At 43.2% G+C, this 142,647-nt stretch overlaps 3 protein-coding genes and 1 long non-coding RNA gene across 7 annotated transcripts; 2 read left to right on the forward strand and 2 right to left on the reverse strand.

Annotated features, from left to right (window-relative positions):
• Positions 1 to 4,824: 4,824 nt before the first annotated feature.
• On the reverse strand, positions 4,825 to 9,198 carry LOC308053758. The gene is made up of 2 exons (XR_013923785.1): positions 7,339 to 9,198; positions 4,825 to 6,036 (listed from the first exon to the last, which is right to left on the reverse strand). It is a non-coding gene; the product is annotated as an uncharacterized lncRNA (long non-coding RNA).
• Positions 9,199 to 9,309: 111 nt separating this feature from the next.
• Positions 9,310 to 37,814, forward strand: ZDHHC15 (zDHHC palmitoyltransferase 15). 3 transcript variants are annotated; one of them, XM_080365433.1, is made up of 12 exons: positions 9,313 to 9,549; positions 12,988 to 13,014; positions 15,420 to 15,514; positions 17,065 to 17,185; positions 18,099 to 18,168; positions 18,770 to 18,802; positions 19,894 to 20,014; positions 21,297 to 21,429; positions 22,619 to 22,745; positions 24,274 to 24,383; positions 30,998 to 31,080; positions 31,785 to 32,275. In XM_080365433.1, the coding sequence occupies exons 1-11, from the start codon at positions 9,432 to 9,434 to the stop codon at positions 31,039 to 31,041; spliced, it is 999 nt and encodes a 332-aa protein (XP_080221559.1). In that variant the 5' UTR covers positions 9,313 to 9,431; the 3' UTR covers positions 31,042 to 31,080; positions 31,785 to 32,275. The 3 variants fall into 3 exon arrangements, with proteins under 3 accessions (XP_080221557.1, XP_080221559.1, XP_080221558.1); XM_080365432.1 differs by lacking the exon at positions 31,785 to 32,275 and adding an exon at positions 32,282 to 37,814 and having other exon boundaries at positions 9,314 to 9,549; XM_080365431.1 differs by lacking the exons at positions 30,998 to 31,080; positions 31,785 to 32,275 and having other exon boundaries at positions 9,310 to 9,549; positions 24,274 to 24,448.
• A 3,375-nt stretch (positions 37,815 to 41,189) lies between these two features.
• UPRT (uracil phosphoribosyltransferase homolog) lies at positions 41,190 to 58,467 on the reverse strand. The gene is made up of 7 exons (XM_080365435.1): positions 58,121 to 58,467; positions 52,543 to 52,585; positions 46,465 to 46,534; positions 44,237 to 44,299; positions 43,320 to 43,481; positions 42,470 to 42,568; positions 41,190 to 41,615 (listed from the first exon to the last, which is right to left on the reverse strand). The coding sequence occupies exons 1-7, from the start codon at positions 58,393 to 58,395 to the stop codon at positions 41,509 to 41,511; spliced, it is 819 nt and encodes a 272-aa protein (XP_080221561.1). The 5' UTR covers positions 58,396 to 58,467; the 3' UTR covers positions 41,190 to 41,508.
• Positions 58,468 to 73,172: 14,705 nt separating this feature from the next.
• On the forward strand, positions 73,173 to 117,989 carry ABCB7 (ATP binding cassette subfamily B member 7). 2 transcript variants are annotated; one of them, XM_080365409.1, is made up of 16 exons: positions 73,173 to 73,366; positions 80,992 to 81,069; positions 82,594 to 82,680; positions 89,193 to 89,312; positions 97,439 to 97,571; positions 98,010 to 98,278; positions 99,497 to 99,585; positions 99,669 to 99,756; positions 100,815 to 100,989; positions 102,422 to 102,579; positions 103,154 to 103,317; positions 103,485 to 103,614; positions 104,169 to 104,340; positions 109,683 to 109,786; positions 111,368 to 111,475; positions 114,249 to 117,989. In XM_080365409.1, exons 1-16 carry the CDS (start codon positions 73,208 to 73,210, stop codon positions 114,465 to 114,467), a joined length of 2,253 nt encoding a protein of 750 aa, XP_080221535.1. In that variant the 5' UTR covers positions 73,173 to 73,207; the 3' UTR covers positions 114,468 to 117,989. The 2 variants fall into 2 exon arrangements, with proteins under 2 accessions (XP_080221535.1, XP_080221536.1); XM_080365410.1 differs by lacking the exon at positions 73,173 to 73,366 and adding an exon at positions 74,987 to 75,118.
• The last annotated feature ends 24,658 nt before the right edge of the window (positions 117,990 to 142,647 follow it).

A 142,647-nucleotide genomic window follows, 5' to 3' on the forward strand; every position in this document is an offset into this window, starting at 1 on the left:
GTTTAACCAGCAGCAGTCACTACATTTTTTTTTTCTTCTTTTTTGTACATTGAAGACTAAAAGTGACAATTGTAGGTATTTTAAAGTGTCCTAGTTTTATATGAAATGGATTTATTGGAGATTCATAACAATATGAACAGAACATCCATCTCTGATGGACTCTGTTGTATCCCAGTGAATAGAATTTGCTGTTACTCACAGCTAAAGCTAAAACAGGTTATGTGCCAGATTAGAAGAGAGGAATAGTCTCTGCTAGGAATAGAGAACAAATTGAATTATGCAAGACCCACCAAATCTTCTGTACTACCTGATTATCAACGGGGGGGGGTGGGGGGTGGGGTGGGGGGTGGGGGGGTGGGGGTGAATGATGGAGAAACAGAGGTGAAGAATTAAAATCATGATTTTGGAAATCACTTTCAGTGCAACCAGACTTTCATCAGTATTTTTGGCACTTGAAAATAAGTTTAGGAATAAAGCCATGTGGATAACACGGTCTTCTCTTCTGATTACTTTAATTACATCTCATCATAGACTTCTCTGTACCTCCAGCTTCTCTAACCCAAAGTCTCTATCAGGTAATGAAAGCAAAGGAAACGTACACTGGAACTGAAGGCCAAATAGTAATGAAGAAAATTGATGTTATCTCTAAAACATGGTAAAATTACCAATTTTATCCATTAGAATAGTATGTAGAGAGCAATGCAGTGAACTGAAGGAGTCTGTTAAAGAGAGCTGAGAAGACATGTGTCTAGATGAGTACTAGAAAATGATTCCCAGCTCTGCTGGAGTCTGTCACTGCTGAGGTGGTTGAACATTGTGAAAAGAAAAACAGTAAGGAAGAGCTCAGGACTGACTTTTGAAAAGAGATTAAAGGATTAAATAATTATAACTTGGATAAATTACAATTAAGGATGAGAAAACCTTCGAAAAGTAGTTGACATTGAGCTCTGGAGAGGGACTGGAACTATTCAGTGTATTCTATGGAGCCACAGGTAGAAAACAGAAGAAGAACTCGAGGGTAAAAACTGAAATATGGTCCAGTTGTTCTAGTTAAGGTGGCACAAGCTTCATCACTGAGTCCTTTATATTTCAATGTTACATATTTTTTATGCTGTAGAGGATGATCTGTTACTATCGGACATACAAACTATATCTAAGATACTTAATAGATGTTTATTGTCCTCTGTGTGTGCAATGCCTTCTGTATATATGCAGCTCAGATTGGCTAACAGAGGAAAAAGATCATGGAAGTAAACATTCCTCAGCTATAACATGCTTCTTTTTAGGAATATATGTGATAGACATATTAGTAGATTCCTGTGGGGTTTTCCATACTTCTGAGTCAAGAATTAATATATTACTTATATATGAGAGCACCAAAAAATTGTTCATAGGACCAACTAAACTTTCGTATATCTTGGATTTAGAAAGGCAAATATTTTAATAGATTTTTTTTCCAAAGAATAAACAATTCCAGTATCCTAGCAACAGTTACATAGCTGATTACAAATATCAGACTTCCCAGGGTATTATGGAATTCATTCTAGCAATCCAATTTAGTTAATTCTGTCTTCAGACTAACACAGGTTCTGAAGTTTGGAAGAAACATCAGATGTAAATGAGGCTGGAGCATCCTTCAGGAGATGGGTATGCATCAGTGGAGAAAAGAGTAAGAAAATACATCCAGTCAGTAATTATGGCACTGATTTTTTTAAAAAAAAAAGCCTAAAAATTAAGGGTTTTTTTTCTTACAAAACCTCTGTTGGCAGCTTGTGGAGGAGGTAGCAGTATGTTTGAGAAACTTCTACAGCGCTGGTATTTATCATGTATTTGAATGCAGTGGAAGATTTGAGGCAGTTAGCTGAAGTACGTACACTACTGCTCAAGAGGAGTCTCTTAGGAGTGCAAAACCTGAAAAATCTTTCCAGCTCAGAAGGTTCAGTTTGTGTTTTACTTTCAGAGGCTGAACACCAGTGCGCTACTGGGGTCACACCAGATCTGTTCTGTGGGATATGTAGGGGTTTCATCTCTATGAAACCATTTAAAAGAAAAAAAGGGGGGGGGGGGGGGGGGAATCCTCCAGTAAGATAGACAAAATTACATGAATAGAAAAAGACAGTTGCTTTTTCCATGTGAGTGGTTCTGTAGGCAAGAGAACATTGACTTGAAAGTTGAAAATGCTTCCCTCTCAGTTCATTAAAGACCACTCCTTGCAGTGATTAGTCCAAATCAGTGTGCATTCTGTGCCAGTGATCGTTAATGGGTCCTCATCAGAAAGGCCTTTCAAAATGTTGGATTTCTGGTACCTTGATCCTGTGCAAGTGACAGGCTCTTCTTCAAGCACTGGCTGGTAAACACAGTGCTTTTAATGAGCTGCCCCTGGACTAAGCTTTCATCGTGAGAGTGCAGGTGCTCCTGACTGACATAAACTTACCTTCTGTTATTTTGCAAAGGAAAATAATGCAAGGACCGTGAAGAGTGTTTTCAAGACCATACCTTCAGCAGGAACTAAAAGCACAGTCATGCCGTTCTTCCTATTTCTTTGCGATGTGTCCTCTTTAAGTGCCTCAGGGATGAAACCAGTAATTTGAAATTTGCATCCATATTATCTGTTGCCTTCCCCATCCATATGCACCGTCTCAAAGAGCCCAGGGCAAAGATGCCATCATACTCAAGTCACTAACAAACCAGGTGCAGTCAAGAGATCTAACAGAATGTTAATAAAAGGTCTGATGAAGAACAAAAAATAAACAAACCTGCTATTGTGCCTGTAAGAACTGCTGCTACCAGGAAATTAAAAAATTACACATGGCATATGCTGCCTGCCTACACTCAGCACTGCTGTTCAGCTTTGAAATCACGTCCACCAGGTACAAAGAAAATCAAGTAAATTGATGGCAAAAAATGAATTTGCAAAATCGGGTTTTACAGATTACAAAACTGTCATTCTCTTGTGTGCATCTCTAAGACTACATGGTTATTTTTATGGTTTAAAACAAAACTTTAAAGAATCACATAATGGTGTACCTTTCATTCTTGAAAGATGGTATGGACTTAAATTAAAAGAAAACTGAGTTTTGCTGAAGCTTCACCATGGTCAGAGGAATCAAAGCTCCACAATATGTTGTTTTAAAAGATAAGGAAATAATGAATTGGCTAGAAGTGTGTTTATCTGGTTTCAAAGTTCAGTAGTGGGAGGGAAGGAAGATACTGGACAGTGATTGAAAAAGACATAGTTTTTTAAAAAAGTAATCACAGAACATAGCTATTTTAGGAACCAGAATCTGTGTATCCTGCTACACTACCTACATAAGCGTTAAGAACTGGATCCACACAAGAACTGGGGATCAAAAAGGCCATACTCCCGTTCAGAGATCTGCTCTGTCTGTTGTTCCCACATCTGTCTGCACGTCAGAGGACAGACCTGGGCTGAGGTGTGCAGGGCCACCAGCCAGGGTCGCGTGGGCTGGTCCAGCATGGTATGCTCTTCTGAAACCTGCTGGGCATGTTCGCTGTCTGCAGCAGGGCTCTGGCTGGTGAAGCCTTCTGCCTTGGGAACTGCTTCTGTGCTGTTTTAGAGAGCTGCGCTGACCCTTAGCTGATTCAAACCACCAAAAAGCAGCATTTTCTTTTATTTGTCTTCCCCTCGTGAAATCTGCTGTGCTGCAACTGTCCCGTGCACACGTGTTTTGAAGACAGAGGTTTGCGCAGCGCCAAAGGAGCAGCAGCACATGCTGCAGGTGGGATTGCCCCCCGCCGCTTGGCCGAGGCAAAAGGAAAAGGCCAACCCATCCGGTTAGCACACTGAGTTACTGCCAGCTAACCTGGTCAGTCCAGCAGCAAACAGCAAATGGCTGTGACAAACGTTCAGGATTCACCTGATAGTTGCAGCAGAGGAGCAGGGATGGGGAAGACAGGTTTGCTGTAGGTGTATAGAATGAAGTTTGTTTTCATGTTTTGCCTTTAAAAGACATGGGAAGATATATATCGATTGTCTAATTAGAAGGATGTTATTTAGGGTGCCAAATGAAGAACTCAGAAAATAGAAAATGTCACGTTCATGGTACTTGGTGTGACTTTTTACCCAGGTCTGCACTGTAAGTGCATTGGATCAGACTTCCAGTCTCTCTGGAGTATATGGAGACAACGGTTGTGGGGAAATATTTCGAACAGTATTTGGGCAGGGGTCTACATGTGACAAAACAAGATTATGGTACCTACCAGCACTGAGACTTGCCTCCTGTCCCTATGGGGACTGAGCAGCTCCTGAGCTTGGTGGGCTGGGATGCAGACCAGCATTGTGCGGGCTCCAGCACCCTCTAATGGCGCAAGCACTTGCTCACCATATGGTCCTTTACCCTTACAAACTGCTGCATTTACAATAACGAGACAAATTCTGCTGCAAATGGCCACTTTTTCACTTGGTGGCAATTAAAAGTTTCGTAATATTCTAAACAGCTTTGCTTGCAATCTGTGCTGACAGACCTTGCTACATACTCCATATACCCTGCCCGTATTTCCACATGAAGTTATGATAACATTTGAAATTGGGGGATGGGACGACCAAGAAATATGAGTGAGCAGGAAGCAGGTGATGACTGTGGGCGATAACACCGTGCATGCAGGTTGCAGTCAAAGGCAAGGCAGGTACTACCCTATAGGACAAGGAAAGCTGGGAAACCTACTGGGGGGGAAGTCAATCCACTCCAGTTTCAATATTAGGTAGGATAATTGTTTAAATCTAACTTTTGTCCCAGAGTTGTAGAGAGAGATCTTAAAACTGCTACGTACAAACACAGCTCTATTCACTTGGTCAGAGTTTGAGGGGTTTTTTTTTTGCATCAGGTGATTTTTTTTTTTTTTTTTTTTTTTTTTTTGCATCAGATGAGTATGTTCTAGCAGTTTCCTTAATTTACTTTATCCACTGCAAGATGGTATCATGATGTTGTATGCAGATTATGTGGATAAACGTATGATCGGACCACAACTCATGTAAAACGCAGGAGTCTCAGTACAGAGCTGCAAAGTCCTGCTGAAAGTAATGAAAAATAGGTTTTCTTAGGGTTTCTGGGAAGGTGCTAATGTGCAAATGTGACAGCTTATCACATGTAGTGAAGAGTTCTTACTGAATATAACAAAAATACAGCTTGCTTGTAGGTTAGTACTGGTCAATCCTCATTATGCTTTCACCATCTCCCAGAACTCAGCTGGAAACACAGGGAAGAGGAGGGAAAGGTTTTATAAACTATGACTCTGAGAAATCACCAGTAAAAATAACAGGATCTCTTGCGAAGTCTGAAGATGATCAGTTGCATCTTTTTCTTTTCAAAAGTATTCCCTAATCCTGATTCTTTGGCTTGTTAGTCCTTTGAACTAGCTAACATGACAGCAGTCAAACAAAATTGCTGAATTCCAGCCTGTTGGAAACTAACCATGAAGGCTACCAAACCGCTCCGGCTACAGCAAAAACTGCCACTGCCATTGAAAGCTGTGTCAGCTGCCGTTCATGCTGCGGGAATGACACAGAAAAATCTGGAAGATGGCCAAGATGTTAATCAGTAGTTACAAAGCTGTGCATGACCAGTCTCTGGACCAGCTCTCTCTTTTTTTTTTCTTTCTTTTTTTTTTTCTCACCTGCAATCAACTGCTTAATTTCCATTTTTCTGAAGAAGCTTGGGCTAACTCCTCTGCACAAGCTGGGCGCAGCATTTTTGATACCAAGCCCAAATCTGATATGATTAGATTTAGCATGTGTTGTAAGATTTATCTACTTACCTACAAGTATGGTATGTGATAGGCCAAGATATGATCAAGGTGGGGAGGGCTGCTGTGTTTTCCTACAATAAGTGACAAAACGGGCCAGCCTTCAGGCCCACAAGCCTTTTTCACATCAGCAGGGAGGTCGGAAGGCAGGGCGCTCAGCTGGCGGCCGGTGTTGCTTTGGGTTCTCTGTTTAGGTCGTGGATTATCACATCTTCTTGGATATCTGTCACTGATAAGTAAAACCATGTGTAACCTACCCAGACATAAATATGTCTGACAATTAAAAAAAAAAAAAAAAAGTTTACACCTTTATTTTACACACAGTAGGTTAAAAGTAGTTTGAAAAGTTAGATCTTCAGGTTTGGCTCACTGCTGTTTACGGCTGCTTTGTAGCTGTCTTCCCACATACCTTCAGGGCTTGCATATATTACAAGCTTAAGCAAGATTTGGAAATGAACAGTAGGGAAAGTAACTTGTGCAACTTTGATTTTCTTAATTAGAATATAATTTCAAAATGCATACTGTGGTGTGTGCACAGTTTCATGTCCAGCACTGGAAATACAAACTGCATTTTCCAGTTGTGTTCTTTAACAGGAAGATACAATTAAGCCATTTTCTACCACGTGTCATTTTTTAAGAACTTTTTCTCAAATGAGAGACAGCATTTCAGTGAAATTGGTACATGTGGTTCTTTGGGGTTTTCTGCAATAGGTAAATCGTTGTAAAAGCTGGCACTTGTTTCCTGAGTTTATATTGTTTCCTGATGTATTTTAGCTATTTTTTGGACCAAAGCTAGTGCCATCTTAGCTGGTGTCAGTCTTGCTCCAGTCTGCAGACTACAGCTCTTTGTAAAGATGGGTTTCCTGATGCCCTGGGTCTCTATGGCACTGGTGAGTCACCACCACCTTCCTTTCTTGGAGCACCCAAAAAGTTGTGTTTTGAGAAAAAGCCAATGATTATGATGATAAGTCTTATTTAAATTACCCTAAAGCTGCTAGTACTTGATTTTCTTATCTGCCTGCCTTAGTGCTGTATGTAGTCTTTGCCAATAGTTTTATTAAACAGTCTAGTTACAGGTGTAGATGAAATCACAGCTTTCTGATTTCAGAAGTTTGCTGCTTTGTTTGAAGAGTTGTGTGTGATGTGAATTAGCAGGAAACTGCTCATGGTCAGAATGAAACTTAAAGATACAGATACTGCTTAGGATCATCCCATGTCTTCCTAAACCACTCTCTTTAAGTGTTGTAGTTGCAACACGTGTGTGTAGCACAACAAGTGCTGTCGCCGCTATGGAGCCCAGCAAGGCTATGCATCCAGAGAGGAATCTCTTTACTTTGTAAAACTGGCTGAAGCTCAACTTGAGATTCAACACCGATTTTGAGGAACAGCTGTAGTGTTGTTTTCTGAAAAGGATACAAGGTACCTTATACCAGTTATACCTAACTCCACCTGGCAATTTCAAATGGGGAGCTACCATTTGAACCACAAGTGCAAAACATACCTTATAAGAATCACAAGATTTCAAGGTCGCACGATTATTTTTGTTTTAAAGAGCTGTATTTAGGAATCTCTTACCTCAGATGAGCTCATGTTTATATGACTAAGTCTCCCCTGGAAACCCATGAAACAAAAGAATTTTGAAGATAATCCATGTGGATCTCAGAACACAAAGGAAAACTGGCTGTTGAACAAAAAAAATAGTCTTAGATTTATTTACAGAGGTAGTATCTGAAAATGTCTGCTCAGTTTTAGTGTTCCATTGCTGCATGTCAGATCCTGCTTTATATACATGCACACAGGAAAGATGTGTCATGGCTGTGCTGTGCCTCCCATCTATACCATTAGCACTCTTGAGATTTGAGGAGAGGAGATCCTCTGAGTTGTTTCAAGTAGTGATTTAGCTTGCAAGAATAATTTAAATCTTACTGTTTGTAAAACATATTGCTGGCAAAAATGTCGGCTTCTCGGCTCTACACAGTGTGGGGAAGGAGAAAGCAAGCAGGCATTTCCATCTTCCACTTCCAAATCCTCAAAACATCGAGTGTACGTGTCCTGAATCCCCTCCCTGAACGCCCCAGCATGGGGCATTTCTCATTCCATATATACCTGTATATAAAAGACAGACTGGATCTCACAGTCGAAGTCAGACATCTGAGATTTCGTGTTTAGGGTTACAGGCAGCTCAAGCCAACACATGTTGTGGTATCTGCAAAGCACTTCTGCTACAGCAGGGCCTATCCAAAAGCTTGGTTAAGCTGGACCACACAGAGAAAATTAAAACTAGTGCCAGAAATGTCAGGTTTTGTATTAAAGAAAGAGTTTAGTAGCCTGAAGGAGAACAATGACTGCATAGACACTGAGCAGGGTAGGGAAGAGACTGAGCGAGCCGCTGCTTCGTTAGTCTACAATTTTTTTGAGACAATCAGAGGTTGTAGATCATCTCCATTTTAAAATATTGGAAGAACTAAAGATGGAGTTACAGGTGCGGCCTAAGGATTTGTAGGTGATGCTTGAATTCAGGGGCTTGGGCAGGAGAGGGGCAAGTGTGGTACCCGCACTCACGAAGAGACGGGCAGCTAGGGGCAGTATGGCACCAACAGGGAAAGTTCTAGAACAAATTCTGAGGAAAAAAACCCTGATGGACCAAGAGGTGACTTGGAAGTGCGGTGAGTTACACCAGGGTTTCATCAGAAGTACGTTCTGTTAAATATAGCAAATTATCTGCTAGATAAATTGTTCTCTTGATGAGAAAACTAATTGCCTTAACAGAGGCAATCTAGTGGATTTAATTAACTGAAGCCTTAACTCAAAACACGTTACTGAATTGGAAATGAGGGAGATTCCTACGGGAATTCACAGGGGGTTGTGAGCAGGCCCGAGGGAGTGGGGTGGCCGTTCCCCCCTTCATGTTTGACATTAGGTACCCCGTTATCAGCGGAGGGGGGTCGGGTGGTGTTGCTCCGCTGCACCGGGGCTCCCGAACCCGGCCCCCCCGAATACACCCACCGGGGCCGCGGCCTTGGGGCGAACCCGGGCGCTGCCAGTGCAGGGACAGGCTGGGCCTACGAGGTGAACAAGGCCGGCTTAACGGAACGGTGCGAGATCTCCCAGAAAAACACTTTTCCTATAAGACTTCCCCAGCCGGCGGGGACGCGCGGCAGGGCACACGGGGCCCTCAGACGAGTGAGGTGCCCGGGGCGCTGCCGCGGGGGGGGAGGCCTGGATCGGGTGTGGGCATCACCGCGGGGTGCCGGCCTGCGCCCACCGGACGGGGGCTGCGGAGCGCCCTGCAGCAGACGGGCACGCCGCCCTGGCGCAGCGCCTGCGCCGGGCCGAGGGGGCTGTGCGAGGCCCGCCCGGTGCGGCGGGGCCCGGCCGCTGTGCCCGGGCCAAAGCGGGAGGGCGGGGACACCCCTGCCGCGCTGCGGGGGGCCCGGCCCGCCAGGGGGCGCCGCCGCGCCGCGCCCAGTCCCGCCGCCCGCCAGGCCGCTCAGCCGCGCTCCGAGCCGCGCCCAGCCCCGCCGCCGAGCCGCGCCGCCTCCCGCCAGGCCGCTCAGCCGCGCTCCGAGCCGCGCCCAGCCCCGCCGCCGCCCAGCAGGCCGCTTAGCCGAGCGCCGAACCCGCCTCTCAGCCCCGCGCAGGCGGTGCCCGCCGCGATGCGGTGAGGGATGGCTTTGTCGCGGGGGCTGCGGTGCTGCCAGCGGGCCTTCGCCTGGCTGCCCGTCCTCATCATCGCCCTCGTCGTCCTCTGGTCCTACTACGCCTACGTCTGCGAGCTGTGCCTGGGTGAGCGCCCCGGCCGGGCGGCGGGTGGGGCCGGGCGAGCGGGGCCCGGGCCCTCAGCGCCGCCCGCCAGAGCCCGCGGCCCTGGGGCCTGGAACCCCGCGACCTCCGCGGCGGGCGCCTCCTGCCCTCGCCCCCCTCCTCCTCCTCCTCCTCCCCTGCACACTAGCGGCAGGGCCACCCCCCCCCACCCCGGCCGCCTTCCGCCCCCACACGCTGGGTGCCCGGCGGGCGCCGCGGGCTGCCTCAGGCGCTGCCCCGGTGCCGTGTCCCGGCCCAGCCGCCCTGCCCGGGGCGGGGGATGCGCCCCGCAGCGAAGGCCCTTTGCTGCCCCGCGGGAGCGTCCAGGGGTGGCTTCTCCTGTAAGCGGACACATAAAATCAGCGTGTGCCCCAGACACCCATTTCTTTGTAGTCTGAAAAGAAGGCGGGAAAAAACAGGTTACGTTAAATCGCGTTCCTGAGTCAGGTAACTTATTATAGTAGCGTGGAAAGCTCTGAAGTTTAGACAGAAAATTTTTGGTATTGGCTGGTAATTGTGTAGTTTAATGTAGCGATTGAACCGTACAGTAATTGCGAACTTGTGTCTGTCATGTCCCGCTGTAGCCGGTGTGCACAGCCCCTGCGCCCCGCGGGGGGGGGGCAGGTGTGGGGGGGAGCAGTGCCCACCCAGGGCAGGTGTGGGGGGGCAGTGCCCACCCAGGGCAGGTGTGGGGGGGAGCAGTGCCCACCCAGGGCAGGTGTGGGGGGGAGCAGTGCCCACCCAGGGCAGGTGTGGGGGGGCAGTGCCCACCCAGGGCAGGTGTGGGGGGGAGCAGTGCCCACCCAGGGCGGGTATGTGGGGGGCAGGTGTGGTTCCCCCCCCCCGGGCAGGACCGGCCGGGCACAGCAGACGGGGTCTTCAGGATGGTGGTCTGAGGCGTTTCTGTGGAAGGCGCTGCCTCTTGGATCTGCACGGCACACTTAAATCACATTTTTTGTTAGGGGTGCCAGTGCGGTAAGATGGTATTGCTTTTTCTCGATAGGGACTAAAATGAAACACAGCTTCTTTGATCTGTTTTAACTGGCAGCTAGGCAAAACCCCCAAATAATTAATAACATTTTATTCTGTCTCTGAGATCATGGGCTGCTGCTTTCTAGAATTCACATGGAACGGTATCTCCAATGTGCATGTAACTGTCAGTTACACCGCATGACAAAAAATTGTTTTCGTGAAATGCTGTTAATCTTTTGAAATACGCTTTGTTTGCAGTGCTGTGCAAATTCAGTAACATTTAACACTGATTAATTCCAAGGCTCCGTGCAGGTCTCAGAAGAGACTGCTGATTTCAGTGAGGGTTGGATGGGGCTTGTGTTGCTCTGCAAATGCTGGTTAAGCTGGCAGGAGTTTGCCTTAGTGCTTAAAATCACAGCTTAAAATCACTCCTTTGCCCACACCCTTCTATTTTTTTGCCTTATTTTTTTCTCGCATGCGTTTTATTTGTGTGTGGAGGCGTTTATCCATACAGAAGTTGAAATGACTAGATTCATTATTTTAGGATTTGAATATGAAGTGTTGGCATATGCAGTTACTTGAAAACCAGCTCTCAGGACATTCTCTCTTGCCCAGATTTCTAATGTAGCAAGGCTTTATGTGTTGGCTTTGCTTTTTTTTTTTTCTCATGTTTCCATTGTGTATTGCCATTTTGGTTGTTCCAACATAAATAGTAGATGCTTTGTTTGGATTCTTGATTTTTATCTTTAGTTGTGCAGACTGCTGATGATTAAAAGTAGCGTGGGACTGATGTCCTAGAGCTATCTCATGATACTGGGTTTTAAATGTTCAGTGACTGGTATGGCCAACAAGTCATACTCCAGAGGAGGCCTTGGTTTCACGTCTGGTTGGTGGTTGCTGCTGCAGTGGGAGCAATGGCCCAGTGTTATTCGATAAAACCTTTTATATAATCGTTCTTTAGGAGTGTGCTCTTTTCTCAAGTAAAATCCTTAGAAGGGCTATGCTGCAAGTCCAGCGTACTTCAGGAGGAAACCAAGCAGTATTTGTGAAAAGCTGATGTACTTTTCATAGTTTGATTCACAGCAAACCAAAGGGAAACCTAAAGGTTTCCTAACAGTCTTGTTCGTCTGAAATTGAGTGTGTAGAGACACAGCAAATACTTGGTCTCTTTTTTCATCTACATTGTTGTGTGTCACAGAGCTTGCAGATCAATTTTTTTTGTTAGCATGGTTTTAAGAAATGCTACTTTCATTAGTAAAAGCAGAACCTCTCAGTTTCTACTCTGATTGTCATTTTCCAATTTTGTTATTCAAGTAAGATGATAAAATGAATCCTGGAAGAGTAGAGTCTCTTTTCAGGTGCTGGCTGTAGGCTAGGAGTAAAAGGCTCCAATCCTTCAATTGCTGCTTCTTCTGTACAGCCTTAACAGAGTCACTTAAGGGGTGACCACTGGTACGTGTAATCTCTCAAATCTTTTGAGAGTCTTCCAACAATATGATCGTACTGTTGTAAGGTTACTGTGCCTCTGGGAGATGATCTGTGGCCACTAGTTTCCTTTCATTCCTCTGTTCTTCCAAGGAGCAGCACGTTTCAGTTGCAACCATTAGGTTGAAGACTATGAACTCGATATAAGGGGCTCCCATCCCATGAACACCTTTGTCCTCCAAGCAGTGTTCTGCCAAGATATCACAGAACTACTCTGTTTTCAGTTAACAAAAGATGTCTTTATCATTTTCTGTTAAACTTGGATGACGGCTTTTAAAATAATGAATGTATTTAAAAATAATCTGTAGAAGATGATGTTAAGCAATGTACCTTTTGCAGGTTCTTCTAAGTGGTTCTGTTAGTAGGGACTGCTCCTATGGTAAAGTAAGGAGGGGTTGTAAAAGCTCTGCTAGTAGAGAGTGTAAAAATAATTGAGTCATTGCAGTGTATTCCATCTTGCTGACTAGGCCAAAGCTGAGACAATTTGTAGTTTTTTATTTATGCTGATGCAGAAATGCATAGGGCATTGCTTACTGTGGAGGATCAAGACCACCTAGAGACTAGTGCAAAGCAGGCTACAAGTACGTGCTTCTAAGTACGTGCATAGAGATGCTGTTTGCACAGTTGCTAGAGGAGCCCTGGTGATCTTGTCACGTCACTGTCACCAGTGGATTTTGGGCATATTTCGAATGTACAAATATGCAAAATATATTTTATAACAAGGGAAAATACACCATAAGTAGCAGTTACTGAACATCTTGTTGTGGGTGTCATTTGCGTGAGTAAGCTGGGAATTGTTATGGATGCTTTAGATTTGATGTTAAATTGTAGGCTCTTTTTTTGTCTGTTGAATTTGAACTTTTTTCCCTAAAATGACTGTATTTCAAATAGAAACATTATTTGTCACAAACTTTTTGGGGAACCCTATTTGCTCTGTAGACATTTATTTTTTTTCTTTTTCAGTGACTCTGAGTAACCCTGTGGAAAAAGGTATGTGCATTCAATTTACCATTTGATATTCAGTCCTTGTGTAAAAAGATTTGCAAATGTTCTAGTTGAAATATCAAAAATGCTTTCCATCAGTTTTTTTAACCTTGCATACTCTTTCAGTGTTTTCTTCCTCTAATTTCCCATTCAGGAGGTATACAGCATGTGTTGTTAGACATGCTGTAACTTTTGGATATATTGGGAAATGCCCGTTTAGTCACAGTGTAAGTAGAAGAACATGAAAAGGCTTTGATCCCTTTTACACTTTCAGAAAAAACGACATACCACCCACGCACCTTTTCTCCCTTTCTGTTCTTTGTTTTCAGAGCTGATTGTACAAGCTAAACACAAAAGAGTAGGTCTGTTCTGTGGCTCACCTATTTTTTTTCCCCACTGTTTTATTTGATCTCTCAGTGGAAGCTATTTTAAATTTTTTTTATGGGGAGGCTTTTGCAAAAGACTTTTTGCTCAGTTCTGCTGTTGACTGCTAACCATATATTGAGTTGCAACACAGTAACTTTCAGTTACTACCACAGATGAGGTAGAGCAAAAGTTTTTGTCTCATTATTATTTGGCTTGAACACTTCCTGGATCCGTTGGGTAGTACAGGCTGATGGGCATTGTTCTGAGCTCCCGGGCACAGTACTGTGAGGCCGCTGAACGAGCGGGGCAGAGCAGCAGGATCACTGGATGAGGCTGATGCATTGCTGGAGGCCACAGACATGTTCTAAGAATAAGGAGTTAGTGGCTATTTTAGTATTCCTCTTCGTCTTTCCTGGAGGTGCTTTGGAGGCAGGCTAATATGGGTGGCCTCTTACCTCCATTTCTTCTTCCAGGGTTATGAAGGATAGAAGTAGGTGCAGTGGTTTTCAGCTGGCAAGTTGTTCCAGGAAGAAAAATGCCAGCTGATACTTTAAAGATCCTCCAGGTTGCTACATCAAGTAAATTGTTTCCTCCAAAGACCTGTCCTAGTGTTTGAAACTTTACAGAGAAACTACAGAAAGCATGATGTTAATGATTACTCAGCAGAAGAAAGTTACTAGTTGCCTAATCTGTTAGTGTATCTCCAGGTCAGCTTCCTCTAACATGCTGCTGTATTGCTTTATCCATAACATTGAACCTGTTGCAAGATTTATCTCCTTACTTATTAATTTAAAAATGACTGAGCTCCATCTGCATGTAGTATAAGGATAACGTGTCAAACAAACGTAAGATCATAATAATGAATTATCATTGATTCACGGATCATTCGCACAATCCATCACGTTCTTGTGAGGTGTGTCAGATCATTTGTCATCTCATTAGAAACTTCAAAGCTGTGTTTGGCCTTTTTACCAATTACATTTTCACACAGTCAGCCTTGCCTAAGAAGTTAGGAAGTGTTTGGGCTTTAGACTTCTCTTTCCACTAGCAGTAGTTACTTTAATCTTAGTTTCATTTAAGCTTTGAATTCTAGAAAGGGGGGAAATGAGGTGGTTCTTATGATTAAATGGTGTGTTTAAATAAAACTCTTTTGTAACCGTTTGGTAATGTCTTAAGTCAGTCAAGTATTAAAGAAATAACAATCAAATAGTTTGTGTAGCTGAAGGATAGCTGTCCTTTGGCTCTCTGAACCACAGTATGCCTGCTTATGCCCAAAGGCTTGGAAATAAAGTTTGCATATTGAAATAAGATTGCTTTGATGCATGCTGGATTTCATGTGATAATGTTGTGTCTAGTGGATTACAATTCTTTCTCAGTAATCACAAGGCCGGTTTTGTTCAGTTTGTGGGATGTTTTCCTGATTTGTTTTACTGTATCAACTGTGGCAAATCTAAAAGATGTTTAATAAGAGATTTGATTTTTTTCTGGTGATATAAAGATATGGTAGAGCATATTCTCTCTCTCAAATCTCAATGCAAGTGGTGAAGAATGCGTTGCACAAGTGGATGGTACACTGATAATATGGTATTGAGATTTTAAGTGCATTTACTAGCAACTGAACCCAAAATGTGGCGATGCTGGAGTATTGCAGTATTGACTTTATGCTGCTCAGCACCAGCCAGTTCTGCTTTACCTGTGCCTAGGAATCCTGTCATTCCCAGTGACAGAGGGTTGTCACCCGTCCTGTGGGTGAACTCTTACAGCTGTGTCCTTCTTCACCCACCAAATTGGATCGTGTAAGAAGAGGAGGCGTGTGAGATAGGTAACCCCTAACTGCAGCAACAGATCTCTGAAATTTTACTGGCCTGTTAACCAGAAGGTTTAACTGAATTGCAATACCAGTTGGCACTGTAAATCTTTTTCCCTTTTTTTCTTTTTTCTTTTGTCATTGTTGTGAAAGATTGGAATTATGCCCATCATGGATGAAACTTTTGCTTAAGAAGTCATTGTTCTGCTTCTGTTTTTTGTTTTGTTTTGTTTTTTAGTGGCCTATCTTATAATATTCCATATTCTCTTTGTGCTCTTTGTGTGGACATATTGGAAGTCTATTTTCACTCTCCCGGTGCAGCCAGGCAAAAAGGTAAGAGTCCAAGCGCTTTTCATTCATTGCAGAATGCAAACAGGAATACTAAAGAGAACTCAAAAAACCTTCAGTCTAGTTGATCTGGGCAAATGATTGGATTTCTTAAAGAGGTGGAAACTGACCTAGAGTTGTCCATAAAACCTGAGTAATTTACCATTCTGACAATCCTTTAACTCCCCAAAGAGCATGATTTAAATCAGAGATGGTGTTAGCTTTTAAAGGTGCCTTTTCAGGTGTTCCAGGAGCCAATAGGACTTGTCATGTTGAGCATAACAGGACTGATGACTATTAACTTACAGATTTATAGTGTCGTTGATCTCTAAGCACTTAACAAGTTGCAGGCCAAATCCTGAGGACCTTCCTTAACCTCGCCTTCCTGGAGTCTGCTGAGTAAGGACCTTCAGATTTGTTTTTCACTTCCCATGGAAGAGGTTGGAGGTGGAAATGGGTGCATCTGAGATGATGGTGGGGTTTCTTGGTCCCTTGAGCCAGATTGTTGTGGTGCGTATGTGAACGTTCAGTGTCCCACCAAAGCCCGGCACTGCCTGCTCTGCTGGGAGCCCTTTGCCGGCTGCAGTAAGCCTCTTTGTGGTGGGGAAGTCTGCTTTGTTTGTCAGACTCTCTCTGGTGTCAGTGAGGGGTAGAAGAATAATTTTCTTTTTAAATGTGGTGAGATTCTGATGTCGCCTGCCTGCGGCAGCGTGGGCTGTGGCTATGTGCATACCATATGGCTTTTAATTTGGTCCTAGATATACACATAGCTCCAGTCCTTGTACTGCCCTGCTCAGCAGCATCATGAAAGATAAATACAGCAATATACTGTGGTGAAGAGAAACAGGGGTTCACTGTGACAACGGTAGATTGTTTTATGAATAATACTGGAGTTAAGGGTTTGGTATTGTTTTTTTAACATAGGTGACATTTTAGGACAGGAGTGTGACTTAGTGTTTTGAGCACAGGACAGTCAGAGGTAGATACTTGTTTCAATTCTTTTTCTGCCAAATAATTACTTTGTGTTGCTCAGATTTATTTTTTTTCATTTGGTTTTATCTCTCTATGCAATACTAATAGAACACTATATTTGGAGCAATAGAATGAAGTTGATGTTTGTCTGGCACTCCAAATATACATGTCCATAATAGGATCCTAATTACAAGACTGTAACTTTAAAAATGATAACTAATCCCAGTTTTAGAAATATAAAACTGTGGCTGGGACAGGTTCTTACACACGAGGGAATTGCTTAAAGTGCCCTTATCACGGTTAGTAGTGTTATTCGTGAAAAATAGTAATCTAAGGCAGCACTAGTAGCAATTCTAGTACGTTGATTTGTGATCCTTAATTTCACTTTTGTGTTTCTTATTGATGTATTGCATTGTATTCTGGCTGTTCAGCACTTGCTATCTCTCTTTGTCTTCTTAACAAACATGTTTTCACATTAGATAAATCTCATGAGAAGGAGTGGGAGGTAATAACGTTTCCAAACTGGTGTGTGCTTGAAATATAGACTCTGCTGCCCCTGGGTAACTGCTCCTCTCTGCTTCTAGTACCATATGTCCTATGCTGACCAAGAACGCTACGAAAATGAAGAAAGGCCAGAGGTACAGAGGCAAATTCTCGCCGAAATCGCCAGGAAGTTGCCGGTGTACACAAGAACAGGGAATGGAGGTCAGCTAAGCAGAGAGCTTTGTTCCTCTAAAGCTAACCAAGCACGCTAAAGTAGCATATGCTGGCAATCCAGACGATACTGCCAATCAACAGGGCGTTCCTAACGCCACTGCGTGCACAGAGTAACTCTTGTACAAGTAATGCCAATGCCTTTTCTCTCGGGTTTTATGCTTGGGAAAACAAAAAACCTTGAACACTTCCGCTCATCTCCAGTGGAGTGCCAGGTGCTGCCTTTGAGAAGCAGTATCTGCAGTTCAAAAGCCCACTTATGTTGTCTGCTTTTTTATTTTATATTTTATATTAATTGCAAATAAATTGCACATAATATAAAATTATATACTATATTATATGCAAATTACTATTGTCTAATAGTAATAGAATGACAAAATCCGTAGTTGTTTCTACTTAGAATGGATCTAGCTTAGAGATGCAGGACATAATTCTGTGAAAAGATTTCTGGACCTTGTTTGGTGATTAAATGCGTACGGTGCCTCTTTCAAAGCTTGAAAGAAATCGGTGTTAATATTGGAGGCTCTGCCCTGTTCATGTCTGTCAGACAAGCCAGAGCATTCTGAAGGAGAGACCTGCTGTACAGGCAATTACCAACATGGAATGCTTGTAAAGTCTGAGTAAATGTGGAGGCCAGAGGGAAGTGTACACTTGTGGTTTATCGCTTTTAAGCTGGTTGTGTGCTTTGCAGTGAGGATTGTTCCCCGCACCTGCGAGTCTCCAGAAGAATTATGAGCCTTGCTTATCTGATTGTGACCTGGCAGCAAAAATCAGCTGCAAATGCACTCCTCTTTTGAAGTGATAGAGGAAAGAGCGTGAATAGTTGGGAAGTGAGTGGAATCTTAACTAACGTGTGAAAAAGAACACCTTTCAATTTTTGGTATTAACGTGTCTTTCATTTCAGGTATTCGATTCTGTGATAGATGCCTGCTAATAAAACCCGATCGCTGTCACCATTGTTCCGTCTGTGCCATGTAAGTTACTGGGCAGTTCTTCACTGAAGTGAGTAGAGTCACCATGAAGTGATGTGAAGGGGCTGGCCCTTCCCGTGTCTTTTTACACAGGAAGGTACCCAAGTACCTCTGCTCCTGCTGCAGGCACCGGCGCGTGCTCCCATGGGGCAGCACCAGCAGTCGCATTTCTGCTCTTTGGGGCCCTGAAGCGTTTCCGGTTCCCACACTTGGAAGTGTATCAGTTCCTAGAAAGCATGCCACCTAGTGAAAATTAACTGGTTAACCTAGGCAGGGTAAAATAAATGATGATTTTGACTTCTTTGGGTCTTTTCCCCCCTTAATATTCCAGGCCTTTACCTGTGGTATTTTCCAAAAGTTTTAAGCCCTCTAGGGCAGAAAACATTTCTATGTCTCTTTATCTTGCAGAGTACCAAGGACATTGGTTGATCTTGAGTTCTGTCTTAAATTGATACTTACCTTAAGAAATTAAAAGAGACAGTATCATCTTGAGCTTGTGTCATGTAGAGAGCTCACAAAAAACAGAGGCTTTTGATGTTGATCTGCAGTTGGCAGTTAAGTACCAAATAAAAATCTTCAGTTTTCCTTTTTTGTCCTTTTGCAGATGTGTGCTAAAAATGGATCATCACTGTCCGTGGTACGTCCTAGATACTGGTTTGTAGTTTTCTGAAAAGAAAGGCCGTTAAAATACATTTCCTTCACAGAATAGCGTCTGTATGCCTCTTTCATTTTAGACCATGCATCTCCTTATGTTGGGAAATACATAAAACAATTACACTTTGAAATTGCCTGAAATGTTTTACATTTTGAAAGACAAATCATTTGTGTTTGTTCCATAAACTATGTGTGAAAAGCTGTTATATAAACATAATCTGTAACCCGACTGCTAATTCACTCTTCAACTATTACTCAAATTTTAAAGGGACTTCAGCTTAGCCTTTAATTTTGGGTATATGATCATTTCAGCATGTAGTTCGTGGATGCTTTCCGTGGTAATATTTGCACGTAGATTGTTTCTGAAATGATGCCTGCCACCTGTGCATGGTAGAGACACTTAGTTTAGAATCGGTGCATGGATGAGTTAAGCTTTACACTTTTTGAGAACTGCTGCCACTAAGTTTCTTAAACTCCTCCTTTTTTTAAAAAAGGAAGATTTCAGAAATCAGAGCAGCACAACATTTCCCCACCTGAACCTCCCTAGTAAACCTAAACTATTAGAGGATTTTTCAAACCTGAGTTCTGAGACAAATGCCTGCTATTTTCTCCAGCACTCCCTTGTTCATTTTTAGAATTTTTCTGTGCATGGAGAATTGTAATCCAATTTGGGTTTATTTGGTTTGTATGTAAGCAAACAAGTAGTGGCGAATCTGGCTCCTGAGTTTTGCAAATGAATTAAGTAACACAGAAATCCCAGATCTGATTACCTTTGCAAACAAGAAACAGCCATGAGTCGTTAGAGCCTGTCTCCGTGACAAATTTACCAGTGGTACCAACTTCAAAACAGATTCCCAGACTATGAACTGTCCTTTTACCCGGCATAGCAAGGAGTCTGCCAGAGAAAAGCAGAGGCTGTAGTTATATTGCACTGGGGCCACTACGGGGAGCTCTTGATTGATGAAACTGTCTTGTGTAATCAAGGGGCTGAATAAAACCAAAGATTGTAGTACTCATTGTGTTGCAACCGTGTGCTTTACACATCCTGATTTCAACTTTGCTTTTGTTCTCTAGGGTGAATAACTGCATTGGATTTTCTAACTACAAATTCTTTCTACTGTTCTTAGCCTATTCTTTGTTGTATTGCTTGTATATTGCTGCAACAGTCTTCAAGTATTTCATTAAGTATTGGACAGTAAGTTGTGAAATCTGGTTACTTCTGCATATCCTGTGAGTCTTGTGGGGTTTAGTCACTCTTGTTACTTTTTTGCTTTTGGTCAGTGGAGGGTCTGCATTTCTTCCGTAAGGTATTTTCCTGTGCCCTGTTTTGAGTATAACTCCGATTATATGTCTGAAATGCACAAAGCGAGAAGCAAACCGACTTCAGGAATTTCAAATTGCAGAGTTAGCTTCTGGCAAAGAAGTTATATCCTTTTCCTGTTCTTGTGTTTGCATGTATGTATCTCAGAATCTCCGGTATCAAAGTATAACATCCTGGCACTGTCTGTACGTATTTACTGAACATGAAAAAATATTTTCTAGTCCACATATGACTCCTTTCTCAATTTAAAAGCAGACTGAAATAAAGGATGCTTCTTACTCCGTTATCGGTTACCACTCATATGCAAGCAATGCCAACTGACAGTCCCAGTAAGAGGCTGGCCTTTTGTCACTCATTTGTTTATGTCCCCTCTGCTGCTTGACTCTGACTGTGTTTAAGTAACTTAACTTTGCTGTGCATTAATTTATTAAAGATCTGTCGGTTTAATGGCTAATCACTAAAATGCCTCCCGAGATGCTCGTGGGGCACTAGCAGGAATTGTCGCTTGTGCTAAGAAAGGTGCAGAGACTTGAGCTCTGTGGCTGCTTATATGGGATGAGCAAAGGCCGAGATGTGGCATTTTACTCTGAGGCCCCCACAGCCTCTCTGTAGATGTACGCGTATGAGGATCTCTGGCACTTGACTCTTCTACTGTAGCAAGGAGCAAGGGCTGCTTCTGCTTGTAAGGTCCCGCTTGGCTTTCAGACTTTCCCAAACCACCTGGCTCAGTTCTAACGCTACCTGGTTGCTGTAGCTATGCAGGCTGGGTTTTCTGGGCGTGACTTATACTGCAGGAGGTGCAGGGTTTAATGTATGCACAGGAAACTCGGCAGAACGTAAACACGGCTTCAAGAGCGCGTCTGCTTATTTCCCCGTGGGCATGTTTCTTGTGGGAAGCTGGGACTGTACTGGCTCTGTTACGCACAGAAAGCTAGTAGTGAGACCCCACTCTTTCTGCTGGGGTTCCTGGAGGGGAAATGTACCCGATCATTTCTTTGTCTCTTCTTGCACTTTATAGTGAGCTGTGACTCTTGTGTACACCAGTTTGAGAACTCCAGATAGGATTTTTAGAGGATATCTTTCTTCTCTCTAGGAACAAAGAATTTCCAGCTTTTATTTGCTCCTGTCACTTGTTCTGTATTGCTTTTCCTTCCAGGGTGAGCTGACTAACGGACGTTCCAAATTTCACGTCCTTTTTCTTCTCTTTGTGGCGGTCATGTTCTTCGTAAGCCTTATGTTTCTGTTTGGCTACCATTGTTGGCTTGTTAGCAGAAACCGTTCTACTTTAGGTAAGGCCCTTATATGTCGTCTTTAAGTGAGTGCCACACACTAAAAGTGCCATAGCAAGAAAATAAATAAATAAATAAATAAGGCATTTGTGTTCTACATCTGTGCTTTCCCACTGCCTCACGAGGGGAGGAAGATTTAAGATTTTGGCACAGTGCTGCAGATATTTGTCACTTCAAATGAGCTACGTTTATTAGCTGGTGTGACAAAAGCTTTGTTAGGGAAACAAGAGCCTTGAAGTGTAAAAGTCCAATTATAAAAATGTTATGCATATGTATAGCTACATTTACTGTGAAATGAGTGCAGCTTTTCAGGAATAATGGTTCTTTATGCTCATATGCTGGAGTGCATCCTAAACCAGCCTAGTAAGCTTGGGAAAACAGTGCCCATCTTCATTGACAAGGCAAAGAAGTTACGACTGTGAAACCAGTGAAATGAAAATCTGAAACTGCCTGATCTTGTCAAGTGATTTTTTTTGTTTTTCCTCAGATACATGTTGTTCAGTTTTTAAAGCTTTTTGAATAAAGTTTTCTAACAGAACACATACTGTCATGAGTTTGAGCAAATATTCAGATTTTATACAGTTATTAACTTTAAAACGTATTCCCTGGGGTGCTGAAGCTGATCTATCCTGAACATCAGACCTCTGTAGCAGCTTAGACGGTAGATAAAATTGTTTCTAGTGCACTCTAGGTTCTCCTCCCCTCTCTTTTTCATTTTATGTCTCACCATAACAGAGGGTGTATTTGCATATGTTTGCTTCTAATTCCTGTTTATTATATCATTAATTGGATGAGGCAATTTAAATCTCCAATGCCACTTCTGAAATACGCATTGAAGACCAACCTACTTAATTCTGTAGATTTTTTACTTAGAAATTTCTCCCTGCTGAATTTCAACACAAGTCTCATACAAAGGTCTTTTAATGCTACTCTCTAGATTAAACAGTTTGTAGTTCAATTTGACTGTTTTGTATGGTTCAGTTGCAAAACCAAATTCCTACCTTTGGTTTAAGTCTTTACAGGCTTGCAAAATAAAAAAGCTATTCTTTTCAAACTTTATATCTTTGTAATGCTAGCTCATAATCTGTGAAATCATGTTATCTTTAGATGGCTACAACATGCATAATCCTGTTTCAGAGTGTTTGGCATTGATTTTAATTTTTTTCACTGAAATTACATCTGTGTGTAGAGGCTTTCTCAGCTCCAGTGTTTCAAAATGGCCCAGATAAAAATGGATTCAATCTTGGCTTTGTAAAGAATCTTCAGCAAGTGTTTGGAGAAGAAAAAAAGCTCTGGTTACTACCTATCGCCTCTAGGTAAGTAATAATCAAGTCAGTGCTGAAAGCTTACACAATTAACTGGAGAGACTGACTTCTAAATGTCTCCTGTAGCCTTATGTGTTACACCTATTATTGTGTGGCTTGGCTGGGTATTACTGTGCATCGTTGTAAATGCACAGCAGACATCTTCTGCGTTAATGCTGCTCACCAGAAGTCTGGAAGGGAAAGGTTTGTGGGGGGTGCATGGGCTGCACAGGGTGTATGAACTCAGCCTGCACTCCTGGGGCACGTACGTGGATGGGTGTGAACTTCAGAGATGCTCTTTTCTTCATCTGTTGGACTCCTCTGCCTGAAACAGACTTTAGGTTTCTTAATGTAGGGGAAGGTGTTGTTTTGGCATTTAGACCAATAGTAAGGTACGCTGGAATTTAATTCCTTTAGTAACTGGGTACAATTTAAAATAACTTCTTGGCAGCACAGTGCACAACGCTTGCAAGCAGCAATGTACAAGTCTGAGGCCCAGCTGGATCCCCACTGCCATCTGTTTTTCAATCTTAAGTATAGTTAGAGGGAACAGACGAGCACAGAAAGCTTTTTCCACTCCCCAGTGCAGTGAAAGGGAAGAGACTGGCACAGAAAGGCCGTTACAGCAAGGCAGCACTGGGGCGCTGGTCAGAGGCACGTTACCCCTGTGCGTTGTCGTTGCAGGGAGGACGCTCCGCTTGTTTTCCTTGCATAAAGATAAATCCTCAGAGAAAAAAAGGCACTTCAGCTAGTTTATGGTTCCTCTGTCTGTGCTGCTGGATGTTGGGAAATATGGCATGGCCCAGACCAAGCTAGAACATCTAGGTTTTAACTTCATTCGTTTACATGAATTTGAACATACTCTCAAACCCTTGTTTGAAATCCAGATACGTATTTCTATTTGGGGAGCAGTAAAGCAAAGCTTTTGCAACTTTTGCAGTGTATTTATTGTATCTGTTTTTCTTTTCTTTTTCCATTTTGCGTACAGGTTTAAGTCACAGGAAAGCGAGTCTTCTATTTGTCTTTTAGTAACATCTAAGATTTGGGGCCATTTTTTACTGGATATCATTCGGAGAAGTGTAACTTCTGCCCTGAAGAATCTATGGTGTAAATGTTAAAATTTATACCTGTGGTATTATAACAATGGTAGAAATTGCTCCTTCTACATAAATGTTTTCGTTAGTTCCCCTCTCACTTCTAGCTGTCCATGAGTTAATTTTTTTCTGGGTTTTTTTCTGTGTCTAAATGGCTTGATCAAGTTAGGCACATTTAAGTTCTGCTAAAAATGGCTTAATTCCAGGCTAGAGGTTTGAACTTTCATTCGTTATAGAGGAAGAAGGAATTGAGGACCAAAATGACTTGCTAGTAAAACTTGCTATCTGAGCTGCTTTTTTTTGAAAAGCTACTTTTCAAAACTTAAATGATTTTAAATAAACATGGGAAGTACAGGCAACAGAAAACTTTGCAGATAAACTCTGTAGAACTTGTTGGCCTTCACAGTCTTTCTTTGAAGTGTCTTTCTCTGCCTTTTTCCATGCAGCCAGGGCGATGGGCATTTTTTCCCCATGAGAGCTTTGTGTGAAGCTCAGAATCCCCTCCTAGCAAACGAAGAGCAGTGGGAAGATGATGGGATAGATGAAGAGCCTCATGGTAAGGTAACACTGAAGGAAATGAGTTGTGTCTTGACCTACAGTGACTAATGGATGAATTATAAGAGTTAATCACATAAAAAAATTGTGTTGGCTAAGTCACTGGGCAGCTCTGACTTGACTAATGAACACAGACTAAAAATCTAAAAATAAGACCTACATTGCAGTCATCCTTTCTTTTTTTTCTTAGTAGCTTTCCACTTGCAAGAAAATGAACTGAGAGGTTGTTACAAGTTGCAGAGAGAAACTAAAATTTCCACAAACTGAGTGTGTTTATAAATGTTGCTGCACACAGCACGGTTATTGGAGACATAAAGTTGTGCCTGTAAAAATGAAAATACAAAGTTGGGGTTTTTAAGTGCGTTTATTCTCTGGGAGTTTTGAAAACATGCATGTAAACACCTGAATGCAGTGATACATTTAGGACGCTGCTTTATACTTTGTTTGTTCAGCTTTATTACAAGAGTAAAGAAGTTCCGTGTGGCTTTGATGCTTGCCTAGCTATGCACTAATCTCCGTAGAAGAAATACATGTGCTGAGAGGAATTCTAGGTGAACTGGGGTGTTTGTACAATAGATTTGATCAGTTGCTGAAATGTAAACATACCTTTTATGCTACGGATGTCCTATTAGAAGAAAGACTTTATATGTATATCCATTCTTGATGATTTTTGTTAGATGCATCCAAAATCAGTTTAATGATTCTTTATGGTTACATTTCTCTATTTCAACTTGATTATTTTTTTCCTGGCATATTTACCTCCAAGCTTTGGTCTTTGAAGAATACAGTATGTGTCCGAATATCAGGGTTCATGTCAGAGACCCCTATTACCCTGTCTGAGGGTTCAGAAAGCTTGTAATTAAGCAAGGGCTCATACTTTTTTCCCATGGAGCAAAGATGCCATCCACAGGTTCCTTTTAAAAGAAATGTGATAACCTGTCTTCTCCCTTTAAGGAATGGTGAAAATGTTAATTAATTCTCAGGTTACTATAGTTAGTGGATCACGTAATTATACTTGGAGAACCAATATCACTGCCTTACTGTTCAGAGACGTGATTTCCATAGTTGTGCTCTTTATCGCTTCAGAATGGTTTTCGGAAACTTTGCTGATAATGCTCCCTTTCAGGGTATACATTTTAGTCATACGTGCTCAATGTATGTTTGGGAACGTGCGAGGAAGGCTATAGTCTTGGTTAAAGGAGGTAACAGAAACTTCTCATGTGAACATTGTGGTACCTGTGCATCATATTGTGCAATGAGCTCTTTAATCCTAACAGCACAGTATTTGCTGTTCTGTCTCTGCTTAGGTCTTACCTGCAGCTGTTTGTTCAAGTTATTCCACTGTAAAATAAACAGTCTGTGGGTTTTCCAAGGCACACTTCACATACTGCTGGGAAAATACACTCCAGGATTTTGTCAGTAGGACTGAAGAGGCTCATTTCAGCTTTTCTCCAGATTAACTGCTTTAATTAGTTTGTATTTGTGTTAGAAAACTACCTGTTCTTCTTTGTTTGTTCCATACATTTTGGCAATTACAAGGTAACACAAATAGGCCTTAAAAATAACAAAATATGGCATCTCTGTGTATCGTTTTTGATGCTTAAAACAACTCCCTTAGGAATGAGTCAGAACTTCTTCCAACTTTTGCAAAGTATAAATCCTCTGAATAAAAAAAAAAATTCTTAAGTATAAAAGCATTTGGCAGGTGATTTTTGGCCAGCTCAGACCCCAGAATCTGAATCTGGAGCTTATATGAAGTCCCACAATGTATAGTGCTTATAAAAGCAGTGACATTTACAGGCAGTTGAACTAGATGATTCTTGTAGGTCTCTTCCAACCGAAAGCTTCAGTTCTATTCCATTCTGCTCTGCTAGTCTTTCTCAGTGGGAAAATATTTGCAGTCTCGTTCCAAGAAGCTGCAGAACTGTAATACTGGTAGGGTGAGAACCCCGTACTGACGTGTAAAAGCCAAACTGAGCCTACACAAAGTTATAGGCACAAGTGACCAAACAGGCTGAGCACGCACGGTGAGTAGACAGCTACCTGCCAACCCCGGGCCTTGCTCCGCAGCTGGGCAAGTTTTAATTCTGTGGCAGCGGCTATGAGGTAAAGGTGGGAACTACAAGTAAAAGAATGCCCTAGATAAGGAGACTGTGTCGCTTTTATGCCTGCAAGTCGGTGATGTGGAGCTGGAATTCAGCTGCTAGGGCAAACCTTGGAGGAAATCCTCCTCTCGGCTTCCAGTCTGAAGGTGTGGATTTTGCCAGATGGAATCCCGCAGGGAGCCTGGGGGCAGTGTGTGTGGCTGGCAGGCGAAGCTGGCGCCCTTCCCTGCGGGCTTCTGTGGCTGGTGCTGCAGGACCGAGTAAGGCACAGCCTGTGCTGCAGCTTTCAGCCCTGCTGCTGCGGTTTCATGCGCAGTGATGCACAGAGCTTTCATCAAAAAGCTCCACAACAGGCAGGGTTGCTGTGAGTTCTGTGGCTCTCCATGACCGCCAGGTAGGGTCCCCATTGATTCGGTAATCATAGAATGATAGGACCATTTAGACTGGTAAATACCTTTAAGATCCTTGAGTCCAACCATATAACACGTGGAATGTTTCTGAGTCAGTAGTTTTGTGATACAGCATAAGTCCACCTTGTGGAGCATTTTTCTCTAAGCTCTTAACTGTACCGTTCCGCTATCAGACATAACAGATGTCTGTGCATCATTTTGATTAATATAAAAGATGCTGAGGGAGAGGGAGCTGTATAAGAAAAGGTGCCGGGTTTGTCCTTTCTCCTGTTTCCTGGACATGAGGCAGTGGAGTCAAGGAAACGTGGAAGTTGACGTTTTTCAATCCTGCAGCCGTGGGTGATGGCACTGCCAGCCATACCAAGATCAGAGTAACAGCTGCCCTCTTGGGTGTGAGTGGGGTCTGTCACCTCCTGGAGCTTCACCTGGAACTGCCTGTGCGCTTCTCTTATGGAGCAGGAGTCGCCAGGGGTGGTCTCCTCAGCTGAGTCCCTCACCCCGGGCTCTTGCAGGAGAGAGAAATACCACAGAAATAATGAAAAAGGAGGAGCTTGATGAAGTGTCTCTTTGTGCAATGTTATTGTGCTTAACTGCGTTATTGCAGTGGTTTGCTTCCACCCTGCTGATGCTGCGTCTGCATAAAGCTGAGCATTTTTAAGTCCCCACAACAGCAAAACCGGTTTGTGTGTGAACACCTGGGGAGATGAGCATTAAAGGGTACTGGGGCGCTCACGAGGAGAGGACAAGCCCAGCTGAAAGCAAGGAGATGAGGTAACTTTGTCTAGGTCCCAGGAGCGTACAGGCTCTCTTCTCAATCATCTTAGCCCACAGGGTTGTCCTTTTTTTCTGTGATACAGATGGTTAAATGTGCCCTTTGTGGTTGGATTTTCTTCCTTCTTAATCCTGGCTCTGTTAAGGTTTTTTGTTGTTTAATACGGGGAGAAAAATATTATGGCAAACCTTTTGTTTAATTTCTTAGCCAGATACTGAAAACACTTGCTTCCAGATCCATGATAATTTGATTTTTTTTTTTCAGATTTATTAATGCTCATCCCTTATTCACAGGCATCTGTTTAATCTGTCTAGCCAGAGCACTACCCCAAGTCACATGCTGGCAGCTTATAAGGTTATCGTTTTTTTCAAAGAACTCATCTAGAATGTATTTGACACATTGGTCATGGATGTGTCAGTACTGTGACTGCTTGCACTCTTTGTCTGGTGGAGCCTAGGACGGGACAGCCATTTCTGTACCTTTATAGCAACATCTCATCTCTTACATTGATGGAACAATTTAATCAAGTGTGTCATTTAAACTTGTACAAAAAGCTTCAGTATTAATCAAATCTTTCCCAAATTGTTCTCACCTTCAGAAATCTGTCATCTGTACTGAGTAACATCTTTCCAGCAGAAACGAGTATATCCTGAGTAATAAGTGGAAGCTGGTATTTCTGTTGGAGTGATGAAGCTTCAGGTGTCTGAAGGCATGTGATTTGAATTTAAATTCAAATCCGTAGGAGTCTAATTAAAGGAGCTTCATGTCCTGACATACCAGCTAATTTGGCATAGCAGTCCTCTGAGTAGAGCAGTGGTCTGTTGTGGCTGTAGAGACTGAATTGCTATCCGTCGAGACGTTTTCAAAGCTGCTTAGATGTTGGAAGTGAGCAGAGACTCCTCAGACAGTACAGCGGTGTATTGGCCAATCCAGTAAACTGAGACAAAGGACTAGGTTTGCATCCCTGGATTTTAGGCATGATATAAATGTGTCTGACAGGAAAAAATTAAATTAAAGCAGTGCTAAACCCTGCATCAGTGGCTGCCTTATAATCAGTTTTGAAACAATGGAGGGGGACCTGTGCAGGAATCTGCATCAGTTCAACTAAATTGATTAGTGAACATATTTAGTAAAAGCAATATGGTTTTGTATGTGGATCAGATCTTTGGTAGTGAGAGTTCAGTGAGACTAATGTCCCAGAGCCAGCAGGTCTCGTGTGTCCTTTTATCAGTTCCCTTTGGCATTAGATTTTGCATGATAAAATAGATTTCTATGCTAATAAATACGAAAATAACCTGATAATGGAAATTGCAGTGATTCTTTTTATACATAATAAGCAAATAAGAGGCCTAGGCAAATTTATTTATTTATTATGTCTGTATCATTGAGTGGTAAGGGGGAAGTGTTTGCTTTTTGTTTTTCTTTCTTCACCTTCACAGAGAAAATTCATTTGCAGAAAATTAGAGTTCTGTGGCAATTTGATACTTGACACTGCGTGATGCTGTTCTTGCATTTTGACCGTCATGTCTTAGAACGAGCTCTCGATCTTAAAACTGAACGGCACAAGATCGATATGTCTACTGAGCAACACAGTTTTTAAATCCTGTTTTTAGCAGGCATGGGGACAACTCTAGAAGTATGAATTTGGGAACTTGATCTTATTCCTATAACTGCTGCAGATTTTAAAATGTTTTTAATGGGACAGTGTGTTTCGCTTAACCATGTTTTCAGGTGGGGAGAAATACAGCACGATAACCTTCCTGGCTGTCGTGGTTTAACCCCGGCCGGCAACCCAGCCCCACGCAGCCGCTTGCTCACTGCCCCTCACCCAGAGGGATGGGGAGGAGGATCGGAAAGGAATGTAAAACTCAAGGGTTGAGGTAAAAACAATTTAATAGGTAAAGCAAAAGCTGCGCACACAAGCAAAGCAAGGAATTCATTCCCCACTTCCCACGGGCAGGTGGGTGCTCAGCCATCCCCAAGGCAGCCAGGCTTCATCACACATAATGATTACATGGGAAGACAATCGCCATCATGCCAAGTGTCCCCCCTTCCTTCTTCTTCCCCCCATTTATATACTCAGCATGACGCCATACGGTATGGAATACCTCTTTGGCTAGCTTGGGTCACCTGTCCTGGCTGTGTCCCCTCCCAGTTCCCTGTGCCACTCCAGTGCTCTGGCTAGCAGAGCCCAAGAAACCAAAAAGTCCTTGATTTAGTATAAATATCACCCAGCAACAACTGAAAACATCAGTGTGGTACCAACACTGTTCTCACATCATAGCCAAAATACAGCACTGTACTAACTACTAAGAAGAATATTAACTCTATCCCAGCTGAAACCAGGACACTGTCTCTCAGGCAGGTTATGAAGATAGGTTTATGCATATAAATTGCTTTGAGTTTCTTCGGTATTGGTTACCGTAATAATACAGTTCTACAGAAGAGCAGAATGTTGTTGCCTACGACCAGCCAGGGTGCTGTGTCCATTGATTGTGAGTTATGAGCTGCTTTCAGGCCAGTTGCCATTTCAGCAGGCTCCATGTGGATGTAGCTGTGTCAGATTGACCTTGAGCTTCCTCCGCATCAGATGAAAGAAGCCAAACTGCCTCTACCTCTCTGCAAGGTTTAAAGTAGAAATTTCTGTGCTGCTTCTATATGGCTTAAGTCTTACCCTCCACAGCTTTCCAAGATTTGAGCTGAAACTGCATGTCTTCATACAAAAATGATGGGTTTATTTTGCAAGTGAAAATGTTTAGGAATAAACTTACCAAGAGTACATGAAATATATTACCTTGTATTTCTACCACAGCTCTATTAACCCAACAGTATTCAGAGAACATGATTTCCTGGTTCATTAAGCTTTGGTACCCTCAATGCCATCTGACAGAAGGGTTTTAGGGGGCTGCATCGTAGGCACAAATGATGTTTTACTCTTCCTTGTTTTCTCACCACCAGTTTTCTTTTTTGTAAGGCATCAGCAAATGAAGTGCTCTAAGCTTAGAGTTTTCAGATTCTGTCTTACACAACAGAAGTAAACCAGTATCATTTTCTAACCAGAAAGGCCTGAAATGTTCCATTAAAACTGAAAGATCTGTATTTGTCTTTGTGGCTTGAAAGCTTGTGACATGGTTATGAAATAGATAAAGCCAATAATAGAGTAATCTCATCTTAAAAACTGCTGTTCAGTCATCTCTGAAGAGGTAACTTGTCTATTTTTATTTGGAATGATTCTTAAAAACACACTCCCATACTTGGTGAAAAATACATTCTCAGTGAGGAAAAACAGATTTACTCACCTCTAACTACTTTGTTTTTCATTGTATAGATTCTGGTGAAGCTTCATCCCTTGCCATAGAACAGGAGACATAGTGGTTTGAAAATGCAGCAGTGTAAAGCTGGTTCAGAAAGGTCAGTATTTATTTCTTCATTCCCTTCGAAACAGCCGCTCTGCAGGGCAATCGGCAGGTGATGCTGGGCAGCTTTGGGGTGCAGCAGCGGCGCACCCAGCGTGCGGAAGGCTGTGGCATGCAGACCTCCACGCTGGCTTTGGGGCGGTGCAGCGGTGGGGGTGGCACGCCATCTAGACCTCAGCCCACCGAGGGGCAGGGACCCTCTCACCGGAGCCTTGTGTTGATGCATCTGCACGTGGTAGTGTTTCACCAATAGTTATCCATCTTGTCCAGAAACTTGTTGTTTAGGAGAACCTAAAAGAAAGCGGTGGCCAGCCCGCAGCCCTGGCTGGATGCTCGCACAGTTAAGCCAAGAGCTGAAAGCACTGTTGGTAGGGGAGGGAACAAAGCCTGCAGCTCCTCTGGTAAATGTGGCAGGAACGACTCTTGCCGCTAGCATGTACAACTAGAAGGTTGGAGGTCTGTTCAGTGATTCACGAAATGTGTGGGAAGGTGCAGATACAAGAAACTGAAGTTGGGAACAGCCAAGTTGCAGTTGGGAATAAATGGAAGTAACCCATAATGCCCACATCAGCTGCTAGTATCTTAATTATTTCTTTTTCCACCCTGGAGAAACTTGGGTGCAACAACAGATGATACAGTCCGGGGAAGGTGCTGCTACCGGAATGTTCACTGGTCTGTAATTTGTTCTGACTTCCACAGCAATGCAGAGATACCCCGCACAGGTACCGCTGCAGCGAGCTGCAGGCTGTCCCCTCTTCGTCTCCATGAAACATTTTCACGGTGCAGTGTAATGGACTGAGATTGAAGGATGGACCTCTGCGCTCTCACTTGCAGGCGGTGGAGCAGTCAGAATTTGCCCCTCTGTTTTCTGTGGGCGTTGAATAAGTGTATGGCAAAGTGCTGCAATCCTAGTTCTGCACACGCGTAGGGCAACTCAGGATTTTTGTAAATGGGCTTCTTGCGTGTTGTAGATGCGATTCCATTTTCTTCCACTGAGTAGGAAAAACCCAAAGTATTTTTTCTGGCAGTAGCAATTGAGGACCACAAACTGCCGTTCTACTGAAGCAGTAAAAACCCAACATTTTCCCTGTTGTTCTACATGGCTTTAAAACAACGCTCAAAGCCAAGATTGGACAGCCATCTATTGCTCATCACATCGGTGTTTATAGCTGCACGTGTTTCTTTTTAAATTTCAGCTTCCCTCTCAGGAGTCAACATCCCTTCTCTTGGTATGGGCTTCAGTTTCGAGGGGTAGAAAACAAGTGGATCTTCAAGATTAGAAACCGTCATGAAGTATCATCTGATTGGAATCTGCATTCTAGAGCGCTTCTCCAGAAATCCTGCTATCCAGATGTTCCAAGGCTATATAAGTTTAAGTCACGGAGTGAACAGAACAGTTTTATAGAGTGATTTTGGCCGATGTTCTTTGGCCTGCTCTCTTTATTTTATAAATAATATATATTTTTTATTCAAAGTAGGTAAAAAATATTGATGCGAGTGCATTTCCAAAGGCCTTTTCATTTTGCAGACATCAGGGATTGGAGTTCTTGAAATTCTTCTAAGCCATAATATTCTTGGGGATGGTATTTCCTTTGAGACTGATTCTCCAACCTTCTCTGACAAGTGAGATTTTCTAATATGTTTGAAGTTCTATTGTGAGTCGGTTCAACTCAATGAGAGACAGACCCACTTAAATTTGGCACTAAATTGATAGTTGGATGTAAGTGTGTTGAAAGACAAAGTGCTGAACATGCATATATACATGTGCAGCTGTGTATGAAAATAAAATATTCACATTGCCAGTATCAAGATTCAAGAATATTGTGGCCATAGATTATTTTGTTGTTGTTGTTATATTTCTTTTTAGGAGGGTGTAATTGTCTTAGAGTTTGAGTTATAGTGCCCTTTAAGCCTAATCCTACTTGCAGGCACCTAAAATGCAAAAGGGAACTTTAGACAGTACATTTTGCATTTATTCCTAGGACTAAAATACCAACGCATTCCTGGATTAGTGTCTGATGGAAATTTGTGTGTTTATGGAGTCAGAAAGGAAGGTGTAAATTTGAAACACGAGTTGGAAATGTGCACTGAACGTTTAGCGCCAACAATAGTGTTCGGAGTTTACGCTCCACAAAGGTGGGTTTAGTCCCATAATTCCAGAGACAGTTGATGTACTGACTGTTATCAGACTTCTTCCCAAGTAAATGTCTTGACTGGTAGTTTAACGTTTTTTCAGCAGTGAGAGGTGATCAGATTTTTTTCTTCATTTTGCTCCATTTGCAGTCAAAGGAATGTATCACTTTTTATTCTGTGGAACAGAACTGAGAATTTGCTGGCAGGATTATATGCATTTTTCTAGACCTGAGGTTTTTTATCTGCATGATTCAGACCTGGCAACTCCATCACTCATGTTTGAATTTGGTGCATGCTTAAAGTATTAGTATACTGCCTTTAAGATCATTTGTTACCATTTTCTATCCTGTTTTTGTGTTTATCAGCCCATTTGTGTTGACAGTGACTACAGAAGCAGTTGTGCATGTCATGAGAAATTACCCGATAAGTATCTGTTTGGTGACAAAGGCCTTGCCTACATACTAAATCCTTTTTTCCTCTGTTTATTCTGCTGCTGCTACCAGTGGAAATGGGTTCATGAGACAGAAGAGAGTCTTGCACAGATTTTCTGTCCATAAGAGCAGACATTTACCAGGTATAGACCGTGCCCTGCAGGCAGGTATTTTATACATCAGCCTCTGTAGTTCGGTGTAGAGCAGGCAGCGACTTCTGCAGAATGTCTTATCACCGAAGTTTAGTTGTTGGGAGTCAGGGTGGGCTCTGCCAGCCTTACTGTAGGTCAGTCTCTCTCCTCCTCGGAGCGGGCTGCACGCTTTGCATGTTCCTACTGCAGTCTTTTCAGCCACGTCTGTTGGGTGGTTCGGTCATTAAAGGGCTGTTGAGTGCTGAAACTATTTTTCCTGTCAGTCTAACCCTGCATTTCTAATGTAGATCCTGTGGTGGACCTTAAAGGGTGTTTGATGGAAGATGGCAGTAGAATTAATCACCGTATTTCTGGCAAAATATGTTCTGGAGGGGGATCTCGAGAGGAAGGTGGCAGCTGAACACAGTAGGGCACGTGTAGGAGTTCAGCACCATCAGAAGGGCTGCTTGTGCCTTTTAAAACTCTAAATTCCTTATATATAAAACCAGGAAGATGATCTGGTGACTTTCATTCTGTCAACTAAAGCATATTGTTAAGACAGCAGGATCAGAGCTCTTGCTGAAACCATGTGGATTTACAGGAATTTCCTGAGCAGGTTCTTGTATCTGTTCTGGGTTTGGTTCTGGTTGCAGCCACGTCATTCTTTCTGTATTTCTCTGACCAGCAGCAGCGCTGCCTACAAGGTCTGCAGGCAGCATCCCTGCCTGCCGTCGAGCTGCAGCGCTGTTCCTTAGGGAGTATATAAAATCAATTTCTGTCTTCTAATGATGGCTAAACCAGATGTCTTTGTGATATCACGCGCAGCTATCCAGCTCCGATTCAGAAACGGCTGTGAAGGTTTCCAAGGAACTTACTCTTACTCAGTAACCTTTCCTGTAAGGAGTTATGGCTGGTCTTTCCCTTTCCTTACGAGCAGCTCAGCCTCACTCGGTTATAACTAACTCTTGTCCAGGTCGAAACAGTAAATAGTTTGATGGCTTCAGAACCGCTTCAGGTCAATATTCACGCATCAGGTTTTTAAAAGCTTCAGGATGAAACTTGAAACAAATACAAAAGTTGTGTCAAAATGAGGCAGGACCAAATGTGGAGAAAACGTGTGTCTGAGTGACGGAACAAGCTTCATTTGTTCTCTTTTGTGTACTTAAAGGAGATATCCGTATGCTGCGCCTGGCGTTCGTGTTGTTGGTGCCGCGTTCCCGTGCCACAGAATAGCTGGGCAGGTTCCTCTGCATCCCGTGATTGAAGCCGAGCGCAGAAAGCTGCAGTGAGAGGTGGGTGTCCAGGAACACGGTGTCCGTGGGGCGCTTGCTGAAGACATTATGCGTCTGGGTTCTTCAAGGCAGCATGGAAATGAGCAGTCAGATCCCTGCGGGGAAACAGTGTTTCTCAAAATACTGATGCTGAGATCTTTGTGCTCGGTGCATTATTGCAGCTGATGCCGCAAACGTAATTGCAGATGGCCTACTAAGGAGCACACAGTTTTTCCAATTAGTATTTTTGGCCTTTAAAAAGGCTGTTAACTAGAGATCTGGGCAGTGTAAAAGCAGCACTTTTGCCTGCACCCCCTGCTACCTGTGGTTTTAAAGCCTGGCTGCTATTTACTTTTTAAATTGACTTTCTTTTCCCCTTAGCTTCTGAAAGAAGGTCTCATACAAAGCATATGATAAATGCAAGATGTGTAAAGTTCTGTTCAACATGCTAGGTAAATGCACTGGAAAACAGAAATTCCTCAGGCTGTCTGTACTCACTGCTGCAGGTAACAAAGGAGATGAAGCATTCAGCTGAGTGTGTGTTACATGCAAACAGCTCTTTAAGGGGTACACCCACTACAACATCTCCTTTGTTTTCCACCCCCCTAACCCTCACCAAGGCTCCCCACCACACCGTCACTACCTGTAAGGGCTGCACGATGAAACCTCTCCCTTGGGTGCAGCGTGGCACCTCCAGCTCGCCTGCCCTGCCCACCCCTCCTCAACAGCCTGTACCCTCCATCCCAGCATTCCGGCCCTGGGACTCACTCTGACAAGTCTCACCGGTACTGGCAATACCGTAGCTCCGGGTGCTGACCGGTTTGTTTCTCGTACTGCCTGTGCTGCCATACAAGCGTTTCAGATACACCCCTGAGCCCCCCGTGTGCCCAGGAGCAGTGTTGTCATTCCCACTAGGTTTGCTACCTCGTGACATTTACTGTCAGTCTCTACCTAGTTAGGTGCTGTCAGTGCAGTGGCACCCCAAAAATTCAGTAACCTCCCGAGGTTTGAATCTCAGCTGTGATGCTGGTTTCAGCAATGTGGCTGTAAGTGCTGCCACCCGGTGCAGCGTGGAAGCAGCAAGGCAGCTGTCTTGACCCCATGCCAGGGGCTGTTCTGTCTGGCTTGGCATCAGATCCATGCTACAGGATAAAGCAGAAGCGAAGCGAAGCACTTTGGGGCTCAGCATCAGAAATGGCTCTTGTCCTTCATGGATCTTGTACTGCTGGTAGAGCTTGAGGTGTAGAAGCACCTGGTGTTTAGAGAAGAATGGTTTTGTTGGCTTAGCTTAACGTAGCGGAGGGAGGTGGATCTGGCGGCTGCCAGGAGAGCCCTGTGCGTGGCCACGGGGCTGCTCTGGAGCATGGCCCGCGCCTCCTACTGCTCGCCGAGGTGCCCGTCACTGCTGGTGTTATTCCCATGGGACCGTGGGAGCTGGAGTAGGACCACCAGATGCTGTCTGTAATTCTACCAACAGTCATCAGGTAGCAGTAATTACGGCTTGAGCGGGAGCCGGTGTTGCAGGTGTCAAGAGGCTCACCAGGAGTCTGGAAGCGTTGGACACAGCCGTGGTTTTGTTAGCGTCTGTCAGGGCACAGCAGAGCAAGAGTTCAACCCAGGTGCAGCGCGTTGTACCTTGCCTTTGGCCCATTTATTTGTATTTCAGGATTTTACAAATGCATTTCACGTCTTTTGTGAGTGAGGATGGTCTCTGCTATAAGCAGCTTTTCCAAGTACGCGTCGTCGTGTGAGAAAGAAAGCTTCTCGCTGGATTTCACTGCCACTCTGTCCCATCCCTGTACTCCAAAATTAATGCTCTGAAATAACCGACCACACTAACAGCCCCTTCCTCACCTCTCCCCCTTATCTCCCATTTACATTCAGATACACTGTACTCTAAAGAAAAAACAAAAATTAAAATAGAGAAAACATCATATTGATGTTTCTGTGAATAGTATTGTGGCAAGCCCTCTCCTTGGCCAGTGAGTCCTGCCCAAGGAGTCAGGACTTCTGTAAGCCTCACTGCACTGCAATTTTGTTTTGCCTCTCACTGAATTGGGACAGTATGGTTTTGGGGTGGAGTAAGATGGAATTCCTTTAACAGGGAGCCGTCCTGTGGGGTTTTAGCAGGCTGCACCTAGTGTGTGTAGTGTTTGTCATTGACAAGAACCAGGAAGCTTCCCAATAGCATTATAGCAATGAATGTTTCCTTCCTGGAACAAACCAGAAATGTGATTCAGCAAGAGCTGTACTAGCTGTAGGGTTTTAGTTCTGTCTGCTGGTGTGGACTGGAAGCACAACTTGGTATTAGTTACTGAACCTGATGCATAAAGTCTGTAACATAAAATGAATGTAGAACTTCAGGGAAAAAAAAAAAAAAAAAAAAAAACCACAAACCCACCCCTTTACCTTTTCTTCCCCGAAGTCAGATATTAAGGCTGGTGTGCTAAGGTGTATTCAGGGACCCGCTGCCTCCCACGCAGTCGTTAGGCCAGCGGAACAGATACTCTGTTTGCATAGCTGGCTGGTTCACAGAAGTGTTGAATTAGCAGGTTAAGGAGGTACCATTGACCTTGTTTATTAAGCCAGAATTAAATCGAGTCATGTTTTCACTTCAGTGACTCCTGTGGTACAACTCTTTGAAATTGATCCGTAGTACTTGAAAATACCTTGATTTTATTGATACTTTTCCAATTCTATCAGCTTCTGCTTTGTTACAGAACATTTGCAAAAATAAACTCATTCTGAAACCATCCGTTCAAGAATTTGCATGGTAGAGTGGCTTTTTTCATTAGAAGTAATGGTCTGTCAAACAGCTTGGCAGCGCCAGCTTTGCAAGGTTGTGGTGGTACCACGTGCTCTTCCTGCTTTAATGCTTTATTTTCTTTTCTGGTAATTAACATTGAGGTCACACCCACCAGTAGGCAGCTTTGTTCTTCTTGTCCTTCTTCCATCTCCCTTTGAGAGAGTCTTTCCTCTTCCTCCTCAATATGTAGTTAAAATATTGCCAGTTTCAGCTGTCTGTGCTGGGTTTTTGGATACTATGGAGGTGAGTAGGTGTCGTTTTAAGCAGTTGTGCCACGTATTTTATTTTGTAACTAATCTTAGTGTTTGTCAAGTATTAGTTTGGTTCTCCTCATTCAGGCTCAGCTTGCTTTGCTCAGAGCAGTGGGATCCCGCTTCCTGCGTTGCTTTTCTCTCTTTCCTAAAAATCTTATTTCTTCATTTTCTCGCTTCAGTTTGGAATGTAAACCTTGTAAAATATAAATGCAAGTTTACATTTCAAATATAAGCCTGTAAGCTGATTATGCTTTCATGCTGCTTAAAAGATTAAATTTTTTTTTTCTGTATGAGGTTTTAAGATTTACAGCAGCATTTTTAAAACTTTAGTGGATAACAGCCGCTGTTTAAAAAAAAAAAAAAAAAGGGTAAAAAAAATCAGAAGAGCTATGTTGAGGGGGGAAAAAACACCACCAAAAAAAAAAAAAAAAAAAAGGACAAAGGGATCATCTTTGCTTCTTATTCCAGTCAAGCTTAAAAAGAAATGCCTGCTTGCATCAAATGCTGGGCTCAAACTGCTCATGGAACAGGTGGGTATTTTACCTGAAGGCATTCCGGCTGTCTCAGCACTCCTTAGACTTGAACTTTTCTTGTTCAACCCTGGGCTAAATCCCATGGGAAGCCTGGAAACAGAAGACGTTGTCCTCCCTGCCTCCCTTCAGAACTGGGGACAGGGCGTTGTCCTCCCTGCCTCCCTTCAGAACTGGGGACAGTGCGTGCTACGCCTTCCCGGATCAGCGCTGCTCTTTGGAAGAGAAACAAAAATCCCATGGATTCTTGAAGGTGTTGGTGTATTTTATTTTTTTCCTGCCCTTTGGTGGAAGACGCCGGAGCCTCTAGGGCATGTAGGAGAGAGAAATTCCTCCTTACCAGCACCTGGTATCCTGATGATGCAATGAATGCCTGGGCTGGTGCAGAGGTGACCTCCCCTGAGGAGGAGGCACCAGTTTTATGACCAAGAGCTTGTGTGAGGAGGTAGGTGGAACCTGTTGTGCTGCCCTGAATTCACCCCACGTGTGGGCATTCTTCTTTGGCAGCAGTGACCTCGATGTATAGCTTCCTGCTGCGCACCCTGGCAGTCTAAGCAGGAGCTAGTCCAGAGTAATTCCAAATGGCACTGAGGGAGCAGGGAACTTCTAACAGCTTCCCTTTTGCTGGTAACATACGAAACAGAAAAGGTCGTGGTATTTTATAAATTATTCTGTCTGTCCAGCTGGTTTTCATTGGAGTGACCCGTTTATGTTTGTTGTGAAAATGGGTCTCAAAGGTAAAACAAACCTGAGGATCAGGTAACCGCAGACCTGTCTGTATGTTAGAATTCAGCATGAGGAGTGTTCTACCTCGCTTCAGAGTCAAGCGCACAGGTTTCGCTCCCTGGTGTTTTGACTAGGCAGGAAGACAGGCAGAGTAGGACGCTGACTGCCAGGGCCGTTCTGGGATCAGTGGGCTCCCCTTGGGAACCAGTACGCTCCCTCTTCAATGGGGTCGGAACTGGAAACCACTGTAGCGCAACGCCCTGTTCGCATCCAGGACAACTGGCTTAGTGGGCTCTGCGCCAATAACTGCTAAATAATTGGAAATAGTAACATTAATGTCATTGTATTGTTACTACATTCAGCTGCTTTTTCGCTAGCCAGCACAGCATGGTGTCGGTATTTATCTCGCCTACAGCCAGCTGTGCTGGTCAGCTAAGGGCGTGCTGCCCGAGCCCTGCCGCCAAACACCGATCCCTCACCCCATACGTTAACAGGGAGCAAATGTTTCCCGGCGAATGTCACAGTCCGTCTGCTGACGGCATTTGGGATGTTCCGTCAGGTTCAGGAGTTTAATGTTGCTGCTGGCATTGAGACTTTTGATATCAAATGGATTTTTACAGAAGCTTTGGATACTTGTTTTTACTGTCCCGACACTCTGACTTTATTATGGACGCTTTGTGTATGTTTCACTGGCATTTTCCAGGTGTTCGTATGGTTTCTACAGCTGAATATCCTGTACGTTCTGCTTTGTCATTTTCTATTACGGTTTATACTAGGAAGCCTGCACGGTTTATACTGTACCGCAGGCAAGGACTGCATTAAAACCATTTTTGGCTAATTTGTTATACTTGTGAATGGTTATTTCCTGACTTAGCCTATGCTCAGGCTAAACATTCTCCCTCTGGAAGACTTACACAACTGCAATGAATTGAAATTACTGCTTGGAGTGGGGAAGGTGCTTTATCTGTGTCAGAAAAGGATTCACTAAACACTGCCCCTTCTCTTACACGGTACCGGCTGGGCAGCCCCAGCCTTTGCGTTCCATTCACGCAATGAGAGGCATGAGGCACTCTAGTTGTGACGACATGCAGTAGTTCGGCCCTTTTTAGAATACAGATGTATTTAAAAAATTGTAAGACAACGTTATTTTCATATATATTTTCCCAAAGTTACAGTAAGGTAAGGAACTAGCTAGTTTAAGTATTGGATATTCCATACTCGGTGCCAGGGGGTTTAAAGCCAAAGAAAGAATTTGGCTGCAGATTTGTGTTCCATGTGATCGATGCAATTACTGCACTGAGTGTTTGAAAGGGTGCTAAGCCTCGAGGGCTGTATTTGTCTTTTGACTTTAAACCCCCTTGCTCTGCAAACAAAGCCAGAAACGGAGTTCCAACTTTTTGCCACAGCTTCCCTCTCTTTAAAGGGTTAGCGATACAGTTTCAGCCACACAAGGTTTAAGACAGACCTCGGGTACGCTGTGTGTACAATTTCTGTAGACGGCGCTGCTCCCACCCTCGCTGCCCGCCAGCTTGCCAGGCAAGGCGCACGGCAGTAGGAACCTGCTTTATTCAGTACCACCGAGCAAGGCATCTGTGGACATTTTACTATTTGAAAATGATCCATACAGAACAAAATTCAGAAAGCCGCATCTTTAATTCTTGGCCACCATCCAAAAACTGAAAATTCTGCCAGAAATTCAGTGTGGCTGCTAAGAATGACATCAAATTCCAAGTGCACCCACGTTTTGGAAGCACTAGGAGTGGCTGTACCAGCTGGCCTGGAGTGACATAAACATTACCACTCGAAATTAAGTACACACCTCTGTGATTTAGTTGTTTTATTTTGCTCTTGCAAGCAGCCACAGGACAGGCTATAGAAGAATAAATAAATTAAAGCAGAATGTGTAGCAATTTATACAACCCCAACATTGAGATGCCTGACTTCATCATGACAGAGTGCTTTCTTACTGTACCTGAGCCAGTGCTCAGGCAGTAACTGACCAGAACTGATCTAAGTCAGGTATTTACCCCTTTGGCCAAAAAAATTTTTAAACATGCCCTCAACCAACTTGACAAAAATAAAACGTAGAAAAAAAAACCTCTTGTGACATCATACAGTCAAATTCATTTGTTCCGAGTCTGTCAGTCTGTTCCAAAATACTTCTGTCCAAAGTGTGTTGGTGCAACAGGATGAACTTCTGTAGTTAAAATGGTGATCTCTGGGAATTCCTGGATGATGGATTTGGCACCTTTAGAGAGAGGGCAGAGGCAATAATGACAACAGCACTGCAGCTGTATTTCAGCACATGTTAAATCACGAATAGCAGAACACAGCAGGTAAGTCAGGCTCGCTTCTTCCATCTCCGCTTCATCTTTCTGCCTTGGCTGACTGTCTATGAGGAGAAAACCTCCTGAATTTAGCAGACTGCTTTTTTGGATTTTTTTACTTGGATTTTTCTTTCCTTTACCTTACACGTGTACTCCCAATCCTATTGCCACAGTGTTACAGACTGCCCGTCCAGTTGACTTTTTTGATAGATTTCTGCCATGGCCAATTTTAAAAACAACACGCAAGACCTGTTCTACTTCACAGAAACAGATGTTCCTCCTTTGGATCCCCATCACAAGTCAAGGTCCTGAACACGCAGACAGGGCAGTCCTGTAGCTTCGTGTACCTCGCTCCTTACAGAACTGCTGCTCTGGGTGGGCGCCAAGCCAACACCACTCGCAGGCTGCTACAGTCCAGAGCAGCAGCAGGACTGGCATTGCTTGGTGAGCTGCCGAAGCATTTTGTGTACCTGGCAGTGCTGAAAATTCCTGCTTCTAGGAATACTTAACCATGTATAGTTTTGCCATTAGCTGTAACAGGCCTTTTCCTTTCTGCTAGCCCGCTGCCTGCGCTGAACGTGTTGCTGTTCGCTCTCTTACAATTCAGCCAAAAATAAAAGAAGAAAAAACCTCCTCTGAGCAAAGTGCTGCTGCTGTCCGCATCTGCAAAGGAACAGCTCTTCACCGCTGTCTGAAGCGTGTGACTAACGTCCCCCTTCCCCATTAAAGGTACGTGTGCTCGCTCTGCTGCCCTCCTCGCTCCCCTGCAACTTACCGTGAGGTGTGGAGAATAGGCTTAGCAGGATAATGACACTTGGTTGTACGCCATGTTCTACAAGAACTTTGACAGCCTCAATGACAGTATTACCAGTACCTAAAAGGGGAAAAAGTGAGATTTTTATTTCTCTTTTCCCTGGTGGAAGAACTTGTCCTAGGCCATCCAAAAATATCCGTGTTAACACCGGGGTGTGGCCGAATGATGATACTGTCCTTTCCCACTGGAAAACTATCACCTCTGCATGTCTTAATTGTAGAAAACTTTGGTCTCCTGCTGAAGGAACTTCATCTCTACTCTGAAACAGCCAACTCTGCCAGGTTTCAAGCACTGAAGTCGGTGGATTTTATTAAATCCCTGAGGCAAGAAAGCTCATCTAAAATAGTAAAATAGCAATTAAGAGCTCTATGTGTAGAACCAGAATTAAATCATCGACTGGAAAAGTTACTTCACCCTGACAAACTCCTTACAACATTTACCAGATTTTTTTTTTTTTTGGTAGTATTAACTAAAGTAATTTACTTCTAGGATTATAGTATTAATCCAAAAATGTCTTTTAATAGCATGAGAAAGATACTGTTTGAGTCTTTTCTCATGGCAAAACTTTAAAAATTAAATGTGTATCATGTCTTAATGTTTCTACCTTTCTCACAAACGCAGGCATGCCCAAATGATTTGCTCCGCATTCGTGCTGGTGCAGGCTGACTAGTATGTATTCTGGCACAGCTATGTCACCTAAACCAAGCAGAAAACTTAATCCAAGCCCCCGAAATTTGGAAGTTTGCCTTTACACTCAGCACACTTGCTGTTCAGATGACTCTAGCTGTACATAATGAGGAAAGGCACTTACTTAGTATTGGGTACATAAGAAGAACCTTTCTCCTGTAGATGTCTGGTGGAAACTTAGCGTAGTACACTTTGGCTCTTTGAGTCTCCTCATCGCTCTGTATCAGGATTTTTCCTATGCGGATTGATCTACAGCAGTCTCGTAAACCTTGTTCCATTGCCTCTCCTCAAAATGAGCAGCAAAAAACCCCCCAAGAACAATTGTTACACACTGAGAAATGGCACAACTGTAACATGCTGCAATTAAATAAGACAGCCCCAATACTGCATTGGTGAAGAGTTCTAAAAAAGGGGACTTTTTTTTCTCAGTTCTAAGTGTTAAAAACACCTGAAGTGATTTTCCTTTTTTCTCTCTGTTCTTACAGAAAACCGAGTCTCCTTGATGTTACACAGCTCCTGGGCATTGGTGTTTCCACACACCAGTGCTCAGCTCTCAGAGGCAGGAGCTGGAAACGTCAAAACAAACGTCTGGGGTTTGGAGAACGTCTCTGAGCTCTGCCCAGAGACACGGGGGTGCCAAACGTAGCGCTGGAAGCTGTGGAGCCGCTGGATTTTACATCACAGATACCAAGGTTTGTTCCACAGCACTGGGCAAAACAAGTGACTCCGCCCCCACCGAGCGCGGCTGGTTTGGAGACCCCGTGAGCAGAAGTGTTGGCGGCAAACCAGGGGGGGCAGTCGGCCTGGCCTCTGCCCTGCAACGGCCACGTGAAATCTGCTGCGGCTCTTTGTCTCCTCAAAAGTTAATGGAACATACTACTCGGCATTTGTGGTCAAGGATACCTAAGCAAGAGTAACAACTGGCAGGTTTGGGTAAAGCTCCGCTGCAGAGAAGTGTTGTTGCACAGTTTTGTAAGAAAGTTGCTTACAGGTTTGCAAAATGTTTAATTTGTGCCCGTTCAACAACCAGGATCTGCCTACCACTTCGCATTATGCTGACTCCGCAGTTTCCCTTTTCAAATCTGACTCCTTCATACTTGTGTCCTGTGAGAGGAAAGAAACCAAGGCGTCAGTGGCAGTGATTGCTCCCTTCTGCCCCACCTTCGTGCCCCTCTGGGGGATGCTGCTCTAAGTGACCTGGGTGTGAATGGACCCCAAATACCCCAGGGACAACAGTGAGCTCCACACCTCGACAGGTGGCATGTACCGGTCTGCACATCGTGTCCTGCAGCCCTCAAACAAGCTGGGGGCTCAGGGCCAAAACTGTAATTGGTAAAGGAGTTGAGCTTCTTCTGCCTTTAGAAATGGTGTCAGAAAAGCGGCACAGAAGTGATCCTTTTTTGTAACTCAGGTATTCTGTGGTTATTTTAAACGAAGGACACTATGCAAAGTAACGGTAAATAGTGAGTCCCCTAAGAAGCCAGGTACATGGAGTCCAGTGCTGCAGGTGGAAGAGTTAGAACAAAATATGATGCTGCAATGCTACTGTCACTGTGTTCTTGGTCACTGAAAAAAAAAAGAAAAGCAGGCAACGGTATGCATATGAGAGAGATTAGTACTGTGAGCTCAGGCCTCTTGTTAATTCAAAGAAAAAGACAGCAAAACAAGAATGTCCCAGTGCCAGTTCTTCAGATCTAACCCCAGAAGCTGGTAACGAGCTTGCCCAGCACCACTGCTGAGAAGAACAGGTGGTGATGTTCCTTACAGGTGTTGCAAGTTCCCCTGCCTGCCTGATAAAAGTCCAAAGGCTTTCTTAAAGGAGAAAGAATATGGTGTGCCACCGATGTCACAGAGGGGTGTTCTGCTGCTGAGCCCAGAAGAACAGAAATCACCCGTGCTTATGGCATCTTACAAATGCCGGGAGGGAAAGAGCTCAGTATAGGTAAGCAGGAATCCATGCAGAGGCATCCAAGTTCTCCAGGGCACCTGCTACTGGAAAAGCTCGGCTGAGGCCATTTGAGCTCCCGCACTGGGCACAGGTTTTGCTGTGAAAGGCCAAACACGCTGACTGCAGAGCTACAGCAGTTTCAGACTAAGGCCATCTACAGCTTGCCTAGGACTAAGGGCAAGAAACGGAGTCCTTTGCTAAGGCGCCGTGTGCTCAGCGAGCAAGGTCTGAGCCTCCCTTTGCCCGCAGCCGGGGCAGTGGCCTACTCCAACTGCAGAGCTTCCAAGTGATGTTACCTGCAGGTGACCTGCCAGTCAAACTGTGTGATGCAGCGAGAAAATGGTCACCAATCTGCCCGTCACCGACTGACCTGGAACAGCCATGACACCACTGCTCACAAAGTAGCTGCTGTTTTATTTAAAAATAAACTCTGTCCCTAAACTCTGTCTGCTTTCAGAACTGAGTGTTCAGTCCAGCTTTTCTCTGACTAAAAGTAAAGACACGTCAATGAGGTACTGCGAGAGGGGACAAGGGTGCAAACATACAAAGCTGCTCTCACCCTGCAGAAACTCAAATGAAGTTCTCGGGAGGAAGAGCACTCACCTGGCCTGTCTTAGTGTGCTGTGGGTTCACCGCGCGTACTTCAGCCGTTCCCAAGAAGCTGCTGATGCACCAAGCAGCCACCTCTCAACACATGCTACCTGACATATCTTTACAGTTAACAGGAGCAAACCAAAATTACTGCAATGGGCTTCCCCTGGTGTCAGCACAGCCACTTTTTCTTTCCTTCTTATCATCACTCCCAGCTGGCCCCCAGTTGCAAATGGAGATGGATTGAGGCTGGTGTGGCAAAACTGCTTGTGCCAAGTACTTTTTCTGTAATGGGCATGCGTGTCATCAGTTTTAATTCAACATTGCAGCGTGGGGAAGTACACTGATCTTGCACATACACTCATAAATTTTCATCAAGATTTTGCAAGACCAGTTAAAAACTTTAGGATAATAATAACTCTGACTGTATGTTTTGCTCAATTATGTTTTACACACCTTCTAGCTTTTTAAGGACTGTTAGGGACTTTAACTTTGTACCCCGAACGTTAAAACTGTTCCAGCCTCAGGCACCAAGCCTGTCAGGGTGCAAAGAGCGCCTGGATGACGCTTAGTCATATGGTTCAGTTTTAGGCAGTCCTGCGAGGAGGAGGGAGTTGGGTCCCTTCCGACTCAAGATATTCAGTGGTCCTCGTAACAGTTCCATATATTTTCCCATTACTTAAGCTTCCACTTCCAGGCCTGCCTAGGGGAGGAATGATTTCCCACGTACCTGTTGGAGTGGTCACGGTACATTCTGTGTATGGCAGTTGGTTCAGTCCCTCTTCAACTACAAGTCTGATCTGTAGAACCAGAAAGATCAGTCAGCTTAAAGGGATTTGTTATCTATGGAGATAAGATACTCGGTGTTAGTAGTTACTGCAGGTACTAGGTGAACACCTAACAGCCTGATGGGTCTAAAAGGGTCTCTTTAATAGTAGTTAGGGACTGAATTTAGAGACCTTTTGGGGGTGCTGCCTATGTTTTGTCCACAAAACGAAACTGGGTGAAGGGGGGCGGGTCATTGGCAATCATAAAACTGCCTTTGTTTCGATCTGGCAGGCACAAGCATCACAGATGAATTTTTCTTAACAAATGAGTGAAGCACCAATGCAACTTCACCATGCTGACAGAAACCACTAGTGAGAAAAAAGGAATATTCACCCTCTCTCGCTTCCCATCAGCTAGGCTCTGAGGTCTATTTTCACATCCATATTTCTAAACTCCAGCAAGGCCGCCAGAACAGCCACAGAAGCTGCAGCCATGTACATGCACCACCAAATGCCCAAAGACAAGTCAGTCGATCTAGAAATCTCTTTATCACCTTCTTCTTCTGGCACCTGCCAGCTGTGGTTACTGTGGGATGCTCTGCCAAGCACCTGCGCTTTCACACAGTACAGATGGCCCGTCTCAGCTGGGACCTCTCGGCTGGAGCTGCAGCTGGTCAGCCACGCACCCCTCCAGCGGCCAGCAAACCCCCAGCTCTCCCCTGGTGCTGGCCCTGCACCTGTACTCCAGGCAAGGGTACTGACACGTATTCAGCCGAAGCCAGAATGGTTGCCTATGAAATCATTAGAGATGTAAAATTTCTCTCTGCTAGCAAGCCAAAGATTCACGGGCCAGAACTGCTCAAGCAAAGCTCCTGCCAAGCCACAGATGAAACCTGTTCAGCAAGTCACCGTATGACGGCAGAAATGAGGTGATTGCTCCTGGGACTGAGCAAGCCTACTGCTCACTTCAGACATTTCTTAGTTCAGAAACAGGGCAGAGCAGACTGGAAGATTTTTTTTCTGTTCTTCCATTCTGCCCTAGTTCCTAACGGTCTCTACTAGGAATTAGAAACAGCCCCTTAAATTGACAATCCCTCTTTGAAGATATTTTTAGAGACTTTAGTATGACCATTTTTTCCTAGAGTTGGGTTTGTGGCGGCCGTATTTAGAGGTGGTGGTCAGACTAAATCAGGGAAGGGGTCGCAGGGTGCAGCTGACATACAACAGGAGCAAAAGACTGAAACAGCAATTCACAGGGTAGTATTTCCACTGTAGCGAAACTGCACATGGGAAACAGGCCCTTCGGAATTGTCAGTCCCCTTTGCGCTTGACTCGCTGCACGTTTGGTGGCCCCAGGAAGCATACATAGAGAAGCCAGCTCTACTACCTTCCTCCTCCTCCTCTTCTTCCTCCTGTCTCTCTGCAAGTAGGGCTTTTGACTCAATCTTTTGGCTCAGTCACTTCAATCCTGAGACTGCAGGCACCAGTGTTCTACTGAAAGACATCTTCTCACATAAACAAGCCAAGAAATCTTTGATTTAATTTTAGGTTTCTGGGACATTCACACAGAAATTTATTTTCTTAAAGCTACTGCATGAAAAAAAGCCAACTTGTGAGCCAGGTTTGGAAGAAACGCTTTTTCTTCATACTGCTGTCATGTTGACAGGGTTAGCATCGCTCTGCATTATCTGCCACGAGTTTAGAGTAAACCAATGAAGGTCTATAGTCAAATAATCTCCTTGGTCTTACTACACATACCAACATTTCATACAGAGGCTGGGAAGGATTCTTCTGTAAACTTGTCAGTGTTGATGCAACATTTATTTTTGCACCATGCTTTCTGCCACCCCCACGCTCAGGGATTATAACTTCCACCTCTTTTCTCTCTGGCCCCGAGAGCCAGCAGCCCTGCTCCTCTCTCACAGAGGTGGTTGCCATGGCTCGGAAGCTAAAACAGGTACTATGGCCCTCACATGAAGCAGGGAAGTAAAGCTTTGGTCCCAAGGTAGAGGAGTTTGACCAGAAATTAGAACCATGAATTAAGGATACCAATAAAAAAATAAAGTCTATTTTTAATTGGGGGAAAGAAAAAAAGCTAAAAGGGATGTTAAATTCTAGCAGGCCTAGTTAAACTGTCAAGGCTTACAGTTAAGCTGAAATTTTAGATTAAGCATTTAATGCTGATATCCATAATTATATGTCAGTGTGCTCAATTTATTACAGTTCTATGTTTGAAGATTTACCACAGAGCCTTGGCAGTAAGGCAAATCGAAATACTGTTTGCTTCGAACCTTCATTAGTACAAGATCTGTTAGAACTGTTAGCAAAAACAACAGTTAATAGAGGTCCAAGGAGTTTTAGCTAATTACCACATAAACATTTCACGGATATGAAAATGTTAGTGAAATCTACCTTTTCTCAGCCAATTAAGCACATGAAGTCTCCTTACCATGCTCAAATAGCAGGGAAGAAATCAGGTTTGACCAGTTCCTCAGAGTCCATGAACAGAGAAATTTGTACATAGGCAACTACAGAAAGAAGGCTGACAGTACTCTCATTCAGAAGAGGTGCAATCACTAAATAAGGAAACCAGCCTGGGTGCAGAGGCGGTGGTGCTGTGACCAGACAAAACTGGAAAAACGGGAGCCCTTTTAGAGCCACCCCAAAAGGCATCTGTGATCCTCAGCGGCTGCGTGTTACAACTCTTCCACCTGCCTGCACTTTAGAAAAAGGTGTAGCATTTCCACGCCAAGAAACCAGAATGTAAATAAATTCTGGAGTGACCATTATTATCTTCCCCTGTTTGTGGGAAACCAGTAGTTGTAACTGTATTTTACATGATTGCCGCGTGTCACTGAATTTCCAAGACCATAGTAACTCCCAGGGGGATCCCCTAACCCATTCAGTTGTAGCTTTTCTTGGAAGCTGAAGGGAAGGCAGGACAGTGGGGCTGCCAGCTATACTTTGTATCTCTTTGCACCTCAGGATTTCCAACCACTTTTAAAGTATGCATTATCACCCCCCTGAGAGAGGTAGATGGGCAGAAAGGTGAAGTGACCTCTTCAGTGTTACGCAGGGAGTTGCTGGTAGGGCTGCAAAAATAATTCCTCAACCTCAGGCCTCCAGGCAAACCACAACATCTACCTTCTGCTGACAAGCACCACTGTACTTGTGAACTGAGACTGTAGGTCAGTGCTGTGTAAATGACAAACACCTGCCTGACCCCAGCCTGCAAGTCAGGTTTACTTGCTCCTTGCCAAAACTCTAGGCATGGCGTGTCCTCTATGGCTCTGGGAGACAGCTCCTCTTCCTGGTACTCGCCTGGTCTCTTTAGCCCACACCACCACACCACTTAGCTGCTGTGCAGCACCAGCTTAACTTCACAGGGCTGCACCTAGCTTAGTGTGCACCTCCTGCTGAGCAGGCCTTGGGAAAAAAAACAACAGGTGGTCTCAGTAAAAATGCTGTGGGTTTTGTGAGCATCTCACTAGTTATACAGCAATCCCACAAGGTGACAACAATTAAATGCTTCCACATTGCGTGGGTTCTGCGCAGCACACAGGCAAGGGTTCAGCGCGAGCCTCTTGCACTGACGGGAGTTGTCTGCCGGTGTTTCTCAAATGGGTCTCGCTAATGCCGCTCACTGCCTGTCCAGCTATCTGCTACCGCAAATTATGATTGATCGTCTTTGGTGTTAGATGCTTACTTCCCACGGCTGCCTCCTTCACAAACATAACACGGGTTGTCTTCATCCTCCTGACTTTAACCCCCACCTTTCAGCACTGGCAGTGGCTTCAACTCCTTGATAACCTTTACCACCTGTCAACTCCTTTCTCTCACAAGTATCTTTGAATGTTTCTTTTGTGTCATCCCCTTACACATGAAACAAACTGTCAGAAGGAAAAAAACTGTACCACCAGAAATTCATCAGCTTTAGAATCCCTACCGAAGACCTCTTCCTACGGTGACCTTAGGAGATATTGCCACTGCCAAGCTAGTAGCATGCTTGACTTCGTTCTCATTTTCCTCTCTGCAACAAGATCTATTTTGCTACCCTACAATCCCACACACGTGTTTCTTCTCTTCACGTACTGCATCTTGCCACCAAGCTCTCTTTGCTAACTGGGTGGGAAACATGGCAAGTCTTAACCATCTTTGCACCCCTCCATGGCTAGTAGAGGCCATGTCCCACACGACACTGTAACTGTTCTTCGCCACACCTAGGAAGAACATACAGAAAATGAGACAGTCCTACATATTGTTTTGCATAAAATTCCTCCTACAAAATGGAAAATGAACTAGCAGGTTCTGCAGCAAACATCCAAATGACCAGCAAACAGAGGTGCTTCTGCAAAGAGCTGCTCCCTATCCGTACAAGTGGTGGCCAGCTTGTAGAAGACAGCGGGACAAGGGCCTGAACTCACTGCCTGGAAGCTGCAGTTTTCATTCTAGCAATGAGGAGGGAAAAAAAATATCAGTGCTTCCCTCAGAATGGCACAGGACCTTCAAGTACAGTGAGAAGGTATGTGGGAGAGGTCCTTTGCACTAATTAACGACAGAAAGGTACAGTCAAGACCGCGAAAGGTTTTCCTGTCAGAATAGCCGGTGTTTATCTCTCTTTTGAAAATACCAATTAGGAATAGAGTGCTTCTCTTTAATTCACAGAAGTTGGCAAGAATGAATGCTCCTTAAACAATGCAGCATGACGGGAACCTAATGTAAGGCAAAATGAGAACGTTAAGCCTTTCTGTGAAAGGAGTACTGGTGGGGAAGGGGCTTGTCCCGTGCACTGGCGACCTACACCCTGTAAATGTGTGGCATCGCTGGTGTTGACCTTTGTTGGCTTCCTGAATCTTTCTTGCACATTTAAACACATGAAGAACCTGAAACCACAAAACCCAGGGGGAACGACACACAGTTGAGCTGGTCTTTCACAGGTGGCGGATGTTTCCTGGGCTGTTCTTACTTGTCCAATGAAGTATAAAGGACATGTGTCTATTTAAATGGTATCTGCTGAGAACTGCCGGCACAGAACAAGCTTGGGGCTGTGACTTTCTGCCTGTCCGTTATGAAGTACTACTGGCAAAGGCGGCACTCCAGTCACTTGATCCACGAGTTATGAGTGATGGGATTGGTTGGCTTGGGCCTTTACTGTTCTTGGTGAATGGCAATGCAAGAAACATCCTCAAGAAGGGAAAAGCAGGGGGGAAAGTGGTAAAGTAACAAAGATTCAAAGTACTGCAGTCACAGTCTTAGGTTGTGGTCCTATCTAAGCCCTGAGCAAGCCTGGATCAGGCACGGATTAAGACTGGGCTCATCGCAGGAAACCTGCCTGCTGGTGCTGGCAACTGAATGGTCTCTGGACTCTGCTAGAGGGGAAAAGACAGACTTTCCTTGCTAATGAATGTGGATTTGCAAACAGCAAACACTCTCATGAATACAAGGAAGTATTATGTGTGGGCGCATTGTGGCTTTCTTTAAGCATGTAATTTACATGAGATGAAGGTTGCATTCCCAACAGTCCTTGTTCTGACTTACTAAAATCTGTAAAAAACTTCAAATTGCTTTGTCCCTGCTGGTAACTAACATACAGCTAAAAACAAATTCCCAGTGTGGACGCACCCAGAGCTACTAATCTAATACACAACAAGTGCCAGGAGGCACTTTGTGTACAAGCAATTGTTAACATCTAGACTGTAGAAATTGTGCAGCTCTGTTCACAAGATCAAAAGTACTGTTTCAAAGTAAAACTGAATTATCCGTAGCCTCTATGCATCTGTCTTTAAACAGTTACTCTCTTATTACTACTGCTCTCCATCCTGAAGTAGTTGTGTTTGATAACAACATGGTTTCTGGAACGGTTTGAGATGAAAGCAGCCCGTAACAGAGAACAGAAGTCTCTACACAGAACATTGCTGTCAAACAGCAATTCCCTTTGTATAGAAAAGTTGCTCTCACACCACCATTATTCTGCTATGAAAGACCCATTTTATGGAAGAGTTACAAAGTACAATACCAAGAAGAAGAAATTCTTTACCTACCAGACGATCAGCAGAAAATACGAAGTCTCCTCTACTGGATTTCCTGAAAAAGGTAATAATTTCTATTTTAAATTGGGGAATAATTTTAAGAATATTGATTTAATACAATATTAATTCAAAGACAATATATTCTAAAGGCAGTTCAGAGAAAAGCCTTCTACCATATACAAAATTTAATCCACAGAGATTCTGCTTCATGGGTTTCCCGCTTGGCGGTGAAGCCTGAGACACAGTGAGCTAACACAGGGGTCTGCCTCTTACTGCTGGCAACATTGCTGCACTGTGCCAGTAGCAATCAAAGCATGAAAAGATAAGGATGATATCCTGTAGGTTTTCCACTGTTCTACCATTCCAGCTGAGTTCCAAAACCCCTCACAAGCTCAGATGTGCACCAGCCTGGTACGCTCCCTACAGCTCTGAGCTCTGCTCTGCCCGTTCAGTCAATCAGAAACCATGGGACAGTGGTAATGCGGTCCCCTAGCCCTGGGACGAATTAACACACCTGGTAAGCAGGATATGTACCCTATCTTATCTGGCATTCACTCACAGGATGACTAGATTGGTGAATTTGAGACTACAGTGAGCAGGGATGCACAAGTATTCCCATGAAAACTCCTCTCTGCCGGCTCAGTACCTTGGGTGCAGCTGTTCGCTCCCGTGACTGCGTGGCTTTGGGCCCATTCAGGAGACGGAATAAGCTCGCTTCCTTCCGCCACACACTAAGTATGCCACGCTAAAAGCCTGAAATTTAGAAGCAGTTTCTAACACCTCACTTCCCACGTCAAGACCAACTGTCACTACCCAAGAGTAGAACAAACTGCCAGTTAAGGAGCCAACACTTACAGCATGCCAGCCTTAAAAACAGGCAAAGCATCGACCTCATAGGCAGGTACTTTTAAATGAAATGTGCCATTAGTCACAGCAGGCATACGCCCCTCTCGTTTTCAAACCATGATACTCTGGGTTTCTCCTTAAATACCATAAAGAGAGCTTTGCATTTAATCCCCTAGATTCTGCAACATCTCACATGGGTGAAAGTCAGCAGGCTTGTCTGCTTTTTTCCTGGGCAACTGGTAACTTGGCCACACTAAAAGAAAAGGAGTTTTAAAAACAGTGTCAGTCTAATCTAATTTCTTTCCGTGTGCTAATAACCCACTAATAAAAATGGTGTTTGCTTTTATTTCTTCCATCTTTCTGGTAATGACAGGATATTAATAACTTTCTGTGACTCTTGACATTAACCAGAAAGGCGACACTCAAAAATAAAACCCCCAATTTCAAAACCGCAAAAAACAACCCCCAAACCCCTACAATTATACAAACTGATTTTGTTAAGATTTTTGAAGAGGTTTGTATTTCCATTGGTGGTGTGTATAAATATTTTTTAAAAAGAGAAGTAGCAAAGTGTGTAGGTGGCACACCTATGTTCTTCCACATTATGGCATGTATGGAAATGTAGCCATTATTTCATGAATGAGTGGTAAGACAAACCCAACAATGCCAGGACTGTGGGTTTGACTGCAGTGACACACATTTAGAGTGAGTACCATGAGTTATTAATACAGATACTAGATTAATACTAGAATACTAGGGTTTAAATTAACTACTGCACTTGCAGAGAGACACAGATGGTTTTTATGCACAGTTCACTGAACACCCTTAGCCAGTTACGCCTGGTTTTTTGAGGGGAGAACTACAGAAAACAATGGTACATAAAAATGAAAGACAAATATTAGTAATGCTGAATATGACAGACCTCTTGTACACCAGCAGCGGGAAAGCTGTGACCAGATTTCAAGCCCCACATCATATGAGAATTGCTAGGGGCCAGAAAAAAAGGCTTATGTGAAAACACCATTAACTGTTCACCTTAAATACCAGATAGAACTATAGAAAGTAACGATCAATGGCAGACTAGAAACTTTTTCAGCTGCTCAATCAAGTAACAAGACAGCATCTAACAAACCAAGGTGTTAAAACTTGACTTGTAGCACAACACAAACATGTTAAACAATATAAATGTTTTATTTTGTTTCTGAAAGTATGTGAGTATGGCTGATGTACAGTTAAAAGTCATGTGCATGTCTTAAGAGGTGAGAAGAAATGTTTTTGGGGAATGTACTGTAGTACAAGCTAGCTGCTTTCTTCCTACTTTAGCACCTGGTACTAGTTACAACCACCGATATATGGCTGTAGGCTATGTGGGTTGTGGTCTGACCCGCTGTAGTAATTCCTGTTTCTCTCGTTACCTTACAGAAGAACTTCTTGACAGACACCCAGGGCACTGTGAAGCCAAAAAAAAAGCTGCTTCCCTAAACAGAATTTGTAAAAGGCCTTTATAAGAAAGCTTAAGGCAGTGGACAAACTGTTGCCATGAAGGGGAAATGATGAGACACAGTAACCTTTTAAAACTTACATTTAAATAATCAGGTCTGTTGTTAAATGAGGAGTTAAAATGACACTACCAATGTAAGCTAATGAATTTACTTCTACAGAGACCAGACCTCTACATTACAAATAACTGCAGTACTCATTTAAGCCTCCAGATCCCTGGTTCTAATCTGTGCAGGCCAGAAATTACTTTGAGATCATACGCTCCCTAGAAAGAAGCTGTAACTGTTCATAAACATGCAATACTGAAATGCATCCCAGTAGAGGACTCAAAATTTACACCCAACATAGAGTGTAAAAGCCATCTACCCACCCGTTAAGCATTTGCTAGACAGAAAAGTGAACAAGCCAGTGAAAAAATGAGCAAACCCGCACACACTCAAGTTGAGGTGATCTATCCATCTCCCCAATTCTGGCACACAGACGTAGTTCTTGGTAACTTCAATGAAGCAGAAGAAATACCTGGTCATTTCAGTCTACCAGATGGACATTACTGATTCAGCCAGCTGTCTCTGAACCCAACACAGGACAGGATGACCAGCCACATGAAGTCTTCTATTGCAATTTAAAGGCTGTGATTTATTTCTCTGAAGCCTCTCAGAAACAAGAAAAGAGCTTTCTGCTTTCCTGAGCAGCTCACACCATGGACAAAATGGAGTCCCTGAGGTCTTCTGCACCTGGCCTGACCATCTTTAGTTCCATGCAGCATGCCTGATTCTACCTTGCATTGCACTGGGAGTATCTATCCCTTACTTCACAGTAATATTCCTAAACTGACTGTTTTTTCCTACTTTTGTTCTGTTTCTCTCCCCGTAGTAGCTTCCATTTTAATATCTGCCCTTTTCAGGTGATCACTGTACCTGGAACATCCATTTCCTACAGCATTAAGTAATCCAAATATCCTCCTTGTGTTAAGACAGCTCTTACCCGTTTGTTTGGGTTTTTTTCAATCCAGAAAGATCAAGTACAAGGTATCTAGCTGCCCCACAGATGATACAAGTTTTTCCTCTTCACCACACAGTGTATGTGAATGCACCCTTTTGTCAGTTTAAGTCAGACTTTTTGACCGATGGCTCCTCTTTGCAGTGCAGCTTCTTATTCACAAATAGGGTACTTCTGAGGAGTCTCTTTTAGCACTTGGTTTAATACTGCAGTGGTCATAAAGTCATCTTAATGCAGACTGCACCTGCCCAGGGAAAGGTTACTGCAACAGTTTCTAACCAGTGTGGAAGAAATCCTCTCAAACTGACCACATTTTAGCATCATTCTGAATGACAGGCACTAAAATAGGCCAGTCTGAGGCCTGTTTGCTGAGATGCAGCTGACTTCCTGGGACAGAGCAAAAAAATAATATTTCCCTACTTTCCTTACATACAAAGCTTACACCTGCCTTTCTGAGCAGACTGTTGTCCCATTTTCCTCGCTGGTTGGGAAGGGAGCTTGCACAGGACAGTTCCATCTCCACTGCCAGGGCAGCACCATGCTCAGAATCAAGCACGGTTTGCCATCACTGCAGCTGTTATGAGTAATTCATATTTACAAGTCTTAGTCTATACTTCTCCTAACCAAAGTATTGCGCAATGAAGCTGATGCAATTCCGGAAAAAAAACTCTTTACAGTTAAAGTATCAGCTGCTGGCTTCTGGATAAGCTCACTATAACCAGAAATTTATTAGATGTATTTGCAAGAGTTCAAAACCTACTTACAACAAAACAGGAATAAAAACCCTAGCTGGGTGCAGTAACCACATTGCTAGTATTTGCCTAGGTATCAAAACTATATGCTGTTTCCTTTTCACTAACCTCAAAACCTTTTCTAGGCCATCACCAAGCCTAGTTTGTATTTTCTCTCTCTCTCTCTCTCTCTGCTTAGCCGACTTACAACTTCCCTTTCTGCTCTGCAGGAAGGCTGCCAGGTAGATGTTCTCACCTGCAGAGATTTTTTGTGTGGTCTTGCCACAACTGCCCTCCTCATATCGAGACTGCGCTACCTCTGTGTGCTCCCACCTGCAATGAGTTTTTGTTTTTCCACAATGCTTTGAAGATTAAAAAAAAATACAAATTAGTTTAAGGTAACAAGGCTTATGTCAGCTAATGAAGTTAATGCAAGTATTGGCTTTGAGAGACAGTGATTAGTTTTGCATAATGATGTGTTAGTGCTATTAGCTGCAAAGCACTCAAGAACCAGGAAATACAAAAATGTGGGCTAGGCAGATGGACAGATAGGAAACAAAGGGAAGAACTGTGTCCCCGCCGTGTGTTAGTTGTTGTAGATGTTAGAGTGTGCTGCAGGAAAAAAAGGTTTTGTTCAGAACCTGACCCTTCTATTACTAAACTTGATTTTGCACCTCTGTGTCTGCTGGTGGTTCTTGCACCACAGCAGGCAAATTTGGCCTTTAATAGATGGCTGCTACCTACGTCTGTCATACGTTCCCTGCTAAATTTAAGGCAGCACAACAGTAATCGCGTCAGCACTAATGTTGTGGGAATCCTGCACACACTTATTTGATGTGGGGCTCGGAAACTGGGCTGTGCCCATGCGGCATGCCCATGGGCATGTGCCACATGCGGCAAGTTCCCTGCCAGCATGGTGGCCACCAGCACCCACAGGAGCGAGAGGGCCACCCCCATCCCGCGCGCACCGTCCCTGCAGCGGGAGCAGAGGCAGCTCCTGCCGGGGCACTCGGCTACGGCTCCTCTCGAGGTTTCGCCTCCCACGCACGGTGTTGATGATGATGATGATGTGGCAAGCCAGCTCCGGAGATCCGCGAAACCTCCCATCTGGGCGCGTAAAAAGCCCGGTAAGAGCCGCCGACCGCGTGCCTTTGTCCGCACCGGCCCCGAGGCGGAGCTCCGGGGCGGGGCCGGGCCGCTGAGGCGCGGGGCGGGCGGCCCCGCCACCCCTCCCCGGCCCTCCCCGCCGGCCGCGCGTCAGCAGCAATGGCCGCAGGCGGCGGCGCTGGCGCTCGACCCGGCCCGGCAGCACCCCGAGCCCCGCGGCCCACCCGCCGCCCCCGGGCTCCGCGGGGAACACCCGCCCGGCGGGCTGGGCCGTGCCGGCAGGCGGCAGCGCGGCCGGGGCCGCGGCTCCCTGAGGGAGGGGGGCCGGGCCGCCGCTCCCCTCACGCTGCCCGCCGCTCCCCCTCGGGCTGCCCCGCGGGCTGCCCCGCGGCCCGCCCCGCGCTCACTTGTCCCTGATGATGGTCTGCAGCTCCCGCAGCTGGTCGTTCATCGGCAGCAGCTTCAGCTGCGGCCCCAGCGGCGGCGCGGCGCCCTCCCCCGCGGGGATCGCCGCCGCCACCCCGTTGCTGCTGCTGCTGCTGCTGTCCGGGCTGGGGCAGCCGCTGTCCTGGCCGGGCTCCGCGAAGCGGATCAGGCGGGAGCCGCCGGGCGCCGTGCCCGCCGCCTGCTCCTCCGGCGGCCGCGGGCCGAGCCGCTGGTTCTGGCAGGGCATCGCCTCCATGCGCCGGGGCGCGCCCCCGCCCGCCGCCGCCACGCGCCGGCCCCGCTGCGCCGCCGCCGGGGGGCGGGCAGCGCGCCGGGCCACCCTAGTCCGATTGGCTGCCGGTGCCGCCACTCAAAGGCGCGGCGGGAGCGCAAGCGAAGGAGGTGGGCGGGGCGCTCCTGGTGACGTCGGGTCCCCGCCGCCTGCCCGCGCTTCGTGCCTCTTCGCGCCTCTTCGCGCGCTGCCTCTGGGGCTCCCGTCAGGGCCGCGCCTTGGCTCTCCCCGATCGCCTCTGGCTCTCCAGCACGTCTCCCTCAGAGCCGCCCTGTCCTGCAGGGCCCTACTCAAACAGGAGCCGAACGCTGCCTCTCCCCACACACTGTATGGCCCAGATGTTCTGCTGTAGGTTTGTTGGCTGTATTTCTTGTTGGGATTTTGGTTTGTTTTAGGGGGACATTTCAAGGTATGAGGAACTATAATAGACATAAGCTTAGCGCAGGTTCACATTCTGAATATGTACTTGTGAATTTCTCCTGGCTATAAATGCTTCGTTGCCACACTTGGGTGTGTGCAGACATGTACATGGCCCAGCCCTGCAGCGCAGGCTCTTGGCCGCGTGATACGTGTCCAGTATTTCCACCGCCTCAAGCTCTCTGGACATGTGCAGCACCAAATACCCTGTGTGTGGGTAAACGAACCCTGAATTGTGGTGTCGCAGTAGTTGACTCGGCTCTAATGCCTCGCTAACGGAGACTGGCAAAATCACTCGGCAAACGTGTACTGCTAAACCTCACGGTACCGCGCTGAGGCAACCGCACCGTTACACTCTTGCCTTCCTTCAACAGGGAGAGAAGAGCAGGTCCCATGCGACCAGTGACAGAACCACCTACATACTTCCAGCAAGACCCTAAACCTGAAGACGGAAACACGCATTTGAGCAATCAGGTCATACTGCCTTTAGGACAGAGCTGCGCTAATTTTTTGTCTAATACAGTTTTAAAATTCTGCATCAAGCACCAACCGCATAAGAAATAAACCCATTCCTCTCATGAAATACAAAGAGCAATGTCTAGTGTTCTGATGGAATATTGAAAATGACGTTCTGTCATTCATCTGGCACTGAGAAATCGTATCAGCGGATGGGTGGAGAGGAGGCGATTAATTTTGAAAAAGGAATCAGAAGTGCTAAGTGCTAGCAGCTTAGTCTACAGATAACTGAGGGGTGACAATACCCCGTGCCGTAAACATTTAAGAAGGGCGAGAAATTACTAATGCTGATAGAAGGAAGGAGTACTGGAAGCAATGGGATCAGATGAAGTACAGGAAAGCTACAGATAAATACCTGGCGAATAATTGCCATCATGGCCATGTGAGAGAGAGTGGTATTTGATGGAAAATTTTATAATTAGCAATTTTAATATGCCATTATCATGAACTGAGAAAAAAAACAGCTTTAGAATTTCCATTTTCTGCGCTAATGCATATGGGGTTATTTTTTCCTACACTTTGAAGGCCAAAAAGGTACTTAATATATTTGAAACTAGTATTTTCCCTGCACATTTTGCCTTTACCTGCTCTTCCTTCTTCAATAACTCCCTGGTGCTGCTGCGTTTATTTCCTCCCCCTACTATTTTCAGTATTTTCTCCAGTTCCCATCTTCTTTCCTTCCCTCTCTCTTTCTCTCTCTCCTTTTGATCCCAGTTTATTTACATAGTACCAGATTATTGATACCTGTATGCATCAGTGCACAAACGGCGAGGGAGATGCAGAGAGGGGAAGAGGCCATAGACCTACAGTGGCCAGGAACAGGACTGCCCCTTCTCTCAAAGTGACCTAGCCAGGAGAACAAAGCTCATGCTATAGACACAGAAAGCTAACAGACGAGTTTTATAAACTTACACTGTTTAAAAGTAGTGTGGGACAAAAAAAAGAAAGAAAAACAAAATCGATTTCTCAGGAGATGTAGCTGTAGAAGAATCTCCTTGGAGACAGACAGAAATCAATGCATGCTTCAGAGCTGGCACTCAGAGAAGATGACAGTAGCAGCTCAGCAGAAGAAGTAGAAGTTCTGGAAATGGGAATAACTCGCCACAGAGGAGAGCTGTGAATAGAATCCTAAAATACATCTAATCTGGACTTTTTCCACACTGTCGTCCAAAGCACCGTAAAATACTATGCTGCCAATACTAAAATACTAAAATATTAAATGCTAAATTATTGTGGCATACTAATATTGTGTTAATCAGAGGGGTGCACATGGGTATAATCTGTTGTACAGCCACCAGTCCTTGCAGGAGCTGTGTAGTCACCAAACTAGGTCTTGCAAAGAAGGTCAGTGTGCTGAAAGATAGCACGTTATGTCCTAACATGTCTCAGTATCCCTGATGGCAAAACAAAGATTAAAAAATGAAGACACCCCTGGCATATGGGGTGTTGGCATGAAGGCTAATTTGCTCATGTTTTCTCAACACTTTGAAAGCATCATCTGCCTAATAAAGGATATTGGATTGGGTACTTAATTTTTTCCTGTAAGAATCATACATTAGGGTGTAGTGTAGAAGCACAGAAATTTTAGTGTGGAGGTATTACATACCTCATAAAATCAAGGCATTTCAGAGGCAATAAACTGGTATTAATTTACTCTATTTACTTCAAAATAGATGAATAGGGGAAAATGTAGTCAGAATGGACAAAAAAAATTACATTTGCAGATGGATGTGAACTGTGAAATATAGGGCAGAATGAAAGTATGAACTGCAATAAACCAAGAGGTTTTATAAAAAGCTATAAAAATTGATTCAAATTATTCCCATAGGCATATTAATTCAGGCCTTTTGAAGCATCAGTTTTTATCGCAGAATCCTCAAAGCCAAGGTTGATGTTGTTCCTTATAAGCCCATTCTTATCCTGAATATGTTTGATTATGATTGCATTTAATCCTAATCAAGAAATAGTAACAAGCCATATACTTATTTATAGTCTGGTAAGAAGTAGAGTTGGCAACTTATGTGCTTACATGAAGCCAGCTTCACTGCGTGTCCAAGTGGAGGGAGCATTGCTAAAAGGTAGTAGGTATGTTGCTCATAGGTTTGTGAAAGCACCCTGCTGAAGTCCCAGAAGAACTGTTAAGAAATCCCATTTATCACATGGATAGAAGATGGATCGAAGCTAAAAAAAAAATATCTAAAGATAGGGTTGGAGTACACTCAACCCTTCAAGGGGAATGTTAAAATGAGGTATGAATTCAGTTACAAATCCCAGGAAATTCTTGGAAGGGAAAGGTCTGAATAAAAAGTTGGGGGCAGCCTGGATATGTGTGTCCTAACTCAGGATGATGAAAGGAAAATCGAAATGAGTTTCGTTTCTGGATCTTAGCCACAAAACTATGATATGGTCTGTCAGCTGGGGCAGAATAATCTCAGGGCTGACCTAGAGCACAGCTAGGTATAGGCATGTCTTTAATATACTGCTTCATGCCTGCCTCTAAATATAGTAACTGTGTTGTTAACATATGAACTTCCATATGTTGTTTCTTCTGTCATTCGTACCTTCTATCTTGCACGAGGAATGGCTTCAAGGTATTTGGTAGACACTAAGACAGTTCCCTGGTGTGGGCATGGTATGATGGTCCTCGAGAAGGTCTTCCTGCTGTATTTTGCACTGCCTGGTGTGGCTTCCAGTTTTTACAAGCAGCTAAAAAGACCGGGCATATCTCTACTAAGCTTCACCAGACAGTTTTGGAGCTAGTAATAGGTGGTGATATGGAAGAGATATCTTTCTGTGGTTAAATTAGGTGGAAGCTCATTAGCATTCAGCAAGGCAGTGGAGATGGTGCCTGCATGCTGAGGGGTCCCAGCAAGTTTTTAACAATTGACAGCTAGTGAAACAGCAGAGGGTGTAAATCTTACTTACAAATAGGTTGGTTTAGTATGTGTATATAAGGAATTATTGCACTAAAAATGAGTAAACTTTGCCTGCACTATGCACTTTTTGTACTGTACTAAGAAATGATGTTCAGAGGTAAAAGGCAATACTGAAGAAAATGTTTAGATGCTTTTTTGTTGTTATTTTTGCCTGTAGCACAAATGGATTTGTCTTCCTATCTTTTCTGAACCGTCCCCGTCTCTGTGTTACCTTGCTTACCTTACGATAATATATTTTCTTCTCCTCAGGGGACTAGAAGTATTGACGTAAAATACAAAGCAGAAAGTTAAAAGTCTGACATATTGATGTTTATTACTGGCCATGCAGCATCAGCTAATTAGCAGCTTGAACTGTAGAAGTTTCAGCACTTGGTTAAAAACAAGCATCCAGAGAACAGAAACCCATTTCTGCAGCTGCTGCAAACACTGAGGCAGCTGCTGTCCTGGGCAGGCTCCGGGCAGCAGATGAGCCAGGAGCCACTGCCAGCTGCCCATCCTGCGACCGTGGGCCTGGCAGAGCATCGCCTCCATGTGTCCCCACCCTGGCCGCCATCTTACGAAGAACGTGACCACCACAAAGAGAAGGAAAAGGACGTGAAATTGGGAACGTCCATTAGTCAGCTCACCCTGGAAGGAAAAGCAACACAGAACAAGTGACAGGAGCAAATAAAAGCTGGAAATTCTTTGTTCCTAGAGAGAAGAAAGTTATCCTCTAAAAATCCTATCTGGAGTTCTCAAACTGGTGTACACAAGAGTCACAGCTCACTATAAAGTGCAAGAAGAGACAAAGAAATGATCGGGTACATTTCCCCTCCAGGAACCCCAGCAGAAAGAGTGGGGTCTCACTACTAGCTTTCTGTGCGTAACAGAGCCAGTACAGTCCCAGCTTCCCACAAGAAACATGCCCACGGGGAAATAAGCAGACGCGCTCTTGAAGCCGTGTTTACGTTCTGCCGAGTTTCCTGTGCATACATTAAACCCTGCACCTCCTGCAATATAAGTCACGCCCAGAAAACCCAGCCTGCATAGCTACAGCAACCAGGTAGCGTTAGAACTGAGCCAGGTGGTTTGGGAAAGTCTGAAAGCCAAGCGGGACCTTACAAGCAGAAGCAGCCCTTGCTCCTTGCTACAGTAGAAGAGTCAAGTGCCAGAGATCCTCATACGCGTACATCTACAGAGAGGCTGTGGGGGCCTCAGAGTAAAATGCCACATCTCGGCCTTTGCTCATCCCATATAAGCAGCCACAGAGCTCAAGTCTCTGCACCTTTCTTAGCACAAGCGACAATTCCTGCTAGTGCCCCACGAGCATCTCGGGAGGCATTTTAGTGATTAGCCATTAAACCGACAGATCTTTAATAAATTAATGCACAGCAAAGTTAAGTTACTTAAACACAGTCAGAGTCAAGCAGCAGAGGGGACATAAACAAATGAGTGACAAAAGGCCAGCCTCTTACTGGGACTGTCAGTTGGCATTGCTTGCATATGAGTGGTAACTGATAACGGAGTAAGAAGCATCCTTTATTTCAGTCTGCTTTTAAATTGAGAAAGGAGTCATACGAGGATTTGAAAATGAGCAAGGATTTTTGACCTTTTCTTTTTTCTTTTCAGTAAATATGTACAGATCAGTGCCAGGGTGTTACACTTTGATACCAGAGAAGAGAAGAGAGCAGATCAAGGAATTGTGATTTTGGAAACCATCAGTTACAGTAAACTTTAGGGTAGCAACCCCAGGGTCTGCAATCTGTGCTTTCTCTTCTTTGCTTGCCCTCCTTAAGTGCGAGAGACCTGATACTTAAGACACCAATACAGATAAACGTGAAAAAAAGTATGCCTGGGCAGTTCAGGAAGCAACATAAAAGAAAACCACCCACCCACAATTAATGATTTCCTGTAATATAACTGAAATACGTAGGAGGAGTTCTTGGAACCACTTTAAAAGCATCAAATGTTGACAGCTAAGAATGTCTACTTAGAAGACAATTATTTCCATAATCAGTAGAAGATTGGGGTATTTTTTTAAGCACAAAAGAGATAGGGCCAGGCAACAGCAGCTGTATTTGGAGTTGGGAAGATTAACCACATTTACATCCAAGAGCCTAACCTAACTCAAACGGTGTTTATCCCTTTGTAACACCTCTAGTTTCAGTGGCATGAATCATAATATATCCTAATGTGTATTAAAAAAACCACCAGAACATTGTTGTGAACAGCATCCTGGGCTGTCTTTCAGTGAAGTGTGTCTTCCTTTGGATAACATTTGAGTTTTCTAGACTAAGTAACTTCTGGCAGTTTTCCAGAAATTCTGAGATACATACATGCGAGAACAGGGAAAGGATATAACTTCTTTGCCAGAAGCTAACTCTGCAATTTGAAATTCCTGAAGTTGGTTTGCTTCTCGCTTTGTACATTTCAGACATATAAACGGAGTTGCACGCAAAACAAGGCACAGGAAAATACCTTACGAAAGAAATGCAGACCCTCCACTGACCAAAAGCAAAAAAAGTAACAAGAGTGACTAAACCCCATGAGACTCACAGGATATGCAGAAGTAACCAGATTTCACAACTTACTGTCCAATACTTAATGAAATACTTGAAGACTGTTGCAGCAATATACAAGCAATACAACAAAGAATAGGCTAAGAACAGTAGAAAGAATTTGTAGTTAGAAAATCCAATGCAGTTATTCACCCTAGAGAACAAAAGCAAAGTTGAAATCAGGATGTGTAAAGCACACGGTTGTAACACAAGGGGTACTAAAATATGGGGTGGGATGGGGTGTGTGGTTTATTCAGCCCCTTGATTACACAACACAGTTTCATCAATAAATAGCTCCCCTTAGTGGCCCGAATGCAATATGACTACAGCCTCTTTGCTTTTCACTTGAAGACTCCTTGCTATACCAAGTAAAAGGACAGTTCATAGTTTTGGAATCTGTTTTGAAGTTGGTACCACTGGTGAATTTTTAAAGGATTTAAAATTTTTGGAAAATACCACAGGTAAAGGCCTGGAATTTCTTTTAAAAAAGTCAAAATTATAATTTATTTTACCCTGCCTATTTAATCAGTTAATTTTCACTAGGTGGCATGCTTTCTAGGAACTGATACACTTCCAAGTGTGGGAACCGGAAACGCTTCAGGGCCCCAAAGAGCAGAAATGCGACTGCTGGTGCTGCCCCATGGGAGCACGCGCCGGTGCCTGCAGCAGGAGCAGAGGTACTTGGGTACCTTCCTGTGTAAAAAGACACGGGAAGGGCCAGCCCCTTCACATCACTTCATGGTGACTCTACTCACTTCAGTGAAGAACTGTCCAGTAACTTACATGGCACAGACGGAACAATGGTGACAGTGATCTGCTGTGATGGAGAGACGGGACACAGCCTGACGCAAGTAAATATCAATTTATTGTATAGATACACGGGTATATATACTTTCAGAAGTCGCGCGTTTAAACAGATTGGTTCTTTTGAGCTAAGCATTGCATACTAAGCAATCCCCGATTGGTGGTTAACTACCATCAATCAACAGCAAGGTGTGATCTTTCCTTGGTGCCATCCGTCCCCCACTCCCTTATGCTCTGTCAGCATGACTCATCATGTTAATTGGTGTCTAGACAAGCTCGAGCACATTCCCCTCAGCTAAACGATTGCCACACGTGGTCCTAGTTTCCAGGCCGCTCCTGCAGCGATCAGGTTTTATTAGCAGGCATCTATCACAGAATCGAATACCTGAAATGAAAGACACGTTAATACCAAAAATTGAAAGGTGTTCTTTTTTCACACGTTAGTTAAGATTCCACTCATTTCCCAACTATTCACACTCTTTCCTCTATCACTTCAAAAGAGGAGTGCATTTGCAGCTGATTTTTGCTGCCAGGTCACAATCAGATAAGCAAGGCTCATAATTCTTCTGGAGACTCGCAGGTGCGGGGAACAATCCTCACTGCAAAGCACACAACCAGCTTAAAAGCGATAAACCACAAGTGTACACTTCCCTCTGGCCTCCACATTTACTCAGACTTTACAAGCATTCCATGTTGGTAATTGCCTGTACAGCAGGTCTCTCCTTCAGAATGCTCTGGCTTGTCTGACAGACATGAACAGGGCAGAGCCTCCAATATTAACACCGATTTCTTTCAAGCTTTGAAAGAGGCACCGTACGCATTTAATCACCAAACAAGGTCCAGAAATCTTTTCACAGAATTATGTCCTGCATCTTTAAGCTAGATCCATTCTAAGTAGAAACAACTACGGATTTTGTCATTCTATTACTATTAGACAATAGTAATTTGCATATAATATAGTATATAATTTTATATTATGTGCAATTTATTTGCAATTAATATAAAATATAAAATAAAAAAGCAGACAACATAAGTGGGCTTTTGAACTGCAGATACTGCTTCTCAAAGGCAGCACCTGGCACTCCACTGGAGATGAGCGGAAGTGTTCAAGGTTTTTTGTTTTCCCAAGCATAAAACCCGAGAGAAAAGGCATTGGCATTACTTGTACAAGAGTTACTCTGTGCACGCAGTGGCGTTAGGAACGCCCTGTTGATTGGCAGTATCGTCTGGATTGCCAGCATATGCTACTTTAGCGTGCTTGGTTAGCTTTAGAGGAACAAAGCTCTCTGCTTAGCTGACCTCCATTCCCTGTTCTTGTGTACACCGGCAACTTCCTGGCGATTTCAGTGAGAATTTGCCTCTGTACCTCTGGCCTTTCTTCATTTTTGTGAAGGATCCCAGAGACGCGGCTGCACTCCTGCATCCTTGAGCCCCAGGTAGGGACATAGTCAGATAGATGAATATGAGATTGAACGGGGAGGTGGGGTTGCCTCCCTGGGTGGAAGGCTCCTGCATTTCTGCACTTTCACTCTTTTAAGCCCCATCTAATTATGCAACTTAACTACTTTGAGAACAACAGTTTTGCTGAATATGCAACAGTCTCGTCATCGATTTTGATGTGGGGAGACAGAAGGAAAAAGCTGTTTTAATGTTCAAGCGTTTCTGCAGGGCTTGACTGATGGAAAAAACAGAGCCCTCTCCGGTCTATCTGAAGTCAAATGCCATTTTCTCATGTGTCTTGGATGGGCCCACGTCTACTGGAGCAGAAAGGTATAAATCTTGGCTCTTTTCCTACCCATTTTTCTTCAGGACTGTAGCTGATCGTTAACTACAAGGTGATTTAAAGAACGTAGTCAAAATTTCTTAGTAACTGAGTATCCTTTATTGACAGCACTGGATGCACGGGGGATCTTTCCGCCTAACGTGCATGTCTAAAGTAACTGATTATCTTATATTTATACAATGAATATTCAATTAACGCCTATACATATTCATTACCTAACCCCGCCTACTCTCCCTTTGTATGTTAATCAGCTTATCAGTCCTTTGCCCTTGTGCAAATTCCTCCAAGAATTGTGGGCAGGGGTCTCTGGGAGGAAGGCCCGTAGGTCTTCCTCATGGTGTACTTTTCACCTTTTGCCTTGTATGTGATGGTCTTGCAAGTTTGCAGTGTTCTTATTGGTCTGAGCTAATTTATGTCCTTGTCGACCATCTGTTTCTTCTGCTTGTTTCTTTCAGTCACTCCCTCTAGATAACTTTTAAACAGGCCCCTTGTTAGAGAAAGTTAAAGAAAGAGAAACAGACTCCTTCTTTCATCAGTTATTTCATTAATTATTTCTTTCAGACTATGGTTACATGACCTAATTACTGTACCTACAATCTTTGAGTAAATGTAAGTTTTTAGCCTTGGTACAGGGCTGTATGGAGAATTTCATAGTAGCTTTTGTTGTGCAACTACTAGTTACATTAGAATATATTTCTTATATTCATTATAACTACAAGGTTTATTCTATCCTAAAGTGAATTCATACAATATCAAAGGAACGCAGCTTCATTAACGTGCATTAGCCAATGACTTTCCTATTACCACTGCTGTCTTCAGTCAAAGAATCATTTATGGAAAACAAGGGCAGAGGGAACAACATGCTTTGGCAGCTTTAAGATTATAGGCCCAAAGTTTTATACCCTCTGTCTTACATTTTTACGTTAAAGTATCACGAAATATTACCATGATTTTCATTATTATTTGTGGCACTAAATACTGCAGCACACAGTGCCAGATGGCTGATATTCAGAATGAAAATAGTGCAAGGCCAGTCTTAGGAAGACTCAGTAAGAATATAACAGCATGCATTCTACAACCAATACAACACTGGGCAAAACCACAAAATTCTAGGAGAGACTGAGATCAAATAACCAAAATACATAACACATTCCTGGTATTTAAGGTGACTTGTGGCTGTCATGTGAGAGGTTAAACAGCCTTTTTCAGTGGCGCGCATTTTGGTTAGGATTTTAGAGGCATTCTAGTTAGGATTTTAGATAGTTTTATAGCCCTGTGTTATCTGTAATTGAACTAGCTGATATGATACATTTTAAATAATATGTAAAGCAGGTAACGATATGTTCATACAACATTTAAACTGTTTGCCTTAACAAAATATACAACAAGTCTTGTTTAGGGTAAAGGTGGACAAACCCATGCTTTTTAAAGAAGAAAATCAGAATGCCAATTTTGTAACATAATCAAACATTTAAAAATAGAGCTCAGATGCTATTTAATTGATACAAAGTGTAATTCATACTGCACTTCAAATGTATGTGTAGCTGCTCTGTTCTTAAATGTAAGGTCTGAGTATTAATAGTTCATATTTTTCTAGAAATAAGTACAACAGTCCCCATCTCCAAATGAGTACTGTGCCTTTTGGCACATATTCTACTTGCCCAAACTAATTTTATTTCTCTGAGTGAGGGGTTCTTTTCCACCCCACAGTCTTGTCCTGTCTTCCCATTTTTACTTTCCTTGCATTCATTTCTTCCCATTAATTTTCCCACTTTCTTCATATACTTTGGTGAAGCATTTGCCTCCTTGTGCTCATACCCTTCCTGTACTGTTGTTTATAAATTATGATTGCGTATTGCTACTTTTCTTTATCCCCTAGCCTGACTCCCAAATTCATTTTGATTTCAACAGCTCTGGGGGCACTTTCATGTAGTCTGATTCCTGCCACAAATGGAATTGTCAAGGTTTACCATACAAAATACAGGTTTCAGTCTTGCCTGGCATACTGATTATCTGGCATTCAGTGTTGATGCTTTCCATTTTATAGAAATGTATAATATGTTATATATCTTAGATTTATAAATAGTCTTTTTGAAATTGTACTCTGCTTTTTTACAGCTGGAAGAAGTAAGTATTTGCCACGATGTGTAAAGTTCATTACGAATTTATAATCATATTAAACACCTTTAATGAGAAAGAACTTAAAAACTTTAATAAACTCTAAATAAGGTCTTATTTTGCCTACATGCAGCAGGGCTTATGTTTCTTCTGCTGAGCTGCTACTGTTAAGTTTATCTCATGACCACTTCGGAGCTTGCGTTGATTTCTGCCTGTCTCCCAGCAAATCCTCTGCTTCTACAGCTAAATCTGCTGAGAAACAGATTTTATTTGGTTTTCTTTCTTTTTTTTTGTCCCACACTACTTTAAACAGTGTAAATTTATAAAACGCGTCTGTTAGCTTTCTGTGTCTATAGCATGAGCTTTGTTCTCCTGGCTAGGTCACTTTGAGAGAAGGGGCAGTCCTGTTCCTGGCCACTGTAGGTCTATGGCCTCTTCCCCTCTCTGCATCTCCCTCGCCGTTTGTGCACTGATGCATACAGGTATCAATAATCTGGTACTATGTAAATAAACTGGGATCAAAAGGAGAGAGAGAAAGAGAGAGGGAAGGAAAGAAGATGGGAACTGGAGAAAATACTGAAAATAGTAGGGGGAGGAAATAAACGCAGCAGCACCAGGGAGTTATTGAAGAAGGAAGAGCAGGTAAAGGCAAAATGTGCAGGGAAAATACTAGTTTCAAATATATTAAGTACCTTTTTGGCCTTCAAAGTGTAGGAAAAAATAACCCCATACGCATTAGCGCAGAAAATGGAAATTCTAAAGCTGTTTTTTTTCTCAGTTCATGATAATGGCATATTAAAATTGCTAATTATAAAATTTTCCATCAAATACCACACAGCCACTTGATACTGTGAGCATATGCATATATGTGTAATGGCAGATTCTTCAGTGCAGATCATTTTCTCGTGTCTTAGGCACTCTAGTTGTAAATATCCTGAATGAGGGGATACCAATGTTAGAAACGATAACAATTAAAACAATTTTATTTTGGGTTCAATCAATTTAGGTTGAGAAACAATAAGCAAAAACAGCGCTGGGTGCGCAGAGAACTCAATTAGTTCCACCACACGCACACCTGAGTCCTAAAAGCAGCATCTTTTATCCCCGGATCTTGACCAATCTCCTCTCACTGGATGTTCGTCCCGCTCTTTCCCCATTGGGTCGTTAGGGTTCTCCTGTTGGCTCTCCTTTGGCGCGCTTTTTTCAAATCTCAAGGCCTTTGTCTCCTTCGGCGGGCCTTCCCTACCTGGTTTTGCTTTCCTTATCTCCTTCAGCTTCAGCGGGCTTTTCCAAGCAGCGATTGCCTCAGGGGAAGGGGAAACCATCACATTGTCTTAAAGGAGAACCACAGGCACCCACTCACCACAACTGCGATACAGGTCCCAGATTTACATAGGGTACAACAATTACACTTATCACAGTACATTCTATTTTTGACATGAATCATGACTGCGTTTATCACACCAACTCTCTCTCACATTGCCATGATGACAATTATTCGCCAGGTATTTATCTGTAGCTTTCCTGTACTTCATCTGATCCCATTGCTTCCAGTACTCCTTCCTTCTATCAGCATTAGTAATTTCTTGCCCTTCTTAAATGTTTTCGGCACGGGGTATTGTCACCCCTCAGTTATCTGTAGACTAAGCTGCTAGCACTTAGCACTTCCAATTCCTTTTTCAAAATTAATCGCCTCCTCTCCACCCGTCCGCTGATACGATTTCTCAGTGCCAGATGAATGACAGAACGTCATTTTCAGTATTCCATCAGAACACTAGACATTGCTCTTTGTATTTCATGAGAGGAATGGGTTTATTTCTTATGCGGTTGGTGCTTGATGCAGAATTTTAGAACTGTATTAGACAAAAAATTAGCGCAGCTCTGTCCTAAAGGCAGTATGACCTGATTGCTCAAATGCGTGTTTCCGTCTTCAGGTTTAGGGTCTTGCTGGAAGTATGTAGGTGGTTCTGTCACTGGTCGCATGGGACCTGCTCTTCTCTCCCTGTTGAAGGAAGGCAAGAGTGTAACGGTGCGGTTGCCTCAGCGCGGTACCGTGAGGTTTAGCAGTACACGTTTGCCGAGTGATTTTGCCAGTCTCCGTTAGAGAGGCATTAGAGCCGAGTCAACTACTGCGACACCACAATTCAGGGTTCGTTTACCCACACACAGGGTATTTGGTGCTGCACATGTCCAGAGAGCTTGAGGCGGTGGAAATACTGGACACGTATCACGCGGCCAAGAGCCTGCGCTGCAGGTCAGACCGATCCAGAACACACTGTATCTGCACGTATGGAGGCTCCTCAGCAGTGCATGTGGAAGCATTGCAGAAACATTTGAGATCCCTCGAAAGATGCTGCAGTTCTGGCCAGCCTCTCTGTCCATGCTATCCCAGCCAGTCACAATTACCACATCCTGCCTGGTCAAACTTCCATGTTGACAAGGGCGTACCACGGGCAGCGGATCTATGGAAGCTGTATGCCTAGAATGTGTGTTTATCTTTCTGAACGATGCCACCGGGCGGCACTGTTCAGACCAAGCTCTGCCAGATGCAATTAGGATGAAGAATTAGATTAGTGACAGAGAAATGTCGCCTCTGTCGTTTAAAGTGAATCCTGGTCAGAAGCAAAGTTGCGTATCAAAGTGCAGGGTAGAGAAAACCTGTCTCATTAAAAATCAGCTTTAAGCCAATTGTCCTCTTCCTTTCTGTCTGTCTGTCTGTCTCTCTCCCCAGCAAATGAGCTTACAACTTGCCCTCAAGGCGAGAGCATCAGCAGTCAAGCTCTGGTAGCTTTGAAGAAATCTTTATGTGATTAAAAATGCCACACAGAGTTACAGCTTCCTCTCGGCTCTGCATTCCAATCAGATGGGAGTATATAGGCCATTATAAATGTAATCCGTGGCGTATCTCTGTCTTCCTAAACGGGGTGGTTAATTAGGAACCATACTACTGCTGCGTTACGCTGGTCATAGAGGAGCCACGGCTGAGCTGAGGGCTGTGCTGGCCGAAGGTGGCTCGCAGCCAAGCCCCAGGCAGGGTGCAGAATGCAGCATGAGGTGTGCGGAGCCATGCCGCCCTGTGCCATCTGGGCACAGCTTCGCTCCGGTGCTGCGGGCCGAGGTCTGTGCCCCAGCCCAGCGCACCGGCAGGGACCCGCGCCCGCTCGGGCTCTGCGCCGGCAGCCACCCCGGGGTCCAGCCGCCCGTGGGGAAGGCGAGAGCACTAACGGCACCTTGGGAGAGCGCCCGACTGAGCAACACAGACTGTATGCCGAAGTGCCGCCATGTTCATGGCGCCGCTGCCCTGTGTGAGCGGTGCTGGCAGTTCGTGGTTTGGGATGCGGGCCCCCCTGTTTCACCACCCCGATTTCTCCACATTACCGGTACCGCCGGAGCGAGAACCGCCCCGAGGAGGTGCCGGCTCGGGAGCGCCAGAGGCCGCGACCTAGCCGTACCGGGAGGCGGCCGACCCCTCAGCGCGGCGGGGCAGGGCGGGGGCAGCACCCGCGCCCTCCCGCCACACCGGGCGGCCCCGGCGGGCGGTGTTGCCATGGCGACGCGCCCCGCCTTCTCCTCCGCGCGGCCGGGCCGGGAGCGCGGTCCCGCCCCGCCCCTCCTCCCAGCGGGTCCGCCGGCGTCCCACAATCCTCTGCTCCGCCCCGCGCAAGATGGCGCTGCTGGGGGCTCCGCGCAGCCTGGCGGCAGCCGGGTCCCTCAAGCGGCGGCTGCTGGCCTTCGCCCTGCTGCGGCCTCCGGCGGCCGCCGCCGCCTGCGCGCACGGCTGGCTGGCGGGGAGCGGGCGGCAGCGGGCCCCGGGGAGCGGCCAGGTGCGTGGGGACGCCGGCCCGGCAAGGGCAGGGCGGCGGAGGGCGCCGGGGGCGGGCGGTGAGGGGCTGAGGAGGGGCGTCGGGCCCCGCTGCTGCCCCTGGAGCCCTGCGGGGCGGCCTGCGCCGTCCGTACCTCGCCCGGCTGTCGGGGCCCGGGCCGGACGGGGGAGCCCCCTCAGAGCAGCTGAGGGAGCCCCCGCAGAGCGGCCGGGGGGCCGTGGCGCGGCTCGCCTCATGCAGCCTTCCTGGAGGGGCTGCGGGCGGCTGCAGGCCGGAGCTGCCCCCCTTGTGCCGTGTTCGGGGCACCGTCCCTCCGCCTGCGCCGCCTCCGATCAGCTGTCCGTGGGCCAGCGTTACAGAAATGCCTTCGCACGGGCGCTGAACATTGTGTAGAGGATAACTTATGCTGACAGCTAATTTTGCCGTTATGTAGGGAAAAGAAATGGGAATTTGAATTCTTTCTGTCAGCAGTGGAAGGCTGTAACACGTTCCAGTGAATGATTTTTTTGTTACAAGTAAAGAATTGAGTACGTGTCTCAAATTGAGTAAGTCCAGCCTTCGACAATACCTATGCATTTTTCAGAGTGAATGAAGGAAGTGTGTCTCAAAGATTGAGCCGGATGAACTTCCCATAAACTCCCAGATGGTTATTATTACTGTTTGATAATAACCTTTTTTGGTTTCTTCTTTTTTCCCCTCCAGAGTACCAGTGTTTGTGACTAGTTTTCATTGTCATCCGCCTTGATTAGTTGCCCCTGACAGACAGAATTCTGTCATAGGCTGCGGTCAGGTTCATGTTACTCACTGGGTTAGATGGGATGAGCAGGACTGAAGCAGTCCAGCTTGGGGGTTTTAGTTTTGAAACCTGTGCAAGACAAGAAGCTGGGAGTTGAAGGTGACGCAGATAAAGTATTTCTCCCATGTGTTTGGAGACATTGAAATACATCAGGCTACTCAGTATTGTCCGATGTTCCTGGAAACATATTTCAGATGTTAGTGAGTAAGCAACAATGTTATCATGGTGATGTATAGACGTATTAATTATAGTCCTGTTTTCCTTTTGAATGTTTTTATTATCATCCTTGCTGATAAGTTTTAATTGCCACGTGTTGCTAAGCACCAGATTTTCTGAACTAGAAAGCTGAGGCGATGTCTGTAGTATATATATGCGCTCGTCTCTTTGGCCTTTTAGTTTCTAGGCACATCTATGTTAGAAAGTGGACAATTATGCATTTCTTTTTTTACAGTCTGGTGATAAATTTTTGCTTCACTTCTGCATCAAGCTGTATTTGAATGAAAATTAGAATTCATTAAATGCAAGAGCAAGATCTTACGTTTTGTTATATAAAAACTTTGTACCACATTATGACAAATGGGCAACATGTTTTATGTGTGTTGTGCAAATGTCATTTATTATTATCTGGCAGGAGGCTCAAGCTTACTGTTCTGGAGGTTTTGGTTGTAATGTCCTTTAAAATTTTGGGACTTTTTTTTTTTTTTTAACATGTCATTACATTTGCTGACAGAGGAAAAATGCATTGTCTGGTGATTTGAGTTTCCGTTTTGCTCCCTCCTCCCCACCCCCCTTGATTTTTCAGCTAGGTCAAGAAATATTGTGCCGACATTAACAGAAGTGACTGTCAGCAGTTGGCTAGACACTTCAGCAGGCTGTATTTCAGAGTGACTAGCCACTGATTTTTTTTTTTTTTATAAATTAGGCAGTTCAGCATTTAAAAAATCTTTTGGAAGCAGGTATGTGCATCCTGTTTTAGTTTGTTGTTTAGTTATTGTGCTATGTTTATACACTAATGAGGACTCTTAAATATTTTTAATGGGCTTATTCTGAAAGTTTTTATAGATACTAAAAAATCAAAGAAGTACACCTGGGTTTGCATTTAAAACAAATTTGTTTGCTGCAGTCCTAAGCAGTGTGCTTCACAGTCATCTGGGAATAAGGTTTAATGAAAGTAGTGTTTTATAGCACATGTTCTCGTGAAAGCCTCCAGGCTACTGTGTGATGACACATCTTAGTATATATTCTTTAGCACATGAAAAAGCTCTTATGTTACCTTTATATTCTAGGTATCAAATATGGGTTAGATTTTGCACTAGGTTGTTGAATATAAGCAAAGGCAGTAAATGTGAAATAAATACCCATGATCCAGCCTGTTAATCTCATGTGGAATGGGAGACTGGTGGGACCCAAACACTTGTGAAATCCAGATAGTTGGCTTTACTGGCATGTCTTCCCCGAAGTGTTCCTAAATGGTAAGGGCCTCCCTGGGAGGGCGCACCTCAGGTGACATTGTTATACCAGCAGCATGGTGCTTCTTACTGCTGTAGTAAAATTATTTTTGTGAGTAAAATCAACTGTACAAGCACAGTTCAGCTTTTATTGCTGTAACTACGCAAATAGCAGAGGCTTGTGGCAGCGTAGCTGTGTCGTTCAGGAGCTCTGCCTTGTACAGCTCAGGCTGGTAAACACTATAGCCGCAGCTTAACTTGTGGGAAAAAGTGTGATTAAAGGAAGGAAAAGCTCTGGTGAAATAGGACCATAACAGCAAAGTTACCAACCATTCTTTTTGAAAAAGGTCATTTCAAACACTTGCCTGTCATCCTTCTACTCTGCTTTGTATCCATGCAGTACTTGATCCCCCTGTCTTCATTGTCTCATGTTGGCTGGAAGTTTTTTTTTTTTAAGCTTGGAATTGTTAAATTGTCTTATAATACAGTGTATGTATTTTCTATGGCAGTTAGTACAATGAGATTCAAATATAGTAGAGTTGTTTAGGTACTGTTGCATTACAGATCTATTTTTTTCCCTCACGCTTACATTTTTCGTTTTTCACTGTTTTTGATTAGAATCTTGCTTTTCTGAGTAACAAGACATGTAACATTTATATCCTGGAAAGGAAAATAGCTAAATTTATGGAGGGGAAAAACAGGTGCTGTAAATATTGCAGAACTGTGATCAGATGCCATTTATTGATATTGAGATCAGTTTGCATTTCCGTAAGTGTCGCTCCTTCAGTTTACCCTCCTGTGGTTGGAGTAGGCAGGGGTTCGTTATGTCAGAACTCATATTTTGAATTTAGGATCTCTGCTGGGTAGTGATAGAGAGAATCGGCAAGTTGGATGTGGCCTGCTTGTTGAACTCTGAAAAGTAACCAAGCAAAGACTATTTTTTTCCTAGGAAGCTTAGGGTTTTTTTGTAGAACAGTTTGCCCGCATCCAAAATAAAAGCAATAGCAAATTCTATTCAATCTAAAACTTAAATGGAAGGAAAATAGCATTTGACTGAAAAGGTCCAACAGCTTTTAACTAAGGATAATTATTTTACTAGGAATCCGTATAAGCTAAGAAATACACTGAGGGGTTTCTTTCAGAGAGGATGTTGGCAGTTGTAGAAAGCGGGGCTTTGTAAAATGCTGCAAGTGTAACGGTAAAAAATAAAGACTTTTTTTTTTTTTTCCCCCTTGCATTATCTTGCCCTTCCAGCTGCCACATGATGTGATAAAGAGCATGTTCTTCTGCATAATTTAATAATATCCTTTTCTCTGGAAGTGGTTGTAAAAGAAATTTCAGGTATTTTCATTAAATGTATTTCTATTTTGCCGTTCTTTTTCTTTTTACCTGAAGCTTGGACCGTTCTGTGAAATTATACTGATGTTTATTGTCCAAGGCATCATTTCACATGTCTGTGTGCATTGCTAAATTCTCTTCTCTAGATTTTGATGGTGTAGTTGAACAGCTTGATGCATGGGAGCTGTTAATCAACAGTCACCGTTAGTCAACAGTCTTCACTGACAGATATATGCTTTGTAACGGAGTATTTGAAATTCCTTGAATTTTCAAAATTCCATTATAGAGGAAGGATTACTGCTGAGCAGATCAGCAGTCCCATGTGTCTGTCTATAAAAATGGACATCTAATAATACTGAAAAGTGTTGCAAGGGAGGTTATATAATGAAGTAAAACAGATGGAACTATGGGAATTTGATCTGAAAGTAATTTGGGAAATACAGGGGGGGCACAGGGTAAGCAACACTCCCTGTAGCAGGGGTGCTGTGGTACACTGGGGTGTCTGCTGTGATGCTGTGTGGGTTTTCTCCTCTGCCATTGAGACGTGTTGTACCAAAACAAGCCAAACGTGAGGGTATGTTAGTAAGATGTTACGGGGAAAACTCCTTAAGGTATCTATTTGTTAACCTTCTTGGTTTCATTTGCTCTGTACACATTCATCTATGTGTACAGAGCAATTGCACATTGGCCATTGTTATATGTAACTCCAGTGAAGTTTGTATTGTTCATATTGGTGGCAGTTTAGTCTATATTTATAGCAGAATATTTTCACCTTTTCTCTGATCTTCCTCTGCTCTTTCCTATTAATCTTTTCTTGCCTTGCAAACTAAGCAAAATTGACACTGGGACTGGAATACTTCACAGGTACTTGGACCCCACCTTCAGTTATCTTTTCTATTACAGTTATTTTTTAAAAAAACACAAAATCATCCCCATTAGGTTAGTGCAGTATGTCTGGAACGGTACATAATATATTCCAGAGAGAAGCTTCTAAGTGTGGATTTGACCTTGCGCAAATGTGTTTAATCCCTGTTGTTTGTTTGCATTTATAGTATTTAAACTACCACCAACAGTCATGACACTTTAGCAATATGACTTTTATGTGCAATCAGTACTAGACATCTGTTTCATCCTTTAGAGTATATAGAATCATATCCAAAAATACATTAAAAGAACATAATGGTGCAGAGTCAGGCATTCAGAAGTTTGGAAATGCCAGAATTAAAGTTCCCTGCATAATTTCTTAAACTGAGAAATAAGCAGGACTTGCTCCTGCTCCTTTAAAGCAATAACCTGCTACTTTTATGTGTTGCAGAGAAGGTTCAAGTATGCCTTTCCTTTGTAGTCTTAAATCTCTTGGGAAAGAGTTGTAATGAGGGAAAGTGGAGTCCCAAGTCTGCCCGCAGGAATTGCAGAGAGTGACAGCGTAGGCTTCAGTCGGACTCATTTGGGCATTTTTGTTAATAATACTGTGATGGCTGGAGGATTTATCAGTGAAATAAATTGTTCACCTTGTTTAATTCTTTATTTCTTTGCTGAGACTTGGGTTTTAGTAGGAGCCTAGGAGAGGATTGAAACCTCCAGTCTTCCAGGCTAAAGACTGAAAATAAGAACAGGTTTTCTTATTTTTTATAAGAAAAAATCTTTTCTTATAAAAATCTTTTCTTTTTTATATCTTTTCATCTTTTTGCTGTATTCATCTCTTAACCCTATGACAGTTCATAGCTTCAGTCAAGCAGGTAGTCTAATGCAGCGATTGAGACCGGGTTTGCTGGTGTTTCAATAGAAGTTGTTCTTTTGATGGTGTTTGTCTCCTATGTCAGGCAGAAGAGAGCTTTGCCAGCTCTGGGGTCAAAGGATATGAATTATTAGTAAAATATTTTTATCATGTCCTATGAGTACATTCTAGAAAAACCGTAACTAGTTTCTTTCCAATAGCTGTTGGAGCATCAGTTGTGTACTCCCATGTGCTAGGAATATACGACAACAACAGCAAAATGCATTCAGAGTTGAATACCTGGATTTCAGTTCTTACAGTACTCAAGATTTTTTTTTTCTTGCAAGGCCAAGCAGGAGAGAATGGCACTGCTCACGAGAGGTTCCAGCTGTGTTGTCTTGAGAAGCCAAAGCATTGAGTAGTGGTTCATCAGCTCCTAAACTTCACTTTGGCATGGTGTCTTAACCGTCTTTTATTGGCATGATGTGTTTAAGGAAGTATAAATGCTGGCGTAAAGATGCTGAGCGTTTCAATATACTGACTGCACTCTAGGCTGTATGAGACAGGAACTCAATCTCATTGGTATGAATGTAGGACTTGCTGGTATTAAGCCTCTCACCCTGGATCTTGTCTCTGCTATAAATTCTACATTGTCATCATATAATCCCTACTTCTGAATGGCCTCTGACTGGTGAAGCAGGTAGAGTTGTATTGATGTAACTGCCTTTGTGGAATTAAAGAACACTGCTGCCTTTCGTATTGGTGGTACAATTTAATTTGATGTTGGGTTCTAGACACTTCCCAGGTGCCACGGTAGTAGTTACTGCTAGGAGTGCTTACTCCTCCTCTTGCATGTTGATGTTATCCAAAATAACCATGCCTTTGTAATGATTACGTTAATTTACAGTAACCTGGGATGTGCTGAGGCATCTTGAAGTCTTTCTCTTTTTCCCTTGTATTTTCTGTTTATCTCACTGTTCATAAGGAGAGCATATTAGTTTAGACGGAATCCTCTGTGCTGACGTGAAACTGTGAAGTTACGAGTGTATCTACAATGGAGTGCCTTATAAATGGAGCTCTTTAATTTAACCCAGGTCTTGGAAGCATCGGGATAGTTCACCCAGGCCAGTTAGCTTTACAAAGTGCAAAATGTATAATTGTAATGTTTGCTGGTTTCTGTTTGTCGTGTCATATAATGGAAATGTTTGCAATAAGCAGGTCCCATGTGGTGACTTGTGGGGGAATGATCTTCATTTTCTTAAAAATGACTAAATCACAACTTGCAGTATGTGTCTTAAGACACATGTGTCTTAAGTATGTGTCTTAAGAGCAAAGGAACATTCAAAGCAAGGTATAAAATATACGACAGCATGGCTGTTTGTCAAGGTTTAAAATACCCTTTCTTATGATCAGGTTTGGCTTTTTTTCCCTTTTTGGCATTTGTCCTTTGCCGTGGGCTGATGAGCAGTGCTTTCGCTAGTTTGCTCTGTGGTAGTGATTTTTATATAATGTGAGGTGTATGGTTAATATTGCAACAGAGCAGTAAAAGATTTAATATTGAATGTGTCAGAGATGACGTGGCACCATTTTTGCTAACCAAAAGGGAGGTCCCTGTTTTGCCACTGGGGAAGCACTGCCAGCTAGTCCATCTAAGGAAAATAAATGGTCCTTTGAAACTCTTATGGAAAATTAATTTCTTTCAATGTAACATGTAAAGCATGCTACAGTTGGTGCCTAGCAGTGTATCTATTAAAAGATGCACTGATGGAGATGTGGATAGTGGGTATCTTGTGTCCTGCCTACCTAAAACTTGTAGTCAGCCGTGCTCTGATTTCCGATAGTGCCAGTGCTTCCCAGTTGGGACACGTAGCTTTGATTAGCCTTGTGGTCTGTGAGACGAGCATGGCATGAGCTGAGCTAAGAGGAATTGAATACGGCAGAACCTATAAGCATAAGAATAACATTTCCTAATGAAAAATAGAGCGAAAGAATATTTGAAAGAAGTCAGAAGACAACCTGGGAGAAAATTAAAATGAGAGAAAAGGGAAAACTTTGGGCTTTCGTGGTACAAGAGAAACAAAGTCTGATGGGAGTGGGGATTCAGGGAGGTTCTGGAAAGGGTCACTGTCACTCAGCAGTTTTAATAGTTGAGTGTAATTTATTTTACAGCTGCTCCCCACCAGTTTTTCCATGGTCAGTTGTTAAAAATCAAAACCTTGTTTTCATGTTATGCTTGTTTACATAAACTAGATGAATATTCGCTGAATGTGAAGTACATGTTCTGCATGACTCCATTTTTACTTCCCCCCCACGTTTTATTCTGTAGATTCCGCCAGTCTGCAAGCAAAGATCATGGCACAGTCTGCGAGGGGATTATTCAAGGCCGTTTTTAGAGGCTTCAGAGGTAGGTATAAATTTTTTTTCTTCCTACTTGCAGGTCAGAGGAAATTCAAGCCCTTGGAGCATCTTACAGTTTAATCTGCTGTTTAAAAGCTTCAGACTATTGCACACTCCTCAAGAAGTCTTTTTGAATCTCTAGAAATGAATAATAATACAGTAACTTAGAAGAGTTCTTAAAAATGTAGGTTTTGTGTGTTGACACTTAGATTCATGTTGTCAGGCATAGAAGATACCAATGCATAGAAAGCTGTGAGTTTTCCTTGAGTATGTAGGGCTTTATTACTTCAAAATTCTGCTTAGGTTGTGGAATATCAAGAAACAGTGAAAATTTATTCTCATCATTCTGAGTGCCAGGATGTCAGGCGCTTACTCATATGAGGTCTGCTTGCCTTAACACTAATGTAAACATAAGGAAGATGCAATTTATACTGTTCATGGAATAATTATGACACATTTCAAAGTTACACACTTTGCTTGAATGAAGCTAGGAAATGTTTTTGTCTTGTTTTTTGAGCGTTTTTGTTATTAGAATCAGAACCAACTTAAGCAGCTAAAATGTTTTGAGGGTCCTTGGAACTTCAAAGCATGAAATCTACTTAGATTGGGTTTTATAATGTTTTTCTTTAATATATGAAAAGTGAAATTCTGCTTTAGGAAACCCTGAGGTGCGCTATCAAACCATATTATAAAACGGGATTCCTAAAGGGCTTTTGCATGGCTTGAACCCAGAAATTGTCAACATGTAGCAAATCTTTTAAACAAAATGCAGACTGTTTTTGAAAAGCTTTAATATGTCCATTGTTTGTGGTAGGCACTTTGAAATTGAACTTGGAGAAACACCTAGTGGTAGTGAGTTACTATTTTTTAGTATATCTGCGTGCATTAATACAGAAATTTTATCTGTATGTATTTAGCAGGGAATCTTGGCCATGTGCTAAGAGAAATGAGCATTTTTTGTAAAAAAAGCAGGATCTTTTCCTAACTGCACCTGTATATGGATTGCAGCAGGGGCTCTCAAATGGGTTAACTTTTACCTGTTGTACGGTGCCACTAGGCCATTCTCATCCTGATAGGAAAAAGTGTGAAGCGTATTTATCTCTTTATTTTGCCCCCAAGTGAAGTTACTGTTTACATACATGGAAAGAGTATTGTTGATTAAATGTGTTGCACTCTATATATTAATGTGCTTCAGTATGGTTATCCTCCAAAACTTTAATTTATTTTCTATGTTCTGCAGTCCATTTTTCAGTTCTTAGGTATCCTTTTAACTAAAATATATAAGGCTTTGTTTACCTCCTGGCTACTTGGAACATGCTCTTTACTATACTGCTGGATTTATAGTCCCTTTCTTAATATTGTTTCCTTAAGCAAGGCAAGGTTTTTAGAGAGAGGCAGTATCTTTTATTAAAGCAAGCCAATACAGTTGGAGAATGAGGGAGGGAAAACAGACCAGTAGTTCTTCTTTCTCTTGGCTTTCACATGCTTGTTTCCTGAGGCTCTTGCAAATTGACTTTTCATTTTCACACAGATCCTCCCAAGGTGGCGACTGATAGAAAAGAGAATGTGTTGGCATGGTCATGCAGGTGGAGGGCTTCACACAGATCCAAAGGAAGGGGTAAAAAATTGCTTAATTACTATTGCTTCTATTGCTTTTTAAATAAAAACTGTGAGCAGCTCTCCCCACCCCCCAGAAAAACTCCAAAGCTGCTGACCCCAAGCAACAACTTGTCAAAAACTGTATTGGTAGGTATGTGAATATGTAGTGGAGTAGATACTGTAGTGGAGTAGATACTGTTTTAATCACACAATGATAACTGTGCTGAAGTGTTTCAGTTGTTTATTAAAAATGCAGTCTTGGTGTCACACACTCCTTTGAAATTGGCCTGCGTTATAGTGGATTTTTTTCATTGAAAGTATGTTCCATTGTAATTTATTGTATTTGTTATTCTTGTTTGTGACTAATATTTCCCTGTGACTTGACATTCAGGATATTAGAAAGCAGCTTGTGGATACAAGTTAGTGCATCAGTTGGTAAAATGGCACTTGAGGCAGAGAAGGGGAGAAGTAATTAAACTGCATGTATTTTTAGTTGGATTTAATGTTAATTGATATATTTTTGACTCTATGTTCAGGAAGCACATCTTAAAATAATTATGATAGGTATGTAAGGAGAAGCAGTATCTTTTATTAGACCAAGTGATTACAGTTAGAAGACAAGGGAAGCTTTTGGTTGAAACAACACAGTATAAACTTGCATGATTAAATTTGCAGAATCAGAGCTTATCAGAATCAGAGTTTATTAAGTTTAATTTGCTCACTTCCTTTGCAAACTTATTTCTGATGCTTTGTGTATTTGCAGAACGATTGTGTGTGATGGTTATAACTTGTCCAATCTTGGCTGGAGTTTTCCTAAAACTAGTGAAGACCATGTTGATGACAAATTGAAATTTCAGTGCAGAATTCAGGTCTTTCTGGGCTGGTTTGCTGTGCTCAACTGTTCTGATAAGGTCTTTCCTTACAGCCTCATTTGTCAAGAAACTGAGGCCTTAAAGCTAGGTTTTCCTCTTAAATTTTGATCTGAGTTGTCCCTTCCTTGAATCGAAACCTGCTGGTGCTACAGGCAGAAGTCAGGAGACATGCTACCAAAATTTGTGCTTTGGTAGTAAGAGGGAATTTCATAACCTAAAGTACATCCAGCTTGTTTTAACAAACATCTGTGATCTTTTCTGTGTAAGGCACAGGGGGAAATAAGCAGTGCATGTAGCATTAACTTTAGACTGATTTTTTAAGGCCCTAATTGCAACAGGTATAGGCTCTTTCAAGGATTTCCTAGGCAAAACAGATGTTACAGCTAGCAGACTATCCTTCTTTTGTGTTTAGCCGAATCATATATGTTATGGAATATAATTATTATGGGTTGTATTTCTCCTGCAAATGAGAGGAGGGTATTATCTCCTGTATTGTCACTTTGATGATTACGCATCTGTTGGGCTTAAATATTTGTGGGGGTTTTTTCCTATTAGAATTTCTGTTTGCCTGGGTATGTTGATCAGCTGAATGTTTCCTGTTTGCTGTCCTAACTTCATTTTTCATAACTCCAGGTTAAAGGTTTTTTTCCTTATACATAGTACGAACTCACCCTCATATGATTCAGTTGCAAACCCATGTCACAGACTCAGCTTTACAACTGACCTATCTTCAAAAATACCATGAGGGGCTGTTTATTCTTTCTTTAAAAAGCTATTTCCTGAAATGCAGACATTTTTCAACTGAAACTTCTTGCATGTCATGGGCAACTTCCAGGGCAAACCTATTTAATTGTTACAGGTATTACATGTTTAAACATCATATTTTCTTTGGAGTTACTACTTTTCAAAGGTCCACAGTTTGGCAACAGTCAAAAATCTAAATTTTACAGTTTTCTCCGGTCAGAAAGGAAATGGAATGGAAGGTTCTATTTACCAAAACACTAGTAATGTTAAGGAATGGTGGATGTTCCTTAACATCAAAATTCACTGGGAATATGTTAGCCAGAAATTTTGATGCCGGTGAGTATATTTCAGTCTGCTAGGCAGTGTACATATTCCAGTGGCATTCTCTGTTCACCCAGTACTTGCAGCTATTCCTGTACAAGCCAATCCCCTGACTTTTTTACTCCAAGAAGTGGAGCTATAATGTAGTTAATATAGGACACAGTCAGTTAGGCTGTTGTCTAACTAAACAAATCTCAGCTGTTAGGGATTATGCAGGAGATAGCAGAAAGAACTAACTGTAAAATAGGTGAAATGAGTGAAGAGTGGAAAAAAAAAGTGTAAAATTGTGTGCAAAAGCCAAGAGGTTCTTAGCAAAAATAGAAGGAAGGAAATAGGATGTTACAAGTGCAGTTCTTGTGCTTGTGTGTTCATACACTTGTATTTGGTGCATAAAAGTACTGGCACCCAATTTACATGAGAATTCTTTTCCCCTAGGATTGTGCTTTCAGGAAAACTGCAGGTGATATACGTCAGCTATATTACACCTTTCTCTCTTCCAAAATTTTTTTGACAGCCCAGCCTGTTCATTCTAGAAACTGACTTTGGCGCTAACGTTTTAAATTGCCCTGTTTATAGCAGATTCAGGGGATATAGAACTAAATACTAAGGGTAAACACAGAATATGAAGGGCACGGTTCTTTCATTTCACAAGTAACTAGGAGAGAAGCTTACACAACTGTTTTTTCTACGAAATAATTTTTACTTGCATCAGTGACTGATGTGCTGAATGCTGAAACTGAAAACAGTATTGTTCTTTACCACCTTTGGGTTTTTTGTGTGTGTTAGTCTTTTGTACACAGAATAGACGGAAATAAAAACTGTGGCCCGACTTGTTACTAAGCAGACATATATTACTTCCTTATGGAAAGACCGATAGTCATGATGGAACCCTGATAATTAGCCTTCTCCTACCACTGTTTCATTCAGTTGCTATTTAGTTTGCTAGCCATTGTTTGCCTTCTGTGGAGGGATGGATAGTACGAAGACAGAAGACAAAGTACTTTTTTTTTTTTTTTTTTTTTTTTTTTTTTTTCCTCAAAGTTTGGAAGGAAAACTCAGACCCTCATCTGACATTTATTTAAGCTGATAAGGCAACTGAGAAGAATCCTAACTCCTTCCTCACCTTGGTGTTTTGCTATATGAGGATGTTCAGTTAGTCAGCTAGTGTGAGGTGACCTAGCTGGAAAATAACGTTTCTAACTGGTGGGAGCTCTCCCTCCCTTCCCAAACCACTGCAGCTGCTTCGCTCACAGCAAGCTGTATATTGTGGACTGAAACAGTCTGAATTCCTCATGCTGTAAAAAAAGAAGTAAGTTCTGTTCTCAGCCGTTCTTCATCTCATGCTACTGAATTTGTGGGTTTATCTGACTCTCTTTACTGAGATGAAACCCTGCAACAAACACTGAAGAGTTTTCTGCCAGTTTCATAAATGGAATCAGTTCATCACGGTGTTTCGTGAGCTCCTGAGCTCCAGAGGTGCTGTGAGAAATGGTCTGGGACTGTGCAATTGAGTGCTGCAAAGAAGGGAAGACGCAGGGGAGGAAGCAAGCTGTTAGTGGTTTAGAAAATAACCTCATGCAGATGCAGGACAGCTTGTGCTAGTACAATAAAGAGGATGATACAGCTTTGCGAGTGAGTACACAGGGAGCCAGAACTGGGTCTTTTTTTCTTCATCAGCAATGACAGCTTAAATGCAAGTCAAACTACTGTTTTCTTCCATCAGGCTTCTGATAGCTCATCATCCTGGCACAGGCTTTATCCATAAAGTCACAGGGTCAGCCCAGTGAATGCTTGCCATACTCAATAATCTTGGAGATTGTGGAGAGAAATGATGGCTCTCTTTATTTCCCCTTTTTAGGTATTTTAAAAGGTCCAGAACCTAGATGGGATGGGTGGAGGGGACAGGAAGATGGTCAATGCTCATTCCTTTGCAAATAGTCTTCACTATTTGGTTGTGTATTTTAAAAACATGCTGCATTCAAATAGAAGAAAATACTTTTCTTGTTGGCTCCCTGGTATATTAGATTTATAATACTCCTTCCATTCCTTCCATTTCTGTAGAAATAGGCCTTGGAAGAAAATATAAAACATTGCTGCCATTTAAAAGGGGGTAAAATAAATGCATCTCTTAACCTTTTTATATACCACAGAGAATCAAAAAAGGCCTGAGTCCGTTAAACAGATGGCTCATTTTAATTCTTAATGTTGCCACTTGCATATTTAAACCATTTTCAACTCGTGTTTCTGTACAACAGTAACATTTATTTCATGGTAAACTTTGATGTAATATGTGTGCATTTTGCATCTCCTTTGATTTTTCTTCTTGTTCCTTTGCAAGGCCTTTGGCAAAGGACTGGCTGCCTTCTGACTTTTTTTCTGAACGGATTTACTTCTGTCACCATTCTAAGCCATGAAGAAAAGGAAATAGATGCCTTGTTTGCAGCCTGTGTATTTCATTCTTTTTAATAGCTTTTCTGTGCGAAGTCTGACTAGCCAATAGCAACATATAATTAGAACTGCTCTGGTTGCACTTTTGTGTTAATGTGATAACTCTTTTTTTCAACTTCCTTTTAACCTGTAAGTGGTGATCAAAGGTATTTTCCAAATGTTTGAACTGCTGTTTATGCATATCCTTGGCCCAAATGGAAAGATTCACGTATATGCTACAGCAGATACCTCCATCTCCTGAATGGGTAGGACACAATAGATAGTTTTGCATCCTCTCTTCACTTAGAAATATTCCATATATCCGTATTTTAAAAGTTGTTTGAAATCTGCTTATGCAATGTAATGCTCCAATACATATGCAATTGTTGACAAAGTGCAGTATCTCTTACTCTTTGGTTTTCTTTGAAGCTATGACTAGAAACACTGAGATGAATTTTCTGGTTCTTTTAAAAGCTTACATTTATAGGATTGCTTTTCCTGGTTGCCTCAGCAATCTTACCTTTTAACAGAACTTCACTTTCTTGCTCATTCACGCTGGACCTTAACAGAGAATTTCTATTCTAGTTAGTTTTATCCTTGAAGTCGAGGAGGAAGCATTTCAAGTACACAATCTAGTGAGGGAAATGTTACAATATACTGTAAAACTCCCTCTTTCTACTGACTTCTGTAATGAAGAGTCATCTTTAAAAGGTGTGGACTAACATTTTGTTCGTGTCTGCCCCCCGCCCTTACCAAATATTGCCTGAAATGAGGAGATTAGCTGCTACTTGCTGCACTCCCTTCAGCTTTAGATAACCTTCACATCTTTCAAGTTAACCCCAGGGTAGCCACACAGTAAAATGACTTATTGATACTTGTGCTGTATGTTACTGCGTAACATAACTGCTGATATTCTGGATTGGGTAGAATGGTTTAGACTTCAGACAATATATTTGGCTTGGGAGTTCAGTGAGTATCTCAAGTCTGTATGTCAAGTGTGATACAGACATCTATCCATCTGGAAAATAACCTGTATTTCTGTAAAATATACAACAACCAAAACCACCACCACCAAAAATTCCCAAAACAAAACCCAAACCAAAAATCCTTCTGTTTCCCAAGAAGACTTGTTAACAGAACTGTGATCTTATTTAGAGCAGAATTTGAGGTTTGGAGAAGGAGAACTTATTTGAAGAATTCATTAAAAAATGGGTGTATCAGTTAAGCTAATGTGTGGCCATATGCATCTTCTGCCTCATGAAGCCTGATTACCCAACTCTTAAATTCTCTTAAAGGGCCATTCTCTTAAATGACATTGGGAGCTGAGTTAAGGCCACTATAATAGTTTTCTTGCTAGTAGTCATAACTTCTTTGGGCACCCACTGAAGGACTAGTCTTTGGACTCCTGAAAAAATGCCCTAAAAGTCATGGGCAGTATTTCTTGCTTCCCTGCAAAGTTTGTAAGATGACCAAAATCTGTGAAAATGATTGTTGGAAATGCTTAAGTTTGTAGTAATGCAGCAAAGTCAGCTGAGCTGAAATTTGTATTTGGTTCAATTTATGTATCAGCATAAGTGTTCATTTTCAGAGTGAGTTGCTATAATTCTAGTGATTTTTTTTTTAAATACTGTATTCTATTGTCACTCACTGAATGTTCTCCGAACTACTTATGTTTATTGTAGACTTTTCAAATTTCCTCTTTGCCTTATTTTTTTGTTACTTCATTTTTGCATTTTCCCTCCCATTGTTTCTGTGCTATGTTAAAACAGCTTTCAAAGAAGAAATACTAAGCCCTTGCATTTTGTACAGAAATCCTGAGAAGATAAAAAAGAAGGATTGGTTTATTTGTTCTGTGAAGTTTTCAGCTCTGGTGCATTGTGGCTTTCTCTCTACTCCATTTACAGCAGCTATACTTGCACTGTTGAGTACATGTGGGTTACGAACAAGTCATCTGTTTTTTAACAGCATGTTGTGGATGTAAACCTAAAAACTTACAACTTGAAATTTTAATATGCAGTCCTAGTCTCAAACATTGTGAAGTGTGTGTTGCCTATCAAATAAAATACTGAAGTGATTCAAATGTATAAAAGCCATTCTTATTTTTACTGTTATTTTGCTTCCTGGGGTCTCTTCATAATGTGATGCCTTTGTTTGTTCTTTCCAATAGCTGAAAGAGATAGATGCCAAAAAGATTATCAGAGCAATGTTGTCTTATGTGTGGCCCAAAGACAGACCAGACCTGCGAGCCAGAGTAGCCATATCCCTGGGGTTTTTAGCGAGTGCAAAGGTAAGAACAGATTCTTTATTGTACTGTTAGTTACTTTTCATTTGGAGCGCATACAAGTACTAAAATTCTTTTTTATTATTTAAGGGCTTTATAATCTTAAGATGTCTTTCCTGTATAAGGAGCATATAGCATTAGAAATAATAGCTTGGATTTTTTAATGGGGTATGTATGCATGTGAGATGCATCTGTGTGGTTTGGGAGATGATGATGACCGCCAGAATTTTTGTTTCCATTGCTCACATTAGTTTAGTCCAGGATTTTCCAATGCCAATTAATCATTTACATCATAAGTTATGGGAAATGTGAGTTAAAGGTTGCTTATGGATCTTCTCTTCTTGTGTGATGCTGCATCTGTCCAACAGGATTTCTTCAAGGCTGTGTGCCCATTGTGAATTCTGAACTTGAGCAGTGTGGTGGTATCTACTCACAGCTCTTGCTGTGCTATGGAAAGGGGGATTTGAACTCCAGTCTTTTCTTAATATTTCTGTGTGAGATGATGGTGTAATTTCTGTTGGTTCAGGGACTCCTCTGGTATCCTAATGTGAAAGAAGCTGTATAACTTATTTTTTTTTATATAAAATCATGCTTTCATTCAAATGATTTTTCTTTTGGTTATGAAATAGAGGGTTGCTCTTACCTTTACTTCATTATGTGAAAGGATCTCTCATTCTTGCCTGCAACAACATTAGTATTTATTCATTTGAAACAGGCATGCAAAAGCTTTCTGCAGACTTATAGAGGATATAATTCAAATTTAGTGCAAATCTTGTAGAAATAGTTCAGAAGAGCAAATACTAGCTTTGCGCAAAAAGCTTTTGCTTTTGTGAAAAAAATTGATTGCAAAATATTGGAAGTAAATTTTGTAAATACCATTGACATGTCTCAACTGGTTGCTCCTAAGTATGGCACTTTTTACCAAACATAAAGCTAATATTAGTATCTTGCTGGGATAAGCTAAAATAGGTACTACTTAGCAGTGAGTTTTAGCACTTAAGCTACTTGTACTAGCAACTTCTTAACATTCAGCAACATTGCCATGTTATGAAAAGAAAAAAGAAACAAATTTCAGCTATGTAGGTGTTAAAAGAAGAGTACTTGGAAAAGTGCTCATTTGTTTGAGCTGAAAAGGAAAGGCCTTTTGGTCTGCAGCTCTTTCTCATGAGCAATCTATCAGGTGCTAGCTGCTCCTGCCTTCAATAGATATTTTGGTTTGCCCTGCTGTTCAGGACTTTGCTGATAGTGCAGGTGACGACATGCATGTCCCTACAAGTAAACGTCCACCCTTGTTATATGCCTGTGTGAAATAGACAGGAATGCCTTCCATCACACTTTAAAACTATCTGCTCAAAATGCAGATGCATGGAGTGTTTTGCCTTGTATATTGTGCACTTGCTGTCATAAGAATATTTAGCTGGCTATATAGAATCACAGACTCGTTTAGGTTGGAAAAGACCTTTAAGATTGAGTCCAGCCGTTAACCCAGCACTGCCAAGGCCACTACAAAACAATGTCCCCAAGTGCCACGTCAACATGTCTTTTGATGCCTCCAGGGATGATGATTCCACTGTTTCCCTGGGCAGCCTGTCCCAGTGCTTGGCCACCCTTACAGTGAAGACATTTTCCCAGTATCCCATCTAAACTTCCCCTGGCGCAGCTTGAGGCCATTTACTCTTGTCCCATGGCTTGTTCCTTGGGAGAAGAGACCAACCCCCACCTCACTACACCCCCCTTTCAGGTAGTTTTAGAAAGCTATGCTTGGGTTGTTGAGTTTTGGTGATGTAAATTAAGCAGGTGTATATGAAAATTCTTCAACTCACTTTCTTTTTAAAGCCCCTTAGTAGTAGTGCTAGTAATCTGAAGGCAATTTTTAAATAAATTTTTTGTATTTTTTGATTTCTCCCTCTGGCTCTTCACTTCCCTAATTTGTAGGGTTATATAAATATGATGGAGAACATGAATCCAGAATCTAATCCTGCATATGGCAGCATTGTACCTTGCTGTTAGGTAATCTGTTAATGTTTCAGGCAGCTTTCTGGGATGTAATGAAAACAAAATTGATGTCCAGGATGCCTGACTCTTTTGAAAAAGCTCTGTGTTTGGTATAATACAGAGCTATTATATTTCTACTGGGAGATAGAGATGCTTCCCCTGTCAGAAAAACAGACACTTAATTCCTGTTTGGGGAAGTAACTGGATGTTTGGATGTCTCTTAAGTGTTCTCTTAAATTTCCTACTCCAGATTCTGTTCAAGGCGGCCTGGAAGTCCTGATGTCCAAAGCAGATTCCCAAAAGCAGAGCAGAAAACCTGTTGAGCTTTGCCCAGACACAGAATTGTTTTGTGAGAATGCTTGTTTTGGCAAACAAGGATTTAATTGGGAAAACACATAGCAAGTTCTCTACAGAATATATAACTGATTGGAGTGAAAAAAAAATCATGGATGTCTTCTGGCTATCCTTTGCTAATGTTCTTTGCTTTGTTCTGTTTCTGTCGTAACAAAGCTGTATTAGAGCTCAAACATTTTTCAATAACTGCAATTTAACAGGTTACCCATCGTCACCTGAGCTATGTCTAATCTTCTTTTGTGGGGTAAATTTTCTTAAATTGCTTCATGCTTTGCATGTGCTAAGTATGCATGTAGTTAGTGTGGCGTAACTGACGTGCAATGGTTTGTTACAGAGCTGTAGTAAGTTTGTCAGATCTTTGAGCCCTGAACATCTGCTTTTCTTTCAGAGCAAACTAAAGGTCACTTAGTCCTAGAGAAAATGAAAGACAAATTAGTTTACCTGTAGCTTGCCTGGACCATGTATAATCCTGTGTAGTTCCCTCATTATCCCATTTGGGAGCCCTTTGTTCTGATTGCTTGTGAGGTTAATTACAGTGTACTTGGTAGACCACACAAGCGGTTATTTAAAGTTACTTTGCTATGCAGTTGTGTCAGCACAAGAATGCCAGCCTATCTTTCTCCTCACTGCAGTCCTGGCCTGTCTTCTTTGTTCACTGTGAACTTTTCTGCATCTGAAGGATTTACATCCTTATTATGGATTTTGTCTAAAGGCTGCTTACCCTTAGGGGTTTTACCAGAGAACTATGCGATCAGGATGCTTGCTGCTAGTTACCTTTCCCAATAAGAAATACTTTCGTTAGGCTTTTGACCAATTGCTTCAGAGTTTGGTGAGGTTTTATATCACTATATTTATAAAGCGAAGTTTCCAGTTAGAAGAAAAGATCCAGATGGTGACTCTTTCAGAGTCTGTAGGCTTGCTTCAGTTTTATTGTAAGAAAACTCCAGAGGAATCATAAAGGAGAGGTAGGTTATGAAATCCTCAGCCACAGGAAGAAAATAAGGAGTTCACACCCATTTGTATTGGGCCTCCTTACCCACAAAACACAAAAAAGCTGGAAGTCATACTTCCTTCTCCTGCTGCTTGAGAAATAATTTGTCTCTTTAAATCTTCCGGTTCAGTAAAATTCAATTTCAAAACAAAAACCAGTTTGTGTGCAGCCTGTTTTTGAAGAGCCTGCAGTTACAATCTGTCTTGACTCCTTTTGTGGGGCCCAGTTGCCTGTCATTGAACAAATTATTGTGATTTTTTGTTCCTTTTTGTCTACACATAACTGCTAGTAGTATTGTTAGCCTTCAAAGTGAGCTGTTTGTATGGCTTTTTATGACTTGGAGCTGACAGGATGGAGTCTGCTCTAGGGCTAGTAAGGTCTTTTTTTCCTTGGAAGATTTGTTGTATTATGACATGCTTTAAATTTTTACCTTAAATATAGCTTATCTAGACGTGTGCGATCTGAAAGATGCAACAGGAAGACAGGTGAGAGGAGTATGCAAGGCATTATCTGTGTTTTCAGACACACAGATTAGCCTGCTCAGGTTCTACATATTTGTTTTTTTCTTTTTCCACATTCCCTCTCCTATTTTTTTGTCTTTTCTACCAGGGTACATATAGTAAAAGGCTTCTTTACTTTTCGGTTTCTTCCTTTTTTCTTCTGTGGCGCAAGAAGAAAAAGTGCTCGGGTTTCTGAGAAGCTGGATTAAACATACGAATATGTCAAAATTGCTTGTCACCTCTGTCAGCCTGTAATGGTTTTTGGCCTCTTGGTCACAGAGCAAGCATGTGTTATTCATGAGCCAGAGAAGTCTTTTTCAGACTATCTGTATTTCCGCTGACTGCTAGTTCTGGTAGTTTCAGGAGAAGAAATTGTTTGGCTAAGGAGGCAAGGCACAAGTGTTGGATTGCAAATTTAGTCCACATGCGAAGATAATAATTATCTATCTGATCAGTTAAGTATGAATGTATGACTTTGAGCACTTTTTGTGGGCTTAGATGCAGTTAGATAATGATGATAAACCTTAAGAAACTGTTAGCTTTTTGAGAAGTTTCAGGTGAAAAGTATTTTTAGATATTTTTTTTATTATTCTTTTTTCTCTTAGTGGAAAAAGTACATTTCAGGTCATCATTAAATTTGAAGAAGGCGTGAAGCCAGTTGCTTCTTCCCTCTTTTGGACCATGTTTCGTACCTCCTTTAGCAGCCTTACCTCCAAAAGGAATGGAGTTTTCTGTTTATATTTCCACAAATGGGGTTGATGTGTACATTTATATTGGTCCAGAGATGAATTCAGTCATCTTCATGTCAACGTTTCTCATTGAATTATTGACAGAAGAAGAGTTCACTGTAGGCCAGTTTTATCTTGTTGGGGCTCTGCCTGTCACTGATTCATCATCTTTATTAAACAAGAAATACTGGGAAGAGCAAAATGAAAGATAAGACTGTTTGCCTTAAAAGTAGTGGAGTCCCACAGGGGAATAGAGATGATGATGCATTGTCAGCTTTGAACAGTGCAATCATTTAAAAAAATGTTTAAATTCATTTAAGCATGATGCATTACAGTATAACGTGCTGTTAAATGTGGGGAATTGAGTTGGGATGACTTCATGGGTGCTGTATTTGCTTTCCAATCAATTCAGGCAAGGATAAGCTTTTAATTCAAAAGTATAAATAGAAAACGAACAAATTCATATTAAAAAGGGTCTTTTTAATGGGAATTGTTATCAAGCTTTCAGGTGTTAGGAGAAGGAGGGAAACCCATATAGATACATTGCGTAAGACAAGTTTTTTGTATGGTAGCTTTTCAAAGTGTGCCTAGGTGTGCTTAAAGCTTTTTTTTCTGTGCCAGCAAATCTAGGCTGCGAAAGAGATAGCTGTGAGTTTATGCAGGAGGCTGAAATTTTGTTTCTGTTAATGTGAACGTGATCTCATTGACTTAACAAATTGCGTAGGAAAGGCCTGTTTCTAATAATGGCCTCTCATCTCTCTTGCTATAAACTTTGTAAGATTAACCTTTTTTTTTTTTTTAATTACTGGCAAGCAGACTGTCTTGATTGCTAATGAAATTTAATACCATGCTGCCTTGTTCTTATTCAAGCTTTACCCTCCAGGAGTCAGCACAACTATAACCTGAGACCAGGCTTTAAATTTCATTTAAAACTCTATTGGGTAGAATTATATTGATGTAAAAGAAGACATTTCTGCAAAATTGTAGGCTGTTACCGGTTAAATTAATTGCAAGTGGAGAACTGCAGTTTAAAGAATATCCCTCTTTTCTTTAAATGGACTTTAAAATACATCTGTAGTTCCATTTCGAAACTACCTGTAGTGTAGCATAGTCTACTGAAGAGTAAAATCCCTGCAGAGGGATTTGTGAGAGTCTGCAGCAAATCAAGACAACCTGCGTTACAATACTCTTATTTTCTACTGAGTAGTCTCTCCTAGGAAAACCTACACTTTGTCATGTTGGTCATCACTGAAACACACACAGTAGTATATTCATCTTTATTAAGAACAGAATGCCACCCAAAAATTGAGTTTCAGTAACTCTGAAGGAAAAGTAGGGGGTTTTTTTTGATTATACTGGGGAAGGGAGGGGAGGGATTTGAATTTCAGTATTGTAAAGATTCAAAATCTCTGTTAATGCTTTCTCAGTTCTCTGTGGGGCTTTATGCTTAAGGTTTAAGCATGTAATGGCAGTAACCTGTTCGTCTGCTGTGTATAATTGAAGTTATCAGACGTTATTGTATACTGCTGCTTTGATGGTATTTGTTGGCTTTCTGCAGATAAAGCTAACCTGGGGTCTTTTTTTTTTAATGGAGACTTCCACAATTCCTGTCTATTAAAAGGGGAGCTGTTGCCCAACAGCTCTCAGGCTTGCGCTAGGCAGATTTCAGAAGAATGTATTTGAAGTAGGACCTCGTCTTTCAGCCGTTTTCTTTTTTTCAGTCACAAACTAACTAGTAATAATCTCACTTCGATGCTCTCAGATCTCATCTGTCTCCTCTGAGGAGGTGTCTGTATTGTACTGTATTGACAGTTTGGTAGTTGTCTTCCCCCCCCGCTCCCGCTCAGTATATTTCATAGGGGAGACAGGAGGGAAGAGAAGATGGATTCCTTCCTCATTTGCATTTAAAACTTTTGCCTAAACAATGTTTAAAAGAAATAAACAGAACAGATTCAAAAAATTAACTTAAAACTTTTTCTTTAATCCTACAGTTAAAAGAAATATTTTCAAAACTCTGGTTTCCCCGCTTTGTGGAGCACCTGTCTTCCACTACCTACCGTAATTTGTAACACTGGGAGTGTTTGCTGCTGGAACGGTTACTGCAATTACTAAAAGCCTGTGATCCAGCCTGAATTTGGGCTGAAGTTATGAAAGACTTTACCATTTCTTTTCACTTGAGACCTAGTTTTATCCAGTTAATTTACAGTTTTTCCCTGGGTTTTCAGCTTTAACAGATGTCCCTAAATACAATTGAGATCTAAGCGGGTATACAAAACATTTGGTGGAGAGAGCTGAAATATCTTTGTCAATCTGTTTTGGCTTTTTGTTTCTTCTCATGTAAAATAATTTGTCCTCTACCAACCATTTTTTTTCGGAATATCAAACACCCCCCCCCACTCAACTTTAAGCAGTCAGTTTGCTGTAAAGTGTTTTAACATCTGCCATGATTATAAGATTGAACTGCTAAAAACTTGCGTAGCTTATTTTCAAATCTTCAGTTAGAAGTGGTTTGAATTAATGAATTCTATTAATTGTGTTAAGTTTGACAGTAGATTTTTTTTTCTTGTTGGTACAAATGAGTGATATAAAAATGGAACATGCACAAGGCTTGAGAATTTTGTTTTCTGTAAGATTTTCAGTATTTTCTCATGCTACAATTGTGCAAATAAAAAATCCTAAAATTGGTCTATTTACATATCTGGCTTTATTGCTTTTCACATGTAATGGAGACACTACTGTTCGAGAAGATGCGTTTAGGTTTTGGTGTTCTTACAAAAATACCCAGTGACGTACTATATGTTAGGTTGTGGGTATGACTTCGGTATTTTGTTTGAAAGCACATAGTGTTAAAGTGATTTGTAGTTTCTTGTAGACTGTATGGAAAGTCCTTTGTGCTGCTGTGCCAAATGCTAGGGTTAAGGTTGATACTAAGTTAATGTCTATAGTGATGTTGCAAATAGAAAGCATTATTTAAATACTAAGGCAGAATTAACAGAAGAGACAAAGGATAGGTTTAACTTTTTTTCTTTGACTTCACTGGAGCTTTAGTATATTTATATATAAATATGTAGTATATTTATATTTAGTTCAATACATCTCTATTGAACTGGCGTTAGCAATATGGGAGTGAGTTGGTCTTTTGTAGTAGTGTTTTTTCATGCTGAATATTGCCAGTATCACAAAGAACAACCAACCTGTAATGACGATATAATTTAGTAGCATTGTGGGTATGCGTCATGCAGTGTCTGCCACTTGATTCATTTCCTAGTCTTGCCATTGCTGTACTGAGTGCTCAGCCTCATTTTAAGTGCCTTTGCAGTGTACAGTTTGTTTAGGATAGAAACTGATATTTAAAAGGAGCTCATGAGAGAGACAAACTAACCCTGCAGTCCCAGGAGTAAAGACTTAATAGTATGGAGAATACTGTGCTTGAAATCAAGAGCCATCTCACCTGCTCTAAGTGGTTAAGAACTAAATATAACAGTAGAGCAATTTCAGAAAAAGTAGTCATGCTACATAGATGTTTTAATGCGTATGGACTAACTGGTGTTCTTATGCTTTTAGGCCATGAATATATTGGTTCCTTTCATGTTTAAATATGCAGTAGACAGCCTCAACCAGGTATCTGGAAACATACTCAGCCTCAGTGATGCACCAAATACAGTGGCAACTCTGGCAACTGCTGTTCTCATTGGCTGTAAGTGGTATTCCCAAATCCATTGACAAGCGTTGATGTTCTTCCCTAAGGGAGTAGGATAGCAGCGCTGACCTGTGCGCTGCTGAGTGTCCTGCTTGGTTGTTTCATTGTGACTTCTGTGTTGGTGTCTGTTTCCAATGTTCTGTCACCTTGCTTCTGGTATTCCAATTAAAAAATGAAATAATGCTTACAGCAGCGATTCTTGATTATAAATCCTACCCATTCTTAAAACCAGCTGCAAAAGAAACTTCTATAATGTATGTGCAATGGTTTATAAATGAAAAATAGCATAAAGTTTTGGACCAATTAAGTTTAAATTAGTTTTCAGCTAAAAATGTTGAAAACTATATATATAAAGAATGAGTCTAATTTCATGCATGAAGGGAAGTTGGAAATATAACTATTTTCATTTTGTAAACTTTTTCATCTTTTTTTTAGATGGTATCTCAAGAGCTGGGGCAGCGTTATTTAATGAAGCTAGAAATGCAGTATTTGGGAAAGTAGCTCAAAATTCAATCCGAAGGATAGCAAAGAATGTTTTTCTGCACCTTCATAACCTGGATTTGGCCTTCCATCTAAGCAGGCAAACAGGAGCTCTGTCAAAAACCATCGATAGAGGAACAAGAGGCATCAGTTTTGTTCTTAGTGCTTTAGTATTTAACCTGGGACCTACAATGTTTGAAGTGGCCCTAGTCAGTGGAATTCTGGTAAGTGGTGTTTATTCCTGAGTCGGAGTTGTCTTATTTGGGAATAATACATGGGTTTTCTTCTACCAAAGTCTACTGAGTATTAATAATAATAATTGAATTTGCAGGGTGGTTGTGGAAGCAACTACTGTAAAGGAGAAAAATCTGTAATTTTCAAATAGTAGTTAAATTGGCTTATTTGAAATTATTTTCACATTTAACGCCTGTCTTCAGCTGGTAGTATTTATGTGGACAGTTTCTAATAGTTTTCTTCAGAATTGTTGAAAAAATAAAATCAGAAAAGTAAACTGCATACAAGTGTCAAATATATCAGGGTAAATACTGAGGAAACAGAATCTAAATCTCCAGGAATGTTGTGTCTTGGTGTGTTGAGGGTAGAGGGAGTGATTATTAGCTCTCTTTCTAAATACTAGTCTTTTCTTATCTAGAACTTAAAAATGAAAATTATCTTTTGGAAAATAGGCTTCTCCTTCCTGCAGGTTTTAAGCTGAAAAAGCTCAATTTTAAACTTTTCTTCTAAGAATCACACTTACTGTCTTTGAAATCAGGATCTTGGGATATTTATATGCTAAAATCTAGATCTCCATTATGTAGCTTAGACTGAATTAAAAGCAAGAACCTTGTTTTCTTTACTCCCTTTCTTTTTAGAAGGACTTAATGAAATTTAAGTGTGTCAGTATGAGTTAAAACCCCTGTTGATACTGGGTTAAATTTTATAACTGTTGGAAGTTGCAAATCAAGCTGGCTGTCAGCCAACCTGCCATGATGCTTTAATTTTTCTTCTTAGGGCTTTCCTCTTCTGGTGTACCCTGAAGTAGAGAAAATACTTCATAAATTGTTTTGCAAGGCCATTTATTTCTTCTTCCGCAGTCTTCAGCTTTCTTTCAAAATCCACCCAAAAAGCATGTAAACAAATACTTATTTGTGGGAACGGCACAAACATTAGCAACATTTCTGTTTTATAATGGCAAAAATAACTTTCCATTATTATGTTATACACTAGCTCTTGATAAAAACGCTGGAGGAGATAACCTAGACCCTTCTTACTGCTTTCCTTTTCAGTTTAAGCCTGTATTTAGTTTTAAGCTTTTTCAGAGTAGAGGGAGTGTGTTGGGAGGGACCTTCAGAGTTCTTATCCTGGGCTAAGCTATCATAATTTTGAGGTAACAGTGAAGTTTTGAAAATTATTGTGACTTTCTTTTCTTTTAAATATTCTAGTATTACAAATGTGGTGCAGAGTTTGCTTTAGTAACTCTGGGGACACTAGGAGCCTATGCAGCATTCACAATAGGAGTTACACAGTGGAGGTAAGGCGTGCCCTCAGGTTCATCAGGGTGCTTAGTGTTGCCTCAGCCTGAACTCTTGACTGTATAAAACCTTCATTTTACAGGACTAAGTTTCGAATAGAAATGAACAAAGCAGATAATGATGCGGGTAATGCTGCAATTGACTCGCTACTAAATTATGAGACCGTAAAGGTAAGACCAATCTTTACTACTAGGCTCTTTGTCTTTCTTATGTCAGCCTAGGGAAAGTGAGTCATAAGATTCATCTTTTATAGGGCTACATATTTGGAGCAATAGCGTATTTTTAAAACATTATTCATTTGACAAGTACATCATGATCCTAATGGAGTAGCATGAAACTTGTTAGCAGGGCTTGGAAAAATGTATTTGCTCATGAAGAGTGAGAAGCTTCATGACTGAATCCCTTTGGCCATCAGTTTCTGCAGCATGTAAACTCAGAGTCTTGAAGAAGCTTCTCTTGTTTGCAGAATTGCCTTCTGAATGTCAGCCTGCCCCACGTTGTCTTCTCAAATGACCATGTGTACTGTTTTCATTACCTACCGCTGTTTGTAGGTGTCTATTGGTTCTTCAACTGCTGCTGTTGAAAAACCCTGTGGACAGCTTTGAAATTGTCCAAGCTTGTGCTTATTTTATGCTGCTTTTAACTGGAGAGCTAGAACTGGAAAGATAAGCAGTGGAGTTATTTTTGAAGAAGCACCCAGAAGTAGACGCTGTGTGGGAAGTACCGTGCTACCTGGGCTGGTGGCCGGTGTCCCTGCCCATGGCAGGGGGTTGGAACTAGGTGGTCTTTAAGGTCCCTTCCAACCCACACCATTCCATGAATCTATGATTCAAAAGAATTTGCCATCACAGTAACAAGGACGTTCTAGTATGTAGAGGACAGTAACTTTTCCTTCTTTTTAGTATCTAGTGGCAGCTGGTGTTTGGTTCTGACGTTAATCGAGCAGAAGTTCTGCAAGACAGACACCTGGTGTTACTAGAATACGAGTATGGTAGGGGTCTCTGTAATATCTCCTTTCCAGTGCAGAATGTCCTGGGGTTTAGCTCATGATTTCTGTCCTCACACACTAGTCTTTTTACGTTCTTTTCTCTTCAGTTGTTAAAAGTGTTGAAGAGGGGTTGTGTGTATCTGTGCATGTAGTATGTTTATACTGAATTTTATAAGGAGTTAAGTATGCAGCCTAGTATGTTTGAGAAGGTCACGTTCATTATTTTTGTGTATATCCTAGTATTTCAATAATGAAAAATATGAAGCCCAGCGGTATGACGAATTCTTGAAGATATATGAAAATGCCTCCCTGAAGACTACCTCTACTTTAGCTCTCCTGAATTTTGGACAGAGTGCTATATTTAGCATTGGATTAACGGCCATTATGGTGCTTGCCAGCCAGGGCATTGTTGCAGGTAACTCTTCTGTTTATAAGCTAAAAATTACTGCCTTTTACCTTAATTCATCCATAATAAAGGTGTTCATTTTAATTAACTTATGTTTGACGTGATAGTTCATTTTGAGTTTTTGCTTGAGAGTTTTGAGTATTGCTACTTCTTGAAGTATTACTAATTCCATCATATATATATAACAGTATCTAGTATGATTGTATTAGAAACATATTAAAAGTTTTGCAGGTAGAAAATGAGAAAATGTAACTTCAGGAAGTTTCTGTTGAAGGATTATGAAAGACACATAAAATACAAATACTTCTGTGGACCTTCTACAGAGATCCTTTCTTTTTACCCTTCTTCCTTTTCATGTTGGCAAAATTCAGAACTTTTCCCGAATGTGTATATACCAGTGTGCTTTGTCTCCAGTAGTTTTATTACCACTGTCCTTTACTTTCCATAGATTAATAAGGGCACGCTATTAAAGGAATCATTTCCATTTGTTCGAATTTTTTGTCTAATTTACTGCATAAAGTAAAACCTGCTTGTTTAGGAAGACAGTACAAGTTTCAAATACAGTAGATCAATGCAGTATTGGGATGGGGCTCAGCTAAAGCAGTGTGCTTTTAGGGTAAAAATAATGGTGCTTTAAACACTGTTAGCATCCAGATGTGTTTGAAGGGTAGACCTTTATATCATGCTGGCTGTCTTGCATCTGCTCTGCTCTTTTTAGGAGATGCCAGGCTAGGGAAGAGTTAGACTGTGAATGAATAAGTCAGTAGGTGCAGTTTATGGCTGTCCTTAAGAAAAATTAGAATAGCCTTTTAGCAGGCTGGTAGAAATATAGCTTTAAATCATCTTTCTGGACCTGTCTCAGCTGAACTGACCTGGCACTTACCTGTAGCTAGAGTGTTCATCCTGAGTTTTCCCTTGATCAGGGTATTTGATATTAAGCTGCCCAGAGGTTCTCACTATGTTTTAGCAGCTCTGTTGTATATAGTATAAAAGTCTTCTCTCTTGTTCGTAACAAATTCTGTCATTTGGATTTGTCTGTAATTTTGCTTAAGATTGTCTTTCCTGATTCTTGTTTTCATATATTAGCTCCTCCTCTTCTAACTTATTTAGGCCCCTTTATGTTTCTCACTGTGGAGTTTACAGCTTTACAATATGATGTTTTCTGTGAATTTCTTGATATGCTGCTTGTCTTATTTTCCAGGTGCTATTGTGTCCTTAAGTGAAATCCACACAAACATTGCCATTTGTTTCAGGCACCTTCCTATATAAATTCTGATCTTCTGGGAATGCATTTTGTTTACTATTTAAACATCTGGTTTTAGAAATGGGATAAAAGAAACTAGACTTGATTGACTTGGTTATTTTTTTAAAATCTTTTGGTACTTCCTAACAAGACAACCCTTCAAGTCTCCTTATTCTCTCACATCCATTTTGTCTTAAGGCAGCCTTTCTGTTGGAGATCTAGTAATGGTGAATGGATTGCTGTTCCAGCTTTCTCTTCCCCTAAACTTCCTGGGAACAGTATACAGAGAGACAAGACAAGCACTAATAGATATGAATACCTTGTTTACACTTCTCAGTGTAGATACCAAAATTAAAGTAAGTAGTAGCTTATTTTCCTAAAGTATCTGGGTATTTAATAGGGCTGTTTTCTGGCAAATGCCATCATTTCACCCTGTTTATTACCTTCCAGGTTTAATTTCTATTCAAGAAAGAGATGTTGTGTAAGGATGCTGTTCTGCCGCCTCTTTAAGTGCAGTTAGTGCAACAGCAGCTGCTTTTTTCTTGCAGAACATTTTAGTGACAGCAAAAGCTTCGTGGAAGCTGTGTTTGTATTGAGATTTTTTTTTTATTTAAGTATTCATGCCTTGTGGTTGAATTTTTATCTGTAACTAATGATGCAGAATTTATCAGTGCAAAAGAAGTTGTGAAGCAGTGTTTACAGCAGAAGTTTTAACCTCTTTTGGGGAAAAGGAGGAACAAACCACCTCTTTTTGGTGAAAAGAGGGAACAAACCAATTTCACTTGTGTGAAGGTTTATAATTATTTTCAGCATATCCAAGCTGGAGTGTCTGTTCGCCTTTTACTGAGCTGGGAAATGGACTGTTCAGCTTGTTGAACTGCTTGAGATACTTTCTGGGCAGCATATAAAGTGGCACTCTTCTTTTAATAGGACAAAGAGCTGGCACCACCCCTGCAGATCACACCACAGACTGCTGCCATCACCTTTGATAATGTGCATTTTGAATACCTTGAGGGGCAGAAAGTCCTTGCTGGAGTGTCTTTTGAAGTCCCTGCAGGAAAGAAAGTGGCCATTGTAGGAGGTAGTGGGTCAGGGTGGGTAAATGGACTAAATACACCAATCGATGTAGAATTTTGTTTCTTAAATGTGTGTTCTTGTGTTTTGCTTTTTATTATTATTGTTTGTGACATCAGTTCTGTTTTAGCTATTGTAAATAGCAGACCAGCAATGTAACATTACCTTCAATTCTTTTCAATTTCAGGAAAAGCACAATTGTGAGATTATTATTTCGTTTCTATGAACCTCAGAAAGGAAACATTTATGTTGCTGGACAGAACATACAAGACGTCAGTTTGGAAAGTCTGAGAAAGGCAATAGGAGTTGTACCTCAGGTATACTGTGTTTCATTCCCCCCAAATAGTCTATCGTAATAGTAATTCTCAGTATTCTAACACTGTGGTTCAATGAAGGCCAATCCTAATGCAGTGGTATTGACACTGTGGTTCAATGAAGGCCAGTCCTAATGCAGTGGTATTGTCTAGCTCCTTTGAAAGTTGCCATGCTGCTGCCTTTTTTTCTTTCTTTTTGTTTTTTTCTTCCCTGGAAAATATTTTTATGTGCATCATCATATAGATCCAATTTCTGAAAAGTGTTTAAGCCTCTTCATGAGAAACTGCCTCCAGCTTTAAGTGATTTAGCTTTATAGTCGATTGCCACCCGTAATGAGTTAGCAAAATGGTAAAAGTATGTGTGACACATATTTAGGACACAAAATGTATTAATCCCATTTTTGGGAAAAGAAATTTCCCCAAATACTTTCACCTTCAGGCTTTATAGAAGAATATAAGCTATTCTGTATTCATTTCTTTCATGGACTGGGGACAGTGACAGTTTTTAAACTATTGTTCGTGGATTCTTGTTTAAAATATTCTTTCTGTAAATGTAGGACGCTGTTCTGTTCCATAATACCATCTATTACAATCTGCTCTATGGCAATACCGGTGCAACGCCAGAAGAGGTGTATGCAGTAGCAAAGTTGGCAGGAATCCACGATGCTATTCTTCGAATGCCAAATGGTTACAACACTCAGGTTGGTGAACGAGGACTCAAACTCTCAGGTAGGATCTTAAGCACACAAGTTTTTTGTATCCCTTTTGCTACCTCAAAGTTCAGTGCATAGTTTATTCCTCAGTCAGACTTGCTTTTAGCTTATTTGCAGTATAACATAATTGTAAGGCTAAATTTTAATACAAAGATCTGTAGTTTAAGGCAACTGTAGTCTGCAAGTTATTTAAAGGAATGTATTTTCAGGGGATAGTGTTAAATGAGTTGATAGGTAAGCATGTAGGTGCATCTAAGTGAAAATGATCTTTCTCGTAATCTATTTAGGTAGTGTGATGTGTGTGAATAGGATTGGGAACTTCATGTATGTGTGCTTTGCATGTAGGATGTGATAGGCTTATATATATATATATGCATAGACCTTCCAAATTTGTGTTCTTAAATCTAAATTTCAAAGAGCCAAAAGTTAGGTGGTGTTTTGGTTTTGCTGTTGATAGTGAGTAAGGCAGCGTATGTTGTAGTATAGTCATTTTGGACCCTGTTTGTAGTGAAAGGGTGTTCAAATCTTACATGTTTCTTAACCGTTAATTGTGTAAGAAACAATGTGAAAATGGTGTCTGCGTATCTGCAAGCTACAGATTTAAATCATACAACCTTGGTACTGAAATAAAAAAAAAGCATGAGTTTAGGTTCTCGAAGTCCCTTTGTATTTGAGTATGCGCTTTTTAAAATAGCATAACTGTTCTATACTAGAAAGATCATACCATGGCATTAGCCAGGCTTTGCTAGTCATGCTAGCCTTTCGGGCCACTCTTAACAAAAAATCACTTTACTCCTTCTCTACCGCTGTCTGTAATACTAAAATTACAAACACTTGTTCCTAGGGAGGATGTCTGAAAGCAAACATTGTTCCTGAGGTGAAGTTATAATGTAAGATGAGAATGTAAATCATATCCCATGTCCTTTTTCTGGTTTTTGGGGGGACATAGGATTTTAAAAATACAGGGTTTAAGTATAACTTTTTAGGTAGTAGCTAGATTCCACTGGAATGCTTTCAATCTCAAATCCCTTAGGTTGAAGTTGCTTTGAGAAAACTAATAGTGATGTCGGTCACATAAATGTAAGACTTAATAAATGTCTGTTGAATGAAACAAAAATGAAATCATTGTTTTGGTTGAAGGATGTATGATTCTTATTACTAGGTTATTTTATATACAGTTTAAGTAAGTCTTTATCTTCTTATAGCTCTTAATTTTTTAATAGATATTTGATGCAAGATAAAATGAGATAGTTATTCCATGAGGTTTTCCCCATTTCACTGATGGGTTTGGTTCCCCTCCTTGGTGGATACGATGAGAAGCAGAAGTTGCATTTCCAAAGTTCGTTAAAACCATCTCCTATTGTCTTGTTTTAAAAAAGCACAACACTATATAGTTTTGCTTAAAATTGCTAGCCCATATGAGCAGTGGTGGGGCACAGTTTTTCATATTGGTTTTGTATCTTTTCCTGATACAATCTTGAAGTGTTTAGGTAAGTGTGAGGGCATTTAAAATATTTGGAAGGGTTTTGACAAAGTAGACAGCATAATGCTGAACTGCAGTACATACACAGCTACCGCTCTGCCTGAGGAGAGGCCGTATCACTGTGGTGACATGTAGGATGTGTCTTCTAAACAACTTCTCCTGAATACTGGGCCTTACCGTGTGGCAGAGCTTAATTGTCTTCCCCTCTGACACAGCGTGCAAGACACATTTTTGGGTAGACCAAAGAGCAGGTCAGCTGTTTCCATTTGCATGTGGAGTGGTAGAGGGCAGACAGCTCTGCTCTGTTGGGTAGGAGGTATGGCCCTACTGGGGAGAGAGACTTACCTTGGCGAGTTTGGAAACTTCAGGGTTCTGAGGTTGCTGGCGAAAGGTACCAAGATGTGTGGCTCGTTGGGGGCTGTGGGGGGTCCAGAGGCAGGAGCACAGGAGTGTGCTTGGGCAGAGCTGCTGCCTGTTGCAAAGACAGCAAGCTAACGTGGTGTTTCTTACTATGCAGCTGCTGAAGTCAGGAGTCCTGGTCTCTTTGAAACAGAGGATCAGAGGTTACATTCTGTATCCAGAATGTATGTGCAGGAGAAAGCGTACACGTTTGCAGAAGGGCAATACAGAAAAATTGGAAGAGAAATAAAATATGTGAAGCGCAAATCTGGGTGAGTGATAGAAGATATAAAATAGGTACTGGCAGAACTGTAGAGAACCATGATAATGAATAAAGATTTCTCTTGTGCTGCCTGTCTCCCCAAACTAGTAATTTCTAGAAAGAGGGTTTGACTAACAATAGGTTTGAAATGTCTTGGTGTTTATAGAAGCATAGCATGGTTTGGGTTGGAAGGAATCTTCTAAATATTATCTAGACCAACCCCATGCTGTGAACAGGGGCGTCTTTCACAAGATCAGGTTGCTCAAAGCCTTAGCCTTATGTTGAAGTTTAGATTAGTTTTTAGGAAAAATTTCTTCACCAAAAGGCTTGTCAAGCACTGGAACAGGCTGCCCAGGGAAGTGGTGGAGTCACCATCCCTGGAAGTATTGAAAATGAGGGATGTGGTTTAGTGGTGGCCTTGGCAGTGCTGGGTTAACAGTTGGACTTGATGATCTTAAAGGTCTTTTCCAACCTAAATGATTCTACGAGTCCACGTCCCATTCTAAATCTGGAAAAGTGTGTGCAGGCATGCTGGAGTTTCCTTCAGACCTCAAGACTCCTTTAATGGAGCCTTTCTGAAAATGAGTTATACCTTTATTCCATCCTTTATTTTGTGCTACCACTGTGATGGTCATAAGCACCCATCTAACCATGTTCGACAGAAGTGGTGTTTAGACAGCAAAGGGAAATGTGTCTTTTTCCCGTCTTGTTTGTATTTAAAGTTCTTCTTTTCAACAAATTAGATGAGTATTGGCAAAGAACAGTAATAAACAAGCTTCAGTAATGTTTGCAATCAGGGTACAGTAGTCTTAGGCTAATGCTCTCAGAAATGTCTGCTCATCTTGGGCTTCCTGGGATTGCGCATTGAGTTGATCTTACATGCAGTTGTGTGCTCGGCTGTTGGGGAGCTAGATGCTGTGTGCTTTTGCTTGCCAGTGCCAGTTTGTGGGTTTAGGTTGGAATGTGGAGCTAATGTGTCCGCTGCATCCCGTGTGCTTTTGTTAGATCAATATTTTCATTAGTAATGAGAGTTGTAATGGCCAGAAATGGTTTAGTTGTTTAATGGATTGGAGATGTCAAATGCGTGTCTTTTGAGTTACTTCAGTAGCTCTGTAAAAACAAGGCATCTGTTACTTTGAATCTCTGTAGTTTTCTAAATAGTAGTATGGCTCCCTAAATTGTTTGAAAGGTGTATACTAGATTAATTTCTGAATCTGTTTAATATCTTGTTTGAGTAAGTTCATGTCTGAGAAGAAACAAAGTCCTGACTTGTTTTGTCTTTTTCAAATAATATTTTGTGGGAGAAATAGGGGGAGCGAAAACTCTATGCATTTAAGTGGTCCTCTTTGAAATCCACTCGTTATATGTGTGTGGTGGAAAAACAAGGTTTTCAGGACCACTGATGTGGTGGGTGTCTCAGTGAAAGGCACAATGACAACTTAATACGGGTCCCAGATGTGTGAACTGTGGTAGTAATGTGTGGGGCCAGTAAAGGCTGCAGTCTTAATTTGGGAGCCTGGTTCTGTGAACAGTTAAATCTGATTGCAACAAATTACTAGTTTAAAAAAGAAAAAGTAAATTGGATTCTGCCTGTATGCAAAAATTTGCTATGTTATGGATTCCTTTCTTCTAGTAAATTAACAGTTTACTACTTTGAGGACTGACATTAGAAAATGGTATGTTAGAAGTGCTGTCTTGATACTTTAAAATTGGTGGATTTTTTTTTTTTAATAATTGGCAAGAACCTTAATACATAGAAGACTCCGTAGTGACAGTACGGTAGCATGGATAACAAGCCTCACTACCTGAGTTTCTCTCCCCTTGTGTGGTGGGAGAATTGAAATGGTGAAGTAAGCATTTAGTGCAGTTCTTACTGGTCTTGGAGACTGATTCATCACGAGTAAATAATGAAAACCAAGTTGTGTTGGCTTTATCAAGTGGAATCCATTTCAGTGTCGATGTGTAGTAGGCAGAGCTGTAACAGCCCGAGCCTCTGACTTTGTGAATGAAACAGTTAACATGCTGCTGCTCTGAATGTGAATGGGGAAGAGCATGAAACAAGTCAATATGCTACAAATGTAAGGAAAGACCTTGGATGTTGTTATTGTAGTATGTCTTTCAAACATGGATATTGTCAAGCTGTGAGTTTTGAACATGCTTTACAGGAGAGAGAGGGAGAGTGCATTAAAATAGACTGAGTAAATTGTACAATTCTAATTGCTACTGAGTTCTGCCAAAGACAGTTTGAATTTTAAACTGCAGCATTATTATCAGCCTTTTAAATGGTTTATTAAAGCATGTTCTCTCCTGATAGGAATGGAACATTAACAAGAATATAATTATATTAAATGGAATGTTTTGAAGCCTTGAATAAAACAAAGGAGGGCAAGTGCACAAATGTGAAATGTTTGCATTGCATACCAAATGTTTAGCAGATTTTAAGTTGTCAAATGCACCTGTTTTCCTGTCTGTAAATGTTGACCAAAGTTATTCTTGAGTAGATGTTGGCTGTAAGAATTGTGAAGGGAGGAAACTAGTCTGAAACTTGGTTACATCAGAAACCAACATACAGTAGCTTGCATAATGAAGGTGGTATTCAGTACCATATTAATTGTGATCTTTACTGAAATTTGCTGGTTAAGGCTCTTTTGGGTACGGATACTTTTAAGTCTGGGCCATTACAGAATGGAAAGTTAGATGAATTTCAAGGAGGGACTGAAAGAAGAAATGTGTGCACAAGGTGCATGAAATCAAATACAGCAGGTGTGGACAGAGCATTGTTTATTTGTGGGAGAAAGCAGTATGTCTGTATGCAAAGATACTGTACAGGGCATAGCTTAGAGCAGGTAAATGAGCTCATGCTCCCTGGAGTACAGAGTGAGTTACCGTACATCATCATTACTTACCTGTAGGAGGCTCTTGCCTTGCAGCATATACAAAATAGTTCTCTGTCCTTTTATAAAAAGATAATCTTGAATTGCTTTAGATTTACCAGGGAGCAGGAACCTGTGTGATTTCTTATATAACATGTACAGACCTTTATCAGTAGCAACCATTATGTGTATTTAAAAAAACAAAACAAAACCAACCAACCAAAGCCCCACAACCCCCAAAACAGTTGCGTCTGCTGTTTAATTTAGAATATCAAGATTGTAATATCATCTTTCTTTTTTTCCCTCCCCCTTCCCCCCCCCCCCCCCCCCCCCCCATTCAGGAGGAGAAAAGCAAAGAGTTGCAATTGCTAGAGCAATGTTAAAGGAGCCACTTATTTTTCTTTATGATGAAGCCACGTCATCTTTAGATTCAATTACAGAAGAGGTAAATTGGGATAACAAAATATAAAACTTAAGTGGTGTAATGATTTGATTCTGATGTTTTTTTCCTTGTTCTTTTCCTCTCGGAAAGAATTCTGAGCTATCATGGGTTTTCCTGGTATTATTATTAAGAGATTCTATGTCTAAGCCCTTTTTCTAAAGGCCAGAGCAGAGCTAGTGAGTCTGTCTGCCTCGAGACATAGTTAAGAATATCAACTCTGTCTCTGGGCATATTTTCTGTTTTACACTCTGGAGGTCCCATTCACCATTAAACATTCATCTCTTGAAACTGTTGCAAATACCTCATGCGGCCATGAAGTGTGAAGCTTTCCAATCCACTTTAAAAGGTGTTTAGGTGACATCTAGCATTCCTTAAAGATGTCTTATAAATAATTGTGACATAACGCAGAACAGAAAACCTCTTGTTTATTGTGCAGCATCTTTCTGAGATGCAAATCAGGTAGGTGTAACCTGCAGCGCTGGTATTAATTTGTATTCATTTCACAGGAAGGGCTGTGAAACATCAGAGCGTTGTGACATAGATGTCATGACACTACCACAGTCACTGCATCAGGCTTCATAACTACGTCTGTGCTTAAACACAAAACTCTCAGCACCAGCAGTAATTTCACAAACTAATGTCATGAAAAACTAGAGCTCGAGCTATGTTTATGTTCACTTATGCAGATTATTGAGCAAATTTATTGACCTGTAATCACTAAATTACTTTCATTTTCCAGATACAAAGAAATCAGAGTACAAACTGTACATCTATATAGTACAGCATTTAAATATAGTACAGTTTCCCCATTAGACCAGAAATGTTCATAACACACGCAGTTCTACAGGACACTACTTGGATTTTTTCTCTTTTGTTTTGCTGTGTTTATTATCATAAGTATTTATATGTATTTATAATCATAAGGAAAGCTGAAAGTTTCAGCAGAACTGCACTTTAAAGACAGCAAATGAAAATGAGTCCTTTCCGCAAAAGTATGTGTGGTAATAGAAATGTTTTCTCACAAAGGCAAGTGGTTTTCAAGGAAAATAATCGCAGTGAGAACATAAATTTCCAGTTAGTGCTGCTTGCATCTGAATGCAGTTTGGGAAGGTGGAAGAGTACTCACAAAGGAAACGGTGGATAGATAATTCCCAGGATTGCTTTATGTTCCACGTTTTTTCTTTAACTTTCATTGATTGCAAAGTAGTGTTATTGTGACGATTTATTGTTTTCACATGCCTTTATTGCTCTTTATGTTGCTTTTGTAGCATGGCTGCATGGGGAACTTTTTCCTGAAATCAAATAACACTTCTCTTCCTTTGTCCCTTGGGTTATCTGCATTTTTCTGTGAATGCAGGCTTTTTCTTGTAGTTTGAGGACTTTATCAGAGGCACAGGTATTTCATGCTTGGGATTCTTCTGTTTATTCTGTAGGTACTTGTAGCTCTTTCTTATTGTGATGCTATAGCAGTACTGGAGATGTTTGTCAAAACTTACAGTAAATTGCATTTTTCCAGACAGCATTTTATTTCTCTTTGTACCACCTAGGAGTGTGCAAGAGTTTGTCTCTGTTTTAATTTTGCAGAATATTCTCAGTGCCATGAAGGACATGGTGAAACACCGAACATCAGTTTTCATTGCTCACAGGTTGTCAACAGTAGTTGATGCGGATGAAATTATTGTGCTGGATCAGGTGAGATGATCACCCTGTGATGTGTAATTTTCACATAATGTCAGCGTTTGTTTTAGAGAGTCTGTGTGTCCATTTTGAAATATTCTCCCACCGAACTACTGAAAGTTCTTTCTTTGGAAATGAGCCTTGTTAGAAAATTCTGGCCCAAGCTTTGGTTTTTATATATTTCTTACTGCAACTAACAGTTTATCAGCTGCAGAAACTTGCATGTGTGACTCTTGTATGTTGTATTTTTACCTCATTTGCATTGTTTATTTAATTGCATGTTCTTTATATGTATTATTGCAAATTTCACTTGATGCTCTGGGACTGGCTTAATGTTGCATGTTTTTAATTTAATTTATTATGTGCTTCTGTCAGGTTAGGTTTCCTAACATGTTCCCCTAATTTATGCTTCATTACCATTACTCAGTGAATGTCTATTTTTTTCACATACATTCACTAGGGTTTTTTTTCTTTCAATGGAAAGAGAGAGGACAGCATGTTCTGTTTCCATGCAGATAAAACTGTTGTAGGATTGTTCAGTCTCATTATATAATAAATCTGAACACCATTCTCTATTGTACCTGTGGAAGAGTGTGATTATTCCTTTTCTGTATGCTTCTCTTGTAAGGGGGGGTGGGGAGAGAAAAAGAAAGAAAGTTTCAGCATTTAATTTACTAATACCACTACTCAGCTGTTTATCTCACATTCAGTCTGTCCTAAGTCCATTTTCTTCTCTATCACACGTATCTGGCTAGAGATATAAAATAAACAAATGTCCTTATTAAACTTTGTAGTTACTCTTTTAACCGATGATGCTGGAAATGTAGTGCTATAATCTGCTGATAATAGATGTTAAATTTATCTCTGCATTCATTTTTTTTTCAGTTGCTATTTATATGCTTGTGATCATAGGTGTATTTAGTGACTAAAATATGCCTCTCTAAAAGAAAATAAATTACTCCTACAGTACATTAAATGATTTCATGGGGAATTAGAACAAAATCTTACGGTGATGTTCATGACTGTCTGTGCTATACAAATCTCAGCTTCACATGAATTTCAAAATGAAGTAGTGGAATAAATCACTCATGCTGCTCTGTGGAATTTTTATTTGTTTTTGATCTGCTTGTTTTTTCATCTTTTCCTTGAAAAATCATTTCCTAAGGTGTATCCTTTATGTAACTGCACATTAAAACATCTTGCAAATGTTTTTTAACATGTTACAAGGCAATCTGCGACTTTTTGTTTCTGATGCAAGTTTTCACAGCTTACTAAGAGTGTGTTTTGTGTTACACTGTAACTGTTAAATTAAAAATAAAAGCACAACCTAAAACTGCAAAACAGCTAGGGTGCTCACTTACATGAATGATGTTAGTGTAATAAAGATTGTGAATGAGTGAGGCAGTGTGGTGCATCACTTTTAGTGCCCGACTGCTTCGTGAGGCATCATTGATGTTTGCTCAGCAAAAAGTTGCCTCTTGTCATCCCAGTTTGATTGATGAGCGCTGTGTTAGCAACCAGATAAATAAGGCTGGTAGTGGAGATGAGACAAGGTGATTGTGACTGGGTTTGCTTAGCAATGGAAAGGGCATTGCAATTTCAGCACCTTTGCCTGGGTAACGTCAGAGTAATTCCTGAGTGAGTAAGCAAACACTGTATTGATGATATTGATCCTAATGCTGTGAAGCTGAACAGAGAAGTTAAGTTTTTGACGATCGTGCGAGAGTTAATAAAAAAAAGGCCATAATTCAAAAGCACGGTCTTTATAACAATGAACTCGCTAAATTAACCACTTAAAGTTTTTAAGTAAATTCTGCAGTTACGTTGGTCAAGTGTATGTGTGTTCAGATTCCACCAGCATGACTAGTAATAGAAGTGACAAGACCCAATTTTTTTCCCAGCATGTTCATCAGCAGCTGTCACAAGGAGGTAGATTTAATTGTAGATCAGAATTTAGAACTAATACAAAATCCATGTAGTCATCCGTACAATGCTGTCTTTTCCCAAAGGAAAGAATAGCTGGAGAATGAATACATTATTTTGATTTTAAATCAGCATATGTAAATGTGTATTTCAAAGTAGAAAGATGAGTCTGTTTTTTTGAAGAATAGTGTTGTTTCACTGTCGGTAGGATTTGAGTTCTCCTCTCCAACTCTTCCTTCCCGTTTCCACAATGATAGTCAATAAATCATCTTTGCTCTTGAGAATAGCACAGATGAACTGAACTGCTCACTCGATTTTCATGACGGCAATTGCAGTGACACAAGTTACTGAGTACTCATCTAAAAGCACAATTTACCCTAATTGTTTTTAGGATTTGATTTTAAACGTGTTTGCTTATCTAGCACAAGTCCCTCTCTTTATGCCTTTACTTTTCTGTGTGTGTGTTATCAAGCAAAGACAAATACATGTTAGTTTTGGTACACTCATGTGACTTTTGCAGTAGTAGTTTAACACATTGCTGCTCATACAGAGGCCTGTGTTTACTTTAAATAGCTCTTCCAGTTCATGCATGTTTGTGGGCTTTAAGTTTTGTGCATGTGGACAAAAGGCATCCGTGTCCCCATTTACGTAAGCTTGAGGAAAAACCCAGCTCCTTGTTTTCGCCTTGCATCGTGGCAGCAATTCAGTGCGCAGCACACATGCAACCTTTCATTGGCGTCCCAAGCTCCTTCTCATTACTAACTGCTGTGATCTATTCTGTAAAACTGTGCCCCATATTTTGGCAGCATTTATATTCCTAAAATCTAGTGATACCCATTACTGACTTACTCCCCTTCTTTTACAGGGCAAAGTTGTGGAGCGCGGTAGACACGCAGACCTCCTGGCAAGTCCTAACAATCTCTATTATGAAATGTGGCATACACAGAGCAGCAAAGTGCTAAATAGTCATAACGATCCACACTGGGAAGAGAAAAATAATCGGATGTCCAAAGAGGAGGAAAGAAAGAAACTAGAAGAAGAAATTATCAATAGTGTGAAAGGCTGTGGAAACTGTTCATGCTAAGTATGAGCCTGGATTCATCTTGTATAATAGGGTAAAAATGCACAAGATTACAGTGAGGTGTAGCTCTTGTTTTTAAGTCAATGTTCAAAAACTTTCCTGGGTTTTTCAGTTTTAGGGTTTTACAGTTTCTCAGAGGGACATAATTTCAACCAAAGGAGTTCTATTTTTACATCTTTAGATATCTCTGATATTTAATGGTACCTGCAAGAGCTGAGCTTTTTCAGAAACTTTAAGAGTGTAACTTACGGCACTTTTTAGGCATTGGTAAATTCTTTGGGGTAGTTGCTTGAGGTGGATTATTGAATTGTAAACAGATTTGTCCTGGATTTACAATATGTCTCATAATGGTTGATAAATATGTCATGTTTTAATTGTAATTGGGCTAATTTAAACTCATTTGCTAGTGAGGAAGATGCAATTTAATTTCTTCAGTGGTGTTCTGATTTAAAGTGTTCTTCCTTGCAAAGAATAAGAAAAGCCTCTGCAAAATATTAGAGGCTTGGAGTAGCAAACTAAATATTGGGATTATCCATCTCACCCTTCACAAACACCTTTCATACTGGACTATCAGGAAGTGTATTGGTATTATTCTAAAAGAAAACTAACAGTATTTTTAAGAGCTGGCAAAAATCTGGAATTGGCAAAATAGTGTGACTTCACAGAAGACATACGAAATGTTGTATGTAAATACGAAGAATTGGAAGTTTCCCTTAAATGAAAAACTCTAGAGTTCAGGATTCTGTGTCCCCAACATCTGCTGCAGTAGTCAAAGCAGAATGCAGTCATTTTTTCTGTTTCAGTCATGGTCTTAGGGAGCAATTAAGATTCAATAAAGACTTCCATAAATTTCTATTATGTCATTAATGCATGAGAAAATGACCTGCATAATGCTGAAAGTGTTGCTGTAATAATCTCCTCATTTCAGTAGTTAAAATTTCTTCAGTGTCAAGAACCCTCAGTCTTTGCAGGGCAGTGCAGCAGGTGTATTGGGTTTGTGTGGCAAGGTTTTGGTAGCGGCGGGGGAGGGGGGGGCTTCTGTGTGAATGGGGGAAGCTGCCAGAAGCTTCCCCCATGTCCGACAGAGCCCACGCTGGCCGAGGCCGAGCCCATCAGCGACTGTGGGAGCCTCTGGGGGAACATCTTAAAGAAGGGGGGAACCCCCTGTGCAACAGCGGCGGAGAGGAGCGAGGCCATGCGAGAGCAGCAGCGCTGCAGCACCCGGGGCAGGGCAGGGCAGGGGGGCTCCAGGCACGGAGCAGAGACCCCCCACAGCCCGTGGGCAGCCCCAGCGGGGCAGGCTGTGCCCCCAGCCCCCGGGGGAGCAGCCCCCCCCCCCCCCCCCCCGCAGCTCGGGAGCCCCCCCGGGGCAGGGGGTGCCCGCAGGGGGCTGTGACCCGCGGGCAGCGGCGCTGGGGCAGCTCCTGGCAAGGGGGGGGGGGGGGGGGGCAGGGCTGGGGCCGGGCTGGGGACCCCCTGGTGCCGGCTGGGCCTGGGGGGCTGCGCCCGTGGGGGGACCCAGGCTGGGGCAGTGTGGGGAGACCTGCGGCCCCTGGGAAGGAATCGGGTCGGAGCAGTTCGTGGGGGGCTGTCTGCCGTGGGGGGACCCCGGCTGGGGCAGGGCAGGCTGTGAGGAGGAAGCAGTGGCAGAGCCAGCGTGTGATGGACGGACCCCAGCCCCGTTCCCCAGCCCCTGCACTGCTGGGGGGAGGAGGGAGGGAAACCGGGAGTGAAGTTGAGCCTGGGAAGAAGGAACAAGTGGGGGAACGCATTTAAGATTTGGTCTTATTTCTCATTACCTTACTCTGACTTCTAACTGGCAATCAATTAAATTAATTTCCCTGTATCTAGTCTGTTTTGCCCTGACAGTAACTGGTGCTGCTCTCCCTGCCCTTATCTCCACCCAGGAGCTGTTCATTACATTTCCTCCCCTGCCCAGTGGTGATGGAGCGGCTGGGTGGGCGCTGGGCACACAGCCAAGGTCAGCCCGCCACTGCAGGGTTGTATTTTTAGGCCTCTTCAGAGAAATTTACTGTTATCTATTTATCACTAGTTACTTTGGAAAATTCTTCATGTTGAATTTAAAAACAAAATTTCTTCTCTTGGATATTGAAAAATAACTTTTTTCCTGGGGAATTATGCCAGTATAATTACACTGATGTAATTACGTTTATAAATCAGATGCAAGTTTTCTCGGTGTGGGCACTAGTGAAGTACTGGATTTGGTGCTTCTGGAAATTTAGTTGCAAGTAGTGTTTGTTTATTTGTGCTATACCTTCCCCTGCAGCTAAATATAGGAACGGTAACTTAAAGGGAGTGAACCTTTGCTGTATTCTCTGCTACTTGCTCATTTTCTCTCTATTAAAATGATGGGTGAAAAAAACCAACCTGGCATCAATCTCCAGTTAAAAATTATTTTAAAAGTATTTCGAATGCAAGGACTTTTATTTTCATCCTTGCAGCGCAGAAGCAAAGTGAAGCTTTGTTAATGTAGTGGCAGTTCAGAATTCTAGCTTACAATCTTCCTTTTATTTTCACTAATTGTCTCCTTTTTTAGTTTCTGACAGCAGTAAGGTTGACTATAAAGGTGCAGTTATCTCTGAGCTGCAACAGTTAGAAAAGGTTTATTAAAAAAATCTTTTTATGAGGCATCTCCCTTTGCTGTATTGTGGCTAATAAAAAAACCAAACAATGTGTCATCCCTCCCCACCCTACAAGAGCTGGTGATTGGAATGAAATAATTTGTCTACCGTTGCACCCAGCAGATAATGTGTGAAGGCTGTAAATAGTAATATTTCAATCCTGAAGATTTTTTTTTTTTCCTTTGGTACAAGTGTTAGAAATGTCACTGGTCATCTGAAAGATGGAGGAAAAGAGTGCTGGCATTTTTCCTCAATGAACAGTCCCATTTGTAGGGCTTAGACATCCTCAGAAGCGTCTAAGAGAGCGCAGGAGCTAGCGTTAGCTTTTAAATGGCTGAAACCAAATTTTAATGCCAAACTTGATTGCATTTCGGAAGGAAAGTTTTCAGATGAATGCTGATGTGTATTGTCACTGGGGATGGGCTTTGCAAGTACTCCAAGAGCTGAGCCTTACGGGTTTGGAATGAGGGCTGTTTTCAGATGGTAAATACCAGAATTGATCGACATTTGTTTAAATCCATCCAGGGATTGCTATAGGTGTAAAGCCGTTAGGACCCCGCCGTGGGGGTAGGTGCCAGTCAGGGTGCTGAGCTGTGTCCGACTTTAAGGACACGGAATGAGCAAGGGCATTTCCTCCTAAGGGAGCCGGTCATAGAATACTTGGTTTAAAGAATTGCCGTGGGTTTCTGGAGACGGCTGAGAACATGCTGTGCCATGGAGTTGCTAGATCAGCATCCGTGACTTGTTTGTGGCTTCATTTGAAGGAATTCTCTGTATGCTTGCCTGTCTGCTTCCGAGGCAGGTTACAAAAGTACACTTCACCATCATAAATTCAGCAGCTACACACAAGAAATGCAGACAAGAAAAAAAAAAAAAAAGAAAAGGCATCTGTACTAATAAGAGCAAAGAGGTTTTTCTCCCCTCGTTACCTTCCCAAGTAAAATGGGAAAAACTTCCTATAAAAGCAGAAAACATAGTTGCGTGGCTGAGGAGTTGCAGGCGAGCAGGTTCCCCGGCTGCCACAGCTGCGCACAGCTCTGTCAGAGGCAAGAACAAAATGCTGAACATTACGTTCTGCTTGTGGGTGGGCATCTCGGAGAAGCAGTAGCAATAATTGGTGATTCTGTTGTCTGCCAGAAAGTAAAACTTGGGCACTCTTTGATTATTTTTTTAAAATATTTTTATTTCTAATTTTTATTCATACGCTCTGTCTGAAGTGTCACCGTTTGAAGCAGATATTTAAAGTGCTGAATGGGAGAGGCATGGCTTTGGCGAGAGTCTCCCTGTAGTGCACTGACAATATATATGGTGTCGCTTTAAAAAGCTTTACAGTTTCTTAGAGGAAAAGGAATTTATTTCGGAGCTCTTTCAGAGCCTCTGTGGGTCTTGGTAATTCTGCTCTTCTGTAATCTGGAACATCACTTTTCTAAAGAGCAGCTTTTCATATGCTGGACTTTCAGTTGGTTCTTTTTCAAAACTAAAGTCATCTATTACCATTATAAAATCTTTTTGTCTGCAATTTTGGAGTAGAAAAGGCCGTTTAATTTTTTTCCCCTTTCATTCTCTGTTTTTAAAGGAAATGTGTTTGTGGGAAAAAGATGTTAAAAAGGGGCTCTTCTTGCAGTGCATAGTCATCTATTAACTATAAACTTACAGAATTTAATTATAATCCCCATGTAAAAACCTACTAGGCACAGGGTACAATGACACGAGATGCGAAATTTTGGCTATTCTAGCCTGCAAGTTAGAAAACTTAATTAGTGGTTGGTGGGGGGGTGGTTTTGCTTTTCACAAATGGATATTCATAATTGCTGCTGGCAGATGATCCCCCAGTTTCTTGCAGCAGTTCTGTTCCATGGGTTAGGAGTTACCTACATCTCGTAATGCTGAGATTTTAAATCGTGTTCAGGTTTCTTTTCAGAATGGAAATATAAAATTTACATTGTACAGTAAGGCTGTAGATGTTGAAAAACAACAAAAGAAGCTAGTTTAAGGTCATATCGTGTAAACATTCTGCTGGAAGACTTCTCTACCCTGACTCCTGTGCTTTGTCTGTGTATAGATAATTATTATTAAATAAAGGATTTATCTTTGTGAATAGAAATGGGTATCCTGTCAAAATGGCTCTCCCAGCTTTGCTGCAATTTCCAGAGGAAACAGTCACTGGTATGGAATATGAATAGCGGTGGTGTTAATAACAGCGATGGGTGTGTGGCTCTTCCCCTCAGCGAGGGAAGCTTTGAATTGGCCTTTTTAGTAAAAGCAGTTGTTTGCCACGCTTGGTAATGACAGTGAAGCTGATAACAATTGCGGGGGGGGGTGAGTTAGCATAAGGCAACCAAATTCCAGATGATCGATTGGAAAGGCGAGTTCATATAGTGCACCTGAATTCTGTTCCCACGCAGCTTTTACAGCCCCTTAATTTTTTGGTGTATGGAGCTGCAAAAACATGTGAAGAGCACTCATGTTAGATGCGTCATGCTGATGAGAGTGAAAATTCTTGTTAAAAGCTTGGCTGTTTCTTACTTTAAAATGCTGTGGGTTTATAAATGTAAACTCTTAACTTGTGAACAGTAGGTTTGTTTTAAGGAATTGCTTGAGCCCTGGATATAACGTTGCGTGTAATTGCTAACTGTATTTCTTTTTTGTGCAGCTGTAACTCTAGTTCCTCATTATCAAATGAGAAGGCAGGAAATGCGGGAGTTTGGAGTTACAGGTCATTTTGATAGTTCACCTAATGTACTTGCACCATATTGATCTGAGCCGCAATAGCCACTGCTCCTGCCGTCACTGCCTCAGAGTGAACGTCCCTGAGCCCCGCGTGGTCTAGCAGAACGCGCTGTGCGTCCGGAACGAATGAATGGCGGATCCCGGTGCAGGCTGGGTGTTTTTCAAGTGTGACTGGATGAACTTCCAGCTGGTGTTTCTAAAGGTTCATTTGCTCTATCTTTAAATCTCGTAACGATGCTGTGCGGGAGTACTCCATCAATGTATACTGACAAAAAAAGTCATTAATTTTTCAGAGGAAAGAGCCATAATGGGAGTATGTTTGGGGTTTGTCTTCATGTATACACATAACTTGTGTTAGTGCTAATTTGAGTTGCATGTGTACATCAAGGAAAACAGTAATTACAAATCCAGCGTTTTACAATCCTCACATAAATTAGGAATCATTTTGAGGTTACCATGCTTGTTTAACACCCCATCTGTGTACGAACAATGCAGAAGTGACAATTTAGTATTCTATCGATTATCTGCTCCTTCCCATTGAAAAAATTCCAATTGCTTATTTTGGTTAGTTGAGCACCTAAACGGCCATCCCTCTTGTTAGTCCTGGCGGCTGCTGGAAACCGGTAGCACTGGTATGCGCAGAGAACGGACCTGGCGGCAGGCAGATGCTAGCCTGACTGCATGCTGGAGAGTTTATGTTCCTTGGAAGGAGCCAGGGCATTTTTCTAAATGAAGAATTTCATTTTTTTTAAAGTGGTGTGATGTGGCAGTACTGTGCTGTATAGCTGTCTTATTAACGGGACGGTGATGTCATTGATAACATGGCGAGGGAGGTAAATTGGAGATGGAGACACGCGAGCCTCCTGTAGGACGGGTACTCTAGAATTCAGCTCCTCCGTGACTTTAATGTGTACATCTGGTTTCTTTATAAGAAAATCCTTCAGTGGTTAGTCCCTGAAAAATACCTTTTACATTCCTGCTCCGTGGCTTTTGATGGGTTTCTGCAGATGATGTGCCCAAACGCGGGGAAAAGACATGAGCTTTGTGCAGCCTGGAGAACCAGCGAAGCCTTGGGAGACCAGCGCTCAGAGCAGGGTCTGCAGGCTGGGCTGGCTCCGTCCCCGGCTCCCTCCGGGTGCTGCCAGAGCCCGGCAGTGGCACCTGCAGTAAGAAACACTCTTCTACATGGCCGGCCACACAGAGCACCGGCCCAGTGCCTAGAGGCGTTGCTGTATGGTGATGTCTGTGTATATATATATGTATTTATAAAAAAATACGAGGGGAAGTATTGCTGTGTGTTGCCCTGTGGATGCTTAAGAAAAGAGCCTCCAAGGTGCACGGTGCACGCCGCGAGGTGCTCACCTAGCTGCACCCTGGGCCAGCCCCGTTACGGTCCTCTTTATGTGATACCGGCAAGCTGCACGCTAGGCTAACGGTAGCTTCCGAAATAGGCTTTAAGGCATGTGCTGTGAGAGTAAATGATGATTAACTTCCTTTTGAGTCACCAGGCAGTGGTGAAAGTAGAGCTGACAGAATATGGTTTGTGTGCATAATGAAATTGAGGGGCTTGCAGAGCTGCTGTGCATTCCTGCGGCTGCGATGTCGTCGTGGCCGTAGTCACCTCGGTGAGGCTGTGCAGCATCTCTCTCGGGTGAGGAGTGTCAATTGTTCTAAGTTGCACAGTGGATTTATTAATATGAAAAAAGAGGAAAAATGCATTTTTACTAGTGTTTTAGGGCAGAATTTAAAACAGCATCCCCAAAGCTGAAAGAGTAAACATGACAGCTCCCCCACATTCCATTTCCAGTTTTCAACACTTTGTAGCCCTTTATAAATTTGTCAAGTAAAGCATTTATGCCACACCAACTTTAAATGTGTCTTGTAAATCTCTCAGCCTTATCCTGGAGAGGAGAGAGGGGAAGGGAGAAAAGATATTCCCCCTCCCTTATGGAAAGGAAGAAACAGGCTGAAACACAATGTATCAGCTTCTGTTGCACCCTGGAATGCATTGTAAAGTGTTCCCTGCCGATTGCACTGGCCTTGGGCGTACACCAGCAGGTGTTTAGGAAAGTGCAGGTTGAAAAGATGAAAAGTTTCCATTTTACACTAGTTAGAGAAAATGGAATGCGAAGGTCAGTCTGTAATTGGGAGTGAACATTTCAAGTACAGTTGGTGCATGAATTATGAAGTGGGCTATGGAGCTTTTAGAAAATAGAAATACGTGTTCATGTATTTTCACGCAGGTGTAAAAAAAATATCTTTATTTCTTCAGTGATTTGCAAAACTTCCTGCCTTTTGAAGAACAGAGATAAAAGATTGAGCTTATTTACAATTAAAACCAGGGAATGTTTTCTGGGAATAACAGTGTTTGCAGAGTTTGTGAAAGGTGGAGTGACATCGCTTGTTGATGCTGTTACTTGCTATGCGACTCGAGTAATCTAGGAGATGTAGCAGGATACAAGGGAGGGGGAAGAGCACAAGGCAGAAGTGTTTTGGGCTGGAGTTGTTACCTCTGCCTTGTGCAAACTGCATGTTGGTTTGCTTCAAAGGCTGTGTAAGGGTTGTGCTGGTAACGTGTACTGCGTTCATACCTGGGATTGTAAGACCTCACCAAATAAACAGGCACCAGGTGAAGGCTTATGACAGTCCTGTGGTCCCTCTTGGAAGGAAGGTCCGAGGAGCAGTGCATTAAATGTTAGCAAGTTAAGTAAATTACTAAAATGCTAAGTAGTAACATACTGCCACAGATACAGGGAAGCCCATGTGTGGAGTAGATCGATGTGTCATGTGTTTGCCAGCTTTCCCACAGGTTGTGTTGCAGGTATCACAGATACCTCTGGCGTTAACAAAAGAAGGATTTTGGCAGATTCTGGATTCAACCATTAAAAAGTCTGCGCCTTGATGCGTATATAAAGTTGGATGTGTGTATCTGGGAATTGTTTAAAGAGGAGACTGGGAAGAATATGAATAACCAGTAACCTGAAAAATTGTGTGGTGGAACCACCTGAAGTTTCTCTTTGAGGAGGGTGTGGAGGGAATCGATGAATGTTCGGTGGTGTGTGATGTGTCTGGACCATGGAGAGACTGTAATGGGTGCTACTGAAAATGTTGTTTGCCTGAGCAGACAGCGTTTCCCAAGTTTTGGGGATAAAAATCAGTTAAATGGCCTCAAGTTGTGCAACGCAGTGAGTTTGGTGGGGTTTTTAATCAGCATTTTACAGTATTTAAATCTCAGAGGAAGAGAAATTCAGAGAGGTGAACTTGGGTTAGTGGTGGGAAGGAAGATTTTTCTAAATTCAATCCCTTAACTGCAAACTTTGCACGCTGACCTTGGCCTCGCACAGCAGCGGCTGCTTGCAGTTTCCCTTGCAGCTTTGCCTGCAAGCTGATCACCGCTCCTTGAACATCATCTTCCCGTGCTCTGCTGCCTCTTCCTCCCCTCTCCCCATACCTGGGCAATACATATTCTCCCTAAAATAATTGCGGGCCCTTGGCCTGCCTTTGGAGCTCGCCTGTGGCGGCTGCTTTGTGAAGCGCTGCTTGGGGAGCTCTGCCACAGCATCTGCCTCTTCCAGTTTGGGCAGGCAAGCAGCCTGAAATATGAGGCAGCTGATAACAGCCTTCTCCATGCTGCCTTTTGTCCACTGTGGGTTATGTATTATTCGAGTTCTACAGGCATCTGATTTTCAGCAGCATCTCTGTGTGTGATCGTGTTACGTGGCAGCGCCTCCGAAATGGTCAGATAGGGCTTAGCAGAGACTGGTACGTGCACGCAGTTCTCGCAGTGTGGAAAGGATGATTTTGAATGTCATGTCCACCGAAAATTAGTGTTTACCAGAACCCTTTATTTCTGCTTAGTGCTGCTGCAATGAGCACACCTCTCCGTTGAAATGTCTGCTTGGGTACCGCTGTAATACATGGAGACAGTTGAATTCAGTCCCCACGAGCCTCATGCTTTCTTATCAGTCCCCTGGAATTGTTAATGTTAGAAATCTCCAGCTGACCACAGAACCCCCCCTTCACCAAATGCAGAACTGCCCAGCTAAAATTCCACCTCCCGAATCCCAGCGTGGGCAGGATGCGGCTGTCGCTAAACGAGCGGTTGGGTGTACGTGCTGGCAGCATGTGGAACGTTGGGATGGATTTTTTGAAAAGCGGTTGCTGGTGCCTGAGCTGTGCTCCCAGCAAAACTGGTGGCTGGAATTTCCACCAGGTATTAGATTTTCAAGTCACATAATAATTTGTACCAAAAAGCGGCTGTAAGTTACTTAAAGAATTCTGAGACTTCCTTCTGTGCATTTTGTGTCATCGCTTTGTCCATTGATCGTCGTAATTCCGTCAGCCGTAGCGGGGTACTGCCGTGGTGCCGTGGCTCTCGGCCACCATCGGGAAGGTGTTTGTCGGCACAGCAGCCCTGTGTACAGCGTGCGCTGGAGGGCCGTGTTTAAAACCCTCTCTGTCTTCTTGTAGGAGATGTGGATGTAATTCACAAGAGAGTAACACGCTCAGCTCCTAATTCATACAGATAAAGCCATCATGCCACACCGTCAAGCCCTGAGTACATATATACATACTAAATATAAACACAGAGACCACAGTTAATAAAAGGAGGAACAGAAAACAGCTGAAGGTGGACTGCAATATCGAAAAGATTACCTAGTATAAATAGCATAGGAGTAATTGACAGCAAGCCAAATGCAAATAACGCCGTGAGTCATGGAATCATAGGCTGGTTTGGCTTGGAAGGGACCTTGAAAGATCATCTAGTTCCAGCCCCTCTGCCACCACGGGTTGGAAAACAAAAGGGAAATAGAGAAAACTACTTTTCAGAGTATGAACAGCTCCGGAGGCTACAGAAAGCGTTTTCTGTTGATTATTTTTGTGAGGTTTGTTTTGTTTTAATTTCAGACCCAAAACTTTCTAGCTATTTTTTAACCTACTGGAACGTAGTCAGGTTTCTAGCAAATAAATGTTCAAGTGACAAATGCTACAAAATGGCTGTGTTTTTTATACTTGGGTATTAAAGTCTCTGTGGAAATTCATTCGGTGGGAATATAAGCTCATGTCTGATGGCAGTCTTGAATTTAGACCAAAGCTGCTTTACTGACATCTGAGCTGTCCTGTGGAGATCCTGTTCTAACTAGCAAACCGTACAGACTTTCACAGGCCATAAATTCCACGGAGTACATCTCTTAAGTACTTTGCTCAAAGAAATGTTAAGCTCTTTTACTAAATCTGCAAATTATAGCTATTTGACAACTTTGACTTTACAGTCTGACAGCTCACGTCATCAGTCAGAACGTGATGAGCAGAGCAAGAGGCTGCGTTGCTCGCTGGTGACTTGCAGGAATCTTGTAGTAACAATCATCTCGAAAACGGTGGAAAGCTGTGACAATCTGGAAACTGTAACATCTGTTAAACACACTCGGATTTATTCCTATTGACCGTGGTGAGATGCAAGTGGTATTTTGTGGAAATGGGGTGGCTGCATTCCAAAGTGGGAGCCCAAAGCCTTCCTCGAGGACCCGTGCTGTCCTTTGGGTGAATGTCTATGTAAATGGCCACGACACACTTTTAACGCTTGAGCCGGATTACAAAGAAGTTACTCAACGGATGGTTTCTCTCTGACTGCAGGAGGTAATGAAGTGAAAACAGTTAGCCTATGAGCTGTGCAGGGAGCAGGAGGAGGCGAGAGGAGCCCGAGGAAGGCCTTGCTGCTGAGTGCTTTGCCGTGACCAGGCCTGCCTGCATGGGAGGCGAGCGTGGACTAATGGCTTCATGGTTCAAAGCAACTCGGTGACAATGTAAAATGAAATGGGCAGGGTTAGAAGAGGTGTAACCTCACAGGTGTGCGTATGTCATCTAAGTGTAGGAGACCTTGAACGTGCAAGGTGTGGAGGTGTGATCAGTCGAGTGGAAGAGCTGTGTCTTTCTACAAGAAGAGATTCCTCGCTAGATTAGTTTGTTAGGCCCTGTGACTGAAGTATATGGTTACTCAGAGTGGAGCAAAGTTTCCCCTAGGATGTGTTGTGCAGGCAACATCTACCTGTTTTAATACACAACTTGCCCTAAAGTTCTCGTTACTGAACCTGCTGTAAGACCTGTTGGAGTGACGGCCCAGAAACTGAAGACAGCGGCAGTTTACCAGGTCGTGGCAATGTGGCCAACATCTCAGCCAGTTCGCTGCTTTAAAATGGGTGAGAAAAGAACATGGCCATAGCAAAAAAGGTCCTTGCCAGTCACCCAGCTGTTGGCCACACAGTTTTTGAATCACAGGTGGTACAACAGAGGTGGGCAAAGCTTTGGGTACCGTAAGGATGTGTGAGGGGAAGCCCTTGGCGCTGAGCACCTCTTGCTGTTCAACCAGATGTTTACCTAGAACTGAAGGAAAGCTGTGATCGCCCTGGTGAGGCTGACGTGGGTTTCTTTACCCATTGAGTAAATCCATAGACAAAGAAAATGAACTAACTATTTTTAAAAAAACCCACCTAGGTGATAAAATTTAACTTCCCATTCTTTCCAAGAGCTGCTCTGGTAGTTTGTGGTTCTTCCCAAGGGCTCCATGCCTCCTCCCCAGCCTTGGGGCAGGTTGGGGCTGAGCATCTCTGACCCTACCGGTGGGTGACTGTGAAGCCGCTCCCTGGTGCAGACTGGGTCGGTGTGGATGTGGCCATCTGTTCTGAAAGCATCAGAAGTACTACGGCTCTGTACGGGTGAGCTGAAGCACCTCAGAAGGGTTCTGGAGTGGAGCCCAGTGTGCCGCCGAGGTGTAAGAACAATACGATCTACCCAGCAGCTAGGGCTAGTTAGGGAAAAGTTTGATGTGAGCAGAGGGTTACCTAAACCCTGGTGGTTTTGTCCACGGAAAAGTGAGCGTTGCATGCCTGGGAGGTGCGTACGTGAGTCTCTTTGGTGTGACTGAACCTTTCTGTGCGCGTTGCCTCAAGTGCAAAGCTGACATCTGTGGTCAAGGCCCATCGGTCATGCACATTGACACTGTCTTTCCGAAGAGAAGCGGGAACAACGTAAGAAAATGATCACACAACTGAGAATACATATTTGTCCTATAAAGGAAGCTCTCTCAGACCTTCCAGATGCCTAGGCATCCGTCTAGATTAATGTCTGTGGATCTCAAAATCTTGGACTGTCATCACAAAAGGCACTATAAAAAGGTTGGGAATGGGAGACCTTACTGTAAGACCTATGGATAATTGCCTGGCTCCCTTATGCTGTATGAGGGAAGGATACTTCACACGGGCACTGCAGTTACCTACTACACAAATGGAAAATGAAATTGCAACTTTGTGTGCAATTGTCAAGACGACACCCAAACTACAGGCTATCTAGCAGAACTGCAGCCCTCTTCTCTGGAAGAAAAGCTTGCATTATTCTTTCTGGAAACAATAGATTTGAAAACGTTCATCTTTTTAAATGTGGCCTTTCAAGGTGTCCTCTGAAAGATGATGATCTGCAAACTCTGCTAAGTGTTTGCACCGGTTTCTGCAGCTTTCAATCTGACAGACAGAGCAGTCTCATCACCTGCAGACCTCCCAGGGCTTTAGTGTGAAGCTGAAATTCAGATTGAGTTTAAACAGAGACTGAGCTGACGAGCAGATACAGGGCTTAAATACAGGTGATGTGATGCCTTAGAGAATGAATGGAGTGGTCCTCTGCTCTTAGGATGGACTCTGAACAAGTGGTTTTTTCCCCTTTTTGACTATTCTTAATCAAACTGAGGGCAAGAAGGAGAAAAAGTGAGCACACAGCACTGCACTCCCTGGAGGGGGAGTTTGTAGGTTACGGTGGAGACTGAGGAGGTGGCCCTGTCCTCTTGCAGTTGGAGACAAGAGAAACAGTGTATCTGTCAATGCGTCTTCTGGAAGGTAAAAATAAATAAATAAATCGCAGAGAGATTATGAATTACAAATTAAAAAAAAAAAATAATAAAGAAGCACCTTGGTTGTAGTCACTCACCATAAAAAAATGTCCTTTAATTTTAACTTTAGTCTGAATTTTGGGGAAGATGATGACGATGCAAGAAGTATATTTAATCTGTACTTAGACTCATGTTTCTTTGTGGGTTTGATAGTAAATATTTTGCCTTAAGAAAGCAGCTAAATTGGTTTGCACAGGTGTAAAGCTTTTCTTTTATTAATATTTAAATAAATGGGGCACTGTCACAGAATTGCAATTTAGTATTTTTTTTAATCAGTCTTAGTTGAATTGGAAAGTGTTTATTCCATTAGGAGGCTATAAAAAAAAGATTTATCCTTAAAATAAATTAATAAAAATCTCTTATGAAAAAGCTGAAATTAAGTGGAATGTTTCCAGAAAAATCATGTGTTATTATGATTTTTTTCTAAAATGTGTGTAAAATAGTCCTGTCTTCCAAAAAGATGCTTGAAGTTGTTTGGATAGAGTTGGCATCTGCCAGAGTAGAGTCACACGTAAGATAACATGATTGACCATTTTTGGCATAGGATGGTCTAAATTGGCTCATCTGTTGGCTGTCAGTCTCTTCTGAATTAGATCCAACTCTTTGTAGGCACGTTTCCATCTGGTTAAGTTTAGGACTCAAGCTGTTTATATATTTAAAAAAAAAAAACAAAAAGGGAAAAGAAAAAAAAGTATTTTGTACCAATAACAATCTCTGGAAAAAGATTTTTGCTTATGTTCCTAATGCATTTCAAAACCATTTGGTTTTCTTTACTGGTCAAAATAACCTTTTAAAGAGTGAAAGAAGATGTGCCCATGTATTATGTTAAGACCCTTGAAACATGCAAATAAAATGGAAAGAAATTAAAATTTTTATACATACATATTTAAATATATGTATATATGTATGCATATAATTCTATAATATGCTATTCTTACAAATTGGAAAACCAGATTTTAAGTCTGCTAATATTTTAACTCTGTGCATTAGGAAAGCAGTATGAATGCATGCTATTACATTCTCATTGAGTCTTCCTAAGACTGGCCTTGCATTATTTTTATTCTGAATATCAGCCATCTGGCACTGTGTGCCGCAGTATTTAGTGCTACAAATAATAATGAAAAACATGGTAATATTTCGTGATACTTTAACGTAAAAATGTAAGACAGAGGGTATAAAGCTTTGGGCCTATAATCTTAAAGCTGCCAAAGCATGTTGTTCCCTCTGCCCTTGTTTTCCATAAATGATTCTTTGATTGGAGACAGCAGTGGTAATAGGAAAGTCATTGGCTAATGCACGTTAATGAAGCTGCGTTCCTTGTAGTTAACGATCAGCTACAGTCCTGAAGAAAAATGGGTAGGAAAAGAGCCAAGATTTATACCTTTCTGCTCCAGTAGACGTGGGCCCATCCAAGACACATGAGAAAATGGCATTTGACTTCAGATAGACCGGAGAGGGCTCTGTCTTTTCCATCAGTCAAGCCCTGTAGAAACGCTTGAACATTAAAACAGCTTTTTCCTTCTGTCTCCCCACATCAAAATCGATGACGAGACTGTTGCATATTCAGCAAAACTGTTGTTCTCAAAGTAGTTAAGTTGCATAATTAGATGGGGCTTAAAAGAGGTGAGGGCTGAACCGCAGTGGTTCTGCAGGCTGATGCTGAGGTGAATCTCAAGCTGGCTCCTGAACTTAGCAGCGTCCAGTGCTTCAGGAAAATAGTCTGAGGACGTTTAGGTTCAAAGGAAGCGAGCCTTTCCGTCAACACTCATTTCAAAGAACACTTCTGCTGGCAAGATGAATTTACCTTTGCGTATTTCTCGAGGGTTAGATTCATTTCTGAAGAGTGGCCAAGCAGCAACTGGGATGGCAAGACCCACATGGCCATGTTACGCCGCTGCCCTGCCTGCATTAAAACCAACCCTGTTCATCAGCACTGCTCCCTGTAACCCCTGCTCGCTAGTGGAGCGTCCGCTACACTTGAAGCAAGAGCATAAACAGAAGGTGCCTGCAGGCACAAGGAGCTGCATGTTTCCTGAGGAAATGCAATAATTTATTAACACCCTGTAAGTAACAGCTCCATCACCAGTAAACAGGACTGGGCTTTCTTCTGTTTTCCTGCTGACCACCCCAAACAGACATCAGCATAACGTGAAGGATGGCAATGCTAAACCAGCTTTGCGTGTCCACCCGTTACCGCGGAGTCCTCACAGCTCCTTTGGCTCTGCTGTCTCCACCCAGGGGTTTAGGTGCCGGCTAGCTTGGGCAGAGCAGCAGCTGGGTTTGGACCGTGGGCTGTCCAGAGCCACCGACTGCATCTCTGCCAGTTCCCCAGTCAGTGCCCACAGCAGAGGTGACTGACATCATCTGGGTGGTCACTGGATTTACTGCACGTGGGCGGGTCAAATCTGTAATGAATCCACAGCGGGTCTGAGTCTTCCCAGGCACGTGCTGGACCAAGGGTCAATGCCTGAGCAGTGCATTAGGTGTGCGCAGGCAGCGTGGGGCTCACTGCACCTGTGCTGAAATTCTGTGCAGAAGTGCAGGAGCCTTCCACCCAGGGAGGCAACCCCACCTCCCCATCCAATCTCACATTCATCCATCTGACTGTGTCCCCACCTGGGGCTCAAGGACACGGGAGTGCAGCCGGGGCTCCGGGACCCTGATGCGGAGGTGGTGGGGGGTTCAGCCAGGGAGCAGCTGTGCTGCTGCACTGGGCGTGCGGCCTCCGAAGCTGCATTCATGATCTCCATCCCTCTTTCCTTCCCCTCAGCTTTCTACTTTGATGTTCCCTGATCCTTTTGCCTTCTCCAGGTTTTGTTCTAACCTGTACTCTGGCACACTGCAAATACACCAGACCGTTCATGGGCCTTTTTTGTTGTTGCTTGGTGTTTCTTTTTATTTCTTCTTCTTCTTTTTTTTTTTTTTTTGCTCCTCCCCCCTGCTAATCCAGTAGCCTCCCCTGAAGTGGCCAAGGCTGTTAGTCCTGCCAGGGAAATGAGAGAACACAGAGCCTTCTGTCCGCAGAGCATTCCTCTTGGCCGAGGCACAAATGTGTGCTTTTATTTCCTCCTGTTCAGAAGCCACCAATAATGAGGTGTTTGGCCAGGGAAACATGGTGAGACAAATGCACAATTTAAACAAAGATTTACAATTTGAAGTTGAAATGTTGGGAGGAAGGTGGGGGGAAATGGAGAAATAGGTCGGGACTGATCTGGGGGATCAGAGCCTGACAGCAGCACAGCTGTAATGTAGTGGGCCATGGGAGCCTCACAGGCTGTGAACCTGCCAGAACGTTCTGACTCAGATTTAGCCATGTGAAGGGGTTGCAAGGGAGGGTTGGGTTGTTTTGGGTGGAGGGGCCTAACCGTGGAGCAAGGAGCAGATCAGGGAATGGAGATGCCTGGGAAACTAACCTGGGACCCTCCTCGCCTACCTTCCTTCCTTCTGTCGCCCTGTCAGGCACACTGGGAATGTGTCTCGCCCAGAGAGGTCACCAGCAGCCTTGAGTTTGTGCTGCATGTTCCGGAACCATCACCGGCAGGGCAAAGGGAAGGTACAGACCAAATGGCAGCACTGTTCCTCCACTCCCCTTGGAGAGTGCGCGGTGCCGGGGGGGATGCAGGACAGGAGTGTTGAGGGAGCCTTTCTGCAGCCACTGGGGTTCCTAACGAACAACAGCTCCGGGTTTCCATGCGGTTTTGACCAGGCTTTAAGGCTTGCCAGGCACGACAGACAGGAAAGGAGAAATTCCGTATGTGACCGTTAGCGATTCCAGCGTTGGTTCTCCTTCAGGAATTGCCTCAGCCTCAGTAAGAATGAATCACTGTTTGCAGGCTCAGCATTATTTCCCGCAGCACACGGTTCTGAATCGCACTTCAGGGCCTGGGGAGGAGGGAGGGAGGAGGCAGGGTGAGTCCCTCGCCCACCTGAACCAGAGCCCCCCGCTGCATCGAGTGCCTCCTGCTCTGACCGTTACCCCGGTCTGCTTCAGACGTTGATCCTGAAAGGCGGGCGGACTGGGGCAAGAAATCCTCTCCGGCCCTTTGTGGTAGTGTGGGATAAGGAGGGTGATGTCTCCTGTTGTCCTGGTGCCTTTTGCTTTGGGTTTTTAAGGTTCGTAACATCTGGGCAGCTTTCTGCTTGAACGACTGTTTTCCAGGCTTACTCAAGAGTCTCGGGTCGGAGGTCTTTGAAAACCACATTCACGTCGTGCTCGTGCCATGGGCAAACTGGAATCCCCCCACAAACCTCGACCTTTGTCTCTGGTACTGCTCAGCAGAGGGGCTGCCTGTGTCGGGCTGCACCAGGTGAGGGGTTTAGCCCTTACTGTGTATGCCTCAGCAAGGCTCCCATGTGTCAGGAAAAGAAGGAAGGATCAGGAAATAGGCGCTTGGAGAACTGGAAACCACCGTGGCCTATTGCCATAATCCGGGTTCTGCTATTTCAGACCCTGTTTCCTGCTTCCGAGGCAGACAAGCAGGCATAGGCTCCCGGCGTACGGATGTGTCGAGGCGCACGGATTTTGTGTGAAGACAGCTGGGAGGATGGGACAGATGTAAATGTCTGATCTGCTCCGTCTTACAGGTTGTAGTGAATGATTACGATGCACGTTGCAGCTGCACTGTATTGGGGAGGTCAGGAGGGCAGCGAGGGTGCGCGGCAGGGCAGAGCGAGGTGCTGGCTGGCATCACAATCGCTCCTCGCTCGCGGTTGTGTTGATCTCCTCCTGCCAAAAGGAGTTTTCTTAGCACCTTGTTCTCGCACCTGTGAGTCTCTTTTCTTTGACAGTGTGGAAAATTAATACCCAGCCAAGGTGGGTAGCTGCGCTTCCATCATGTCAATGCACTTTTTGCATCTGTTTGTGGCAGTACATAAAAAGATCACAGTGCACAGACTATTAATTTTTAAGATTGCCCAAGATGCTGCACAGAATTTTATGCTGCTGATCGATTAGTATTGTGGTAGTTTTGTAACTGAAGTACCTTAAATGAGTAGCGTGTGGGTAAGTGAAACTAAAGGTGCTGTATCGTATCATAGCTACAAGGATAATCTTTGAGCCTTATGTTTGTGTTCTCTCTAAAAGACAGCATTTAAATAAATACTTGGGTTGTCGTCTTCTAAACTGGATCCAGGTGCAAGGCTTATTTAATTGAATGTATCTTTTCCTCTCCACGACAGCTCTCCCCATGCTTACGTCTAATCTGATCTGTGTGATTATATTCCGCTGATTGCTGTAGCTGCCAGTCTCCCTGCACACAGCACCGCTGCCGTCTCCTTCCCAAAGGCATCAGGATGAGTTGGGTAGGTCTGACAAACTTGGTGTTAGTGCCCCAGTGCTTCTAGTCGTGTAATTCCCACTCGCCGTGGGGTGTGGCGAGGTCCCTTTGCAGAGGAGCCTCCAGATTTGGTGGTGTGCCTTTGGTGGTGGTTTTGAAAGGAAGAGCCTGTATGGGAGCGTGCTGCGGGCAGAGGGATGGAGGGCAAAACCTCCCCTGAGTTCATGAAATTTTGAAAGCGGCTAACGAACACCATCCAATTGTGTTTATTTTACTGAGCGCTGCCCGGTGCACTATCGCCACCTCACTTGACCCCCAATTAATTACTCATAATACTTGAATCTTTCTGTCGAGAAAACGGTGTGTGTGCACAAACCACAACACAACGTTGTGGTGAAGATCACAAATGCACACAGGTCTGGGAACTAAATGGTGCGATTTCCACAGCAAGTGGTGATGGTGGAGAGGACAACCATAGCAGGATAGGACCAGGAGGTGGTACCATTGTGGCAGCGACTTGCTCCGAGGCCTTAGTTGAGTCCCTTAACTGCTTGCCTCTGCTTCTGCAGCGGGGCAGAACACTTCAACGATGTGCCCTGCTGCTGCAGTGAGAATGAATTATTTATTCGCACGTGATGTGTGGCATATCTCAGCTACCACCGTTAACAAAGAACAAATGAGATTAGTTGCTTATTTTGCAATACTGGAAGTTGATGTAGAACGCATTCCGAATTCAGAGCGCGTTACATGAGTTGCCGGACGCAATTCCTGTTTTATTACTGCATATACACATGGGGCTCTCCGGCGCTGGGAGAACAAGGGCTAAAGCGCTCGATACTTTAGAATTTTAGTTACACTATTACCTAACGAACTTTTTAGACTGTGTTGTGTTGGCTAGGATGAAGAGCTGGTAGGATTTTGTGTAAGCTCAAGTGGTAACGTAAGAGTAGTACCCTCTCTTAGATTTATCACTGTGAATTTAATTAAACCGAAAGGCTATTCCTCATCTTGCTTTCCTTCGGCGCGGTTACACTGCGGGTGCCTGGTGTGCCTTCTGTTTGCTGCACAATTCCGCGGACTCAGGAGCTGCCCCGCTGACACTTCCCGCTGGCCCGCGGGTGCGGGTGCCACGGTGCGGCGGGGCCGCCCTGCCCGGGGTCCTGCGCGCAGCGGGGGGGTGCCCGGCTGCAGCCCGTGCCCCCGCCTCGCCCGCTCCCTCGCCCCCTGCTCGGCAGGAGGCAGCGCCCGGTGCGTCCCTGTCTCTCCCCGGTGCCCGGCACCGCGGCGAGCCCTGGTCACCGTGAGGCGAGGCGGGCGAGGCGGCCGCGGCCCCTCACAGACACCTGACGGTAAGGCGCAGCGCTAGTAACGCGCCGTGGAGCCCGCGGGGGGCCGCGGCCCCTGCCCCCGCCCCAGCCCCCGTTCGCTCCTGGCACCGGCCGCGCTTGGCGGTGTTAAGCCGTGCGGCCCGGGAGGCGGTTCCAGCGCGGTGCGCGGGGTGGGGGCCGGCAGCCCCGCCGCCCCATCGCAGCCCGGCCGCCTCGCCCTCCTGCCGGCGCCCATCTTCCTCTTCCCCCGCCCCCGCCCGGGAGAGCTGCCCCGCAGCTGCCCCTCCGCCGGGCCGGGGTGCGGGGCCGGGAGCTGCCCCGGGCCGGCGGCAGGTGAGGCCACCCCGCCCCGCTCCGCCCCGCGGGGTCCGGGCCCGCGGCCGCGCGCCCTTTATGCCCGGTGGCGGCGCGGCGCGCTCCCGCGGCGGGACACACGGACACACACGCACACACGCGCGCGGGCGGGCGCCGGTCCCGCGGCTGAGGGAACAATGGCAGCGGCCCAGCACCTCCTCAGTGGGCACGGCCGGCCGGGGTGGGGGCGGCGGCGGCGGGGAGGGAGCGGCCGCGGCGGCGGCGGCGGCGAGGCGGGAGCCGCCCCCCCCCCCCCCCAGTCCCTCCGCAGGGAGCGCGGGGCCGGTGCGCGCCGCGGGGGGCCCGGCCGTGAGGCGCCGCAGCTGCGGGCCGGGAGCGCTGGCTCCGCCGGGGGCCCTGCGGCGGCGGGGGAGGGGCGGGGGCCGGCGCGCGCGGGGGGAGGGGCGGGGGCCGGCGCGCGCGGGGCGGGCGGGCGGGGGGGGGGGGGGGGGGCGGGCGCGTCCACCTGCGCGCGCCGGGGCCCCGGGCGCATGGAGCAGCGCTGAGGCGCCGCAGCCGCCGACTCCGCCGGGCGGGCGGGGGGACCCGCCGGCCCCGCGCGGCCGCCTCCCTTCCCTCGCGGGCCCGGCGCTGAGGTGAGTCCCGCCGCGGCGGCGCTTCCCTCCCGCCCCCCGCACACACCGCGGCGGGGGGGCGCGGCGTGAGGCGATGAGGAGGCTGAGGAGGCCGGGGCGGGGGGTGCTGGCGATGCCGGCCTGCGCGGCGGCGCGGCGGCCTGCGGGGAAGTTGCGCGGCGGCGGAAGGAGCGGGGCGGCCGGTGTGTGTGGTGTGAGGGGGGGGGGGGCGGCGGCCTCGGCCCGGCAAGTTGCCGCCTCACCCCCCCGGCCCCCGCTCCGTGTCCCCCTGGGCAGGTGCCGCGCTGGGTGGGGGCGCCGCCCCACCGGGCCCTGGGAGCAGCGCGGCCCCCCCCGGCCCCCAGCGGGGCTCCCCCCCCCTCACGGCGGGGTTTATTTACAGCGAGGGGGGCGGGGGGTGCAGGCACTTCAGTCTCGGCCAGAACAAAAAAAAAAAAAAAAAAAAAAGAGGGGGGGGATGGGATTTTTAAAAAAAAATAGTAAAAAAAATCCCCTACCCTGGAAGTAACTGTCATTCCGCGTATTAAACTAGAAAACTGGCTAATCAAATAAAACTGGCTCATTGTCTGAAACTCTATCCCAGCGAAAAATGCGGCTGTGAATATAATTAACCATCTGTCTGGCGAGCGGCGGCGAATCGGGCTCGTGCGGGTTTTATTCCGGGCTCTTTAATTCCCGCACCGCTCGCGCGGCCGTGCAGCGGCGGCAATGTGTTTTGCTTACTAAGTGTAGGATGTGACCTGTGTGTGTGTGTGTGCGCGGAGGATGCTCAGCCGGCGGGGGGGGGGGGGGGGGGGGGGGGAGATAATGAAATCCTCGCCTCCGAGATGAACCGTGCTGCTGGCGAGCCGTGCGGCTGGTGATGGATTAACCCAAACAAGCTGATGGGACTGGCGGTGGAAGGGAAGGTGACGTGCTTTCTCTCGGTGATGCTCCCCCGCGTTCCGCCTCCCGCTCGGAACGGGCGCAGGATGGGTGCGTATTTGGGGAATCCATGGGTGGGTGTCATGGGTGGATGCGTGCGGCCGGAGAGCAGCGGCGCGCCTGTGCGAGCCAGGGCCTGAACGAGCCTCTTGCGTGAAAACAAAACGGCTCCGTGGCTCTTAAACCTTCCCGGAGGTTTTTCCTCCGCGTTTGCTCGGCCCTTCGGCCGGGTTCGCCCCAAACCCCCGCGCAACCACCAACATCCTGGTACTCGGCGGTGCCTTCTCGTGCTGGAGGTACCTGCTGTTAGCGCTGAGCAGCCTGGTAATGCAGTAACCACAGTGCCCACACCAAAGGGTCTGCTGGAAAGTGAATTGTGCCTGTGCCTGCACACACGCTCCTGCTTGTTGTTTTTTCTTTTATTATTATTATTATTATTTATTTTATTACTTTAGGTATGGCAAGAATACAGAAACTAAAAAAAAAATAACAGCAGGGCTCAAGCAGGTAGGACGCAATTTAAACTCACTTCAGCTAATACCCCGTGCAAGGCTGCATTTGTTAAGGTATGTGAACTGTGCATAAGGCAGCAGTCGTTAGTGAATCACTTCTTAAAAACAAATACTTGACAAAAGAACCAGACCTGCTAAATGGATAACAATTATGTAAGCCCATAGTAGGTTTTGATGTATGTCAAGTCTGTTAAATAAATCAACCTGTTCAGTGAATAAATCTGCTATGCACCAATGCTTTTTTTTTTTTTTTTTTTTTTTTTTTTTTTTAAGAGAATAAACCTGGCTGTGTATTTAAGATGTTTCTACTGAGCATGTGAGTGTTGCAGCCAAGCCCCGTAGCTGCCAGTGACACAAGAGAAATCCATGGGGAGGGTGGGGTGCAGGAGCATGGGGAGAGAGGGGGCACACCAGATAATAAGACGGATATTAAAAATACACAAAGATGTGCATAAGGATTCCTAGTGATAAAATTCTCGCTGATCCATGTCTTGATGGAGTATTTGCTTTGCAGCGGCAATGGCCCATACAAAGCTACATTGATTTAGCTTTCTCTGTTCACGATGGCAGTTCTGGTGAATAATTATTTTCCCAAAAGCCCTAACCAAGGGAAGAAAGAGAGTCCCTGCTTGGACTACACAGTAGTACAGTATCTTTGAAAGCGCGTATCCGGCTGCAAATAAAGAGAGCCAGTTCAAGTGTTACTACACTCAGCAGAAATAAAAGAAAGGCAGAAAAGGGGAGCAACCGGCCGGCTTCCCTGTGTGCCTCGTCCCCCTTTCCCTCTCTGCACCTCACCCGGCGCTTTGCTTTGGAGGGTGGGGAGGGGGGATTTTTGTGATTTTGTTTTTCCTTTTCTGTGTTTGCTGTTGCTTTTTGGAGGCGAGGCTCTGGCAGCCCACTTAAACATTGAGTTCTGAACGATGAGGAGCCCCTTTTCGATAAAAAGCCGGGGGGGGGGGGGGGGGGGGGGGGAGAAAAGAGGGGAAAAAAAAAAAAGGGAAAAGATTGTGGCCAGTGGGTTTTAACTTCTATAGCTGGTACAAGGCAGTGTGTCTGTGTGGGGCAGCACTTTGATGGTGTCCTCTTTTGAAGTGGTTACGCCTCGTGGATGTTTTTGTGATCGATCACACGCGTATCTTTTTCCTGCCTCTGGAAAGAAATGTATGAAAAGACTTAAATGTGCTTGCAGGACCAATAAGGGCACAGGTGAGGCTTGGGGAGCAAGTGTTCCCAGACAAAGGCATCTGACTTGGTTGGCATCCCAGGTGTAGGACGCAACCATCATACAAGGCGCAGCAGCACTTCTCGAGACACTAAGGCTTTTCCTTCGTAGCCACAGCAATAAGAAGCCAACTGTGCTGATTTCCCAAGCACAACAGCAAACCCTCCCCTTAAAGTTTATGCCCTGTCACAAACAAAAAGCAACATTAGGAAATAATCTTCTCCTTGGGCAGAATCCAGGGAGGAGAGCCGTGGGTGCTCCAGACCTTGCCCTAGCCCTTGTGTGGGGGCTGTGCAGATGCTGCTGTAGTTGTTTGTGTTTGGCCCTGAGAGGGGCGGGTAGTCTGAACGTTAAACACAGCAAAATTGCTATTACTTCTCAGTAATGACAATTTTTGGTCTGTGAGGGGATTTAAAAAAAAATATTTTGAGAATTGGGAGCAAAATAATTTCTATATAATCCACCTGTTATGTTCAAAGTCCTGTATTTTCACCTGGGAGAGGATTGCACTTTTTTATTTTTATGCTAGATCTTTGTGTACTTTTAGCCTCGCTTGAGTTAGCTTTATAATCATTACCTAAGTATACAGTCAGGTGCTTGACGAGCCTGATTTTGTGGAAGCTGCCAGCAGTGAGTAAATGAGCCATGTGGCATAAAACTGAGCGAACCATGTTTTGTTGGTACCTTGCTCTTCACTACGTCCATCTAGTTGGTCATATGCACCTGTGGGTTTACCTGTGGGGGGGTCCAGGCCATTCTGGCAGGGGGACCTGCCTGATTTATTAACCTCTATGTGGTGCGAGAGGCTTGGTGGGAGCTCAGCCCTTTGATTTTTGGGCTCCTGGGTGCTGTTACAATGAAATGTTTGAAATAATTACCGTGTGTTACCTTGTTGCGTGGAAAGCCCTGAAGTTATTACAGTTGCTGAAGATGATTAACTCGGTTTAAGCATCCAGGCGTTGGGCGTGGGTTTTGCCTGAAGGGTGCAGGAACTGAGGATAAGCTGTCCCACTGCTAGTGCCACAGTATTGGTACCATCGGTTCCCTGATTGTGGACATGAGGAAAAAGTGGGAGTATTTGGTAATGCTCAACTGAGGCGAAGTTTGCAGGAGGAGCTGTTGGTTCTGCAGATCGGTGTTGAACCCAGCTGCATGGCTTATCCTTAGCAAAGTCATCTTACGAACAGCAAGAGAAGGTGGCTTTAGTTCAGTAGTGCCTTGGACAGCAAGGTTGTAGTGCTGGGTAGATTTGTTTGCAGTTCGGGGGAGTAGCATGTAATCTGTGTAATACTGCTTTTGTGTGCCTCTATTGCAAATTGATGTCTGGGAAATGACACGTAGCAAAGGCTCTAGACCAGCAGGTCTCTGATATTTTTGTAGCAATGTCTTTTTATTCAAAGCAGGTGTCATGGAGATCTTTCATCCCAGGATTTCTTTCATCCCTGGCATTTGTTAGCTTGTGTTAAAACTTTAAATCTCGAGAATTTCTTCTGTACAGAAGGTGTTCTTATATTGCTTTTGCATGGGCTGAGCCAGATCATTATGCAGTCTCCAAACAGTGCTACGTATGAGCTGGATCTGTGTCTGCATTGCTACGTCAGCTCTGCAAATAATACAGGGATGTAACCCAGTGCCCTCCGGTCGCAGGAGAGGTCCGTGCTGGCTGCGTTGCTGGACACTGCAGAGAGATCTGGGAGCAGGCAGCTGTGGTAGGTGTTGTCCCTGAGTGAAGTTTTCTTCTGACCCTTAAGTATTCAGAAGGTGACTCATGCCCAGCGAGCATATCTGAGCTCATATTTGTAGTCTTGTTCGGTTTTAACAAAGCTCTGGAAATGCTTTTTACTAGAAGGTGCCTGATTTGCTTAATTTATCCAAGCTCTTGCCTTGATAGTCTCCCACAATAGAAAAATCTGCTGGCTAATTGTTTCCTTTCACTGATCCTGTATTTCCTTCTTTTGTTTTGTTTGTGCCGTATCTCCAGAATATGGGTGGATGCGTCACTAGAAGTTTCTGATCGATCTTCTTGTCTAGGTGTACTGCTGTTGCCCCTTGGGAGGGTAGGACCATAGTACGCTGGACCGAAAGGGCTGGCATTGCTTCTGCTTGGACCCCACTTGATTCATTTACCAAATCAGTTTTAAACACCTTTCTGAATTGTCGTTATCATTACTGTGATCGTTGTCTCTGCAAATCGCTGTCGTTATCCTCAGGCATGAGACTAAGAGTATCTCTGTCTTACGAGTCTGGGAGAGCTTGAGGCTGCACTTCAGGATGTCACCTTGCACAGCACAATGCCAGTCTTCAGTGTGTCACTGAAGCTGGCAGGAACAGCAGAGGTTGTGTGTTTGGCCAAGATGCTGATTAGGGTTATTGCCAATTTATCGGCTTTCTCACCTTGCTTATGTAGAGCTTCTGTTGCACAGAATGCTGCCTCGTGCATGGGTTGCCAGTTGGTGTCGTGAAGGTCATCCATACTACGTTGTGATGTTCACTGCTGTTGTCTGAAGCTCTTACTGCGTCAGTTTGAGAGCAGAATGTCAGTATTTCTGAAATAAATCAAAATAGTTGGTGCAATTTCTACTTCCCCTCTCCCCTGGCGTGAGGAGCTTCTCAAACACTAAAACCCGAGCATTGTCACTGTACTTCTCCTGGCTTGCCAAATGTGGTGAGAAGATACCTGATGCTATGAGGCTGTCACATTTTTGAGGGTGTTCGGGTGGAGGTTATCGGAAAAATTTGCTCCTGTGAACCTTGTAGGATGTGGCTGGGCTTGCAGGAGTGCCAGGACGTGGCTTGGACTGCAGGGCACTGCTCGGCGTGGAGCACTGCCTGGTTGTTCCATTGCCTCCCCGAGAGCCGGGCTGCTCGGAGGGCTAGCGCACAAACTGCCGGCTCCTTTGCAGTCCCATTCTGGGTAAGATATCTGCCATGCTCGAGAGTTGACTTTGGAGCTGCGTGCTTAGGAAAAAAAATCAAATTCCTTTCCTCCCATTTTGAAGGGTTTTGATTGTGAATTACAGCACAGAAGAACCAAATGTAGGAGAGAAAAGCTCTGTGGAAGGATTTTGTTTCCAGTACAATGTCCCAATGAATGACTTGTCTTTGATGGAGAATCTGAAGCCTTATGAGGGGCCTGTTTATTGGCATTAATTATTTTTTATTAGTTACAGCATCCATAGTCCGTTGGCAGTAGAAGAGCCCAAAGTAAGAATATTAAATCTTCAGAAGTTTTTCAAAGCTTGCATTTTTCATAAGAAGCTTGTGAAGCTTCAAATCTAAAGCTTCCAAAGCCTTTTTTTTTTAATTCTTCAGAAGTGCCACTGAAGCTCTTTTTTTAATTTTTAGTATTTTAGCTCAAACTCTTAAGTTTTTTACATAAAAAAAATTACATTTTTTTCCCATCCATTGCATTGGCCCCAATTTTCAGGTCTCTCGCTGGGTCAGCTGGATCCTCCGCAAGCATCAACTGTACTCTGTAGACCAGGTGTTGTACCCTTTGCTACCAATTTACCAACATTTTTCCCCTCTGATTAGGGTTTTACTCTGTGGCTGGTGGCAGGCTGAAGCACTTGCCAACATGAAAGGTGCGTTTGTTTGCAACCGGCCAGTTAGGACAATACTTGACCTTCACAGTTGTTGAATAACTTCAGAGAAATACTTAACTGCTTCACAGAAACGAGGGTTGTGGGTGGGAGTTTAACAAGTACAAAGCGAATCAGGTGTCCATTTGGCCAGCTAGCAGCACTTTTTCCCCTTTTTCCCTGTAGCCTGCGAGGTCATGTTTTAATACTCTGAGTATGAATTTAAGGTCCATGGCAGTATTTTGGTGGCATGCTTGGTCTTATTTCATATTGTTTCAGGGAACAGAGCAATTAGTACTCTTGGCCTTCTCTGAACCTTGAGGGTAAGAATGAAAATTGCCTTTTTTCAGGGTGGTTGCTGTTCTCGTTTGTGTGAAGAACACTGTTGGGGAGTGGGATTATTTTAGCTACAAGAAGTTGTGATGCGGTATTTTTTTAAAAATGTTTTGCTTACATGACATGAACAGGTTTACTTCATTGATAGCTGTGCCTTTAATGTGGAGAGATGGGTAGAATTTTCGGGAAGATCAGAAGGGAAAGTCTGCTGCTGACCACAATTTTTCAGCTCATATTAAAGCAAACAAGCAAACCCCTATCTTCTTGACACCGCTGGCTCTGTAGGGAGCAACACACAATAATTTCCCATGGTTTGTTTATGTCTGTATCTAAGGTAATCCACTATATCAAAATCACCTGTCCATGTAGTGGCTTGTCTTAGATGCTTTGTGTATGTGATATATGAATTTTGAAGTACGTGGAGCAGACATTGCCAGCTTGTGCAGAAGTACAGCAGATTGTGGCACAAGCAGGATGGCTAATGTGTAATACTGTAATTCAGGACCATTACTAACTAGCCCACGGTGCCCACGAGTTTATCTGAAGCAGAGGAGCCATGTGGCGTTAACCCAGCCAGGCATGGCAAGTGCGGAGAAACTCGTCAGCTGAAACCTCCCGCAGAAAAAATAATTTGTCCTAACCCAGTAACCTTCACTTACTTAATTGTCTTATTTGTCTGGTTAGCTTATCATCTGATGGAGAGTTTGTACTGCAGTAGAAACAGTCTTGTTTATCGTGCCTGT

The sequence above is a fragment of the Falco punctatus genome (assembly GCF_963210335.1).
Source record: "Falco punctatus genome assembly, chromosome: 15".
NCBI classification, from domain to species: Eukaryota; Metazoa; Chordata; class Aves; order Falconiformes; family Falconidae; genus Falco; species Falco punctatus.

Bases quoted from the DNA above. Each gene is read 5' to 3' on its own strand.
- UPRT (XM_080365435.1), bottom strand. From the start codon at position 58,395: ATGGAGGCGATGCCCTGCCAGAACCAGCGGCTCGGCCCGCGGCCGCCG. The intron at 46,535-52,542 runs GTAGGTAAAGAA...CTGGTTCTACAG, and splicing joins TATTTTCTGCTGATCGTCTG to ATCAGACTTGTAGTTGAAGA. The intron at 41,616-42,469 runs GTAAGTTGCAGG...CTCTCTCTAAAG, and splicing joins CCTATTCTCCACACCTCACG to GTGCCAAATCCATCATCCAG.
- ZDHHC15 (XM_080365431.1), top strand. From the start codon at position 9,432: ATGGCTTTGTCGCGGGGGCTGCGGTGCTGCCAGCGGGCCTTCGCCTGG. The intron at 15,515-17,064 runs GTAAGAGTCCAA...CTCTGCTTCTAG, and splicing joins CGGTGCAGCCAGGCAAAAAG to TACCATATGTCCTATGCTGA. The intron at 22,746-24,273 runs GTAAGTAATAAT...TTTTCCATGCAG, and splicing joins TTACTACCTATCGCCTCTAG to CCAGGGCGATGGGCATTTTT.
- ABCB7 (XM_080365409.1), top strand. From the start codon at position 73,208: ATGGCGCTGCTGGGGGCTCCGCGCAGCCTGGCGGCAGCCGGGTCCCTC. The intron at 98,279-99,496 runs GTAAGTGGTGTT...TAAATATTCTAG, and splicing joins CCCTAGTCAGTGGAATTCTG to TATTACAAATGTGGTGCAGA. The intron at 103,318-103,484 runs GTGGGTAAATGG...TTTCAATTTCAG, and splicing joins GTAGGAGGTAGTGGGTCAGG to GAAAAGCACAATTGTGAGAT.